This window comes from Pelobates fuscus, chromosome 1 (genome assembly GCF_036172605.1).
Source record: "Pelobates fuscus isolate aPelFus1 chromosome 1, aPelFus1.pri, whole genome shotgun sequence".
NCBI lineage: Eukaryota > Metazoa > Chordata > Amphibia > Anura > Pelobatidae > Pelobates > Pelobates fuscus.
Window position 1 is genome coordinate 495,230,294 of NC_086317.1, and position 144,179 is coordinate 495,374,472.

General features: G+C 47.6%; 2 protein-coding genes across 3 annotated transcripts; one reads left to right on the top strand and one right to left on the bottom strand.

Moving 5' to 3' along the window:
• Positions 1 to 17,073: 17,073 nt before the first annotated feature.
• Positions 17,074 to 22,690, top strand: LOC134600502 (uncharacterized). 2 transcript variants are annotated; one of them, XM_063445020.1, is made up of 2 exons: positions 17,074 to 17,247; positions 21,449 to 22,690. In XM_063445020.1, the coding sequence occupies exon 2, from the start codon at positions 21,484 to 21,486 to the stop codon at positions 22,615 to 22,617; it is 1,134 nt and encodes a 377-aa protein (XP_063301090.1). In that variant the 5' UTR covers positions 17,074 to 17,247; positions 21,449 to 21,483; the 3' UTR covers positions 22,618 to 22,690. The 2 variants fall into 2 exon arrangements, with proteins under 2 accessions (XP_063301090.1, XP_063301091.1); XM_063445021.1 differs by having other exon boundaries at positions 17,092 to 17,112.
• Positions 22,691 to 27,551: 4,861 nt separating this feature from the next.
• HPX (hemopexin) lies at positions 27,552 to 87,075 on the bottom strand. Its single transcript, XM_063433352.1, has 10 exons — positions 86,921 to 87,075; positions 52,337 to 52,401; positions 48,928 to 49,005; positions 47,895 to 48,037; positions 45,659 to 45,812; positions 44,853 to 45,068; positions 38,577 to 38,687; positions 37,643 to 37,773; positions 36,556 to 36,700; positions 27,552 to 28,013 (listed from the first exon to the last, which is right to left on the bottom strand). Exons 1-10 carry the CDS (start codon positions 87,058 to 87,060, stop codon positions 27,793 to 27,795), a joined length of 1,404 nt encoding a protein of 467 aa, XP_063289422.1. The 5' UTR covers positions 87,061 to 87,075; the 3' UTR covers positions 27,552 to 27,792.
• Positions 87,076 to 144,179: the final 57,104 nt, after the last annotated feature.

The following is a 144,179-nucleotide window of genomic DNA, read 5'->3' on the forward strand; positions in this document are numbered from 1 at the left end:
TTTGTAAAAGCATGCTACAGAGACACCAGATATGAGTGGCAACTGTCAAAGTACGCTGGCACAGGTCTGCAGAGCACACGCTGAAGGAGGCCTGACACCCAGACGCTTGCAGACAACTAACTGCTCTTCTATTACAGTGAAAAAAAAATAAAAAATTTAAATTTAAAGCTTAAGCTATTGTCACAACAGATATGAGTGGTGGCACTGACTGTGCAAATGGGCACAGCATACAGCCTGACACAGAAGATGGCAGGCAGGCAACTGCTCTTCTATTACAGTGAATTTTTTTTTTTTTTTTAATCTAAAGCTTATGCTATTGTCACAACAGATATGAGTGGTGGCACTGACTGTGCAAATGGGCACAGCATACAGCCTGACACAGAAGATGGCAGACAGGCAACTGCTCTTCTATTACAGTGAAAAAAAAAATATTTTTTTTAAATCTAAAGCTTAAGCTATTGTCACAACAGATATGAGGGGTGGCACTGACTGTGCAAATGGTCACAGCATACAGCCTGACACAGAATATGGCAGGCAGGCAACTGCTCTTCTATTACAGTGAAAAAAAAATATTTTTTTTTAAATCTAAAGCTTAAGCTATTGTCACAACAGATATGAGTGGTGGCACTGGGCAAGTGGGCACAGCATCCACTGTGAGCCTCACACAGAAGCTGGCAGGCAGGCACCTGCAATTACATTACACAGAAAAAAAAAATCAGACTGATGTTCTAGCCCTAAAAAGGGCTTTTTGGGGTGCTGTCCTTACAGCAGAGATCAGATGAGTCCTTCAGGATTGTAGTGGACACTGAATACCCTAGCCTAGCTATCAATTTCCCTATCTAATCAGCAGCAGCTAAACTTTCCCTCCTCTCACTAAGCATGCAGCTTCAGAATGAATCGGAAATGGATGCTGGGAGGGAGGTGGGAGGGTGTGGAAGGGAGGGAGTGCTGCTGATTGGCTGGAATGTGTCTGCTGACCGAGAGGCACAGGGTCAAAGTTTGCTCAATGATGACGAATAGGGGGCGGATCGAACCGCGCATGTGTCCGCCAGCCGTGGCGAACGCGAACACGCTAAGTTCACCAGGAACTGTTCGCCGGCGAGCAGTTCGGTACATCACTATTAACCAACAGGCGTCTCAGGGGGTGCTTGGGTTTGGTATGTCTTAATATTATCAAGGAAAGGAGACGAAACAACCAAACGGGTAGCAGCTATTATCTGAGACGCAGGTACAATAGGTTCAGGAGTCGGGTTAACAAATTCTAAAGGTTCATATTGTCGAGAGATAGCGTCAGCCTTGGCATTGCGGCAACCAGGTCTATAGGTAATAACGTATTGAAAGCGCGAAAGGAATAGAGACCATCTAGCCTGCCGGGCGGACAACCTTCTAGCATCAGCTGTATAGGAGAGGTTCTTATGATCTGTTATAACCATAATTTTGTGTCTGGAACCCTCTAATAAGTACCTCCATTCCTTAAAAGCTAACACAATAGCCAATAGTTCCCTGTTCCCAACATCGTAATTCTTTTCTGGATCAGACAACCTTTTTGAAAAGTAACAACAGGGATGGAGGCGTTCGTCATAAGATAACCTCTGTGACAGTACTGCTCCCACACCCGAATCAGAAGCGTCTACTTCCATAACAAAGGGAAGAGAAGGATTAGGGTGGTGTAGCACTGGAGCAGAGGCAAATGCCTTTTTGAGAGTTTCGAAGGCCTTAAGGGCTTCAGGAGTCCAAACCCTAGGGTGTAGACCTTTTTTAGTCAGCTTCGTTATAGGGGAGATAAGTGGTGAAAAGTTTTTTATAAATTTCCTTTAATAGTTAGCAAATCCTATAAAACGCTGGATAGACTTCAGTCCTTGGGGAAGTGGCCAGGACAGTATGACTTCCAATTTAGCAGGATCCATACTGAAACCCTGTTCAGAAATTATTTATCCTAGGAATTGCACAGAGGTCTGATCGAACAAACATTTTTCCAACTTACAATAAAGTCCGTTCTGTAATAACCTTTTAAGCACCATCCTAACATGATTATGATGTGACTTCAAATCAGGAGAATATACAAGTATGTCGTCAAGGTACACCACGGCAAAGACATGCAATAGATCCCTAAGGACATCATTTATGAGGTCCTGAAACACAGCAGGAGCATTACACAGTCCAAAAGGCATGACCAGATATTCGTAATGCCCACTACGCGTATTGAACGCTGTCTTCCACTCGTCATTCTCCTTTATACGGACAAGGTTATAAGCCCCCCTGAGGTCTAATTTAGTGAAGTACTTAGAACCTTTAACACGATCAAACAACTCAGTGATGAGGGGGATAGGGTAGGCATTTTTAATCGTTATATTGTTCAGACCCCTGTAGTCTATACATGGCCTTAGGTCACCCTCCTTTATGGCAACGAAAAAGAAACCAGCCCCAGCAGGAGAGGAGGACCTTCTGATATAACCTTTACTTAAGGCAACCTGTATGTACTCCTCCATGACCTGGTTCTCTTTTTCGGAAAGAGGATATACCTTACCCCTAGGTGGCATAGTACCAGGTAAGAGGTTTATGGCACAATCATATTCACAGTGCGGGGGCAGTTTATCTGCCTCCCTTTTTTCAAAAACCTTTGCTAGGTCTGCATACACAGGAGGGACAGAAACAGAAAGTGGTTTGGCTGTGGGCACATTAAGCAAGCTAACAGGACAAACACGAGTCATACAATCTATTTGACAAGACTTCCCCCAGGAGAGAATCTCCAAACAACCCCAATCAATCATTGGGTTGTGTTTAACCAACCAGGGGAAGCCCAAAACAATAGAGGCTGTAGGAGAGTCGATTATTTGAAAGGACAATCTTTCCTTGTGCAAGGCACCCACAGACATAACCAGTTATTGGGTCTCATGGGTCACCAGAGGTTTCTCCAGTGGTCTACCATCTATGGCCTCCACGGCCAAGGGAGTGATCTTTTGGATCAGAGTCAAAGATGCGGTTTTAGCAAAACTCTCATCCATAAGATTGTCAGCAGCCCCTGAATCTATCAAGGCTTTGGTAATCACAGTAATATTTTTAACAAAAAGGGTAACCGTATTAAACGGTCTAGCAATGGGGAAGTGAGGGAAAAACGACATAACACCCGAGGCCGGCCCCTCTATAGGCCTTAGGTGCTGAAGTTTTCCCTGCAATTCAGGGCAGGTTCTTAGAAGATGTCCCCTTTTCCCACAGTAAAGGCATTACCCTTCCCTTCTTCGATATGATTTTTCAACCTCAGTTAACCCAGTAGCACCCAATTGCATGGGTTCAGGGGAAGGTTGGCTAGAAAGGGATAATGCTAGTAGCGCAGTATTGGGTAAAGCAGGTAACATCTGTGCATACATACGCCTCTGACTACGTCTCTCTCTAATACGATTATCGATATGGATGATATAATCAATAAGATCATCCAGAAGGACAGGCAATTCCCTGGACGCTATTTCGTCCAGGATGTAAGCGGCCAAACCCTCCTGAAAGGCCGTTACGAGAGCGTCATTATTCCAAACCACTGCAGCTGCTAAAGTGCGGAATACAATAGTGTAATCCGCTACCGATCTGTTCCCTTGTTGCACCCTAAGCAGAGCTTTGCCAGCCGAAGCAACCCTACCGGGTAGATCGAAAGTACGTTTAAAGGCTGTCAAAAACTCAGCAAAGGATGTAGGGGACGTATTTTCCCATATGGGATTAGCCCATGCTAAAGCTATCCCGGATAGATGGTTAATAAGGAAAGCAATCTTGGCTCTATCAGTGGGATAGGAACGAGGATTCATTACTAAATGTATATCAATTTGGTTGAGGAAACCACGACATAATGACGGATCACCACTATAACGCTGTGGTGGCGTCATATGCACTATATGAGCAGGAGCGGGTACTGGCTCGGGAACAGGGTCTGGCGTCGTAGCAACTGCTTCTTGGACACCAGGCTGCAAGTGAGCGGTACGAACCAGTATGGTTTGTAAAGCCTGAGCAAATTGATCCATACGGTGGTCTAAACCATCCATTCTAGCTTCCTGATTAACCAATAAGTGTGAAATGTCAGCAGGTTCCATTTTGGCCCTGATGTAAGGTCACGATTCTGGGAACCAAACACGCTAACACACACACAGAAAAGGTGCAGCACCGGACCTTAGAGTGGGCGGCTAAGCACACAAAGAATAGTCAGGAGACAAGCCGAGTAAGGGGAACCAGAAGACAGAATAACGAGAAACAAGCCGAAGTCAAAGGGTAGGAGAAAGTCACAAAGTCAGATAAACAAGCCAGAGAGTATGTAACCAGTAACACAAGTTCAGTAGCAGTACTAGCAAGCAAAGACCACAACAGGGCAGGGAGGAACAGGAAAGGTATGTATATAAATCATAAGGTTAATTCTGATTGGATAATTTCCAATCAGAATTAACAATCACACATGGGAGATATCTAGACCTCCCACTGTGATTGTGGCACTGTGCCTTTAACGCCAGGTCAGGTGGCTGACCCCGGCGTTTAATAAATTAGGCGGTCTCCCAGCGTGCAGCGTCATGCATGCTGCCGCTGGGGGACGTAGAGGAAGACGCGGGCGGCATCCGAGGCTGGGAGGATGCCGTTCGCCGAGCGCACGAGGAGAAGGGGTCCGCGGACGGCTGGAGGGTGAGTGCCGCAAGTGGACTGTAGCCTCCCCTCGCAGCCGCCCACGGGATCCTGACATTACCCCTCCTCGAAGACCGCCCAGAGGGCAGGAAGCAGAAGGCTTCAAAGGAAACCGGGCATGAAAGGAGCGGACCAAAGAGGGAGCGTGCAGATCAGAGCTCGAAACCCAAGACCGCTCCTCAGGGCCGTACCCATTCCAATCCACCAGATATTGCAGCCGACCCCTAGAAACACGATAGTCGCGGAGGGCAGCCATTTCGTACACGTCACTAGGTACAGCGCGAGGGGAAACGGGCCGCCCGAGGGGACGAGAGAACCGGTTACACAGCAAGGGCTTCAAAAGCGAGACGTGAAACGTGTTCGGAATACGCATGGAAGGAGGCAAGTCTAGGGAGTAGGAAACGGGGTTAACCCTACGTAACACCTTGTAGGGACCAAGAAATCTGGGAGCAAACTTCATCGAGGGAACCTTGAGACAGAGGTTCCTGGAGGACAACCATACCCTATCACCCGGAGCATAAGAAGAGGCCACAACCCTACGGCGATCAGCAAACTGCGTCTAAGCAGCTGCTGAACGAGACAGCGCAATATGGACCTGATCCCACATCTTCCGCAAAGAGGCGAGGTGCTGGTCCAAGGCGGGCATTCCCTTGTCGGAGAACGCACCGGGAAGGACAGAAGGCTGAAACCCATAAGCAACGTCAAAAGGACTTAAGCCAGTAGACGAATGAGACACCATATTCCTGGCAAATTCAGCCCACGGAAGGAGGCGAGACCAGTCGTCCTGGTGCGCATTAGTGAAGCAGCGCAAATACAATTCCATAGACTGATTAGCACGTTCGTCTGCACCATTAGATTGTGGGTGATAGGAGGAAGTGAATGTCAAGGAGACCCCCATCTCAGCACAAAAGCCCCTCCAAAACCGAGAGACAAATTGAGGGCCCCTGTCAGATACGATATCCTGAGGTACCCCATGCAAGCGGAACACTTCCTTGGCAAACACCTGAGCAAGCTGAATCGCAGAAGGCAGTTTCTTAAGCGGAATAAAGTGCGCCATTTTAGAGAACCTATCCGCCACAGTCAATATCACTGTCTGACCATCAGAAGGATAAAATCCATGGATAAGTGGGTCCATGGTTTCTTGGGTATAGATAGAGGCATCAGTAGACCCTGGGGTCTCACATTAGGGGACTTACACTGCGTACAGACCCGACAAGCCTGTACAAAATCCACTACGTCTCGCTTAAGTGAAGGCCACCAGAACTGTTGAAGGAGGCCCTTATAAGTCTTGGTAACCCCCGGATGACCAGCAGTTTTGGCGGTGTGAAATAAAGTTAACAACTTTTTCCTGTCATTAACTTTAACGTATAGTTTACCAACAGGCGTCTCAGGGGGTGCTTGGGTTTGGTATGTCTTAATATTATCAAGGAAAGGAGACGAAACAACCAAACGAGTAGCAGCTATTATCTGAGATGCAGGTACAATAGGTTCAGGAGTCGGGTTAACAAATTCTAAAGGTTCATATTGTCGAGAGATAGCGTCAGCCTTGGCATTGCGGCAACCAGGTCTATAGGTAATAACGTATTGAAAGCGCGAAAGGAATAGAGACCATCTAGCCTGCCGGGCGGACAACCTTCTAGCATCAGCTATATAGGAGAGGTTCTTATGATCTGTTGTAACCATAATTTTGTGTCTGGAACCCTCTAATAAGTACCTCCATTCCTTAAAAGCTAACACAATAGCCAATAGTTCCCTGTTCCCAACATTGTAATTCTTTTCTGGAACAGGGCAGGGAGGAACAGGAAAGGTATGTATATAAATCATAAGGTTAATTCTGATTGGATAATTTCCAATCAGAATTAACAATCACACGTGGGAGATATCTAGACCTCCCACTGTGATTGAGGCACTGTGCCTTTAACGCCGGGTCAGGTGGCTGACCCCGGCGTTTAATAAATTGGGCGGTCTCCCAGCATGCAGCGTCATGCATGCTGCCGCTGGGGGACGTAGAGGAAGACGCGGGCGGCATCCGAGGCTGGGAGGATGCTGCTCGCCGAGCGCACGAGGAGAAGGGGACCGCGGACGGCTGGAGGGTGAGTGCTGCGAGCGGACTGCAGCCTCCCCTCGCAGCCGCCCGCGGGATCCTGACAGTCTGTCTGTCAGTGAGTGTGTTTAAAATCAGTGAGAGTGTGTGTCTGTCAGTGAGTGTGTGTATGTCTGTCAGTGAGTGTGTCTGTCTGTCACTGAGTGTGCTTAAAATCAGTGAGAGTGTGTTTCAGATTAGAACAATGGGAGGGGCTTATGGATGGAGAGGTGGAGTCATTGCAATAGAAATATGCATGTCTGGACATCTGCAAAGGGAGGAGTTAGTAAGATGACCTCACCCAAATGGATCGCCCATAAAATGTCTACACCTGGACGTCTGTGACCCTAGGATTGGTCTGGAGAGCGAGAGACCTTTTCCTTGTAAATTGCCCTATTTGGCACTATGCATAAGATCCCTCCACTCCATTTCCAATAAATCTTGAAAAAACAGGTTTTTGATTTACTTTAAACGCACTCCTGTGATTGTGTCACAGATCAGTATATTAAACGCATGTACGCAGTGTATAACCTCAGTAAATAGGCATGTAACTGGTACTTAGAGGTGCCTGTTGTAGCGGAGAGCCGATCTTGCACAGCTATTCTCCACTAGAGATCCCAGTGAGGCTCAGGAACAAGGTGATGTTAAGTCCACAGGCAAGGTTTCCAGCAGGTAAAGTAATACAGCAGTATCCCCATCGCAATCCCAATAACTGGACGACACACAGTTTCAGGAGTAGTCTGACAAGCTTTATTCCACAGTTCCTTATAAAGCCCTCTCCCATGCAAGGGAGGAGGTTCTAACACTTAAGACATTATCCAATCTCTAAGTAGTAACCTCCCACAGATCTCCTCCCCTCCTCTAGCATCATAATCCCCTTATTGTGTACACAGTTTTCCCCGAGTTTTGGATGTACCCTAAATACTTGGGGTACATCCACAAATCCAACATCCCCAGATAGCTCTATTCTGGGGGACCAACATACTTAAGAATTAGCCCATTCGGATGAATGGTTCGTGAGATATGGGGTTCCAAAGATTTGACCGACCGCATGGGTAAAGTATCCGAAAACAGTTCCATGCATTTTGGCCCTGCGGTCGGTCACAAACAAGGGAATGAAAACAGGCGAATTGCCTGTGTTATAGAGCCTGGAGAGGGTTTGAATGAATTCCCTTGTTTATGGGGCTCTTTCTACCGAACGGCGGGTCATTCGGTAGTTTCCATACGAATTTCTGGAAGTATGGAGGTCTCAGTGGTGTTTGCCTAGTCAAGTGTCCGATTTTAGTTCCAGACACTCGACGGCAAAACACCGCTGTTCGGTAGTTTAAGATGGCCGCCGCCACGTGTTTGTTTCCCGAATGGCGGCCACCCAGAGGACAAAGACCACACTGCACTGATTGCCAATTACCTGTTTGCAACATTGTTGCAAACTGTAATTGGAGGCACACTCATTCCTGGGTGGTCTGGTTGTTCGGTAGTTTCATTCCCTTGTTTTATTTTGAATGATTCTACCGAACAACTAGAGGAATACAATTCTTTACATACATTTAACTGTCATTATACCCGGATACCATGCTTTCTATACATGTACATACACATTAAACCAGCCATATGACCAAATACACTTATTCTCATACATGTCGTGGGACAGCCCGGTACCAATCCGCTACACTGCTCCCCCTTGCCCACAAGCCGGCATACACAGTCTGATCCAACACGGATCGGCTTGGGGATGTCCGGGGGCTCACGGATCATTTCTCTAAGTCAGTTTGTCTTGACAACCCGTCAGCATTTCCATTCTGCTTACCCGGCCGGTACTGGATATTAAAGTCAAAAGGCTGTAGCGCCAAACTCCAGCGCAGCAGCCTGGCGTTGTCTCCAGCCACCCGGTTCAGCCAGACTAACGGGTTGTGATCCGTGAGCAAGGAAAAGGGCTGTCCATATAAATAGGGTTGTAGCTTCTTTAGGGCCCACACCACAGCCAGGCATTCCTTTTCGATGGCGGCGTAGCTTACTTCTCGAGGTAACAGTTTGCGACTGATGTAAGCCACTGGATGTTCCCCGCCATCGGCCCCGACTTGACTCAGTACTGCCCCCAATCCAAACATAGAAGCGTCTGTGTGAACAAGAAAACGTTTAGTTGGATTGGGAGCTGCCAAGACAGGGGCATTTATCAGTGCATTTTTCAATTGTTGGAATGCCTGCTCACACTCCGGGGTCCAGTTTACTTGGCGGGGAAGGTTCTTACGGGTCAGGTCAGTGAGGGGTTTGGCCAGGGCGCTATAATTGGGAACAAACTTCCGGTAATACCCTGCTGTCCCTAGAAACGCTAAAACCTGGGTCTTAGTCCTAGGGGTGGGCCACTGGGCTACAGCCTCTACTTTGGCGGGTTCGGGTTTTTGTTTACCGCACCCTACTCTATGTCCCAGGTATTGTACCTCAGCCATGCCGATACTACACTTGGCCGGCTTCAAGGTCAGACCTGCTTCCCTTATCCTATCTAGTACAGCTCCGATGTGAGCTAAGTGTTCCTGCCACGTATTGCTAAAAATAGCAATATCGTCCAGGTAGGCACATGTATAGTCCTGGAATCCATCTAGGAGTCGATCCACCATCCTTTGGAAGGTGGCTGGGGCGTTTTTCATCCCAAATGGCATGACCTTAAACTGGTACAAGCCAAATGGGGTGACAAAGGCCGACTTCGGGATGGCGTCTGGGGCCAGGGGGATTTGCCAATACCCTTTACACAAGTCAATAGTGGTGAGGTATTGGCCCCTGGCCATTCTGTCCAGTAACTCGTCTATCCAGGGCATCGGATAGGCGTCAGATACAGTCTTCTCGTTCAATCTCCTATAGTCCACGCAGAAGCGGGTCGTACCGTCTCGCTTTGGTACGAGGACTACAGGAGATGCCCAAGGACTGTCTGAGGGTTCAATCACCCCCAGTTGGAGCATTTCGTCGATCTCCTTACGCATGTTTGCCCGTACCGCTTCTGGAATGCGGTATGGCGTCTGGCGCATGGGTAGTTGCCCTGGGGTCTCGACCCGGTGAGTTGCCAGAGGCGTGTATCCAGGTACATTAGAGAACGTGTCGCGTTTCTCTTCCAATAGTTGCTGTACCTCGATCCGCTCCTGTGGGCTCAGCCGATCTCCCAGCGTAACCTCTCCTAAATCTCCGGACAGCTGCCCATCCCCCAGCAAATCGGGGAGGGGTAAGCTGTCAAACTCTTCCGTGTTAGGGGCACAGATGGCGGTTACCTCCTCAGTACGCTCGTGGTAGGGCTTCAGCATGTTCACATGGAGCATGCGTCGCCCCCCAGTCCCTGTGCAGGGGCCGATAATATAGGTGGTATCGCATCTTTGCTCCACCACCTTATATGGGCCCTGCCAGGCGGCCTGTAACTTATCATGTCGGACCGGTTTTAAAATTAGTACCTTCTGCCCGACCTGAAAGCTACGGTCCCTGGCTCCCCGATCATACCATGTACGCTGGCGGGTCTGGGCCTCCTGAAGGTTTTCCCGTACCGTCTTGGTCAACGCTTCTAGGCGGTCCCGAAAGGCCAACACATATGGTAGGATGGGAGTGCCATCTGTGCTCCGGTCTCCCTCCCAATGCTCTCTAATAAGATCCAATGGGCCTCGGACCCTCCTTCCAAACAATAATTCAAACGGGGAGAACCCTGTGGATTCCTGCGGCACCTCCCGGTATGCAAATAGGAGGTGCGGCAGGAATCGTTCCCAGTCCTTGTGGGTCTCTGCGAAGGTTCGGAGCATCTGCTTCAAGGTACCATTGAATCGTTCGCAGAGCCCGTTCGTCTGGGGGTGGTAAGGGGCGCTGATAATAGGCTTAATGCCACAGATCCTCCAGAGGTGTTGGGTGAATTCTGCGGTAAACTGGGTACCCTGATCCGAGATAATCTCCCTGGGTAATCCCATCCGGGAGAATATCCGCATGAGGGCATCCGCGACCGTCTCAGCGTGGATGTTGGTCAGAGCCACTGCTTCTGGATACCTGGTGGCATAATCTACGACCGTTAAAATATACCGTTTTCCTGACGGGCTAACTTTATTGAGGGGGCCTATCAGATCCACCGCTATTCGGCTAAAAGGTTCCTCTATTATGGGTAAGGGGTGAAGTTTAGCCTTCCTGCGATCCCCCCTTTTTCCCACTCTCTGGCAGGTATCGCAAGTCGTGCAATATCTGCGTACTTCCTGGCTAATCCCTGGCCAGAAGAAACTCTGGGTTAGTCTGTACCTGGTGCGACTAACCCCTAGATGTCCGGATAGCGGAATATCATGCGCTATCCGGAGTAATTCAGCCCGGTACCGCTGTGGTACCACTAATTGTCTCCTCGCTATCGGGTCTAACCCCGTAATCTGTTTGGTTGTTTCCCTGTATAAAAGTTGTTTATCCCAGATAAACTTCTCTCCCTCCGCCCCGGGGGAACCCGTGCCAACCTTGTCCCTATACACCTGAAGCGTGGGGTCTGTTGCGACTTCAGCTACAAATTCATTAGGTGGAGCCCAGGGGACACATTCTAGAGGGGGGGTAGGGTTGCTTACCTGGACCTCCGGCAGTGTGTTGTGGTCCTGGGTGCGGGCCTGTTGTCGGGTGACTACAGGGTTGACCTCTCCTGTGGTGGGTGACTGGGGCTCAAAAGCAGAAGTGAGCCTCCCCAGATCGTTCCCCAATAAAACCTCCGCCGGTAAATGTGGCATCAACCCCACCTCCACTTCCCCTGCCCCCGCTCCCCAATGTAAATGTACCCTTGCTGTAGGTAGCCGGTACACTGCTCCCCCAGCTACCCGGACGGCAACAGTTTTGTTCAGTTTTGCCTGATCTGAAATCAGGTGGCTCTGTACCAAAGTGATGGTGGCTCCCGAATCTCGTAATCCCCGGACTGCTGTACCATTCAGATATACCGTCTGTCGATGGTGCCGTAGATTATCCACATTGGCCTGGACCGGATCTGCCTCGTGCAGTACCTCCCATTGTTCCACAGTAGTAATGGGGACTGCGGAACCATATGGGGTGGTGACTAGGTCCTGGTAGTGGTGGGCTGCGGCCGCCCTGGGTGGAGGTGGGCCTGGACGAATCCAGGTGGAACGGTCCCGTAGCTGTGGGCATTCCCTTTTATAATGTCCCCACTTCTGGCAGTGATGACAGGGGCCAGCGGTGGGTTGTCGGAACCGGGGCTGTGCAGCGGGTGGTGGAGGTGGTGGTAGCGGTCTCGGTGGAGCTGGGGTGTAGTTGTTTCCCCCGAATGTTTTAAAGGTTGCTTTTGGAGCTGCAGGTTTTTGTGACCTGCGTGCATCCAGGTAGTCATCCGCTTTCCTAGCCGCCTCGGTAAGGGAAGTAGGGTTTCTGTCCCTTACCCATTCCTGGACCTCATTGGTTACTCCCTCATAGAACTGCTCCATCAGCAACATTTGTATTACATCCTCCATAGAACGTGCCTTGCTAGCTTGCACCCACCCGAGCGCTGCCCCCTGTAATCGGCATGCCCACTCTGCGTGCGAGTCCTTCTCTGTTTTCTTTAGATCCCGGAACCTCCGCCGGTATGCCTCGGGTGTTATAGCATACCTGGCGAGTATAATTTCTTTCACTTTACTGTAATTCCTTATTTCGTCATTAGGTACAGTCCGATATGCCTCTGCTGCCCTCCCGGTTAACCTTCCGGCCAAAATAGGTACCCAGTCCTCTGCGTTAATTTAATGCAGTGCACACAGTCTTTCAAAGTCTTGCAGGAAAGCGTCTATATCTTCCTCTGCCTCCACATATGTTTTAAAAGCCTGGTATGGTATTTTAGGCTTACCTTCCTGTGGCACATTAATTGCAGAGCTTTGTTCTGGTGCCTGTGTCCTTAGGATGAATTCTTGTACCTCGGCCATTGTCCTGGTAACAATTTCTGTTGGGGGGTTTTCCCCATAAAAGGATAGCCTGAACTGAACCTGCCTCTGGAATTCCGATCCTTGTGGTGTTCCTCCCGGCTCCCTCTGTGCCGGAACTGAATCGCCCTCCATTCTGTACTCTGCCATGAGTTCTGTAACAAGTACTGCTTTCTTCTTATTGCTGGCTTGTATACCCCTTGCCTCTAGGAGGTCCTTTAGCGTGGAGCGTTTTAGCGCAGAAAAATCAATCTCCATCCGTACTCCATTTACGCTTGTTCCTCTGTGAGTTTGGATCCCAGCCCTGCCACCAATGTAGCGGAGAGCCGATCTTGCACAGCTATTCTCCACTAGAGATTCCAGTGAGGCTCAGGAACAAGGTGATGTTAAGTCCATAGGCAAGGTTTCCAGCAGGTAAAGTAATACAGCAGTATCCCCATCGCAATCCCAATAACTGGACGACACACAGTTTCAGGAGTAGACTGACAAGCTTTATTCCACAGTTCCTTATAAAGCCCTCTCCCATGCAAGGGAGGAGGTTCTAACACTTAAGACATTATCCAATCTCTAAGTAGTAACCTCCCACAGATCTCCTCCCCTCCTCTAGCATCATAATCCCCTTATTGTGTACACAGTTTTCCCCGAGTTTTGGATGTACCCTAAATACTTGGGGTACATCCACAAATCCAACATCCCCAGATAGCTCTATTCTGGGGGACCAACATACTTAAAAATTAGCCCATTCGGATGAATGGTTAGTGAGATATGGGGTTCCAAAGATTTGACCGACCGCATGGGTAAAGTATCCGAAAACAGTTCCATGCATTTTGGCCCTGCGGTCGGTCACAAACAAGGGAATGAAAACAGGCGAATTGCCTGTGTTATAGAGCCTGGAGAGGGTTTGAATGAATTCCCTTGTTTATGGGGCTCTTTCTACCGAACGGCGGGTCATTCGGTAGTTTCCATACGAATTTCTGGAAGTATGGAGGTCTCAGCGGTGTTTGCCTAGTCAAGTGTCCGATTTTAGTTCCAGACACTCGACGGCAAAACACCGCTGTTCGGTAGTTTAAGATGGCCGCCGCCACGTGTTTGTTTCCCGAATGGCGGCCACCCAGAGGACAAAGACCACACTGCACTGATTGCCAATTACCTGTTTGCAACATTGTTGCAAACGGTAATTGGAGGCACACTCATTCCTGGGTGGTCTGGTTGTTCGGTAGTTTCATTCCCTTGTTTTATTTTGAATGATTCTACCGAACAACTAGAGGAATACAATTCTTTACATACATTTAACTGTCATTATACCCGGATACCATGCTTTCTATACATGTACATACACATTAAACCAGCCATATGACCAAATACACTTATTCTCATACATGTCGTGGGACAGCCCGGTACCAATCCGCTACACCTGTAAAACAGAATGACTGAAAAGTCAAGACAATCATGGACACCAGAAACCGGACAAACAGACAAAGCCAGGCCAAGGGGATCAAAATACAGAATGGAATTGATGCCATATTGGGTCAAGGAGATACCGCAACAAGGAACACTTGGAACACTGCTGTTTTATAGGCTGGGGCATTATTGCTGTAAAAAGACCCCCAAAACATGAGGGTAGGTGAATATGGCAATTACTGGTGTCTGTGATGTCATGATGGAGGCGTGTGTGTGCCACATCATAAAAAGAGTCATGCACACAGCAGCCAACGTTGGAGAGGCTGGAGGGACTAGCAAGGACTAGGAAGATGATGGTCGTCTGAATCTGGGCGTCATGTGATCAGCGGCAAGGTAGGAGAGGCGCTCCTTACAAACTGGACCAATAGCCAGCTCAGAGCAGATGCGCACGCTGTGGGATGGCGAGGGGAGAGAGGTATGGGGTGGAGAGGGGGTTTTTATTGAAAAAAAATAGCTTGCAAGGGGGAGATTTTAACGTCTGTCTGCAGTGTGCACAATTCACATTAGGCAGCCTGTAGCACATGTACTGGGGGTGCAACTTGCCCCAACACACCATTAACAATGTCTCTAGATGTGCAGTATTTCAAAATATAGCCAATTATATGGTGAAACATGCAGACACTCATAATAACAAAGTACAATATTTATACAGGGATGGGGAAGACAATACATCCACTGCCTGCAGAAACCATAATATGCAAATCTGCCTGAATATGCAAATTACAGAGTCTTGCTATTCAGGTAGTGCGCATAACATTTGCAACCAGCAGGTGGCACTACACAGGCCAGACTGGAGATTACACATGACATACCCCAAATAATATTACATTACACACCCTGCACCCATAATAGGCACAAGGTGACATAAACATAAAGGCCATCTGGCGACCTACATAGAGTATTTAAAAGGTACTTTATGTAGGTCTCCAGAAGGCTCCCAGTAATGGCGACTACCATAAAAACTTACTATGACCACAACCATAACAACCCTAATCCCAAGTACAACAATTGAGACACAATGGGTAATGTAATTATCACAAACAGAGAAATACAGTTTTTCCACATTATTCATAACTTTAAAAGTATGCATCACATTCACTTACATTTTCAGAATCAGCATAATCCAAATACGAACATACGTCAAAATCATACAAATTGGTCCATTGGTTCAAAAGATAGATCAAAGTCCTTTGTGACCAAATGAAGCATAGCTTTTCTGCCCAAAACCAGTTCCACAGAGTCTTCTATCCTGGAGATAATTGGGAAGTAATCCAATTATCTCCAAGGACAGAGGCAAAACTCCATTGAACACATGGCAGCCAAAGACAATAAAATACATAAAAATATATAACTGCAGCCATTGCATAAAACAGGTACATTCAACATATCCCCAGATAGCTTAGGTCTGAGCGCACATTATTACTGAATGGCGCTCAGACCACACACATACAGTTCAATTGCCATTGAGCCAAAGTCTTTCACATAGTCTTTCATTATACGAATGGGCTCCATGGCATAGCTATCTGGGGTATCACTATTCAAATAGGGCAAGTACCGAAGGACCCGGCTTTCATGTCTTTGCAGGGGAAAATCAAGCTTGTTAACATGGTGCCATAGTTCAGAGGCAACAGGCAGGCAACCAGGCTTCTCCAATGCAATGTGGCAAGATTGTTCTCGTTACAAGTCCTATTTAAATGCACGAACGGGGCCGTTAGTGCAATTGGCTCAGTATAGCAGAGTTCAAACTGCCGAACAGGACTTAGTCTCTGTAGCTGAAAACTGAGTGGAGGAGAAGGTAAGGGTCAGCGGTGTTCGTTGAAATGTGTAGCCGATTTCAGGTCCATGGATTTGGCTACACACCGCTGACCGTCTTCGAATGAACAAAGATGGCCACCGTCATCGAACTGCGGCCACCCAGCGGTCGGCAATTTACCTACAGCAGGCTCCCAGCCTGGGAGGTAAATTGCCTGCACTCTTTCACTTCTGGGTGGTCCGCCTATGTGGTACTTGGTTCAGTAAGCCCCATTTACTGAACCAAGTGTAAAGAAGCCATGAATAAAGTACTTTAAACAAGTCTGGGGACTTGGTCAAAGTACGTCTTAAAGGGGCATTGTCACAATTTTCCCCATGTTCCAAAAATGTGCTTAAAGAGCCAGCACCAGTCCCATAAAAGTCCATAAGCCCCAATATCCTCACAGACTGTTTTTAAAGGGCCATACACACCAGGGTCATAGTCATGAGGAAGGAGGCTGGCAATAAGGCTTCTCCATAATACAGGGAAGCAGGGCAATTTGTCACTTAAAGAGACAGTTACAAAAGGCATTTTGTAACAGAGACCCCACCCCAATCACCATCACAGAGACCTTACCAAAATTACCACCATAGAGACCCTACCCCAATTATCAACATAGACAGCCTACTACAAATATAACATGGGTGGTCTTAGCCCAACTAATGCCATATAGGCCCTAAAATCAAATACCATTATAGAATCCCTACCCTGACTACTACCATAAATACCATACCAAGACTACTGCCATAGATACCCAACCCCAATTACCACCATAGAGACCTTACCAAAATTAGCACCAAAGAGAAATTAAACCTAGGTACCACCATGGCGGTCCTATCCTAAATACCCTTAAAGAGACCCTACTATGGCAACCATTAAGGAGATCCTACCTCAGATACTACTATAGAGACCTTATTTTGGTTAGTAAGGACTACCATTATATTGAATCATTATGGCTCATTCCACACAATGTCAATATGAAGTTCACTGATAAAGTAAAGGCTCCTTACTGAGATTCTGCAATCTCGTTCTCTCAAATATTGACTTAGTAATGTCGCTGTGTCCTTTAGTCACCTGTGTGCTGTAAACTCCCCTTGTCTGGTGGGATGGTGGCCAATCACTATACTATTGTTCATGGTTTGTCACCTGCCTGCAGATAGTGATAAGATAATCATGTACCATCTCTGCCAAGATCATGGGAAGGACTACTAACACAAAACGTAGCACAGACTTAGGTCAGCACAAAGACAGTACAGGACAGACGACAGAGAGCTGTAAAGACAGTACAAACTACAGACAGAGTACAGACGACAGACAGGCAGCATCACTCTTTGCTAAATAAAACACAACACACCGGAGTACAGCAAGTGGTAAGCAAACCATTACCTCAGCATCAGTAAGTGCGTACAGACAGTGTAATGTGTGTGAGGGGCATATTGCGTGTCATCAGTAAGTGCGTACAGACAGTGTAATGTGTGTGCGGGGCATATTGCGTGTCATCAGTAAGTGCGTACAGACAGTGTAATGTGTGTGCGGGGCATATTGCGTGTCAGCAGTAAGTGCGTACAGACAGTGTCATGTGTGTGCGGGGCATATTGCGTGTCAGCAGTAAGTGCGTACAGACAGTGTAATGTGTATGAGTGGCATATTGTCTGTCAGCAGTAAGTGCGTACAGACAGTGTAATGTGTGTGCGGGGCATATTGCGTGTCATCAGTAAGTGCGTACAGACAGTGTAACTTGTTTGAGGGGCATATTGTGTGTCAGCAGTAAGTGCGCGCAGACAGTGTAATGTGTGTGAGGGGCATATTGTCTGTCAGCAGTAAGTGCGTGCAGACAGTGTAATTTGTGTGAGGGGCATATTGTCTGTCAGCAGTAAGTGCGTGCAGACAGTGTAATGTGTGTGAGGGGCATATTCTGTGTCAGCAGTGAGTGCGTACAGACAGTGTAATGTGTGTGAGGGGCATATTGTGTGTCAGCAGTAAATGTTTACAGACAGTGTGAGGGGCATATTGTGTGTCAGCAGTAAATGTTTACAGACAGTGTGAGGGGCATATTGTGTGTCAGCAGTAAATGTTTACAGACAGTGTGAGGGGCATATTGTGTGTCAGCAGTAAATGTTTACAGACAGTGTGAGGGGCATATTGTGTGTCAGCAGTAAATGTTTACAGACAGTGTGAGGGGCATATTGTGTGTCAGCAGTAAATGTTTACAGACAGTGTGAGGGGCATATTGTGTGTCAGCAGTAAATGTTTACAGACAGTGTGAGGGGCATATTGTGTGTCAGCACTAAATGTTTACAGACAGTGTGAGGGGCATATTGTGTGTCAGCAGTAAATGTTTACAGACAGTGTCAGGGGCATATTGTGTGTCAGCAGTAAATGTTTACAGACAGTGTCAGGGGCATATTGTGTGTCAGCAGTAAATGTTTACAGACAGTGTCAGGGGCATATTGTGTGTCAGCAGTAAATGTTTACAGGTAGAAGGTAAGGTTAATATATAGACAGGTAGAAAGTGATGTTACAGACAGGTAGAAAGTGACGTTACAGACAGGTATAAAGTGATGTTAATATATAGACAGGTATAAAGTGATGTTAATATATAGACAGGTAGAAAGTGATGTTAATATATAGACAGGTAAAAGGTGATGTTAATATATAGACAGGTAGAAAGTGATGTTAATATATAGACAGGTAGAAAGTGATGTTACAGACGGTAGAAAGTGATGTTAATATATAGACAGGTAGAAAGTGATGTTAATATATAGACAGGTAGAAAGTGATGTTACAGACAGGTAGAAAGTGATGTTAATATATAGACAGGTAGAAAGTGATGTTAATATATAGACAGGTAGAAAGTGATGTTACAGACAGGTAGAAAGTGATGTTAATATATAGACAGGTAGAAAGTGATGTTACAGACAGGTAGAAAGTGATGTTAATATATAGACAGGTAGAAGGTGATGTTAATATATAGACAGGTAGAAGGTGACGTTACAGACAGGTAGAAAGTGATGTTAATATATAGACAGGTAGAAAGTGATGTTAATATATAGACAGGTAGAAAGTGATGTTACAGACAGGTAGAAAGTGATGTTAATATATAGACAGGTAGAAAGTGATGTTACAGACAGGTAGAAAGTGATGTTAATATATAGACAGGTAGAAGGTGATGTTAATATATAGACAGGTAGAAGGTGACGTTACAGACAGGTAGAAAGTGATGTTAATATATAGACAGGTAGAAGGTGACGTTACAGACAGGTAGAAAGTGATGTTAATATATAGACAGGTAGAAAGTGATGTTACAGACAGGTAGAAAGTGATGTTAATATATAGACAGGTAGAAAGTGATGTTACAGACAGGTAGAAAGTGATGTTAATATATAGACAGGTAGAAGGTGACGTTACAGACAGGTAGAAAGTGATGTTAATATATAGACAGGTAGAAAGTGATGTTACAGACAGGTAGAAAGTGATGTTAATATATAGACAGGTAGAAGGTGATGTTATTATATAGACAGGTAGAAGGTGATGTTGATATAGACAGGTAGAAGATAATGTTGGTATATAGACAGGTAGAAAGTGATGTTACAGACAGGTAGAAAGTGATGTTAATATATAGACAGGTAGAAAGTGATGTTACAGACAGGTAGAAAGTGATGTTAATATATAGACAGGTAGAAAGTGATGTTACAGACAGGTAGAAAGTGATGTTAATATATAGACAGGTAGAAGGTGACGTTACAGACAGGTAGAAAGTGATGTTAATATATAGACAGGTAGAAAGTGATGTTACAGACAGGTAGAAAGTGATGTTAATATATAGACAGGTAGAAGGTGATGTTAATATATAGACAGGTAGAAGGTGATGTTGGTATATAGACAGGTAGAAAGTGATGTTAATATATAGACAGGTAGAAGGTGATGTTAATATATAGACAGGTAGAAAGTGATGTTACTATATAGACAGGTAGAAGATAATGTTGGTATATAGACAGGTAGAAAGTGATGTTAATATATAGACAGGTAGAAAGTGATGTTAATATATAGACAGGTATAAAGTGATGTTAATATATAGACAGGTATAAAGTGATGTTAATATATAGACAGGTAGAAGGAGATGTTAATATATAGACAGGTAGAAAGTGATGTTAATATATAGACAGGTAGAAAGTGATTTAAATATATAGACAGGTAGAAGGTAATGTTGGTATATAGACAGGTAGAAGGAGATGTTAATATATAGACAGGTAGAAAGTGATGTTGGTATATAGACAGGTAGAAAGTGATGTTGGTATATAGACAGGTAGAAGGTAATGTTGGTATATAGACAGGTAGAAAGTGATGTTAATATATAGACAGGTAGAAAGTGATGTTAATATATAGACAGGTAGAAAGTGATGTTAATATATAGACAGGTAGAAAGTGATGTTGGTATATAGACAGGTAGAAGGTGATGTTGGTATATAGACAGGTAGAAAGTGATGTTAATATATAGACAGGTAGAAGGTGATGTTAATATATAGACAGGTAGAAAGTGATGTTAATATATAGACAGGTATAAAGTGATGTTAATATATAGACAGGTAGAAGGAGATGTTAATATATAGACAGGTAGAAGGTGATGTTAATATATAGACAGGTAGAAGGTAATGTTGGTATATAGACAGGTAGAAGGAGATGTTAATATATAGACAGGTAGAAAGTGATGTTGGTATATAGACAGGTAGAAAGTGATGTTGGTATATAGACAGGTAGAAGGTAATGTTGGTATATAGACAGGTAGAAAGTGATGTTAATATATAGACAGGTAGAAAGTGATGTTAATATATAGACAGGTAGAAAGTGATGTTAATATATAGACAGGTAGAAAGTGATGTTGGTATATAGACAGGTAGAAGGTGATGTTGGTATATAGACAGGTAGAAAGTGATGTTAATATATAGACAGGTAGAAGGTGATGTTAATATATAGACAGGTAGAAAGTGATGTTAATATATAGACAGGTATAAAGTGATGTTAATATATAGACAGGTAGAAGGAGATGTTAATATATAGACAGGTAGAAAGTGATGTTAATATATAGACAGGTATAAAGTGATGTTAATATATAGACAGGTAGAAGGTGATGTTAATATATAGACAGGTAGAAAGTGATGTTAATATATAGACAGGTAGAAAGTGATGTTAATATATAGACAGGTAGAAAGTGATGTTAATATATAGACAGGTAGAAAGTGATGTTAATATATAGACAGATAGAAAGTGATGTTAATATATAGACAGGTAGACAGTGATGTTAATATATAGACAGGTAGAAGGTGATGTTAATATATAGACAGGTAGAAGGTGATGTTAATATATAGACAGGTAGAAAGTGATGTTAATATATAGACAGGTAGACAGTGATGTTAATATATAGACAGGTAGAAGGAGATGTTAATATATAGACAGGTAGGGGAATTGAAGAATTCTCATGACAAAATGTGAAAATTAATCAAAGCCATGTTTCCATTCCCTCTTTATGTTTTATTACTATTTTTTCTTTTATTTTCCAATGTTTACTGGCAGAATCACGAGCCTGAGACTGACGACTGAGATTTGGAATGATCATGGCTCAGTTTGGTAAAGCTTGGGAATCAGTGAGCTATGTCCAGTCACTAAACTCTGTTGTGCTAGGAATAGTGGCTCAGATTAATGGCTCAGCTACAGCTGAAGAATTAGAGATTGTGAAGAAAACCCTGGAGTCTATTGACAAGGAGTTGGCAGCAGGAAAGGGATTGATGAGAGACACTGATGTCACAAGATGTGAAGATGATATGACCGTGGTCTACCAGCAGTTGAGTGCTGTGATTCGAGCGGAGAAGTCTTACTCCGAGAAGGAGAAGGAGGTTTTCCTGCAGTATGTACAAGATTACAAGATTGAAAGACAGGTGAATGCGCTCTATAATCGTCTGCTTGGAATCTCTGTTCTGGCAGATCAGGCCACTCTCCTTCAGCAAGTTATTCAAGATCACCACCCACGCCGGTGGGAAATGATAGCATTCTGCCAAAAGATTAATTTTGTTCTCAGCACAGGCTTGCTGTGTCTTTTTGTACATGGTTCTTTAACTGGCAGAGACACTCGATTGATGATGGGCAGATGGACAGACAAGATGACAGCTCTTTATCGGAGAATGGAGGAAACATCAAAAGATTGTGCATCATATTTTAAGGAACAGGCCCGAGAAGATGTGGAAAAGTTTTTGCCAGCCCATGAGTCCCTCACAGACCAGGAGAAAGCAGTAGCTATTTTCAAGATGATTGAGAAGAACTATGACTGGCTGCGCTGGGCAGTGATGGTGTCCCATCCTTCGGAGGACAAACCTGAGGAGGTCCTAGTAAATGGCAGTTACATTTCAGTAAGGGGAGAGTGTGGAACCCAAGTCGTCCTTTGCTACAGTGAGAACCCAGTGTCCTTAGACAAAGGAAAAACACATCAGTTGATTGGAGATCTAGAATGGAAAATCCCAAATCCACCTCCGGATGTCTATGCCAACATTGAGGCCGATCCAGGTTTTGCCAAGCGCTACCTGGCCCAACGTATGCTTCAGAAGCTGTCTAAAGGTTTAGGCAAAGGGATAACCATTCACACTGTGCCTGGGAAGCTGGAAATGAGTGGGAACTTCCCCCCAGCTTCTTTTGTCTTATATGAATACAAGCACCGCATGGCATATGGCACAGTCTGTATCTTTGGGTAAAAAAAAATAGAAATTTAATCTTTTGTTTTTTGCTTTTCAGTATGTTTCAAATAAAATATTAATTACACCCCTATATGTATTGTATACTTTATTCATCCCTTCAAATTTGTATGGTAGAAATGGACTGGGTTCATAACTTATAGTGGTGATAGTGAATAATAGTGGCATCAGAAATGGGCCTCCCGTCCCTGTTTCACTGAATTTTTTTCTGTACTAGTAACTCTGTTTTACTGGGATTGCTCTGTGTCCTCCTTATATAAGGATAAATTAATCTCTGCTTCTGTATTACCATGTCCACGGAAAGCCACATAGCATATACAGCGATATTCATTGGAGATTCATTTGCCTGTCCTAGATTGTCATGCCACAATCAAAAAAATTTTTTTGCCGTAATGCGCTAACAAGATTGGAAAATACATCAAGGAGTAATTAAAAATGTGTCTACGCTATGTTATAAATCCGGACAATACTTCAAAATGGTTTAAATTCTAATAAGGTATTTCACATTCAATACACAAAAAGGTAAAGAAATTAATCAAATATATAGAATAGTATTGTGACTGACCGCCTAGCACCCGAACGGGGTGCCTCCGCCAATCACTGCTTCCTAGTACCTCCGAGTACTTTCAAACACTCCACCAGACACCATCAGCACTGTAGACCACTAGCCACTGCAGCTTTCCTCCACTTTCCTCCACCCACCCTGGACCCAAGTCAGGGATCCAGCTTTCAGTGGGTAGACCTCTCCTACTCCAGAGAGTATAGCAGGATAGCTCTTGCAAGAGCTAGTGATATAGCTGGTATAGCTGTTCCCTACAATCACAAGACAAGGTTCTGTGTTTAGGGTAAAGTTGAACTGTTTAATGGCAGCCACAACTGGCCTTATATGCAAGACCCCATGCAAGGAGTTTTCCATAACATATTCCAGGGGCATTCCCCATTGGACCTGAGAGGGGACTGTGACAAAGTACACACTGTAATTACATTGGCTCTCAGGTCCAGGACACTACCACACAAAACAGGATAATCCCTTCCCTATGCCTGAGAGATAATTGAGTCAGGAACTGTACTAAGCTCAATGATCTCCAGGCACAGAAAACATATAGAAACATAGAATGTGACTGCAGATTTAGAATCACCCAGATCGGTTCAGGGGTTCAGGATTTCCATGGAAGTCATAATTTTGACCGACTGTGCACACGGTCCTATGCCCAAAACAGCTCCAGTCTAAATAAATTGGGTTTCTCTTTTGATATTGTTTAACTTACTACACGATAGATTGCATTTAATGGTTTCCCCTTTTATGTGTATGGAATACAATATTGGAGTGTTACATTTTGTCCAGTCTATGATCCTTGTTTGCAGATAGCATGGTCCTCTAGCAGTGGCATACATACCGGGGTCGCCCTGCGTCCCGGTATGTACCCACTGTGGCCAGCCTCTTCTCCTGGGGGGCCCAGGGGCTGGCCACCTCAGGGCCCCCCCACCCCCCGAGGTTGGCCCTGGTGTCTTCCGGCTCCTGCATCAGTGCGGTGCGTGCAAGGGAGCTGAAGAGGAAGCACACAGGGGAGAATGCTCCCTCGAGCGCCCATCCGCCAGCCAGCCTGCCTGCACGCCGGGTGACACCACTGGACCCCAGGGAATCCCCTCAGCACTCCCAAAAGTAGGGAGGCTGGGGGGATTAAATTAAAAAAAATGTGTGTTAGTGTGTGTTAGTGTTAGAGTGTGTCTGTGTTAGAGTGTGTGTTAGTGTGTTACTGTGTGTGTCTGTTAGTGATTCTTTTTGGTGTCTGTTAGTGAGTGTGTGTTTTGTAAGTGAGTGTGTATGTATGTCTGTCACTGAGTGTGTGTCTGTCAGTAAATGTGTGTGTCTGTTAGCTAGTGTGTATGCGTCTGTTTGTGAGAGTGTGTGTGTGTGTGTGTGTGTGTCTGTTAGCTAGTGTGTATGCATCTGTTCGTGAGAGAGTGTGTGTGTGTGTCTTCAGCACTTACCTTTCTCCAGCACCGGACTCCCTTGGCGCTGGGGATCTCTCCGCCCCAATCCACCTCTCATTACTCAATGCTTTCCTATGGAAGTTCAGTTGATTTTCACAGTGAGAATCGAGGCAGCTCCTCTAGTGGCTGTCAATGAGACAGCCACTAGAGGCTGGATTAACCCTTAGTGAAACATAGCAGTTTCTCAGACCCAGACAACTTCATTGAGCTGATGTGATCTGGGTGTCTGTAGTGGTCCTTTAAGTGTATGTGTATCTGCATGCACTGGCGTACATACCGCGGTCGCAGCCCTGCGACCAGGTGCCCGCCGCCATGTGTTGCGGCCCCGGCCCACGCAGAGTAAGCACGGAGGCGGGGGGGCGACATATCAGTTTTCGCAATGGGGCCCCATGGGTTGTGTGTACGCCACTGTCCTCTAGGGTAAACAACAGGCACAGTCCTTTTATTCTCACATAATCCAGGCACTTTATTGGTAAGTCCACACAGGAGAAAGCAACACAACTAAAGAAAACCTAATAAATGTAAACAAAAACCTAGCTCGTCTGAGCACTGACTAACTTTTAATATCCCTCTCTATCAGGGTTAAACTAACAAAACATATCGTTGGGTTGCACCAACCGTATAAGATAGCAACACTCTGCTCTCCTTTCTGCACTCCAGTGCTCTCAGCTAGCCTGCTGCTTCCAACCTCTCCGAGATAGAACCAAAAAATCCCCCTTTACCTGCCTAGCAGGGAGGGGTTTATTCCCACTGCTACAGCTGATCATCTGCAGCTGAGCAATGGGTTGGAGACAGTTCCAAAAACTCTGGCCTGGACCTTATTTCTCCCAGTTGTGTATAAACTAAGGAGTGGAGCACAAGCCCGCCCTACTCTCCGAATGCACCACACATACAACACATACTCCCCCTGGGGCTAAATATCATATGCCTCTCTGAGGAAATTAGCAGTGATATAAACATCCTCACATAGAACACCATTTACTCTATCACCAGACATAGAGCTTGACATCCACATTGTTCATTGTGTATTTTTTTTTACCATTGCATGTTTTTGTGTCCACTTGTTTCTGTCTTGAATACAAACATTTGGAGATAAAAGGATTATTTGGGAAGAGTTTGGGTATCATAAAGAGTGTAGTTTGCACAATAAAAAGGGCAAGCACTATACAATGGTGTTTATTTACTGTGAGGAGACCAATCTCGCCACATTGCATTGGAGAAGCCTGGTTGCTCGCCTGCTGCCTTTGGACTATGGACCAGACCTTATGTGAATGTGTTAACCCAGATAGCTATGCCACGGAGCCCATTCGTGTAGTTAAAGACTTCGGCTCCATGGCAATTGAACTGTGTGAATAGGATCTGAGCGCTATTCGGTAGTTTTGTGCGCTCAGATCCCAGCTATCTGGGGATATGTGAAATGTCTGTGTGTTATGTGTAAAAGGTGACTTTATGTATTTTAAAGTGTTTTACTGTGTTTGTGTCCCCATGTGCATAATGGAGTCTGGTCTCTGTCCTGGGAGGTAATTGGATTACTTCTCCATTATCTCCAGGATAGAAGACTCTGAAACCAGTTTGAGCCAGATAGCCATGTGCCATCCAGGGCCCAAAAGATACTTTACTAACTTTTGAACCCCTGGTCTGATTCATGCCATTTTTTAATATGTTGTTCCCCTGAATGGATTGATTGTGAATATGTAATTGTTTATGTAAATGTGATGTATGGTTTTAGAGTTATGATAGTTGGGTAAAAAGTATGTTTTAACTGTATGTGTAATTGCGTTTCCTCTCAGGAAAAGGGGAGGGAATATGTGGGATGTAACTGTGATGTGATTGGTTGTTTTATACCTCCCTGTGGCCGGTCCTGTATTTGCAAAGACTGTAAGAAAAACCAGGCTGGGTGTGCCAGCACCTCAGACCACTGCTTTACCCTCAACACGGAGCCTTGTCTCGTTCTTGGGGGGATTCACTGTATGCTGATAGAGACTGATTGCCAGGAGTGTAAGCCGCTTGGGAGCTTTTCCTGTTCGTCTGCTAGCAGCTATTCGTGAGGTTCCAATTCGGGAGTTTGGAGTGCTACCTTATTCCCTTGTATGCAGTTCGGGAGTTTGGTGCATTCACTTATATCCAATTCGTGAGTTTTGGTGTTCTGCAGTAGCTGTGCCTGTCTCAGAAAGAGGATTATCGCCTAAACGGATTTTAACCCCTTGTCTGCTGAAACGGTCTGTAACATTTACCTTATCATTTATTACAACCACTTACCATTTGGGTTTAGCAGCATATCAATAAAAGGGAGAAAAAAATGGACACTTACAGTGTAGTATTTAATACAAATAACTAAATAATTTATAAACAAAGACAGGCACTCACAAAAGAACTGCACAATGTGAATTGTGCTAAAATAGCTTTTTTCGTAAACCACTTACCACTTATCTCCAGACAGTCCCCATTCCACAAGGTCCAGGGTATCTCCAATTCATCTGTGTGAGATGGGTCCTGGCTTTCTTTTTAGCCAAATTTCAGGAGTCACCAGAAATGGACTGGGTTCATAACTTATACTGGTGATAGTGAATAATAGCAACAACTGGCATCAGTAATGGGCCTCCCGTCCCTGTTTCACTGACGTTTTTTCTGTAAATGTTCAACATGTCTGACATACACAGGTGACTCTTACATTATTTAGGCAACTACATTGTCTATGCAATTGCACTAAGTTTTGTGCCAGAGACACATCCTTCATGTAGATTCACATTAGTATTTTGAATTGGAAGAGGCAGTTCAGTCTATTTATAATTGTATTATTTACTGCGCACACCGTTTATACACTTTATCAAGATAAATTTAGAAGAACCGATATCAGGTGTAAAGCGTCAGGGAGAGAATGTCTTCCACAGCCATAATGTTTGTGTTTTACCACTACCACCATAAACACTACAACAAGATCAGGATTTCCATTCCATGTTTATTAGTAGATCAATTCGGTAAAGATTGAAGGATACAGTGTTAATGAATTACAAAATGAGAGCAAGTGAACGATAACGTAAATAAATCCAGAATGACCACAACAACCTTAGAACATATCTCACTATAATACAAATTAGCAAATAATTTTAGGACAGAATGACACATCCTCATCATTACTGGAACAATCATAGAAAGTCCCTCTCCATACACAATCTGCTTCTAACAGTCAAAAAACTGAGTGGTGACGATGCCAACTTTGGGGAGTTCTGTAGCAGCTTCCAGTTCTGCCACATCCTTGTACCAGTAATAGTGAGGGCCCTGGAAAAGGTAGATCCCATGTTCATTGCACATGGCACTGTCCACCTGACTTATAGCAATGGTCTTATTGTCTCTGGCAACTCGGGGGCTCTGCACGAGGTCCACCATGGTCAAAGTGTTACCTGTGTAGACAAAAATATGATTTACAGGGGTCCGTGCTAGGCTGGGACTCTCAGAAATGCCACACATCCATGTTTGCGCCATCAGAATGCCAATGACAGTGGATGCTCGATACTCAATGCCTTTTACTTGATGCATTTGGCGCCTCACATCCTTTTCTTGACTCGGAAATGGTTTCCAGGATCTACTTTGGATGCGGATAGTCACATCTTTATGTGTCATTTGATGCACTAGACCGAAGCCTATTTAAAGCCTAGTCCTATATTGATGATCCTTGCCTGGTATATGCAGTGCTTGGGATGTTTTGGATTATTGTTGCTGTTATACTGTTTGCCTGACCATGATTGTTTTTGACCTAGTTTGCTGCTTGCCCTAACTTTGGCTAGTCTGACATACCCATCCTCTGGAATCCCGTCTGTTTGTGTTTTTATTCAGATTGCGGTATCTTTGTTAAACCCAATCACTCTAAAGCAGTGGTTCTCAACCTTGTCCTCAAGGACCCCCTACCAGTCCAGGGTTTAGGGATTACCTGGGTGAATCCCTAAACCCTGGACTGGTAGGGGGTCCTGAGGACTGGGTTGAGAACCACTGCTCTAAAGTCTAATAATACTTTGTTCTATTCCTTGTCTACATCTGCAGTCAGGAATCCTAAAACCTGGTTATCGAGGGACGTACAAAAACAGACAACACACAAACAGACAAAGGATACAGGTAGCTCCAAAATAAATACAATATTGTGGTAAGTAATCAAAAAAAGGTACCAAGTAAAAGATACAAATGTCCTTTTGAGGTTTTAAAAGTCTTCAAATGTTGATTGGTACCTTTTTTTGAATACTTACCACAATATTGTATTTATTTTGGCCCTGTATCCTTTGTTCTACTTGTTCGATCAATCCTTGAAGGTTTTGAGGGTTACCTTCTTATTCAGGTGTGCAGCCCCCTTGTGATCAGTTATTGTAGCGCTGTTCCACCCTTGCTTATTTGTTCTACACAAACAGACAACACACACTTTTTTCAATAGAGAAATATACTCTTATACAGCACAAGGCATTCATTATAATGTAGCCCCATGTAGCCAAAAGCACAGCTTAAGCGGAACAGGGCCTTGACAGGGGTTAGGAGGCGGGCCCAGGAGGAACAGACAGGACAGGTGGGTTATGGGATATGTGGGTTTGGCTATTTAAGGGAGGAGCCATTTTGTGAGGTTCACTTCTAATTTCCTACCCGGTTTAGTTTGTGTGCATCCCGGTGCTCTCTATACTTTCTGGGTAGGGTTTCTCTCTTTGTCTCCTCTGCAGGGCCATGGATATCGTGGAGAAGCTTCTGGAGGGGATCAGGACAGCGGCGCGGCAACAAGGAGCGGATTGGGTGCAGGCCCAGCTGGGCCCGGTCCTTGCTGCGGCGGCAGGACAGGAGGCCGGAGACTCGCGCCCGGCGAGGGCCAGGAGGCCCCCGAGGCGTTTGAGCCCGGGAGGAGAACCGGAGGTCGGTGGCACGGGAGTGCAGGAGGCAGCCAGTGGAAGTCGCAGCAGGCCCAGGAGCTGCCTGGTCGAGGCTCTGCCTCCCAGTGTGCGGCCGGGGCTTCGGCGTGGTGAGTCGAGACGGGCGGCTGCCCTGGACATCGCTGCACCACCCCCTAACACGGATGGGGCCGTGCGCGGAGCAGGATCCAAAATGGCGGCCGGACGGCCTGGTGCGGGGCCTGGCGGGGCGGGGTCTCGGCCCAGGAGGGCACCCCCATCGGTCTTGGCAGTGGACTGCAGCACGCGGACTGGGACGGCCCACGACGGGCCCAACGTACAGCAGGCAAGTGCAGGTGCCCCTTCCGGGGGTCCCCTTGGCGTGGTGGGCAGGCGGGGAGTGAGGCCCGATTCCAGGGAGCGGGCAGACGGGGGGGCGGGTAGGCGAGCGGCCCAAGGGGAGCAGGGGTCGGGCGGAGGGCCCCTGGGGGGGGTGCGGGATGCCGCAAAGGGGTCTCGCGGAGTGCAGACTGGGCGGGCTTCCGTGGGGGTGGGTGGGGGGTCCCTCGGTAGTTCGCTTGCGGGGCGGAAGGTAGTGCCTGCGGGTTCGGTGGTTGTTAGGAGGGTGGTAGAGGGTAAGGGGAAAGGAAAGGCTCCGAGGTCCGGTCGGTCGGGGATAGCTGTCTCGGGGAGCGGGGTGTCACCGTCCGCGTCCGTGGAGGGCCCCGGGGGAGGTGTCCCTGGTCTGGGTTCCGTAGGAGCAGGGGTGGGTCGGGCTGCAGCGGGGTTGGGGCGCGGGGCGGGAAGCGGGGAGGGCGGGTCTAGTTCGGAGTCGGGTAGTGCTAGCCCCTCGCCGGTTAGGGCCCCCAGGACACGCAGACGGAGGCCCCGGCGCAGGCGCGCAACGTCAGGGAGTTCGGCAGGGTCCGGGTCCCCCAGGTTGCATCGACGGGGGTTGGCATCCAAAGGCGACGGTAGGAGTCGTAGTCCACGTGGCAGGGCTCTCAGGGCCTTTGGGGCGCGACGGCGGGAGGATACCCGGCGGGAGGCTTTGGCGGTTGGCAGGCGCTCCCCGGTTCGGGGCGGGAAGGTGGTGGGGGAACAGTACGCCTTGCCCAGGACTTCTTCTCCTCTTTCCAGGTCCCGGAGTCGCTCCTCATCTGAGTTTTCCAGGCACCGGGTGGGATCCCTGGTTGGCGGGTCATCGGCGGATGGCGTTCATCCTGGACGGGCAGTGACGGACTGCGCAGCCCCGGGTATCATCGGATCCAGGGGCTTGGCCGGTGAGTCTACTGAATCGCTACAGTCCAGTGCACTAGTACAAACACTGCAGTCACTACTCCACTCACTGGGGGCGGGGGGTGGCACACAGGGTAGCGTAGGGCAGGTGTGGACGCAGGGGGGAGGTGAGTCGGGGTCCGGTCTAGGGACCCCGGCGGCAGTTGCGGGCGGGGAAGCGGTGTCGGCTTCCAGCGCGGGTGAGGCGGGAAGCGAACGGGCGGAGTTGACGGGTGGGGTGACGGAAGCGGCGAGGCAGCATGCGTATGTGTCCTTCGCGGGCCCGCTGGGGGTGCACCTCAAGCAGGAGGTGAAAGATAAAATCTGGAAGGGGGAATTTTGCGAGATCTTCTCGCTTCTTCCCTTGGAGGACTTTCTTGACCTCAAGGAGGAGGACAAGAAGGACGAAAAGAAAGAGGAGGAGGAGAAACGGCGGAGGTATCGCAAGATACCGAAGTCTTTTGGTAACTGGCTAAGGGCATTCTGTATCCTGGCCAGCGTAATCGGGGAAAAATCGCCGGGCTCCTGCTCGTCCCTGTTTTGCTACTTGGACGGCATATGGGAGGCATACCGCACCTATGGCGGATTGGCATGGTGGCGGTATGATGAGCAGTTCCGGCAGCGGCTGGCGGCGAATCCGGGCATGCGGTGGGACCAGATGGACCTGCCTCTCTGGATGAAGCTCATGATGGCGCAGAAGGCGCAGCCCTTTCAGCACGCGGCTGGCGCTAAGGGTCAGTCCTCCTCGTCGGCCGCCTCGCAGAAGGGCTTATGCTGGCTCTTTAATGAGGGCCAGTGCAAGTGGGGCGCAGCCTGCCGCTTCAAGCACGAGTGCTCGGGCTGCGGTGGGGCTCATGGGCTCCAACGTTGTTTCAAGAAGGGAAAGTCCGGGGGGACGGGAGCCTCTGCCGCGGTTGGCGGCGGAGGGTCTCCCACTACCTCGGGGGCTAACCCCAGTGAAACTAGACGCGATGGAGCCCTGGCTAAACCGCTACGGTAACAGGGCAGACGCGGAGCTGCTTAGGGCGGGGTTTGGGCAAGGGTTTGTCATTCCTTTTCGGGAGAGGGGTGGCACTGCGTGCCCTCATAATCTCAAGTCAGTGGTGGAGTTTCCAGAGGTGGTTCGGGAGAAGCTGGACAAGGAGGTGCGGTTGGGTAGGATGGCGGGGCCCTCCGCCGCTGGAGGGCCTTCGGGTCTCTCCCCTCGGAGTGGTCCCCAAGAAAGAAACAGGGAAGTTTCGGCTCATTCACCATCTTTCCTATCCTAAAGGGGAGTCGGTGAACGACGACATTGACAGGGACCTATGCTCGGTCTCTTACGCATCATTTGACCAGGCGGTCGAGCTGGTGAAGAGAGCCGGGCGTGGTGCGTTGATGGCCAAGGTGGATATCGAGGCTGCTTTTAGGTTGCTTCCGGTGCACCCGGCGTGTCACCACCTGTTAGGGTGCTTCTTTGAGGGGGGCTACTTTGTGGATTTGTGCCTTCCCATGGGGTGTTCCATTTCGTGCTCTTACTTTGAGAAGTTTAGTTCATTTCTCGAGTGGGTGGTGCGGACGGAAGCGGGAGATAAAGCGGTGGTGCACTATCTGGATGATTTCCTGTGTGTGGGGCCGGCCGGATCTCCCGCGTGCCAGCACTTGTTAGGTACTATTCAATGGGTGGCGGGCTGCTTTGGGGTGCCGCTGGCGGCAGATAAAACTGAGGGCCCGACTGAGTGCCTTAGTTTCCTGGGTCTGGAGATAGATTCAGTGCGGGGGGAATGTCGGCTGCCGCTGGCAAAGCTGGAAGGGTTGCGCGGCGTGGTGGCAGAGGTGTGTCGGGCACGGAAGGTGACCCTGCGCCGACTGCAGTCACTGGTCGGTATGCTCAATTTCGCCTGTAGGGTGATACCCATGGGTAGGGTGTTTAGCCGCAGCTTATCGGCGGCTACCGCGGGGATTAGGTCCCCTCACCATTTCATCCGGGTATCTTCGTCCATGCGGGCGGACTTGGGGGTGTGGGATACCTTCCTCAGGGACTTTAACGGGACGGTGTTCTTTCGGCAAGGGGGCGTGTCGACAGCTGAGCTGGAGCTGTACACCGACGCGTCGGGTAGCGTGGGTTTTGGGGCCTACTTCAGCGGGAGCTGGTGTGCAGAAAAGTGGCCGGAGGCATGGGGGCAGAGCCCCCTCATGCGTAACCTGGCGTTTCTGGAGCTGTTCCCACTGGTGGTGGCGTTGGCGCTGTGGGGGGACCGGTTGAGGGACAGGAAGGTAGTTTTCTTCTCGGACAACATGTCCGTGGTGCACGCGGTTAATAATCAGTCTGCAGCATCGAGGCCGGTGGTGACTCTGCTGCGTCGCTTTGTTTTGTTGTGCATGTCCCTGAATGTGGTCTTTCGCGCGCGCCATGTGCCTGGGTACTTGAACGAGGTGGCTGACGCTCTGTCTCGTTTTCAGTGGTCCCGGTTTCGAACGATGGCCCCGGAGGCCCAGGACAGGGGTCAGCCGTGCCCGATCGAGATGTGGCAGCTAGGAGCGTCCTGCTTGGCGGACTCGTGAAGGCTTCGCTGGCACCGGCCACATGGGCCGCATACAGTAAGGTCTGGAGTTCATGGGAACGTTCCTGGGGCGGGCTGGGCCGAGGGGTACGAGGGGAGCCGCCTCTGGATGCCTTCTTGTGGTTTACCTTTCAATTACTGGCGGGGGGCGCCTCCCCGGCGGTGATTGACAGGAACATGGCTGCAATGGCGTTCTGGTTCAAGCTCCATGGGGGAGCGGACCTTACCAAGGCGTTTATTGTCCGGCAAGCGCTCAAAGGGTATCGGAGGGCTCGGAGGGCCCCCGACGCTAGGCGCCCGGTGTCGGTGCATGTGCTGGAAGGGCTTGTTCAGGCGCTGCCCACCATTTGTTTCAATGCATTTGAGGTGTCGCTATTCCGTGTGGCATTTCTTTTGGCTTTCTTTGGGGCGTTCCGCGTCGGGGAGTTGGTGAGCAACACCCGGGCGGCCACGGGGGGCCTACAGGTGTCCGGGGTACGTATACTGGATGGGAAGCTGGTGGTGCACTTGGCTAGGTCCAAGACGGATGTGGAAGGTAAGGGCCGGGACGTTACGCTGGGGGCCCTGCCGGGCTCGGCACTGTGCCCAGTAGCTGCGGTGTCGGAGTATTTGGATCAGAGGCCCGCGGTTGGCGGGTCCCTGTTGGTCCACGCGGATGGCTCGTCGCTCTCTCGCTTCCAATTTCAGAAAGTTTTCAGTCTGGGTCTGGGTCGGATGGGATTGGATGCCGGCACATACGGTACCCACTCCTTTCGTATTGGGGCGGCCACGGAGGCCACACGTCTAGGTTTGGGGGATGAGGTAGTCAAGCGGATTGGGAGATGGGAATCTGTTAGGTTCCGCTCATATGTACGCTTGGGTTTGTTGGAACACTAAGGGGCATTGGGGCGGCCTGGGGGGTACGGGTGGTTTTATCCTGTGTTTTCTTTCTTCCCCAGGCCGGGTCGCTTGGATCGTGGGTCATTCCTTCATTTTCTGGGCTGGACGGAGGGCTGCAGCTCGAGCTCAAGGCCAGCAGCTGGGCTTTCCGGAGGACCAGCTCGTAGTGCACTGGTGGGGGTATCGGGGCTTCTGCTGGGGGGACGTCTGCAGGGCAATATTTGGTATGGTCGCAGGCGGGGCGCGGCCGGATATGCTAGTTTTACATGCAGGCGGTAATGACCTGGGCCTCACCCCGCAGCGGAGGCTGGTAAAATGGATGAAGCAGGATCTTAACCGGTTGGTTGATCTGCTTCCCGGGGTGATGCTGGTATGGTCTGAGATTGTTCCGCGGCGGCGGTGGCGTTACGCCCGGGACCCGGTAGCCATTGACAGATGCAGGGGTAAGGTGAACAGCCTGATGGCGAGTTTTGTCAGGAAACTGGGGGGAGTGGTGGTAAGGCACCAGGAGCTGGAGGAGGGGTTGGATGGGTATTACCGCTCGGACGGTGTACACCTTTCGGCAGTGGGTTACGACCTGCTGAACTTGGGTTTGCAGGAAGGGATGCAGAGGGCGTTCCTTCTTCGGGGTGGCGGAGCTCAGACAGCTTAAGGGGTCAAGGTCTGAGCTTGTGGCGGGATAGGGAGCTGAGAGAGAGGACATAGGCTCCCTATGAGGAACGTGAGGAACATGGAGAAATTGGAATTATGGTCAATGGTGGTTTCGAGTCCTGGAGGTGGCTCAGAACCTGGTGGGGCAGGGGTATCCGGGTATACCCCTGCCATGGTTACTTATGGTTGGCACTTGTTCGGTTCAAGTTGGCGAGGTTGGAAAATGTCGTTATATATTTGTATTTGTTATGTTGGGGGTCATTGCCCTCTATTAAAAAGAAGGATACGGAGGAGAGGGGCGGAAGGTGGGGGCAATGACCCATGTTTATATGTTAATTTATTTAAAGCAATATTATCGTTATATATTATATAAATTATTTAATAAAGCTGTGGACAAATTTTCCCATATACCAGGTGTCAGTGTATTATTGGGTTAGGTATGTGGGGAGGTTTTTGTCCAAGGTTCCGCCAGCCCATATGGCGACTATACACCGGTCACGCCTGCTACATAAAACCTATTCCATGATTAATCCATGTTGCTGGGTGCATGTTAGTGAATTTCATTCCGTTACAGTTAGACTATTCCTGTACCTGTTTCTTGTCTGCCCTCTTTGATATGTTAACGCCAGCACTTGTCTCTCCTCTATCCTCATGCCAGCTTTCATATACATATGGCACCCTCTGCTGGAGCATTAAAGTATGGCTCGTAATGCAGCCCTTTCCTTGCTCCCACCTGCAAACCTGTCCCAGAATAATGGTACAAGTTCGATGCTGTGCACCTTCTTTGTCCTTGCTACCTGGGGTCCATGCAAGGTCCCACCTCAGTCACTGTCTCTTCAGCTGAACTATGCACTGTTGTACTGTAGGCAGAAAGGCTAAAGAAAGGCTAATTACATGAAGATTGCAAAACATCCCGAATTTTCTACCAAATGTCATTTTTAGAAACATAGAAACATAGAAACATAGAATGTGACGGCAGATAAGAACCATTCTGCCCATCTAGTCTGCCCAATTTTCTAAATACTTTCATTAGTCCCTGGCCTTATCTTATAGTTAGGATAGCCTTATGCCTATCCCACGCATGCTTAAACTCCTTTACTGTGTTAACCTCTACCACTTCAGCTGGAAGGCTATTCCATGCATCCACTACCCTCTCAGTAAAGTAATACTTCCTGATATTATTTTTAAACCTTTGTCCTTCTAATTTAAGACTATGTCCTCTTGTTGTGGTAGTTTTTCTTCTTTTAAATATAGTCTCCTCCTTTACGGTGTTGATTCCCTTTATGTATTTAAATGTTTCTATCATATCCCCCCTGTCTCGTCTTTCCTCCAAGCTATACATGTTAAGATCCTTTAACCTTTCCTGGTAAGGTTTATCCTGCAATCCATGAACCAGTTTAGTAGCCCTTCTCTGAACTCTCTCTAAGGTATCAATATCCTTCTGAAGATATGGTCTCCAGTACTGCGTACAATACTCCAAGTGAGGTCTCACCAGTGTTCTGTACAATGGCATGAGCACTTCCCTCTTTCTACTGCTAATACCTCTCCCTATACAACCAAGCATTCTGCTAGCATTTCCTGCTGCTCTATTACATTGTCTGCCTACCTTTAAGTCATCAGAAATAATCACCCCTAAATCCCTTTCCTCAGATGTTGAGGTTAGGACTCTATCAAATATTCTGTACTCTGCCACACTTACCTTTAATATTTTTGCCACACATTTTTGCCACACTTACCTTTAATAACGTACAGTTTACTGGATGATGGACAGGTGAAGGCTGCGTCTATTCCGGTCACGCCCAGCTCTTCATGCACAGACTTGGGATACCCCAGAACGGGGATATATAATTGATCAGTTACGTAAGTAATGACCTGGGATCCCTGAGATAAAAGAAGATATACAGGCTGATAAAGTAAATGAACCTTGAATCTACCACCAAGATGGGCTCCTGCATCTAGAGTCCAAATCCTGAACGAACAGACTAAGCTCACTAACCAGCAGTAAAGAACTCTTGGACTCCTCAAAGAGCTCCTGTAGTCCCAGACTGTCAGCACCTCCTACACTGCAAAATGGAGCGCATGTACCATAAACTGTGCTCTTATAACATCCCACTATTCACCCGCAAACTGCTCCATTACCCCCAGATTGAGCTCCTGTATCCCTAGACCAGGATCCCCTAGACTCTGCTCAATTACCCCCAGATTGAGCTCCTGTATCCCTAGACCAGGATCCCCTAGACTCTGCTCAATTACCACCAGATTGAGCTCTAGGATCCCCTAGACTCTGCTCCTGCACCCCCAGACCAGGATCCAGAACTCTCTAATTTAGCTCATAAACCCCTAGACTCTGCTCCATTACCCACAGACTGAGCTCCTGTAGCCCCAGGGATCCTGTACCCTCAAACTGAACTCTTTGGAACATTAGTAGACACTCTGATCTTCTGTAAGACAGACACAGCTTTTGGGGAAACTAGGAAACCTGATCTAAATGCAATGGTTGAGGGTTTTTCTCTTATAAGCTTCCTGGATCTATTCCTGTCTTGGTTCAGCAGCAATTTGGAGGATACTACTAAGATGAGGACCACTGGATCTTGATTAGAAAACTCGAGTCCAGGCACTCATCTAATGTCCAGGCTCAGACAGTAGTCAGCCTTTTACCAACATACACAGCACTCAGACACCACACACATGACACTCAGCCACCATCATTCATAGAACAGAGCCCATGGCTCTGTGAGGGGGTCTCAATTTGGGCCTTGGGCAGTATTAAACCAGCTCTGCCTAACCCTGACCCTCCTTACCAATCCCATTCAGCTTCAGTACCTGAATAAAGTACATCCTGTTCTCCCAGTTAAAGACGGCATCCACCTGGCCATGTAGTGTCCTCCATGTGTGGTTGAGAGGCCATGCATGCCAGCCATCTTTAACGCTGTCCACACGGATATACCAGCCCCCTGAAAAGATGGGCAAGGTACAGGGATTTTTACAGTCTCCACAAGCACTAACAGACTACTCTTCACTCACACTCAACAAGCAGTAGCACTCACATTGAATGATTGCAATGTATCTTTCACACACCCATGGGAATGTTTTATCTCATTCACCCATCAACCTTGGATTAAGAATGATCTCACAGGCAAGGAATAGATGGATGTATTGTAGTATTTGATTCATCCACTCAAGCTATTATTCATCCATTCACACATGAGTCACACATATCAGTTAGAATTGAACTATCCACTCATACACACTGCCAATGAATGTAGTCATTCATTCATTCATTCTTCATTTACACTTACAAGATAGGGGTATGCTATTCACCAATTCAAACTCGCTGGAAAGGGGTATGTTGCTCATTCCTTCACACTCACTTGATAGTAATAGTAATACCTTCTTCATTTACATTATTCACCAACTTAAAACTTCTAGGATAGGTCTATGTTTCTCTCCCACTCACGAAGTAGGAGAACCTTATTCATTCACTCACTTGGTACGAATATATTAATCAGCAGGTCACACTAGCTTTTCTCTCATTGACTGTATGATAATAATCATCCATTCACACTCATTGGTTGTAAACACTGCCTGCTTACATTAAACGTAACATTTAGTAAGAATAGGGCGTCCAGGTTCTGGAGAATTATTGGCCTCAGAAAAACTCCAGATGCTGATTACAAACAGTCTTCCCATTCATTCAGTGTGATCACAGACCAGACCAGGTCTTCAAATAAAGACCACCTCAATCATTTTTACTTACCTCGAAATGCGTAGGTCCTGCCTTTGTCATCTGATGTGAATGCCTCAAAGGACTGCCCACTGCATCGGTTTATAATAGACGAATGTGAGTAATTCTGTTTACTTCCATGACCTGAGAGATACGGGAACAAATAGAGACTGTTTACAATATTTCCTGTTGGGTGTGAGATTAAGCAGTTTCCCATTCCATATGTGTACTATTTGGGAATGTTACTTCTTTAATCTTCTTATTGTTACACAATTTCCCTGATCTCATCTGTATATACTGATCATTCTTGCTCAATCATCATCATTTTCATTTCTATTAATATTGGTAGCAAAAATATTTCCCCTTAAATACCTTAGGATATAAAATGATTTACCTCAAGCCTGTAACGGTACTTAGCTGGCTCGCTGCGCGCAAGCGGGCAGGGGTCCTCTGATCGAGCCACACGCAGCTTGAGTACTCCTGCCTCCAGGCGAGCCGTGTGTGGCTCAGAAGCTCCTTGCTGGTGGGCCACACACGCCAAACACTCTGGTCGGATTCGCGGCCCATACAGTATTGGGAACGCTGCTTGCATTGCGAGCACCTTCTAACCTTGCGGTCGGCTCCCATTTGACCATGTAATTCCGGCGACCCCATTCACGCACGTTTTGGGGAGTAGGCATGACGTGGACCAATCAAATTAAAAATAAAGGTATATAAACTTGCCAGGCTCTAGATACTGTTCCAAGTACCCTTTAGTGCGTTCCTAGTGATTTGTATTGCATTCTGGTATTGACCTTGGCTTTGTTTCTTGACTCTGAGTTTCTCTTTTATCCTTGCCTGTCCTGTTTGCTCTTCTGATTATTACCGTGTACCTGACTCTGGCTAGTTCTCGTTTTTGCGGTCTCTCCTTTACCCTGACTTCGGCTCGTATTTCGACTAATGTCTAAGGCCCGGTAAGACGTTTATATTCCTTTTGTCTGTTCCTTTCTACCCTCAGGAACTGAAATGACCAATATCAGGCACAGATACCATGTGTCATCTTTCCTGCTGGGTTCCCTCAGGATCAATGTAAGGCCTAGATCTATCCTGCCGGGTTCCCTCAGGATATGAAATGACCAATGTCAGGCCTAGATACCATGTGTGATCTGTACTGACGAGTTCCCTCATGATATGAAGCAACGTAAGTCAGGCCGAGATACCATGTTTGATCTGTTCTGCCAGGTTTCCTCAGGATATGAAATGATCAATGTCAGGCCTAGATACCATGTGTGTTCTGTCCCGCCGAGTTCCCTCATGAAGCAACGTATGTCAGGCCGAGACACCATGTGTGAACTATCCTGCCAGGTTCCCTCAGTATATGAAATGACCAATGTCAGGCCTAAATACCATATGTGATCTTGGCCTCTGATAAGTTGTCACCACTTTCCAGTAAACAAGTCTCCCCTTCAGCATGTGTAGTCCACGCTATGATTGGCCTTCACCGGAGATAGTGACAGTGTATACATTGTATTAAACTGGGATTTTGTGCTTGATCAGATACATATCTACACCCTGTTCCAAATTATTATGCAAATTCTATTTAAGTGTCACAAAGATTAAATATTTTGTTTTTCAGTTTAACTCATGGATGGCATTGTGTCACAGGGCTCTTTTGATCACTGAAAACAATCTCGGACACCTGTGATAATTAGATTGCCAGGTGAGCCCAATTTAAGGAAAGGGTGTTCCACATTATTAAGCAGAGCACCATTTTCATGCAATATGGGAAAGAAAAAGGATCTCTCTGCTGCCGAAAAGAGTGAAATAGTTCAATGCCTTGGACGAGGTATGAAAACATTAGATATTTCACGAAAACTTAAGCGTGATCATCGCACTATTAAGAGATTTGTGGCTGATTCAGAGCACAGACGGGTTCTTGCAGATAAAGGCACATTGAGGAAGATTTCTGCCAGATCCAAGCATCGGATCAAGAGAGCAGCTGCTAAAATACCATTACATAGCAGCAAACAAATTTTTGAAGCTGCTGGTGCCTCTGGAGTCCCACGGACATCAAGGTGTAGAGTCCTCCAGAGTCTTGAAACTGTGCATAAACCTTCTATTCGGCCACCACTAACCAATGCTTACAAGCAGAAACGGCCGCATTGGGCAGAAAAATACATGAAGACTAATTTTCAAACAGTCCTGTTCACTGATGAGTGCCGTGCAACCCTGGATGGTCCAGATGGATGGAGCAGTGGATGGTTGGTGGACGGCCAACCTGTTCCAACAAGGTTGCGACGTCAGCAAGGCGGTGGTGGAGTCATGTTTTGGGCCGGAATCATGGGAAGAGAGCTGGTCGGCTTACACCGAAGGTGTAAAGATGACCACAGCAAAGTATGTCGAGTTTCTGACTGACCACTTTCTTCACTGGTACAGAAGGAAGAACTATGCTTTCCGTAATAAAATCATCTTCATGCATGACAATGCACCATCTCATGATGCAAAGAATACCCCTGCATCAATAGCTGCTATGGGGATAAAAGGAGAGAAAGTCATGGTGTGGCCTCCATCCACCCCTGACCTCAATCCTATTGAGAACCTTTGGAGCATCCTCAAACAAAAGATCTATGAGGGTGGGAGGCAGTTTACACCCAAACAGCAGCTCTTGGAGGCTATTCTGACATCTTGCAAACAAATTGAAGCAGAAACTGTCCAAAAACTCACAGGTTCAATGTATGCAAGCTCTGTGAAGCTGCTATCAAATAAGGTGTCCTATGTTAAAATGTAAAGTGACCTGTTAAAATGTTTAAAAAGTTAAAATGTTGTTATAAGTTTGATTGAAATAGCTTTTGATTTCAGTAAATATGCTGCAAACACAACAAATGACAATTTTCAGTTCTTTACAACCTATAAAGTGTTTTGAAACGTACTGTGCGTAATAATTTGGAACAGTGCATTATACGTTTTTTATGTTTAAAAAAAATACTGTTATCATTAGGAGGTTTGTTCAATAAAATTTGAATTGTACTCTTAATAGTTGATAACATGAGAATTATGCTGACTGTTATTTACATCAATTATTTAGGTAAATGAGAAAAATGTAATTTGCATAATAATTTGGAACAGGGTGTATGTAACTTGACAATTTAAAAGGATACTCTACACTGCGTGCAGAATTATTAGGCAAATTAGTATTTTGACCACATCATCCTCTTTATGCATGTTGTCTTACTCCAAGCTGTATAGGCTCGAAAGCCTACTACCAATTAAGCATATTAGGTGATGTGCATCTCTGTAATGAGAAGGGGTGTGGTCTAATGACATCAACACCCTATATCAGGTGTGCATAATTATTAGGCAACTTCCTTTCCTTTGGCAAAATGGGTCAAAAGAAGGACTTGACAGGCTCAGAAAAGTTAAAAATAGTGAGATATCTTGCAGAGGGATGCAGCACTCTTAAAATTGCAAAGCTTCTGAAGCGTGATCATCGAACAATCAAGCGTTTCATTCAAAATAGTCAACAGGGTCGCAAGAAGCGTGTGGAGAAACCAAGGCGCAAAATAACTGCCCATGAACTGAGAAAAGTCAAGCGTGCAGCTGCCAAGATGCCACTTGCCACCAGTTTGGCCATATTTCAGAGCTGCAACATCACTGGAGTGCCCGAAAGCACAAGGTGTGCAATACTCAGAGACATGGCCAAGGTAAGAAAGGCTGAAAGACGACCACCACTGAACAAGACACACAAGCTGAAACGTCAAGACTGGGCCAAGAAATATCTCAAGACTGATTTTTCTAAGGTTTTATGGACTGATGAAATGAGAGTGAGTCTTGATGGGCCAGATGGATGGATTGGTAAAGGGCAGAGAGCTCCAGTCCGACTCAGACGCCAGCAAGGTGGAGGTGGAGTACTGGTTTGGGCTGGTATCATCAAAGATGAGCTTGTGGGTACTTTTCGGGTTGAGGATGGAGTCAAGCTCAACTCCCAGTTTCTGGAAGACACCTTCTTCAAGCAGTGGTACAGGAAGAAGTCTGCATCCTTCAAGAAAAACATGATTTTTATGCAGGACAATGCTCCATCACACGCGTCCAAGTACTCCACAGCGTGGCTGGCAAGAAAGGGTATAAAAGAAGAAAATCTAATGACATGGTCTCCTTGTTCACCTGATCTGAACCCCATTGAGAACCTGTGGTCCATCATCAAATGTGAGATTTACAAGGAGGGAAAACAGTACACCTCTCTGAACAGTGTCTGGGAGGCTGTGGTTGCTGCTGCACGCAATGTTGATGGTGAACAGATCAAAACACTGACAGAATCCATGGATGGCAGGCTTTTGAGTGTCCTTGCAAAGAAAGGTGGCTATATTGGTCACTGATTTGTTTTTGTTATGTTTTTGAATGTCAGAAATGTATATTTGTGAATGTTGAGATGTTATATTGGTTTCACTGGTAAAAATAAATAATTGAAATGGGTATATATTTGTTTTTTGTTAAGTTGCCTAATAATTATGCACAGTAATAGTCACCTGCACACACAGATATCCCCCTAAAATAGCTATAACTAAAAACAAACTAAAAACTACTTCCAAAAATATTCAGCTTTGATATTAATGAGTTTTTTGGGTTCATTGAGAACATGGTTGTTGTTCAATAGTAAAATTAATCCTCAAAAATACAACTTGCCTAATAATTCTGCACTCCCTGTAGGCATGACCACTTTATACAGATATTAACCCCTCCAGGGCTGGACTGGCCTGCCGGGACAGCCCCCATCATGAGGCTAATGTCATTTAAATGATTTTCCCCTGTTTCAGCCTGTGTCCGAGGGGAGTAAAGAAGGAGGAGCTGGTGCCTGTCAGTCTCCATTCACAATGTACATCAATCTAAATTCTGCTTGTTAGGGTTAACACTCCGTGACAAAGCCTAGCTATCATGTGTTATCTTTCCTGCCAGGTTCCCTCAGGATCTGAAATGACCAATATCAGGCACAGATACCATGTGTCATCTTTCCTGCTGGGTTCCCTCAGGACCAATGTAAGGCCTAGATCTATCCTGCCGGGTTCCCTCAGGATATGAAATGACCAATGTCAGGCCTAGATAGTCCTGCCAAGTGAGATCAGTCCTGCCAAGTTCCCTCAGGATATGAAGCAATGTAAGTCAGGCCGAGACACCATGTTTGAGCTGCTCCTGCATGTAAGCCCACCCTCCTGTACATAGCTCTGCCTCCCGCACACAATCCTGCCCCCACGCAAGTTGCTAACCTCGCTGGAAGGAAAAGGGCCACAAAATGGCAACCTCACCTACCAGTGCCATGTAAGCTTCAGCCATGACAGTGATTGTGTGTGTGTGCCTGCTAGTGAGTGAGCTTGTGTGTGTGTGCGTGTCTGCTAGTGAGTGAGCTTGTATGTGTGTATGTCTGCTAGTGAGTGAGCGTCTGCTAGTGAGTGCGTATGTGTGTGTGTCTGCTAGTGAGTGATCATGTGTGTGTGTCTGCTAGTGAGTGCGTATGTATCAGTGAGTATGTATGTGTGTGACAGTGAGCTTGTCTGTAATAAGCTTGTGTGTGTCAGAGTTTGTCTGTACTATGTTTGTGTGTGTGTACCAATAAGCTTGTCAGTAAGCCTATTTGTGTGCATCCGTGAGCTTGTGTTTTTATGTCAATGAGCTTTTTTATATCAGTGAGATTGTTTGTCTATGACGCTGTGTATCAGTGAGCTTGTGTGTGTTGGTGAGATTGTCTGTATTGTCTGCATGCGACTATGCTTACTGTATAATTAAATGTTTTACTCTAAAAGGATCAATATTTTATATTAGAAATATATATATATACATATATTAGCCAATAATATGTCTTGCCACCCCAGATGATTGAGTATATATACACACACAATACATAGCACAATGACTTTTTTACAGGGCTGCCCTGAACCCCTCCAGCAGAACTAGAATTCCAGGCTGGTCGGTCAATGCTATGATACCTTTGACAGTCATTGCCTGACAACGATCTGCTGACTCTCTCAGCCAATGAATGTCGAGAACCACGGCATATGGCTTCTACAGAGCCCCGTCACCACCCCCGAGACCACCAGGAAGCATCGGAGCCTGGCGGGGGCACAGGTAAGGCTGCAAGCTGCTGCTAAACAATTTATTCTATTACAACATTGGAAACAAGTCCACACTAGGATGAATAGGAACTGGAATTCCTGCAAAAAACAAAATATTTTCTAAAGGAAAAATGAAAGTTACATATTTATTACAGGTTTATAAAAATTCCAGAGGGAAGGATTGGAGGTCCCAACCACCCCCGTCTGCCAAAGACCCCACACAGCTCACCTCGTCCAGCACATCTCACAAAGTAGTCTCTGGTGTCCAAGAGCTTTGGTGACAAAACCTCTCCAGTCACAGGGTTAAACCGGGTAAAATTTACACCTTTGAAACAGAAATACTTCTCCATCCAACGGACAGCAGCCGAACACGGGCCCAGAGCTGTCCAGTGCCGTATCTTTACTGCAGGGACTTCCCGAGGGCTGTATATATACACTGTATCATCTGGAAAAGAAAGGAGAGTGTGGACATTGAAAGGAAAGTGAAATTCTAAGTGAATTCACAGCAAATTTCAAATTTGAGGCCAAAATAGCTGAATTTGAAATGCACCTTGAATAAACCTGTGAGTCATATAAACCCCTTAGATTTGCAGTACCTCACACTGCCACTAACCTGCTGTGGTGCTGTTGCAGGCTGCTGTGCGTAGATTGAAAGGATGTGACTGCCCCCAGCTGGCCATACCTTGTAATTGTTTTCTCCCTAATAGTCTGGTCGCTGTTTGGTTGCCAGATGAGGTTGGTTAAGGCTTGGTTTTGTTTGGTGCTCCCTGTATCCTGAACCCCTGACTGCCTTTATCCCATAGCTAACTTTGTATTCTGAGTTCCTCTGTTTTGAATTTGTGCCCTTGCAGTAAATATACTTGTTTTCCCGTTTACCTTGTTGTGTATTGTGTTTATCTCTTCATGTAGCTTCCCACTTGCTGCGCTGCGGAAGATGTTGGCGCTATATAAATAACACTAGAACAGTGCTCTTCCCTGCTAAACCCTGACAGAAACCTGGGTGAGACGCCTCTCTCACAATCAGGACACACTCACCTTTGAAGAATATAACACTTTCTGTCTTGCACTCCCCTAAGTGGCACTCCACCGCGGCATCGAGGTTGTCTGGTACCCCAGGGAACTCCAGGCTGATGTTACGGGGGAAACCGACCAATAAACGTCCTTCAAAGAAGCTCCATACCTGGCTGCCCTGAAAGGAGCATTTTGGTTTAGAGAATAATGGGTGCGATGAGACAGTGAGAGCGGTAGAGTTGGAAAAACTTTTCACAGAATAATTAGAGAAGATTTCTGTGTATAATACACATGAAGGGGTGTTATATCACATGTTGTATTGTGTTTACCAGTAAATTCTTACATTGTGACTTGCAGCAGTGTTGCTCTGTTTGTTGACTGCCGAAGTGTAGTCCTTTAACTACCATACAGCCTTGGTGGGTGTAGGAGTGTAGTCGAAAACATTAACGTAGGTGTAGTGCTGTAGCTGTATAGCACTATGTGCGTGTTGTAGTAGTTATGGTGCCATGTTGCTGTATAGCATTCTGCTTGTAGCACGGTGGCTATAGGTAGTGTATGTAGCACGGTGGCTATAGGTAGTGTGTGTAGCACGGTGGCTATAGGTAGTGTGTGTAGCACGGTGGCTATAGGTAGTGTATCTAGCACGGTGGCTATAGGTAGTGTATCTAGCACGGTGGCTATAGGTAGTGTATCTAGCACGGTGGCTATAGGTAGTGTATCTAGCACGGTGACTATAGGTAGTGTATGTAGCACGGTGACTATAGGTAGTGTATGTAGCACGTGGCTATAGGTAGTGTATGTAGCACGTGGCTATAGGTAGTGTATGTAGCACGGTGGCTATAGGTAGTGTATGTAGCACGGTGGCTATAGGTAGTGTATGTAGCACGGTGGCTATAGGTAGTGTATGTAGCACGTGGCTATAGGTAGTGTATGTAGCACGGTGGCTATAGGTAGTGTATGTAGCACGGTGGCTATAGGTAGTGTATGTAGCACGGTGGCTATAGGTAGTGTATGTAGCACGGTGGCTATAGGTAGTGTATGTAGCACGGGGCTATAGGTAGTGTATGTAGCACGGTGGCTATAGGTAGTGTATGTAGCACGGTGGCTATAGGTAGTGTGTGTAGCACGGTGGCTATAGGTAGTGTGTGTAGCACGGTGGCTATAGGTAGTGTATGTAGCAAGGTATGCTATGTGTTGGCTGTAGGTAGGCTATGTGGTGGCTGTAGGTAGGCTATGTGGTGGCTGTAGGTAGGCTATGTGGTGGCTGTAGGTAGGCTATGTGGTGGCTGTAGGTAGGCTATGTGGTGGCTGTAGGTAGGCTATGTGGTGGCTGTAGGTAGGCTATGTGGTGGCTGTAGGTAGGCTATGTGGTGGCTGTAGGTAGGCTATGTGGTGGCTGTAGGTAGGCTATGTGGTGGCTGTAGGTAGGCTGTGTGGTGGCTGTAGGTAGGCTGTGTGGTGGCTATAGGTAGGCTGTGTGGTGGCTATAGGTAGGCTGTGTGGTGGCTATAGGTAGGCTGTGTGGTGGCTATAGGTAGGCTGTGTGGTGGCTATAGGTAGGCTGTGTGGTGGCTATAGGTAGGCTGTGTGGTGGCTGTAGGTAGGCTGTGTGGTTGCTGTAGGTAGGCTGTGTGGTGGCTATAGGTAGGCTATGTGGTGGCTATAGGTAGGCTATGTGGTGGCTATAGGTAGGCTATGTGGTGGCTATAGGTAGGCTGTGTGGTGGCTATAGGTAGGCTGTGTGGTGGCTATAGGTAGGCTGTGTGGTGGCTATAGGTAGGCTGTGTGGTGGCTGTAGGTAGGCTGTGTGGTGGCTATAGGTAGGCTGTGTGGTGGCTATAGGTAGGCTGTGTGGTGGCTATAGGTAGGCTGTGTGGTGGCTATAGGTAGGCTGTGTGGTGGCTATAGGTAGGCTGTGTGGTGGCTATAGGTAGGCTGTGTGGTGGCTGTGACAGACCACCTGGTCACCCTGGACTAGTATATGGCTGCGCAGCCACTAGCTCCCTCAAATGAGCTATAATTCACAGGTTTTTTCCCTCCAAATTGTGCCTTCCTGTCCAGCGCCCTTCACTGCTGTATTCAGAAGCCTCAGGAAGACACTGCTTCAGAGGCATGGCGAACCACCCAATAGAACTCTGTTTCGAATCGGGCACTAGCCACAATCCGCTAAAGTTTTATCTTGAACGCTCTCGGTCCCAGGACCAACTATTAGTGTGCTTTTTCGAGGTGTGTACAGCTGTATGCGAGTATGACTTATTACCTTAAAGACGTACATCCTTTGATGAGCCAATGGTTGCTCCTTACTGTGTACTCTGAATGCAGCATCCACAGGTCCATCCAGACCAACCCAAGTCTCATTAATAAGCTGTGCAAGTCCGTGAAATCCAGTCCAAACATATTCATCTATCAGGAAGAAAAAAAAACACTGGTGACTCAGGATATCGTTTCTAGACTCTCCATCCTTCGAACTAGGGTCTTGCTGGGTGAAGGCACATTGGAAATCCTGAAATCAATTGGGTGAACACACATCTCATTAGTGAGGGGTTGTCAGTGTGTCTTGGCTGGTTTACAAATGCAGAACAGTCCCTATTTCAGGATTCTGTCCTGAGCCTGCCGTCCCAGTTTTGCTCCCTGTGTCCCCGAGAGCAGTACACAGACACGCTCTGTTGAGGGTACTGGGACAATGCAGAGAGTGTTTCCAAACACCTGTTTGGGGTATCACCAGTGGCTTAAGTTACATCACTGGTATGCCAACACACCATCATTGGTGAGCATCAAGCCACCCCAATCTTTGCCACAAACACACTGAAGTAATGTCAGTAAAAGGCTGAAAGTATTAGTAAGTATTAACATTAAAATTGGGATTCTCATCTGGCCCAAAAAAAGTTGGGAACAATTACTCTACCCTGTCAGTGCTCTACCCAGCATGCATGAGGGAGTGTCAGGAGAACTCACTCAAAAACTAGGTCCCTCTACATACATTTTGCCCCTAGACCTGTGTCCCATGATCCTTTGATCTGGACTACTTAAAGAAGCCTGGTTTAAGGAATTCTGTGCGATGTTTATAGATTATTTTTGCATGTGCGTGTTTGTTTGTGGATGTTAGCATATGTAAATGTTGTTGCACTTGAATTGTGTATGGATACATTATTTTATTCCTTTTATACATAAATGATTATGGGGTAGTTTGAACATCAAATGCTGTAAAAGATAAAGTGGTTTTAAATATCAGCCAGGTGGCACCATTTTATGTGAGCTTAGTAAATAGGATCTGACCGGTTCAATGTTTTTACCTCTGAAGAAATGCATCACTCCTTTATCATCCAACATTATTGCTCCAAACCCGTCCGCTGTGCAATGAGGGGCCAGCTCTAAAGAAAAGGTGCCAAAAGAGAGAAAATCTCAATCATGTTCTCTATCTATTAATCCGCTTCTATCAGCCCGTGTACCAATAGCTGTGTACCTATCCCCTCAGTCCGTGTACCATTAGCTGTGCATCTATCCCGTCAGCCTGTGTATCTATCCCCGCAGTCTGTGTATCAATAGCTGTGTATCTATCCCCTCAGTCTGTGTACCAATAGCTGTGTACCTATCCCCTCAGTCCGTGTACCATTAGCTGTGCATCTATCCCCTCAGCCTGTGTATCTATCCCCGCAGTCTGTGTACCAATAGCTGTGTACCTATCCCCGCAGTCTGTGTATCTATCCCCGCAGTCTGTGTATCTATCCCCGCAGTCTGTGTACCAATAGCTGTGTATCTATCCCCGCAGTCTGTGTATCTATCCCCGCAGTCTGTGTATCTATCCCCGCAGTCTGTGTACCAATAGCTGTGTACCTATCCCCTCAGTCTGTGTACCATTAGCTGTGCATCTATCCCCTCAGCCTGTGTATCTATCCCCGCAGTCTGTGTACCAATAGCTGTGTACCTATCCCCGCAGTCTGTGTACCTATCCCCGCAGTCTGTGTATCTATCCCCTCAGCCTGTGTATCTATCCCCGCAGTCTGTGTACCAATAGCTGTGTATCTATCCCCGCAGTCTGTGTATCTATCCCCGCAGTCTGTGTATCTATCCCCGCAGTCTGTGTACCAATAGCTGTGTACCTATCCCCGCAGTCTGTGTATCTATCCCCGCAGTCTGTGTATCTATCCCCGTAGTCTGTTTACCAATAGCTGTGTATCTATCCCCTCAGTCTGTGTACCAATAGCTGTGTATCTATCCCCCTCAGTCTGTGTACCAATAGCTGTGTATCTATCCCCCTCAGTCTGTGTACCAATAGCTGTGTATCTATCCCCTCAGTCTGTGTACCAATAGCTGTGTATCTATCCCCCTCAGTCTGTGTACCAATAGCTGTGTATCTATCCCCCTCAGTCTGTGTACCAATAGCTGTGTATCTATCCCCCTCAGTCTGTGTACCAATAGCTGTGTATCTATCCCCCTCAGTCTGTGTACCAATAGCTGTGTATCTATCCCCCTCAGTCTGTGTACCAATAGCTGTGTATCTATCCCCCTCAGTCTGTGTACCAATAGCTGTGTATCTATCCCCCTCAGTCTGTGTACCAATAGCTGTGTATCTATCCCCCTCAGTCTGTGTACCAATAGCTGTGTATCTATCCCCTCAGTCTGTGTACCAATAGCTGTGTATCTATCCCCCTCAGTCTGTGTACCAATAGCTGTGTATCTATCCCCCTCAGTCTGTGTACCAATAGCTGTGTATCTATCCCCCTCAGTCTGTGTACCAATAGCTGTGTATCTATCCCCCTCAGTCTGTGTACCAATAGCTGTGTATCTATCCCCCTCAGTCTGTGTACCAATAGCTGTGTATCTATCCCCTCAGTCTGTGTACCAATAGCTGTGTATCTATCCCCCTCAGTCTGTGTACCAATAGCTGTGTACCTATCCCCGCAGTCTGTGTACCTATCCCCGCAGTCTGTGTATCTATCCCCTCAGCCTGTGTATCTATCCCCGCAGTCTGTGTACCAATAGCTGTGTATCTATCCCCGCAGTCTGTGTATCTATCCCCGCAGTCTGTGTATCTATCCCCGCAGTCTGTGTACCAATAGCTGTGTACCTATCCCCGCAGTCTGTGTATCTATCCCCGCAGTCTGTGTATCTATCCCCGTAGTCTGTTTACCAATAGCTGTGTATCTATCCCCTCAGTCTGTGTACCAATAGCTGTGTATCTATCCCCCTCAGTCTGTGTACCAATAGCTGTGTATCTATCCCCCTCAGTCTGTGTACCAATAGCTGTGTATCTATCCCCTCAGTCTGTGTACCAATAGCTGTGTATCTATCCCCCTCAGTCTGTGTACCAATAGCTGTGTATCTATCCCCCTCAGTCTGTGTACCAATAGCTGTGTATCTATCCCCCTCAGTCTGTGTACCAATAGCTGTGTATCTATCCCCCTCAGTCTGTGTACCAATAGCTGTGTATCTATCCCCCTCAGTCTGTGTACCAATAGCTGTGTATCTATCCCCCTCAGTCTGTGTACCAATAGCTGTGTATCTATCCCCCTCAGTCTGTGTACCAATAGCTGTGTATCTATCCCCCTCAGTCTGTGTACCAATAGCTGTGTATCTATCCCCTCAGTCTGTGTACCAATAGCTGTGTATCTATCCCCCTCAGTCTGTGTACCAATAGCTGTGTATCTATCCCCCTCAGTCTGTGTACCAATAGCTGTGTATCTATCCCCCTCAGTCTGTGTACCAATAGCTGTGTATCTATCCCCTCAGTCTGTGTACCAATAGCTGTGTATCTATCCCCTCAGTCTGTGTACCAATAGCTGTGTATCTATCCCCTCAGTCTGTGTACCAATAGCTGTGTATCTATCCCCTCAGTCTGTGTACCAATAGCTGTGTATCCATCCCCTCAGTCTGTGTACCAATAGCTGTGTATCCATCCCCTCAGTCTGTGTACCAATAGCTGTGTATCTATCCCCTCAGTCCGTGTAGTAATAGCTGTGTATCTATCCCCTCAGTCTGTGTACCAATAGCTGTGTATCTATCCCCTCAGTCTGTGTACCAATAGCTGTGTATCTATCCCTGCAGTCTGTGTACCAATAGCTGTGTATCTCTCCCCTCAGTCTGTGTACCAATAGCTGTGTATCTATCCCCTCAGTCTGTGTACCAATAGCTGTGTATCTATCCCCTCAGTCTGTGTACCAATAGCTGTGTATCTATCCCCTCAGTCTGTGTACCAATAGCTGTGTATCTATCCCCTCAGTCTGTGTACCAATAGCTGTGTATCTATCCCCTCAGTCTGTGTAGTAATAGCTGTGTATCTATCCCCTCAGTCTGTGTACCAATAGCTGTGTATCTATCCCCTCAGTCTGTGTACCAATAGCTGTGTATCTATCCCCTCAGTCTGTGTAGTAATAGCTGTGTATCTATCCCCTCAGTCTGTGTAGTAATAGCTGTGTATCTATCCCCTCAGTCTGTGTACCAATAGCTGTGTATCTATCCCCTCAGTCTGTGTACCAATAGCTGTGTATCTATCCCCTCAGTCTGTGTACCAATAGCTGTGTATCTATCCCCTCAGTCTGTGTATCTTTTCCCTGAGGGGGCAGGGGGAAAGTTTTCCCTGAGGGGGCAGGGGGGAAGTTTTCCCTGAGGGGGCAGGGGGGAAGTTTTCCCTGAGGGGGCAGGGGGGAAGTTTTCCCTGAGGGGGCAGGGGGGAAGTTTTCCCTGAGGGGACACTGTTCTTACCTGGTGTTTTGGAAGTTGTGTTTTTAACATGGTTAAAATGTTTATCATCCGGCTTCCCCTTTATTCTAAAAGAGAAAATAAAGTTTTAACATCTGTAAAAGCTTTGTGCCGCCTTAAAGAGGGGACATGGCGAGATCTGTAAAAACCATGTCCTGGCTACGGAGTCTGAAGAATGGGGCCATAGATCCTGCGCTGGGCTTTATACAGAGTGCATTATATATATCAGGAAACTCTTGTCTTCACTTTATATTGTTATAAATGTTATATATATTTTTATTATTAGTTAAAGGTTAGACCATTTTCTGACTAAGCACCTCATGCTGGTCATAAGCGGTACCCAGTCAGTGGTGTTTCACCTCCCGGAGTCTAATCGCTGCGTTAGCATGTGGATGGAATAGATATAGCTAATTCAGGTGAGTGGGGTACGCTGTGAGTGCCTTGGTGATTCACGATTTTGGGTCAAAACACAGAAGGACAGGAGAAAGCAACTGTAGCGGAGCGCTAGTTTAACATAGACTTTCTCCGCTGGTATTCTAAGAGTTACTCAGGATGTAGTAGGTTATCATAGGAAAAACAGCATACGCAGTACATAAAATAATCCACGAATATCCCATCACCTTTCCCAATAACTGGACGACACGCAGTATCAGGAGCAGAACTGAATTTACATACATACCCTGCTTTTATGCAATTCTCCCATGCAAGGGAGACACCCACAGAAAATTAGGCATTACCCAATCATTAGCTGGTTACAGCCCACACATTCCCTCCCCTTAGCCTGAGAGATAACATAATTAACTGTACATTGGAAACACACATTTTTACCCAATTCCTGGATGTACCCCAAAACTGTAGCTTACTCCCATAAATTACATATCCCCTGATAGCCTCGATCTGGGTGAGCAACATACTTAAAAATCACCCAGATTGGTTCGGGAATTTCTTGGAGGTCTTCGTTTTACCAACCGCACACTAGGTTTTAGCCGAAACAAGTTCCATATGTTTTGGCCTTGCGGTCGGTCTCCGTTCATGAGGTGAAAATTGCGAAATACTGCAATATAATGGGCTCTGCCTGGGTTCGGATGATTCCCCTTGTTCGTGTGCATCTTTTCACCGAACGTGTGCTGTTCGTAGGTTTTCCCACGAACGGGTGGAAGTATGGAGGTCTCTGCGAAGTTTGCGTGGTCGAGTGTCCGATTTGGGTTCCAGACACTCTACGACCAAACACCGCTGGTGCATTCATATGGCAAGATGGGCGCCGTCACGTGTTCGTCTGTCGAACGGCAGCCACCCAGGGAATACCCGGTGCGTTCGTGTAATTGTCAATTGAGGTAAAGGGAAATAATGATAGGGGAGGTCAATTAGTGCCACACTTATCTCCGGGGTGGTCTGGTTGTTCAGTATTTTGTTCGTTTGTCGAATGGTATAACTCCAGATGATTCACACTAAATCCTTACTGAACAACCAGACATATGACACAACATATAGAGGGTAACTGGGCTTTTTCCAGGGTACTAAACCGTGGAGAAAGGAATAAAATATTTCACCAATTAGGGTTAGGGACAGCCAACAAGAATATGATGAGTAGCAACGCACAGTCCGCTACAGCAACTACACCCTAATGGCACCATCACTACTGCGTGGGCTTGTTATGTTGTCTTGACTGCCCGTTAAATATAGAGCACAAATATTGATCACTGAATAATTTTTCTTTTCAAAATGGTAGATAGTGATGGAACGACTGGTCACCGAAACCAAACCCAACCTGGCATCATACTACCCCTAATGGATTACCTAAACACTAACCTGACATCTCACTACCTCTAATGGATTACCTGGTTACCTAAACACTAACCCGACAGCTCACTACTCCTAATGGAATATCTGGTTACCTAAACACTAACCTGGTATCTCACTAACCTGAATGGAATAGATAGTTATTGGTGCAAAGCCCTAAACGTACCAGGAGATCTAATACCAAATCCTCGCATAGAAAGAGATATAGCACAAAATAAAAGAATGAAGAAATATAGATAAGATAAAGGGTGGAATTGGAGAGACACTGATAAAGGAAGTGAGTATGAAAAGGAAGATGGGTAAAAACAAAAAAGTATGGACAGTGAAAAGACAATAAAAAGCAGAGGTATGATGATAAGAATAAATGTGGGCATACAAAATAGGTGGAAATATAAGAGGAAACGTGGGGGAAGGCTAGGGAGATGATTAGCTAAGTGGTGAATGGGATCTGGAATAGCAGCAATAATAAGTCACAGTTAAATATAATGGAAACTGTAAAGTACAAAACAGAAAAATAAAAAAATAAATGCAAATAGAAAATGATTAAAAACTAGGAATAAAAATACTGGTAAAAAATACTGTACTAAAATTAGAGAGTCCAATAAGCATCTATAAAGTGAAGTAAAAGAGCAGCAAATAACGAAAAAACAGTCCAGTAAGCTTGTGAAATCTGGAGTCCAAAATCAGCATATATTCTATACAGACAATGTAATAGCTGATACAGGATGCTTATAGCCAAATATGGTTGACAACAGCCGCAATGTATCAATAGCTGTTATAATATAACCACAATGGTACATAACAGATACGTTCATTCTGATACAGCAGCAAAAGCTATAAATCACTATTTATATCACTGGAACAGATCTATAGTGTCAGGATCGTCCCATCTGGGATCTGTCAAAGACAGCAAACACCCATAGTGTTTATTTTTTATTTTAAATACCAAATTTATTGAAATAGGAATAAAACAAACTCACAATTTGGGTGAAGTTCAAAATAAAAAGATTGAGTCCTTAGGGATAAGCCGAGTCGGGGCAGGCTGTCAGGGCCGCCATCAGGGGGTGACAACCGTGACAGTTGTCACGGGCCCGGCGGCCCTGGGGGGCCCGGACTGCTCGGGCCCCACTTTCCCTCCCTGCACACATAGATAGCGAATATCGCTATCTATGTGTGCAGCCCCGGGCCCCCGGCTCCCTGTTACCGCAGACGGGGCCCAGGCAGCACACTGCTTCTTCTCTTCTCCTCCCTGCTAATAACGCTCGCGAGACCCGGTTGCCATGGCAACGCTCCGCGGGTCTCGCGAGAGTTATTGGAGGAGAGAAGAGGAGAAGCAGTGTGCTGCCTGGGCCCCCTCTGCGGTAACATGGAACCCGGGGGGCCCCACCATGCCACCGGACCACCGGGGATGGAATCTCCCCCCTCCCTAGACACAGGTAAGCAGGGAGGGGGGAAAAACAATTTAATTATTTTTTTTTTTTTTTTTTAAATAATGTTAAAATGCCCCCCCTCCCCCTCCTCATTGGACATTTACACACACACACACTACATACACTGACACAACACACACACACACACACACTACATACACTGACACAACACACACACACACTACATACACTGACACAACACACACACACACTACATACACTGACACAACACACACACTACATACACTGACGCAACACACACACACACTACATACACTGACACAACACACACACACACACTACATACACTGACGCAACACACACACACACACACACTACATACACTGACACAACACACACATACTACATACACTGACACAACACACACACACTACATACACTGACAAAACACACACACTGCATACACTGACACAACACACACACACTACATACACTGACACAACACACACATACTACATACACTGACAACACACATACACTACATACACTAACACAACACACACACACTGCATACACTAACACAACACACACACCACATACACTAACACAACACACACACACTGCATACACTAACACAACACACACACTGCATACACTGACACAACACACACACACTGCATACACTGACACAACACACACACTCTGCATACACTGACACAACACACACACTGCATAGACTAACACGGCACACACTGCATACACTAACACAACACACACTGCATACACTAACACAACACACTCTGCATACACTGACACAACACACACTGCATACACTGACACAACACACACTGCATACACTAATACAACACACACCGCATACACAAACACACACACTGCATACACTAATACAACACACACTGCATACACTAACACACACAGTGCATACACTAATACAACACACACTGCATACACTAACACACACAGTGCATACACTAATACAATACACACACTGCATTCACTAATACAACATGCACTCTGCATACACTACACACTAACACACTCACTGCATCCACTATACTGACACACACTCTGCATTCACTACACTAACACACACTCTGCATCCGCTACACACTAACACACTCTCTGCATTCACTACACATTAACACACACTCTGCATTCACTACAAATTTACACACACTCTGCATTCACTACAAATTTACACACACACACTACATTCATTACACTGACACACTCTGCATTCACTACACCCTAACACACACTCTGCATTTATTACACACTAACACGCACTCTGCATTCACTAAACTATGCACACACTCTGGATTCACTATACTGACACACACTCTGCATTCACTACACTAACATACACTCTGCATCAACTGTACACACAGCATCCACTACACAAACATCCTGTATTCACATTACACTCACTACATCCACCACAAATTGAAACATTCTGCATTCACTATACACAGACAGTGTCTAATACACACACTTCATCCACTACAGACACTGCATCCACTAAACACATTTCATCTAGTACATACAAACACTACATCCACTACACAAACACACACTACATCACTGTACACACACTACATCCACTACCCAAACACTCTCTGCATTCACTACACTAACACACACTCTGCATCCGCTACACACTAAAACACCCTCTGCATTCACTACACATTAACACACACTCTGCATTCACTACACATTAACACACACTCTGCATTCACTACACATTAACACACACTCTGCATTCACTACACTAACACACACTCTGCATCCGCTACACACTAAAACACCCTCTGCATTCACTACACATTAACACACACTCTGCATTCACTACACATTAACACACACTCTGCATTCACTGCACTAACACACACTCTGCATTCACTGCACTAACACACACACTACATTCATTACACTGACAAACTCTGCATTCACTACACACTAACACACACTCTGCATTCACTACACACTAACACACACTCTGCATTCATTACACACTAACACACACTCTGCATTCATTACACACTAACACACACTCTGCATTCATTCACTAAACTATGCACACACTCTGCATTCACTAAACTATGCACACACTCTGGATTCACTATACTGACACACACTCTGCATTAACTGTACACACAACATCCACTACACAAACATCCTGTATTCACAGTACACACACTACATCCACCACAAATTGAAACACTCTGCATTCACTATACACAGACACTGCATCTAATACACACACTACATCAACTACAGACACTGAATCCACTAAACACATTTCATCTAGTACATACAAACACTACATCCACTACACAAACACACACTACATCACTGTACACACACTACATCCACTACTCAAACACACTCTGCGTTCACTATACACACTGCATCCGCTACACTAACACACTCTGCATTCACTGTACAAACATTATCTAATGCACACAAACACTACATCCATTACACACATTCTAATTCACTTCCACTATACACACCACATTCAGTCCCGCATCATTGTCAGCGGACTAGGTAGGGTGTGGGCGGGCCCGGGAGGGACGGGGAGGGGGAGGGGAGGGGGGCCCAGACCTTGTGCTTTGTCAGGGGCCCCAAAATTTCTGATGGCAGCCCTGCAGGCTGTAATCACTTTTTTCTCCGGCCGGTCAGGAGGTAAAGGTAGTTGAAATGCCGGGAGGGTTGATGTAGAAACCTTCGCGTGCGTTCCACTGAGTCTCAGTATGGATGGGTGTGTGCGCTCCTGCCGTAAAAGCCTTACGCGTTTAGGGACAATGTTGGGTCACTTCTTTAAATCCACATCCTAGAAAACTGGTCGTTTTTTTTTTTTTTTTCTTCCCAAGATCCATAAAAATGTATTAGAACACCCAGGAAGACCTATCATCTCAGGTATTGGATCATTAACCTCACATCTATCTCAATACATTGTTAAACTATTACAACCTTTTGTCAAGGGTACAAAATCTTACTTAAGAGACGGTAGTGAATTACTGAAACTAGTGGAAGGCATAACCTGGAAAGAAAATTACTGGCTGGTCACATGTGACGTTACATCACTGTATACGGTGATCCAACACTCTATGGGATTCAAAGCAATTAGTCACATTTTATATAGAAACCATGATTTACATATGGAACAGGTGGAATTCATAGTTGAATGTATAAGTTTTATTCTTTTTTTCTGGCATGGCAATGAGGTCTACCTACAGGTGACAGGCACGGCTATGGGGACTAGGTTCGCACCCAGTTATGTGAACATTTTTATGTCCTATTGGGAAGACCTTTTTGTATGGACAGGACATCCCTGGGTTGCGAACCTAGTCCTCTACAGACGTTACATCGACGACTGCTTCTTCATATGGGAAGGGGAGGAGCAAGAACTTCTAACATTTTTAGCACATATGTATGACAATCATTCACATCCCAACACTGTCGGAATCAAGTTGAATTTTTAGATCTAGTTTTTTATGTGGAGAAAGAAATGCTGAAATCCAAAACTTTTTTTTTTTTAAATTGTAACGGAGCTCCGTGTACTCCGACCGAGTACCCTCCGTTGATGGACGCTTCCTAGCTTGCGCCGAGGACCACAAGCACCGCACCGGACACCACAACCACCGCAGGCTCCACAACCGCCGTAGCTTAACTGGAGCCGCGCCGTCTTCCTTCCACCCTGGATCGGCTTCTGTCCTCCAGGACCGTGTGGGGAAGACCTCTCCTCCAGGAGAGCGTAACAGGAACAAGCTCTTAAAAGAGCTAAGTGATTGAAAGCTCAGGGGAATATGCAGAGCATAGCAATCCCCAGTGTGATATAGCAGTTCCCTCCAATAACGAGACAAGGCTACGTATTGAGGGTCAGAAGAGGTCTGAGATGCTGGAACACCCAGCCTGGCTTTTATTGAGGTTACATGCAAATAGGACACTCCCAGGGGGAGGCATAAAATCACCAATCACACATCTGGTGCAACCCACACATTCCCTCCCCTCAGATAAACAGTTAAACCAATTATTACATACAATAAAAATACAGTTTTTACACACACACTGTAACTTTAAAACCATACTGTGGCAAACCTAGCCACTTCTGGACTATAGTTACTAAAGGTTGTCCGTAGGCTGAATGTGTACTGTATATATTGAACTGTGTATGTAATGTATTATGGCCGTTCGCATGCTGGCCGCCGTACGCTACCAGCATGCAAACCTTTCGTTCGACGAAACACGGCTATCCGGGCCGTTCGCCAGACGAATGTGGGCTCCCCAGGTAGACCACACACTCACAAGTCGTGTGGCACCAATTAACCGATTGCAACAATGTTGCAAACGGTAATTATAGGCTCTCCTAGGTGGCCGTCGTTCGGCTACCGACCATGCGGCGGTCGGCCATCTTGGATCCTTCGTATCTGCAGCGGTGTTCGGTCGTCGAGAGCCTGGAACTGAAAACGGCTACTCAATGATCCGAACACCGCTGGACTTCCAGAGCGTTCGGGAGCTCCGCGTTCGCCACATTCTGTTCCCCATCGATGTTCGGTAGTTTCAAACCGAACTCGATGGTTAAATGTATTTGGTGCGGCGTTCGGTTAGTTTAGCTGGGATCGGAGCGGTATTCTCACTAAATGTGCTCGCCGACCCCAGCTATCTACCGAATGGTCATTCGTACAAAAGCGAGTAAAATTGTGTAAAATATGGATTTCTGTATAAATTGCCAGTTTTGCTGCACGAGGAGATAATCCACTTAATCGTCCATTTTAGTGGGAGTATCCTTCTCGTGCAGCAATGCCTGTTGGGATAATCATACTGCCTGATGGGAGAAATCCCCTGTAACAACTGTAAGGAAACCCCTTGCAAGGGGAACTGCATAAATATGGAAGTCTGTGAATAAAGCAAGTTAGTTGACTCCCAAACTGTGTTTCGTCCGGTTATTGGGAGGATTGGGAATATTGCCGTGCTTTCTACTCTGACTGTGTATTACCTAAGATACCAACGGAGATCGTGGACTATAATACTGCATTCCGTTACACATACATTCAATTTCAATAAAGTTGCATATTCAGACTCAGCATACATCAAACAAACACTTCCAAAATATCAGCCAAATCCCTCCAGTGGATCAAAAGTTAGCTGGAAGTCCTTTATGACCGACCGCAAGCACAATTTCCTGCCCAAAACAGTTCCATAGATTTGGGCTGTGTGGCCGGTCAATTTCATGCCGAAAAACGACATTTCGAACGGGACTTAGTCTCTGGAGCTGCAAGTTCAGTATGGGAGAAGGTAAGGGTCAGCGGTGTTCGGCAAAATGTGTAGCCGATTTTGGTTCCACAGAATCTTTAGCATACACCGCTGACCGCATTCGAATGACTAAAATGGCCGCCGCCACGTGTTCGGCTGCCGAATGGCGGCCACCCAGCGCTCGGCAATTAACCTGCAGTAACCTCACAGCCTGGGAGGTAAATTGCCGGCACACTTTAACTTCTGGGTGGTCCGCCTGTGTGGTACTTGGTTCAGTAAGCCCTATTTACTGAACCAAGTGGGAGAGAGCCAGGAACAAGTTATTTTACAGGTCTGGGGACATAGTCTTAAAGGGGCATTGTTCAGCAAAGTCACAATATGTCCCCAGACGGTTCTTAAAGGGCCATACACACCCAATAAAAGTTAATACATTTTCAGGGGCACAATCTTCCAGGGGCCATAGTCATGAGGCAGGAGGCTGGCAAATAGGCTTCTCCACAATCCAGGGAAGAAGGGCAATTTCTCATTTAAAGGGCCAGTTACAAATAGCAATTTGTAACAAAAATGGTTGATGTAAATAGTTTTATTTTAAGTTCTAGTTGCCATTACCCACCATGGCTCACCAATGTACAATTTGGGCAATTTCAACGAATACAAATAAATTGTACAGATCCTATGGTGTGTGAACAACAATTTACTTTTAAATCCATCCAAAAACGTAGCTTCAGAAGAAAATACATTCAGTTGTCCAATTATTTTTAATTATAATAGCCAATCGAAATTTGTCAAAAAAAGTATAAATCAACATTTGGCATCTTCTGAAACAGGATCTGATAGTTTTCAGAGGTGCCCCTACGATTAAAACTAAACTGGTGCATAGTCTTAATCCACCAAAACCATAGACACATTTTTTAAACTCCCAGAAAGGCTTTCTTAAGTGTGGTAGTTGCAGTATATGCAAAGTAACTGGTCTTATTATAGAAGGACCTCCATTTTTTATTCTTTTGTCACTAAGGAGAAATGTGAGAGAAATGAATGTATCACGTCATTCAAAACTAATTATCCACCTACTAAGTTGCCCATGTGGGATTCCATATGTGGGGCAAACCAAAAGAGCGTTAAAAGTGAGGTTAAATGAACATGTGTACAATATCACAAATAGCTTTGACAAACATTCTGTATCAAAGCATTTTTTTAGACCACCATGCAAGCAACCCAGGAAGTTTGAGCTACTGCGGGATTGAAAGGGTTACTGTCCCATGGAGAGGGGGAGAATTGGTTAAAAGATTATTGTATCGAGAAATGTCATGGATTTTAAAGCTTAGAACTTTGATGCCTGCAGGGATGAATGCAGAGTTCGAACTGGCAGGCATCTTATGATAAATGGTAATGATCTGTTCCTCAATACCAAATGATAAACTTTAAAACGTATTCTGTTTGTTGTATACAGGTATGCACATTCAGGAGCATACAGCTGTGTATATGTATATAAAGGTTTGCATATTCTCAGGGCTAACAAAATATATATAGCCCTATATTGTGAGAATATCAAGGAATGATGTGAATACATAGACATCAAAATTCTCTATATATACATATGGACATGTTTAACCCCTTAAGAACCAAACTTCTGGAATAAAAGGGAATCATGACGGGGCGGAGCCAAGCAGCCAAGCACAACGGACGCACATTACATGGGCTCCGTGCAGAAACCAGCAATCACCACCGAAAAAACACCCACAGCGACCCGAAAACAGTGGCAGGCTTACCTATGGGGCGCAAAAGTAAGAAGCTTAAGCCGGATCAGCCCAAACCGGGCATGCACATCGGGGAACTCCTGCGACGAGCGCATGGCGCGAGCGGACCCAAGATGGCCGCCGACTATGCAGACTTCTCGGATTCCTCAGGGGAATCGCTTCTGGACAGGGAGTCACCTCCCATGCCACATCCCCACCATGCCCAGGCTCTAACACAGAGTGCTGACACCCAGCCTGTGACGACGGCCACCCTAAAAGAACTGCTAGCAGGCCTCCAGAAAACACTGCAGGCTGACATGGCCTCCCTGCGTTCTGAACTCCTGGGCCTAGTGGGACGCATTGAGACCGTGGAAACAACGGCCATGCAACAAACCACACAGATCACCTCACTGGGGGAGGAAATACAGCGCCTTCGTAAGCAGCAGACAACCTTTGAACAGAGGTTTGCCCTCATGGAAGATGCACGGCGCCGAAACAATGTCAAGGTACGAGGGGTCCTGGACGAAATCCCGGCAGGGGAACTACCGCACATGATGCGGAGACTGCTCTGCGCCCTAATGACCCCCAAGCAGGCCAAGAACATCCACATAGACGGGACTTTTAGAATTCCGAAGCCACACCAAGCACCTGCAACCACCACTGGAGACATAGTGGTACGACTCACCTGTAACAGAGATAAGGCAGCAATAATGACGGCACTAAAAGGACTATCAGCTTATAGGTTCGAAAACATGTCGCTGACATTCTACAACGACCTCTCAGGTGACACACTCAAATGGAGGCACTCCCTGCGACCCTTCACCACAGCACTCAGAAATGGCGACATTCCATATAGATGGCGCACCCCTCGGAAACTACAAATCACACAGGGAAACATCACTCACGAAATCCGAGATATTGATGAAGCCGCTGCCATACTGGCAACACTGGGCCTCCCGAAGGACTCACTTAAGGGGCTTAACACCAGAGGGGCCAATAAGCCATCGCATGTCTGGGACCCAGAAAGAATCACCCCCTTTATCCCGGCAGACAGACGTGCCACTGAAGCAACCTGAGCAGATCGTTTAATTTTGTTTATTTACCTACTGTATTAGTTAAATATTGTTCATGCATGTATGTTTCTGTTTACTGTGACCATATAGCCAACATGACCTCAAAGCCACCGACGGGGGCCACTGTGGCCCGCCCACGGAGAACCCATAATCAATCCCCCCTCCCCCCCCGCCTATGCACCCTAGGACAATCCCTAACCCACTTATGCTGCACCCAGAGGTGTTATATTTTTTAAGTCTCAGCTAATCACCCAGACCCTGATGCCGCACCAACCTGACGACGCTCCGGAATTTGCGCAGTCCCCAGCTTACACACTATGTTATCCCCCGACAGTGACCTCCCAAAGGACTTTGGGAGCATAAAGAAGCCCATGCAGGGGCCGCAATCCAGCCAGCATAGGAGACACAAGACCAAACTATTCCATAGCCCTGACAGACCACACCACTCAGAGTACGCTAGGGCCTAAGCAAGGGCAATATGCAAAATCCTGCAAAATTATGTTAAAACCTTTTGACCGCTAAAGTTAATTACGCCACTTCTGTTACTAAGCACCCGTAAAATACTAGCCTCCGGCTACACAGCTATGTTTCTACTTTAATGTTATGTTCGTTCTTTCAACAAAAAACTAAAATGTGCAATTCAATCCTGTCACGATAATGTATCTGTTGATAAGCTTGTCCTGCTATCGTGGCACTTCAGGCCTGTATGTACACCCTACTGCACGAAAAAATAAAGAATTTAAAAAAAAAAAAAAAAAAAAGGGAATCATGACATGTCACACACGTCATGTGTCCTTAAGGGGTTAAACATGGTCCTCTATAGAGTTTTACTTCCAATTCATTTTTATCATTATTTTTATTGCCAAGTCTACTTACACACTGATAGAAATAACTTTTTATTAAATTATTTTATATGAATAATGTTGCTGACTATATATATATATATATATATATATATATATATATATAAAATATACAAACCAGTGCACTCGCTTATTAACTAAACAGAGATTTCAAATCCTAAATAGTACTATTTAAACACCTCACCTGAAAAATAATGGGAGGATGGTTACATTACATGATCACACATGGCATAAGCCTGTCAACTGCATCAACTAAACAGTGATTTCTCATTCTAAATAGAACTACTTAAAAACACCTCACCTAGATAAAAAATAATGGGGGTTTGGTTACATTATATGATCATACATTGCATAAGCCTGCCAACTGCATCAAAGTACCCCATTCTTGGCAGGTCCTACACTACCACCTAATGCTTGCCCTTATGAGATTAATCCACTTACTTGGGAAATACTTCCTTCCTGGGACTCTCTGCAAGTCAAGGCTAAATAGGGTCCTGGAACGAGACACCTGTGACAAGGAGGGGTGCAAAACCCAGGGGCTGGCCTAGATCCCCTAAATTATAGACAAGGTAAGAAGGGCTGCACTCACCTAAACATGCATATATTACCTAAACACTAATCTGACATCTCACTAACATGAATGGATTACCTGGTTACCTAAACACTAACCCGACATCTCACTAACATGAATGAATTACCTGGTTACCTAAACACTAACCCGACATCTCACTAACCTGAATGAATTACCTGGTTACCTAAACACTAACCCGACATCTCACTACTCTTAATGGATTACCTGGTTACCTAAACACTAACCCGACATCTCACTAACCTTAATGAATTACCTGGTTACCTAAACACTAACCCGACATCTCACTAACCTGAATGAATTACCTGGTTACCTAAACACTAACCTGACATCTCACTACTCTTAATGGATTACCTGGTTACCTAAACACTAAACCGACATCTCACTAACCTGAATGGATTACCTGGTTACCTAAACACTAACCCGACATCTCACTACTCTTAATGGATTACCTGGTTACCTAAACACTAACCTGACATCTCACTACTCTTAATGGATTACCTGGTTACCTAAACACTAAACCGACATCTCACTAACCTGAATGGATTACCAGGTTACCTAAACACTAACCTGGCATCTCACTAACATGAATGAATTACCTGGTTACCTAAACACTAACCCGACATCTCACTACTCTTAATGGATTACCTGGTTACCTAAACACTAACCCGACATCTCACTAACCTTAATGAATTACCTGGTTACCTAAACACTAACCCGACATCTCACTAACCTGAATGAATTACCTGGTTACCTAAACACTAACCTGACATCTCACTACTCTTAATGGATTACCTGGTTACCTAAACACTAACCCGACATCTCACTACTCTTAATGGATTACCTGGTTACCTAAACACTAATCTGACATCTCACTAACCTGAATGGATTACCTGGTTACCTAAACACTAACCTGGCATCTCACTAACCAGAATGGATTACCTGGTTACCTAAACACTAACCCGACATCTCACTAACATGAATGAATTACCTGGTTACCTAAACACTAACCTGGCATCTCACTAACCAGAATGGATTACCTGGTTACCTAAACACTAACCCGACATCTCACTACTCTTAATGGATTACCTGGTTACCTAAACACTAACCCGACATCTCACTAACCTGAATGAATTACCTGGTTACCTAAACACTAACCCGACATCTCACTAACCTGAATGAATTACCTGGTTACCTAAACACTAACCTGACATCTCACTACTCTTAATGGATTACCTGGTTACCTAAACACTAAACCGACATCTCACTAACCTGAATGGATTACCTGGTTACCTAAACACTAACCCGACATCTCACTACTCTTAATGGATTACCTGGTTACCTAAACACTAACCTGACATCTCACTAACCTGAATGGATTACCAGGTTACCTAAACACTAACCTGGCATCTCACTAACATGAATGAATTACCTGGTTACCTAAACACTAACCCGACATCTCACTACTCTTAATGGATTACCTGGTTACCTAAACACTAACCTGACATCTCACTAACCTGAATGGATTACCTGGTTACCTAAACACTAATGTAGCGGAGTGCAATATTAGAATCCACGATCTCCGCTGGTATAACAGGTAAATCCACAGTCAGCGCTGAATCCTCCCAATCCCAATCCTCCCAATAACCGGACGAAACACAGTTTGGGAGTCAACTAACTGGCTTCATTCACAAGCTTGCATATTTATACAGTTCCCCGTGCAAGGGGTTTCCTTACAGGGATTTCAGGGGATTTATCTCATCATGCAATATAATTCTCCCAACAGGCATTGCTGCACGACAGGGATACTCCCACTAAAATGGACGGTTAAGTGGATTATCCCCTCGTGCAGCAAAACTGACAATTTACATTAAAATACAGTTTTGGGGTTTTATTCGGTATATTGACATAACCGAACGTTCGGTAGATAGCTGGGATCTGAGCGCATCTTTGGAGAGAATACCGCTCAGCTCCCAGCTGAAATGACCAAACGCCGCAACAAATAAGGTTATACATTGAAGTTCCCCTCAATCTGTCGATCGTACCGAGGGGAACGATCCTACCGAACACCGGGCTCCCGAACTGCCTGGAAGTACAGCGGTGTTCGTGTCGTCGAGTAGCCGTTTTCAGTTCCAGGCGCTCGACGACCAAACACCGCTGAAGAATAGCGAATCCAAGATGGCTGACCGCCGCATGGTCGGTAGTCGAACGGCGGCCACCTAGGAGAGCCTCTAATTACCGATTGCAACTCTAAGTGTGTGGTCTATCAGGGGAGCCCGTATTCTTTTGACGAACAGCCTGGATAGCCGCTGTTCGTCAAACGAAGTACTTGCATGCTGGTAGCTTACGGCATGCGAACTACCATAGCACAGTACACACACAGCAAAATATACATAGCACACAAAACAGCCTACAGACATCCTTTCTACATTATAGTCCAGAAGTGGCTAGGTTTGCCACAATGCTCCCCCAGAACCAAGCCGGCATACACAGTCTGATCCCAACGGATCGGCTTGGGGATGTCCGGGAGAGTACTCACAGATCACTTTTCAAGTTCCGTCTGTCTAGATAACCCGTCGGCGTTACCGTTTTGTTTCCCTGGGCGATAATGGATTGTAAAATCGAAGGGCTGCAGTGCCAAACTCCAGCGCAGCAGCCTGGCGTTGTCCCCAGCCACACGGTTCAGCCACATCAACGGGTTGTGATCTGTGAGTAGGGAAAAAGGTTGTCCATACAAGTACGGCTGTAACTTTTTGAGGGCCCACAGCACGGGCAGACATTCTTTTTCAATGGCGGCGTAGCTTACTTCACGGGGTAACAACTTTCGGCTCAAGTAAGCTACGAGATGTTCTCCGCCATCTGCTCCAACTTGGCTCAGTACTGCCCCCAATCCAAACATCGAAGCGTCTGTGTGAACAAGAAATCTTTTACTTGGATCGGGTGCAGCGAGTACGGGAGCATTAGTTAGAGCAGTCTTTAGTTGTTGGAATGCCTGATCACACTCCGGGGCCCAGGTAACCTGTCGGGGAAGGTTCTTACGCGTCAAGTCAGTCAGGGGTTTGGCTAGGGCACTATAATTGGGCACGAATTTTCGGTAGTACCCCGCCGTACCTAGAAACGCCAGTACTTGGGTCTTGGTCCTAGGAGTGGGCCACTGGGCAACAGCTTCAATTTTGGCCGGTGCGGGTTTCTGGTGTCCGCTCCCCACCCGGTGACCTAGATACTGCACCTCTGCCATCCCGATATGGCACTTACTAGGGTCAGCCCTGCCTCCCCTATACGGTCAATAACCGCTCCTATATGTCGTAGGTGTTCTGCCCAGCTCTGGCTATATATGGCAATATCGTCCAGGTATGCACATGCATATTCCTGGAACCCGTCCAGTAGCCGATCTACCATCCTTTGAAAGGTCGCCGGAGCGTTTTTCATCCCGAAAGGCATGACCCGAAATTGGAAGATAGCCCCTTTAGCTATGATCAACTCTTGTACCTGGGCACACTCCGAAGGGCTTAGCCGCTCCCCCAGCTGAACGCCCTTGGAGGGCTCTGTTCCTCTGATTCTAATAGGTCAGGTAGAGGCAGATTCTCCTGATCCTCCGCCGCGGAGGCACATATTGCCGCCACGTCCTCTATCCTCTCATGGTAGGGTTTGAGCATGTTTACATGAAGCATGCGTCTCTTCCCTACCCCTGAGCAGGGGCCAATTACATAGGTAGTGTCGCATCGCTGCTCTACTACCTGGTATGGGCCTTGCCAGATGGCCTGCAGCTTGTCCGTGCGGACAGGTTTTAAAATTAAAACTTTCTGTCCCACTTGAAAGCTGCGGTCTCTGGCTCCCCTATTGTACCAGCGGCGCTGACGTTGTTGAGCCGCCTGGAGGTTGGTGCGTACAGCCTGGGTCAATGCCTCCAGTCGGTCCCTGAACTCCAGCACGTAAGATACAATGGGGTTACCATCGGGGTTACTCTCTCCCTCCCAATGTTCCCTAATAAGGTTTAATGGTCCCCGCACCCTTCTCCAAAATAGCAATTCGAAGGGGGAAACCTGTCGACTCTTGGGGTACCTCTCTATATGCGAAAAGCAGATGGGGTAGGTAGCGCTCCCAGTCTTTATGAGTCTCGCCAAACGTACGGAGCAGCTGTTTTAGCGTCCCGTTAAATCTCTCACATAACCCATTGGACTGGGGGTGGTAGGCAGAGTTGACTATGGGTTTAATACCACATACCCTCCAAAGTTGTTGGGTAACCTCTGCGGTGAACTGGGTGCCCCTATCAGATATTATCTCCTGGGGGAACCCTACCCGGGAAAATATTTTTATTAAGGCTTCGGCTACTGTCTCTGCATGGATGTTGGAGAGGGCAATGGCCTCTGGGTACCGAGTGGCGTAGTCCACCACGGTTAAGATGTATCTCTTCCCAGAGGGACTGGGTTTGGGTAGAGGCCCCACAATATCTACGGCTACCCGGCTAAAGGGTTCGTCAATAATGGGTAGCGGGCATAATTTAGCTTTGTGGCGGTCACCTCGTTTGCCTACTCGTTGGCACACGTCACAGGAGGTGCAATATTGCCGTACATCTTTAGAGATCCCAGGCCAGAAAAAGGCGTGGGTCAACCTGTATCGGGTGCGTGTCATGCCCAGGTGGCCAGACAGGGGGATGTCATGAGCTATCCTAAGTAGCCCCTGCTTATACTTTTGGGGTACTACCAGCTGTTTGGTGGTTACTGTGACTGAACCTCCTACCCCCCTTTCTGCTATGCGATATAACAGCCCTTTCTCCCATGTATACCGCTCCCCCTCTAACCCGGCCTGCTCTGTGTTCACTTTATCCCTGTATACCTGCAGCGTGGGGTCAGATTTTACCTCTGCCTCAAATTGGGTCGGGGTATCCCAGGTCATGCGTGTCAAGGGGGTGTCATAGTCTCTTACCTGAGCCTCGGTGTGTGCTGGTGGAGCCGTGGTGCGTGCCTGCTGCCGGGTGGTCACTGGATGGGCCTCCTGCTGTGGAGCCTGAGGTACAAAAGCAGAGGTCATCTGACCTAAGTCATTCCCTAGGACAACATCCACTGGTAAGTTCTGCATCAGGCCCACTTCTACCATGCCCTCCCCCGCACCCCAATCCAAATGAATTTTAGCAGTGGGTAATCGGTACACTGCTCCCCCTGCCACTCGCACTGCCACGGATCCACCAGTGTGTGTTGTGTCAGGAACCAAATGGGGGGCTATCAGGGTCAAAGTAGCCCCCGAATCCCGAAGCCCCTGGACTTCTTTCCCCTCTACGGTCACTAGCTGGCGGTGATGTTGCCGGTTATCTGTGGCTCGAACCGACATTACCTTGTGCAGAATTCCCAGGGGTTCCTCGGCTTGGGTGCTCAACACTTCGTGAGCGGTTGGCTCCAGTTGGTAATGGTGAGCAGCAGCCCTTGGGGCCAGGTTCTGTCTGACCTGGTTCCAAGCTTGTCTGCTCCAATTTTGGGTGCACTCACGTGCCATATGTCCCCACTGCTTATAGGTGTGGCATTGTATATTCGCCCGTCCGTTATATCGTGAGGGGGGTGGTGGATTCCCCTGTGCTGAGCGGAAAGGTGTCGCTGTGGGAGGGTTAGGCTGTACAGGACTGGGCTGTCCCGTGGGTCGAGCGTAGGTCTTAGGTAGTAGTCCATGGTGCCTCCTGGCATCAAAATGCTGGTCTGCTAATCTGGCTGCTTCGGTTAAGGTGAGAGGTTTTCGGTCTCTCACCCATTCTTGTGCTTCGGGGGACAGGCCGTTAAAGAATTGCTCCAACAGCATCAGTTGTCGCAACTCTTCCATAGTGGTAGCTTGACTGGCCTGTATCCACCCCTGGGATGCCTGATCCAGCTTGTGGGCCCACTTTGCATGGGAATCTCTTTCTGGCTTGCGCAGGCCTCTAAACTTGCGCCGGTATGCCTCTGGGGTAATGGCATATCTTTCCAATATCGCTCTCTTTACTTTAGCGTAGTCCTTGCTGTCCTCTCTGGGTAAAGCGCGATACGCTTCCGCTGCCCGACCGGCTAGCTTACCTGCTAGTACCGGCACCCATACCGACTGTTCCAAATCATGTAACTCACACAGTCTCTCAAAATCCTGTAAATATCCATCGATCTCGTCCTTCTCCTCACAAAACATTTTAAAAGCATGGTATGGGATTTTGGGTCTTACTGGATTGCTGAGTGGCTCCGAAATGGATTCTGCTCGGGAGGATGCATTCCGCGGACTGTGTGCCATCACGTACTCCTGCACATCTGCCATCACCACGGATAGCATGTCCCGTGGTACAGGTTGGGGTAAAAATTCCAGCCTGGTCCTCATTTCCCTCTGGTATAGGGTCTCCTCCATGGCTGCTGGAGGTGTAGCGCTGCGAGCTCTGTCTCCCTCCATCAGCTCGGCAATTAGTATAGATAACAAAACACGGACACCCGTGCTTTTAGTGGACGGCCCCAGTAGACAGAAAAAAGGGGAAGATTTCAAACAGGCTTTCTTCACACAATATAATGTGGACCACCCAAAAATAAAGAGGACTTTACATAAATTTTGGCCCATATTGCTAGATGACCCCATCTTGGGGGGGCAGCTATCAAATAGGCCAAAGATTATTTACAGGAAAAAACAAAATCTAAAAAATCTATTGGCACCCAGCTATGCTTTAAAGATTGGATCTAAGAGTAATACCAAGAAGGGGCCAAAAGGCTTTAAGGGCTGTAAATGTTGTAAAGCCTGTTTACAAGTGAACACAGATAAAGCTACATCATACAATAGCTTTGTGACAGGGAAACACTTTTCTATCAAATCAGAGATTGGCTGCCGCACGACCTGTGTGATATATCTTCTTCAGTGTCCGTGCGGTAGCCAATATGTTGGTCGTACAAAAAGATGTCTGAAGGTCAGACTCTTAGAACATATAAATAATATCAAGAAAAAAATTAGATACCCATTCAGTCCCCCTTCATTGCAACAGCTGTCCAGCCTTCTGTTTAAAAGGCCTACGTTGTATAGGGATAGAACAAATCCAACCCCATTGGAGAGGAGGCAATAAAGAGAAAAAACTGGCACAGAGAGAATCGTATTGGATTCATAGATTATGCACCCTCACTCCCAGAGGTTTAAATGTGGATATGGATATTGTTTGTTTTTTGAATTAATTGAATGTTCGATGTTTTTTTATAAATATGTAATACAATATAACATAATTTAAACACTTAATAAATAACACATTAACACTGGTTAAGCAGTTAAAGTGTATAATAATTCACTTGTCACTTTATTTAAGATGGAACAGATATTGAGAGTCCAATTACTTATGCCACTTTACACAATATGGATATGTCAATTGAATTTATAAATTTTATAGCATGACAGGAGGCGAATATTTGCTTAAGTCTCTCTTTACTAGAACTCCACAGCAGCACATTAACAGAGAGATAAACACCAAAGACAAAAACATAAGGCATCTATATAAGGCTCCTCCTAAACCACCATTTCCTCTTTCTTTGCTGCTCCGCAGAACAGTACAGGTCAGAGTACCACTGCCTCCTGTTTTTATATGGGTGGCTGTGTGGTTTATTACTTATATCCTCCTGTGTTTATGCTGTGTGCTTTTACAGTCTCGTTTTATTACCCCTTCTTTTCTGGGGTTTGTGTGCCTTCTGTTGGCAGTTCTGGCTGCCTGCCGTCCTTTTGCCCTACTTTCTCCTATTTCGTTTTTGCTATTCTGGCTCTCTTCTGCCGTCTGTCCCTTTATCCTTCTTTTCCCTTTGCCTGTTTTTTCTTGTTTGCCGGTCGCCGGGAAGCGGTCACCTGACCGCCTCCCGTACCGACTGTTGGGGCCACGGAGAAAGACTCCGGTGGCCCCACATGCTGATTCCCGCCTGCCGTCTTTCGACGCCGGGCGGGAATCCTCTACTTGCTCCCCTGTCCCTCCCGCGTCCCCGCTCAGCAGTCTCTTCACGGGCAGCGTGGGGAGGGGTCAGGGGTCTCGTTGTTGCCGCTTAGCTTCGGCTCCTGTGCGCCCTTTCCCCCGCGACCGCATGGTACGGGTTCGGGGGTGCGCGGCTCTCGGCTATTCATGCCGCGTGTGCACACTGCACTTAAAGGCGCAGGACCGCCCGTTTTCCTTCAGTGGCATTATTACTGTTCTTTTCATATCCCTGATTACTTTATGCTTTGGAACGTTTTTCCCTTTCTGCAGGGGATTAAACATATTGATTCCTACCTTCTAGATACCACTGCCTCTACCATCTAATACTTTATTTTGTAAAATTGAGTTCTATATAATAAACGGTGATATGGCTATATTTTTTATTTTTTGTCCTATATCATTCAGTTTTTACTTTATGCACCCAATCTGTGCAACCTATATATTCTGCTATACTGGGTTAGCTAGGCTCTTTTCTGTTCTCCCTGTCTCTATGCAAGTGGCAGTAGCATGCATGTCGTTTAAACTCTGCTACTGCAGCCGCACTCAGTGCTTGGATCCTGTGCCTATCCCATTTTCTCTGTACAGACTGCCTGGCCTAATTGAGGATTGGTCTACCCATGGCATCGGCAGGTTTCCTACGTGGGACCCCGCTTGGTGACATTATCCCCGCACTGGTCTAGACCTGACCTGGGGACCTGGTACATCTCTACCCTGCACGCCCTATATCAAGATTTACCTGCGTGTCACCTATTGGGATTCGCTTTTCCTGCCTCCATTTATCACTGAGCCGGTTCTACCCGTGCCCATATATTGGCCAGCCTTGTCTGTGCCCTTATGATTGGCCTGCTCTGTCAGTGCCCCTTGATTGGCCAGCCTTGTCTGTGCCCCATGATTTGGCCTGCGTTGTCTGTGCCATATTACGCATGCTACTGGCCTGGCGGCTCCATTCCTGGACCCCTGTTATTGAGCCAGCATGCGTTAAGACTTGCCTCTGCCAATTATAGGGGTGCGGCCCCTACTGCCTGCTGGGGATACCTGTTATCTGTCTACTTAGGTATCACCTACAACCATCTCGGAGATTATGGAGGCCTTCTGCGCAGGAGCAGAAGTTGCAGGCATTGATTAATGCGGCGGTGTCCGCCACTGGGGAGACAGCCCTGGCTAGGGCCCTCCCGCAATCACAACCGGACAGGGGTGCGAGAGGATCCCCCTGCTTGGCAGACGACTCGGCTGAGTCAGACTCTCACGAAAGAGAGCAGGCAAGTGCGCACATGCGCTATTGGAAGGGTGAAGGCCCTGAACCACGCTCCCGGAAGGACAAAGCTCCGGCGAAGCGACATGGTTCGAGGTTGTCGAACCTCACCGGCCAGGCGCCCCCGCCTTTCGGGCGCAGGGGAGATGGCCTCCTTACCCCCCTACATTGGCCTGCTGGAGGAGTGGCGGGCAGACCTGTCTCCCTCGGATTCAGGAGACGATTGGGATGTGGACCGTGGGAGGGTCCCGGTTGGCGCTGAGAGGATGAAGACGCGCCGGCGACAGAGGCCCCCACGGCGATACTGGGAGACGATGCCGGAGAACCTCTGTTTGACCCTCGGTCTATCCGACACCCCTGACCCTCGGAATGGTCACTGCCCGACCACTTGGCACTATTCGTGCACTACTGTACCCGCAGCCCCCTGGAAGGGGAGGCCCGCGAGAAGCTGTGGGCGGAATGCCCCAAGCCCGTCCTGCCGGACGAGGGGGCGGCGGCCCCGGATTTTGACCCCCTGGCGGCCTCGTAATTGAATAGTACGGGTCGGGACCCCGCAAAAGGGGTCGAGCGTCACCTCCGCTCGACGCAAGATGGACAGCAGGATAGGCTGAGCCCATTTGTGCAGGTTGTTGGCCCTGACTGACATGGCCTACATGGATGGTACGAGCCTGGACCCGGCCGTCAGACGGATTTGGGCGCTACGCCCCATTTGCCTTCTAGGCAATGCTAATCTGCACCGTACGCAAGTGTACGGCTCTGTTTCAGATGGACACCGAGCTATCGGAGCCAGGGTTCTAAGTATTGGGCCCCCGGCCAATAAGCCCTACTGTTCGGGGAACCTCTCATTAGGAGCTACAGAAACGCACCGACTTTTGCTTCCCTGGATAAAGCACAGTCCTCTATAAAGAAGGTATTTCGCTCACGGTTACCCCGGCTGGTCTTCGGGCCCACGGATCCATGGCCCGTCTTTTCACCACCATACCAGCCCAGACCTCTCTACACTCGAAGGGCGGGTAGAGGTCGTGGAGACCGTGCCAGAGGACGAGCGAGATTCCCTGCGGGTGGGTACAACTCCTGCCACTTTTCTATTTCCCTCTACTACGTACAGACAGTGCGTTTCGCTGCAGGGACAGGCGGCAGGAAGTGCCTTCAAACGCAGGGGTCCATCGGACTGTATGAGATTAGGTCATGGACTTCCACACCCCACTGACGCGGGTTGGACCTCCAAGTGTCTCCATCACCGCGAGGGTTCAACGTTCCTTGACCGATTCGGAGGTTCGGACTCTGCTCGCCATTGGCTCGATTTTCTAGTGCAGATGGAGTCGGGGGAGTTCCTCCCGGTGGTCAATTTTCGGGAATTGAACACCTTCGTTGTCTGCCACCACTTCAAGTTGGGGGGCATTCACCTCCATCGGAACCTTCCCCGGCCGAGAGACTTGTTTGTGTGCCTAGACCTAAGGATCCTTACCTCTCCGTCCTGGTGGACAAGAGTGGTCGCGGGTTGCTTCGCTTCACCTCGAATAGCGTCTCTCGCCAATTCATGTGCCTCCCGTTCGGCCTCAGTTCGGCCCTTGGTGCTTCACCAAGCTGCTGACGATTGTGGTCACCCGATTCTGGTCAGTGGGCGTCCGTTTCCTGTTATTTCTGGATGATGTGCTAGCCCTCTGCGAAGATCCCTCCTGGCTTGGACTTTGAACGCGTTTGGCGACCTCCTTATTGGAGCTCCTGGGATTCGTGGTTAATCTGAAGAAATCAGCTTTGGAACCTGCCCGGACGGTGGAGTCCTTGGGTGTCGTGGTCAATGCGACGGAATGCGTTCCCCGTCCGCCTCTGGCACTGATGGCAACCGCCCGGGAGGTAATGAGATGGATATCACGGCAAGTCCGGATTCCCTTTCAAATGTTTGCTCGCATGGTGGGCCTCCTCCCAGTCTCGATACAGGCAATATACCCGGGCCCACTACACTACAGGACCATACAACGGTTAAAGGCCCATGCTCTACGCAGGTGACCTTCTTCAGACCAGATGATTTTCTGTTCCGGACGTGAGGACTGGACTGCGCTGGTGGCTCCTGCGCATGGTCACATGGAACGGCAAGGCAATATTCGGACCAACCCCAGAGTTCGTACTGGAATCGACTGTACGCCTTTGGGTTGGGGTGCCACGTGCGTGACCGGGTCCACGGGCGGCCCGTGGTCGAACAAGGAGTCTGAATTCCACTTCAGGTGCCTGAATTGATGGCGAGTTCGTTGGCAGTTCGGAGACTGGCAAGTCACCTGTCAGATTGCTGCGTCCTCCTTCGGAGGGACAGGGTTTCAGCGGTGCAATATACCGACCGCTTGGAGGGCGCTCGGTCTCGCACACTGGAGGTGACGAAAGGGATTTCCAGTTTCTACCCCAGCGCAACATCGCGTTTCAGGCGGTGTACCGGCCGTGGGAGTCAAACCTGACGTCGGATTGGTTCTCCAGACATTGGAAGGATGCCAGCGACTGGGCGCTCTCTTTTCGCCTCCAGGACGCCCATCGGATTCGGTCGTGCTTTGGTTGACTCTCGGTTCCAGCATGCGCAATGATGGTCGCGCTTCAACGGGTGCGGTCGTTTCTTCTCAGGAAGCTTAGGCGTTTCCTCCTTTCGCCCTTTTTCCCCGGGTGTTGCTTCTAGTTTGTGGTCGTCATGTGTCCTTGGTGTTGTTGACTCCGCTATGGCGAGAGCGGTCGGGTTCACGGAGCTTCTGGATTTTTCTTGTCGGGATCCTCTCTTCTTACCGTCCTCTCGAATTCTCCTCTTGGACTCTTTCGGGAGTAACTGGTATGTCGAGGCTTCGTCACTATCGGTCGGGACCTTCTCTGGGATCCCTGAGCTCCCGGGTCGAGGGGAAGTGTCCTCTCAACATGGATTTTCATAGTGTCGTTGGTGCTTAGGAGAAGATGCTGAACTCTTTTTTCCGGCCCGTGACCAACTTGCTGAGTGTCTTGTCCCTCCTCGAGGTTTTGAGATGGCTGTGCCATCTGGTTCTTGTGATTAGTCCTTTATTTAGGCGGCGCGTGTTCCATTTGGAGGTTTTTTCCCATCGGTCAGGACCCGCTGGTCTGCAGATTTCTACGGGAGAGGAGGCTGGCACGTCCTCCGCCGCCTAAATACCCTTCCCTCTGGGAGGTAAGTATGGTTTTAGCGTTTTTCTTCGGGATTCGGCCGGAGTTCCTTGTTTTTTCCCCTCGCCAGCTTTCTACTGTGTTTGTCCTCTTGTTGTGTCATGTTTCGTTCGGACGTGTTTCTGATGTTCGATCCTTCGCCCCTGTCCAATCTCGATGGAGGAGATGGATTGACGCTGGTAGGGGTGAATGCGACTCTTGGAGTGCATTCGGTTAGCGGCGCTACTGCTTACGAGTTTTGTTCCTTGATGGGCATTTCTCCTCGGGACGTTTTTTTGTAGGTGGCGGTCCGGTCCCGTGAGGAGTTTTTTGCGCCAGTTTATTTGGACCGTCGGACTATGTTTCTCTTGCTTTGCTGTCGGAGCGTTAAAACAGCAAAATATGAAGCCTCCTGTCATGCTATAAAATTGTAGATTATACTAGCTTTAGTGTAACTATAATCTTAATTTTATTAATGACAGGAGGCGAATATTTCCCACCCAGTTTGGTGTCTCCCCCCCTTGTTTTGGATGGATTGCATTGATTGTTTTTCTGTCGGTTTGTCTGATTATCTGGGCTAGGTTTGGTAGTCTGGGGTGATGTTGTGGGAAGTGCATGTTATATTGTATTGACGGTCATTAGTGATGAATTTCATGTCTTTATTCTGTCAGTACTGGATCGTGGGATTTATGTTTTATCAGTACATTTCGTTCACTAATCAGTGTTTTCGATTCTGTTTATTTCGTTTCAGTTTAATGGTTCGACTTCGGTTCATAGGATCGGCTGTTTGGCAGGATGAAGTTCAAGTTCATCCATTATCCGAAGTTTTTCCTGATGGCATTCATTGTTATGTTGAAATATTTTCTTTAGTTAGTTTTTGTTATTATTGTGTACGTTACTTTGTCGCAGCGTTAAAGAGGAAATGGTGGTTTAGGAGGAGCCTTATATAGATGCCTTATGTTTTTGTCTTTGGTATTTATCTCTCTGTTAATGTGCTGCTGTGGAGTTCTAGTAAAGAGAGACTTAAGCAAAATATTCGCCTCCTGTCATTAATAAAATTAAGATTATAGTTACACTAAAGCTAGTATAATCTACAATTAATATTCATGCAACTTTATACGAAATTGATTTGCAATTGAGGTATGGTTACTTATGTCACTTTAATATTGGTCACATGTAAAATATAGAAAATATAAAAATTATTGTTGTTAATATATAAAGATATTGTTATTATTATTATTTTACTACTATTACTATTAATAATTACTATCACCCTTTGCATCATTAAAACACATATCATGAATGATATACTTGGATAGGAAGTTTCCATTCATGTAAATAATATTTGAAACAAAAAATTTTTTTAGAGGACATATTATTATTCTTTTATTAAGAGATTCTGTGTGATCAAAGAATGAAATTTAACAGTCTTCTATCCTTAGTGGCTCGTACACTAACTTTAGGTATAAAAAAGTTGCTTTTCTAGATCGCCGGCATACTGTGGAACGCACAGCCATATTCTTCCCCCTCTGAATTTGGAACGCACGTCGATCATGTGATGAACAACCTAACACGTGACTCAAGCGTGGCGTATGACGAATACGGAAGTGGCCGGTGTTTTGAACGGACCCGGCTTTTTTCATTTCGGCAAAGCGGCTACACCTGAGGGAAAACCTTTGACGAATCGGAACCACAGGATTAGAAGACACCCACTATTCCACCAATGACTTGAAGGGATTAGCCCTATATAAGATGTTTTTTATGTTAGCGTTTTAGGATGCTGTTTTTTATGTACTTGTTGAATGCTATTCATTGAAAGAGGTCCCTGAGGAAGTCCTTTTTTTACAAGGACGAAACGCGTAGGACCAGCATCTCTTCTTATTGTTTTTTTATGATATTTTATTTTATACCTTTTCTAAGTGAATAAATAGCCTTTAAAGTATTCCTTTTGGTTGCGGTTTTTGGATCTTCTCGCTGACCTGGATACCCTATTGGCCATCACTTGAGGAGGGAATTTTAAAGGAACATACCCCCCGTTTCCATCAAGGGGAGGCACCCATAATACGCTTTATTGTCTTGGAATATGTGAGTGCATTCTGATCACCAGAAACTGTATTATAGTGTTATAGCAATATTTGCACTATGTTTTGTCCTCTATTATAGGCACACGAGCAGAATCCCAAAATTTTCCTATCAATTACACCGGCAATTAGTATAGCCTTGGGTTTGCTGCTGGCTATCTTACCCATGGCTTCTAGCAGTTCCTTTAACGTTTGTCTCTTCAGCTTAGAATAATCCGTCTCCATTCACTTCGGTAGTCGGTTCTTTCGCTGTATTCTGCTTGCCATTCCCTTTTCTTATTCGGCAGTTTACAACTGCACGAATTGCGCTTTTCGGCTGTAAGGTTGGATCCTGTCGCTTGCCACCAATTGTAGCGGAGTGCAATATTAGAATCCACGATCTCCGCTGGTATAACAGGTAAATCCACAGTCAGCGCTGAAAAGTAAGGCAATATCCCAATCCTCCCAATAACCGGACGAAACACAGTTTGGGAGTCAACTAACTGGCTTTATTCACAAGCTTGCATATTTATACAGTTCCCCGTGCAAGGGGTTTCCTTACAGGGATTTCAGGGGATTTATCCCATCATGCAATATAATTCTCCCAACAGGCATTGCTGCACGAGAGGGATACTCCCACTAAAATGGACGGTTAAGTGGATTATCCCCTCGTGCAGCAAAACTGACAATTTACATTAAAATACAGTTTTAGAGTTTTATTCGGTATATTGACATAACCGAACGTTCGGTAGATAGCTGGGATCTGAGCGCATCTTTGGAGAGAATACCGCTCAGCTCCCAGCTGAAATGACCGAACGCCGCAACAAATAAGGTTTGTAACGGACCGTTTCAGCATACAAGAGGATAAAACCCAGTTTAGGCGATAATCCCCTTTCCTCAGAAAGGCACAGCTACTGCAGAACATCAGAACTCACGAACTGGATATAGGTGAATAAGGTAGCACTCCAGCTGGAACCTCACAAATAGCTGCTAGCAGATGAATAGGAAAAGCAGACATCAGCTTACACTCCTAGCAGTCAAATCTCCAACAGCATACAGTGAATCCCCCCAAGAACGAGACAAGGCTCCGTGTTGAAGGTCAAGCAGTGGTCTGAGGTGCTGGGCACCCAGCCTGGTTTTTATTACATGAGTACACATACAGGCCACACCCAGGGGGAGGCATAAAATAACCAATAACATAGATGTTACCTCCCACACATCCCCTCCCCTTAGTGTGACACTTAATCCCATTATGTGTACAGTTCAAAATATACTTTTACACAGCTTTCATAACTTTACAACCATACATCACATTCACATAAAAATACATATCCACAATCAATCCATTCAGGGGAACAACATATTAAAAAATGGCATGAATCCGACCAGGGGTTAAAAAGTTACTAAAAGTATCTTTTGTTCCTTCTGGCTCAAACAGTAAAAGTAAAACATCCCCACAATGCATCCTGGCTTCCTCCCTTCTGCCCTGGAGATAATTGGAGAGGAAATCTAATTATCCAGGACTAGAGGCAGACTCCATTAACCACATGGTTGCAAAACAACATAAAACTCTTTAAAATACATAAAGTCACTTTTTATACATTAAACACAGACATTTAACATATCCCCAGATAGCTCAGGTCTGCGTGCACATTATTAGGTGAATGGCACGCAGACCACACAAATACAGTTTAATTGCCATGGAGCCAAAGTCTTTCCCATAGTCTTTCATTATATGAATAGGCTCCATGGCATAGCTATCTGGGGGGTATCACTGCTCACACAGGGCAAGTACCGAATGGCCCCACTGTATTTAAAGGGCCAGAATGAGTGACATGCACTCTGTTAGGGCCGAATACTGTTTGTAAAGGGCCCAATCTCCCAGGGCCATAGTCCAAAGGCAGCAGGCGGGCAACCAGGCTTCTCCAGTTCTCTGTGGCGAGGTTGGTTTCGTCACATCTCTCCCCCTTTCCAAAAAGACTAACAGGGTACCTGACCTCCTGCCGGTCAGTGCCCTTGTTAGTCCAGCAACCCACCCACAAAGCAGAAACATCAGTACAGCCCACCCACAATAAATGGTTACTACACCTGGGTAGAGGAGAAAGTTGTCCATGTCCAGGTGCCTCACCCCGGCTGTGCAGGGGACTGGTAGGCTGCCTTGGTGGGTTGCTGAGTGGGCAGAGACCAGCGGTACTCTGTCCTGATGCCAGCACTACCACCGGAGTAGTCTGGTTGGAGCCTGGTTGCTGGAGACGGATTGTCTCCCCCTTCGTTGCATAGCTCTGCTGCTGAATGGGGAGACCGGTTGTCTCCCCCTTGGATACATAGTTCTGTCGTGGGGGGGTAGGACCGACCATCCCTACCCCCTGTGTGGTAAGTGCAGAGACCACGGTCCCATCTGCACCGGTGGGGGGCTTACAGTCTCCCCCTGGTACATTAAACTGCCGCTGGGGAGAGGGGGTAACAAGCTCCTCTCCCGATAGAACACTCTGCCCATTAATAATCCGCCGCTGGGGAGAGGTGGTAATAAGCTCCTCTCCCATGCATACTTCCATCATCTGCGGAGGGAGACCGACTGTCTCTTTTCCTAATACAGTGTCCTGCTGTTGGGGAAAGGAGACTGGGCTCCCAATTCCCAAAAAGTCACGCTGCTGCTGGGGGGTAGGACCAACTACCTCTGCCCCCTGTAACTCAGCCTGCCGCTGGGGAGGGAGGACGCTGCTCTCCTCTCCCTCTACTTCACACTGCCGCTGGGGAATGGAGACTGGGCTCCCAATTCCCAAAAAATCATGCTGCTGCTGGGGGGTAGGACCAACTACCTCTGCCCCCTGTAACCCAGCCTGCCGCTGGGGAGGGAGGACGCTGCTCTCCTCTCCCTGCATTTCACACTGCCTTCCCGGCATATCACTCTGCTGCTGGGGGGTAGGACCAACTACCTCTGCCCCCTGTAACTCAGCCTGCCGCTGGGGAGGGAGGACGCTGCTCTCCTCTCCCTGCACTTCACACTGCCTTCCCGGCATATCACTCTGCTGCTGGGGGGTAGGACCAACTACCTCTGCCCCCTGTAACTCAGCCTGCCGCTGGGGAGGGAGGACGCTGCTCTCCTCTCCCTGCACTTCACACTGCCTTCCCGGCATATCACTCTGCTGCTGGGGGGTGGGACCAACTACCTCTGCCCCCTGTAACTCAGCCTGCCGCTGGGGAATGGAGACTGGGCTCCCAATTCCCTGCAGGGCCGGTGGAGAGACCTCGGTCCCATCTCTACAGGCCACCTGGGGTTCTTCCCAGTAAATCTCTACAATATCTTCCCAGCGGAAGGGGTCTGGATCTGGGTCTGTCACCTTACTGTCCTGCTGAGCCTTCCCAATGAAGCGGAAGAGATCTTGGTAGTTTTGCTCCAGTTCCCACTCCAGGGCTGCTAGGTGAGCCAGGTCTTGCTCTACCTCATGGGGGTCATCCCACTCATGCCTAGCCTCCCTCTCATAGAAAATGTCCTGCAGTCTGGTTTGCGCAGGGCTCCCGAAGCCAGGCTCTGCAAAGGACTCCCATAACAAGCCAGGACCATCAAACTCCTCTCCCTCTGGCTTGTCATGTTCGGCTGTCCAGGGTATATACTGTGCCATATACCACCAGAGCGCCTGGTAGGCATCCTCCAGCCATAGCTCCTGCCATACCCGGTGCTCTAGTTCCTTCACCCATTCCTCCAGGGGCTGCTCTCCCAGGAAGGGCATCCGCAGGGCCACTTGCTTCTGCAACCGCTGCTCTTCACTGGGGAGACTCTCACCCCGCTGGTATTGTACATTATCCAGGGCCTGGTACCAGATGCCTTTCCTTATTGCATCCCGGTCATCCATGTCACCCTTATTGTACTCCACTGCTGGTTCCATCCTGGTGCTGTCAGGGTCGCTGTACTCAGACATGCGTTGCCCTCAAATTGTAAATCCAAAGAAATGGTGTTCTGTAGCTGTCCTTCTGGCTGTAGGAACGATCCCGCCGCTTGCCACCAATTGTAACGGACCGTTTCAGCATACAAGAGGATAAAACCCAGTTTAGGCGATAATCCCCTTTCCTCAGAAAGGCACAGCTACTGCAGAACATCAGAACTCACGAACTGGATATAGGTGAATAAGGTAGCACTCCAGCTGGAACCTCACAAATAGCTGCTAGCAGATGAATAGGAAAAGCAGACATCAGCTTACACTCCTAGCAGTCAAATCTCCAACAGCATACAGTGAATCCCCCCAAGAACGAGACAAGGCTCCGTGTTGAAGGTCAAGCAGTGGTCTGAGGTGCTGGGCACCCAGCCTGGTTTTTATTACATGAGTACACATACAGGCCACACCCAGGGGGAGGCATAAAATAACCAATAACATAGATGTTACCTCCCACACATCCCCTCCCCTTAGTGTGACACTTAATCCCATTATGTGTACAGTTCAAAATATACTTTTACACAACTTTCATAACTTTACAACCATACATCACATTCACATAAAAATACATATCCACAATCAATCCATTCAGGGGAACAACATATTAAAAAATGGCATGAATCCGACCAGGGGTTAAAAAGTTACTAAAAGTATCTTTTGTTCCTTCTGGCTCAAACAGTAAAAGTAAAACATCCCCACAATGCATCCTGGCTTCCTCCCTTCTGCCCTGGAGATAATTGGAGAGGAAATCTAATTATCCAGGACTAGAGGCAGACTCCATTAACCACATGGTTGCAAAACAACATAAAACTCTTTAAAATACATAAAGTCACTTTTTATACATTAAACACAGACATTTAACATATCCCCAGATAGCTCAGGTCTGCGTGCACATTATTAGGTGAATGGCACGCAGACCACACAAATACAGTTTAATTGCCATGGAGCCAAAGTCTTTCCCATAGTCTTTCATTATATGAATAGGCTCCATGGCATAGCTATCTGGGGGGTATCACTGCTCACACAGGGCAAGTACCGAATGGCCCCACTGTATTTAAAGGGCCAGAATGAGTGACATGCACTCTGTTAGGGCCGAATACTGTTTGTAAAGGGCCCAATCTCCCAGGGCCATAGTCCAAAGGCAGCAGGCGGGCAACCAGGCTTCTCCAGTTCTCAGTGGCGAGGTTGGTTTCGTCACAAGGTTATACATTGAAGTTCCCCTCAATCTGTCGATCGTACCGAGGGGAACGATCCTACCGAACACCGGGCTCCCGAACGGCCTGGAAGTACAGTGGTGTTCGTGTCGTCGAGTAGCCGTTTTCAGTTCCAGGCGCTCGACGACCAAACACCGCTGAAGAATAGCGAATCCAAGATGGCCGACCGCCGCATGGTTGGTAGTCGAACGACGGCCACCTAGGAGAGCCTCTAATTACCGATTGCAACCTTGTTGCAATCGGTTAACAAGCGCCACACAACTCTAAGTGTGTGGTCTATCAGGGGATCCCGTATTCGTTTGACGAACAGCCCGGATAGCCGCTGTTCGTCGAACGAAGTACTTGCATGCTGGTAGCTTACGGCTGCCAGCATGCGAACTACCATAGCACAGTACACACACAGCAAAATATACATAGCACACAAAATAGCCTACAGACAACCTTCTACATTATAGTCCAGAAGTGGCTAGGTTTGCCACAACTAACCTGACATCTCACTAACCTGAATGGAATACCTGGTTACCTAAACACTAATCTGACATCTCACTACTTCGAATGGATTACCTGGTTACCTAAACACTAACCAGACATCTCACTACTCTTAATGGATTACCTGGTTACCTAAACACTAACCTGACATCTCACTAACCTGAATGGAATACCTGGTTACCTAAAAACTAACCCGACATGTCACTATTACTAATGGTTACCTGGTTACCTAAACACTTACCTGACATCTTACTAATTGCTAAAAGTAAGACAATATCCCAAATCCCCCAGTAACCGGACGAAACACAGTTCTGGGAGTCAACTGAGGTCTTTATTCACAGCTTCCAGTATTTATGCAAGTCCCCATGCAAGGGGTTTCCTTACTGACATAGCAGGGGTAATACAGTAGGGGACTACATGGGGGACTTAACATTTGGAGCATTTCTCCCATCAGGCACTGCTGCACGAGAGGGACACTCCCACTGAAATACACCGTTAAGTGGATTATCCCTCCGTGCAGCAGAACCGGCAATTCACATGAAAATGTATAACTTCAGTAATATTCACTTTATTTGCATGAACGGACGTTTGGTAGATAGCTGGGGTCTGAGTGCACATTTTGTGAGAGTATCGCTCAGATCCCAGCTAAAACAACCGAACGCCGCACGAAATACACTATATTACTAAAGTCGTCTGAAAGTACCGAACACCGATGGGGAACCACAATAGGGGAAGACCGGAGCTCCCGATCGGCCTGGAAGTACAGCAGTGTTGCAATCTGTTAAATGTTGCAATCTGTTAATTGGTGCCACACGACCCTCAGTGTGTGGGCTTGGGTTCTGTACTTAATTTGTTTCACGAACAGCCGGTAAAGTTGCTGTTCGTGAAACAACCATGTGAATGCTAACAGCTTTTGGCTGCCAGCATACGAATGCTATAGGAATACAGGTAATCATACGGTTCAATACAGAAAGCAAATTACATTTAAACACAATATGGCAGCAGTGTGTAGGACAACCTTTAGAGACACCGTTCTATAGTCTGAAGTGGCTAGGTTTTGCCACAACCTGGATACCTAAACACTAACCTGATATCTCACTAACCTGAATGGAATACCTGGTTACCCAAACACTAATCTGACATCTCATTATTATTAATGGATTACCTGGTTACCTAAACACTAACCTGACATCTCACTAACCTGAATGGGATACCTGGTTACCTAAACACTAACCTGACATGTCACTATTACTAATAGATTACCTGGTTACCTAATACTAACCTGGTACTACCCCTAATGGGTAACCTGGTTGCCTAAACATTAAAGGAACACTATAGGTTCAGGAACACAAACATGTATTCCTGACCCTAATCTATAGTGTTAAAAACACCATCATGCCTCTCTAAATATAGCAAAATCTTATTTGTATTCAAGCCTGAATACAATAGCTCTGCATGCTGTTTGCCTCAGAATAGCAAGCTGTCTGCTGACATCATCAGAACTGGTGGCCTGATCCAATCACAGTTGGCCTGATCCAATCACTATAGGATTGGCTGAGACTGACAGAGAGGCAGATCAGGGGCAGAGCCAGCACAATTCAAGCACAGCGCTGGCCAATCAGCATCACCTCATAGAGATACATTGAATCAATGGATCTCTATGAGGAAAGTTCAGTGTCTGCATGCAGAGGGATGAGATACTGAATGTTAGGCAGCCATGACACTTTAATCTCTCACTACCTCTAGTAGATAACAGCGTCCTAACAATGATAACTCTATTGTGGCACCTCTCTAACCTGAAAAAAGGACCAGCTACCTAACACAGACACGGACATGCTTTACTCACAGTGGATAACCGACACTAGAAGTCAGGAGACAAATTAAAATGCTGACTGCCAGAGGTCCTCCCATTCTGGAAGAGTGCAGAAGAATGAAGGTCAGTCGAAGAATGAGGGTGAGAACCAGGCTGGGTGGGCATCTGAACATCTGGGTTTAAATAGCCAGTAATATCCAAACATTGCGTAATTCTGACCTTCATTCTGTGAATAGTGTCTTTCAGTCCACAATCTGTGCACACCGAATACGTGACATGGCGGAATTAAACATACAACAAACAGCTTGCACAACTCCTTCCCACTACCACACACAATCTGACCCCAGCTATAGACAGCACAGGCTTTACCCTATAAAGGTGCAGGGGGATTTTGGTGTAGTCACGTTGCAGGTAATTCAGATCCAATTTGTGCCAACTGATTCCGGGACAGGATGATGTCATGTTTACTCATTTCTTGGGTAAATATGACTTCTGTACACCGAGTGAGCAAAGGACAGTCAGAGAGACAGAGAGAGGTGGGAGAGAAAGAGAGGGATAGACAGACATGGAACGAGAAACAGAGAGAGAGAGAAAGAGACAGAGAGTGGTGGGAGAGACAGAGAGATACAAACAGACATAGAACGAGAAACAGGGTGACTAAGATAGGGAGACTGACATAGACCAAAAGAGAGGCAGAGAAATATAGAGAAAGAGAGACAGCCACAGAGAGGTGGGAGAGACACACAGAGAGAGAGACAGAGGAAGAAGTATATAAGTGTATCGAGAGAGATGGGTTAGACAGGCTGGGGGTGGGAGGTGGAGAGAGATTGTTGCTGGCACTCCAAAAAAACATTCACCTTTCCCTATCATGGATATAACCATGTGATCAATGGAGATAATATACAGGGGCAAAAAAATATAATACAAGCAAGGGGGTAACATGCGCTACAGAGACACAGAGGGGGGCAATATACACTACGGAGATACAAAGAGGGGACAATATACACTACACTATGGAGAGACAGAGAGGGGGCAACAAATAGTACGGAGAGACAGAGAGGGGGCAACATACATGTATGTACGCAGTGGGCATTGGATGAGATATCCCCTTCAAACCAACCATAAATTCCCTGTGACGAAAGCCACTTCGCCACTGGGGTTTGGAGGGGACTACTTGCCAGCCTTTTACCCTGTGACACTGGCCCCTTTAATTTATTGTGGTTGAGAGACCCTATTTGTGGCTATTGGGACTTTAAACTACCGAACAGTCAAAGTAGTCGACATTCGAACACGTGGTGGCAGCCATCTTGTTCGCATGGACCAAAACCGTGAATAGACTTCAGGGGGATTTAGCTGCGAATGCCCTGGAACTATTTCCGGCATGAAAACCTTGTGGTTCCCGTTTGGTCCTCCATCGGCACTTAACTGCGATTCTTTGGAACTGTTTTGGGCATGGGACCATGCCTGCACAAAACAAAAAAGATCCAGGTGATTCTTGGATATGTTGTTCACCCAGATCAGAGCTATCAGTGGATGTGAGATGTAACGGCACCCCCAGGCATAAAAGGGGGTTAAAAGCTGTTTAGTAGATCTTCCCTTCCAGAGACACAGGCATAGCTACTGTAGACACCAATACACCGAACTGGAGAAGCATATAAATGTTCTCAAACATACGAATGCTGTAAACAGCCAAATAGGAAAAACCATACGAATAGGTTTACACTCCTAGCAGGCAAACTGGAAAAGCATACAATAAATCCCCCCAAGAACGAGACAAGGCTCTGTTTTGAAGGTCAAGCAGGAACAGACAGAGCTGTGGGTTTATTGTTCTTATATACACATTCTTACACATTAGTACCACCCACAGGGTTTTGGAAAACAACCAATAAACACGTACAATACACTCAGACACTCCCACACAAAATCCTCCCCTCTGCCTGTGATACAATTACCCTACACAATGGGTAATGTAATTATCACAGGCAGAGAAATACAGTTTTTCCACATTATTCATAACTTTAAAAGTATGCATCACATTCACAGAATCAGCATACTCCAAACACAAACATATGTCAAAATCATCCAAATTGGTCCATTGGTTCAAAAGATAGATCAAAGTCCTTTTTGACCAAATGAAGCATGGCTTTTCTGCCCAAAACCAGTTCCACAGAGTCTTCTATCCTGGAGATAATTGATAAGTAATCCAATTATCTCCAAGGACAGAGGCAAAACTCCATTAGCCACATGGTAGCAAAATACAGTAAAATACTATAAAATACACAAGGTTACATTTATTACATAAAATACAGACATGCAGCATATCCCCAGATAGCTTACGTCTAAGCGCACATTATTACTAAATGGCGCTCAGACCACACACATATAGTTCAATTGCCATGGAGCCAAAGTCTTTTATTACACGAATAGGCTCCATGGCATAGCTATCTCGGAAAAATGAGTTCATTCAGTAAATCCGAGAATCCACTGAACACCAGTGCAGAAATACATGAATAGCCTTTCTGAATAGGAAAATAAAGTATTTAAATGCTGGTCCATAGTCAAAAGACAGCAGGCAGGCAACCAGGCTCCTCCAATGCACAGTGGCAAGATTGGTCTCGTCACATCTCTCCCCTTTTCCAAACAGACTAACAGGGTATCTGACCTCCTGCCGGTCCGTGCCCTGGTTAGTCCAGCAGCCCACCCACAAAACAGAAACAGTAGTACAGTCCACCCACAATAAATGGTTACTACACCTGAATAAGGGAGAAACTTGTCCATGTCCAGGTGCCTCACCACAGCTGTGTGGGGGACTGGTGGGCTGCCTGGTGGGTTTCTGAGTGGGCAGAGACCAGCGGTACTCTGCCTTGGTGTCAGCACTACCACAGAAGTAGCCTGGTGGGAGCCTGGTTGCTGGAGGGGGAGACCGACTGTCTCCCCTTTGGATACATAGCTGTGTTGCTGGAGGGAGAGACCGATCATCTCCCCTTTGGACAAAGCACCATGCTTTGACCGACTGTCTCCCCTTTGGCTAAACAGCCCTGTTGCTGGGGGACAGGACCGACTGTCCCTACACCCTGTGCTGTGAGTGCAGAGACCCCGGTCCCATCTGCATTGTTGTGGGGCTTACTGTCTCCCCCTGGTGCGTTAGCTGCCGCTGGGGAGAGGGGGTAACAAGCTCCTCTCCCATATATACTTCCAGCCGCGGCGGAGGGAGACCGACTGTCTCCGCTCCCAATACAGAGTCCTGCTGCTGGGGAAAGGAGACTGGGCTCTCTATTCCCTGTAACACACACTGCTGTTGGGGAGCAGGATCGACAGTCTCTGCCCCCAGTAGCTCAGTCTGCCGCTGGGGAATGGAGACTGGGCTCCCAGTTCCCTGCATATCACTCTGCTGCTGTGGGACAGGACCAACTGTCTCTGCAACTGCTGCTGGGGAATGGAGACTGGGCTCCCAATTCCCTGCAATTCACTCTGCCGCTGGGGGACAGGACCAACTGTCTCTGCCCCCTGTAACTCAGCCTGCCGCTGGGGAATGGAGACTGGGCTCCCAATTCCCTGCAGGACCGGTGGAGAGTCCTCGGTCCCATCTCCACCGCCCACCTGGGGTCCTTCCCAGTAAATCTCCACAATATCTTCCCAGCTGAATGAGTCTGGATCTAGGTCTGTCACCTTGCTGTCCTGATGAGCTGTCCTGCTGAGTTGTCCTGCTGAGATCTCGGTAGTCCTGCTCCAGTTCCCACTCCAGGGTTGCTAGGTGAGCCAGGTCTTGCTCTTCCTCATGGGAGTCATCCCAGTCATGCCTAGCCTCCCTCTCGTAGATAATGTCCTGAAGTCTGGTCTGCGCAGGGCTCCCAAAGTCAGGATCTGCAAAGGACTCCCGTAACAAGCCAGGACCATCAAACTCCTCTCCCTCTGGCTTGTCATGCTCGGCTGCCCAGGGTATATACTGTGCCATATACCACCAGAGCGCCTGGTAGGCATCCTCCAGCCATAGCTCCTGCCATACCCGGTGCTCAAATTCCTTCAACTATTCCTCCAGGGGCTGCTCTCCCAGGAAGGGCATCCGCAGGGCCACTTGCTTCTGCAACCGCTGCTCTTCACTGGGGAGACTCTCACCCCGCTGGTATTGTACATTATCCAGGGCCTGGTACCAGATGCCTTTCCTTAATGCATCCCGGCCATCCAGGTCCTCCTCCTCGTATAACACTGCTGGTTCCATTCTGTTGCTTTTAGGGTCGCTGTACTGGGACATGCGTTGCCCCCAACTTATAAATCCACGTAATGGTGTCTCCTGTAGCTGTCCTTCTGGCTGTGGGAACAACCCGGCTGCTTGCCACCAATTGTAACAGCACCCCCAGGCATAAAAGGGGGTTAAAAGCCGTTTAGTAGATCTTCCCTTCCAGAGACACAGGCACAGCTACTGTAGACACCAATACACCGAACTGGAGAAGCATTTGAATGCTCTCAAACATACGAATGCTGTAAACTGCCGAATAGGAAAAACCATACGAATAGGTTTACACTCCTAGCAGTCAAACTGGAACAGCATACAATAAATCCCCCCAAGAACGAGACAAGGCTCTGTTTTGAGGGTCAAGCAGGAACAGACAGAGCTGTGGGTTTATTGTTCTTATATACACATTCTTACACATTAGTACCACCCACAGGGTTTTGGAAAACAACCAATAAACACATACAATACACTCAGACACTCCCACACAAAATCCTCCCCTCTGCCTGTGATACAATTACCTTACACAATGGGTAATGTAATTATCACAGGCAGAGAAATACAGTTTTTTCACATTATTCATAACTTTAAAAGTATGCATCACATACTCCAAATACAAACATATGTCAAAATCATCCAAATTGGTTCAAAAGAATGATCGAAGTCCTTTGTGACCAAATGAAGCATGGCTTTTCTGCCCAAAACCAGTTCCACAGAGTCTTCTATCCTGGAGATAATTGAGAAGTAATCCAATTATCTCCAAGGACAGAGGCAAAACTCCATTAGCCACATGGTAACAAAATACAGTAAAATACAATAAAATACACAAGGTTACATTTATTACATAAAATACAGACATGCAACATATCCCCAGATAGCTTAGGTCTGAGCGCACATTATTACTGAATGGCGCTCATACCACACACATACAGTTCAATTGCCATGGAGCCAAAGTCTTTTATTACACGAATAGGCTCCATGGCATAGCCATCTGGGATAAATTAGTTCATTCAGTAAATCCGAGAATCTAACAAACGCCAGGGCAGAAATACATGAATAGACCTTTCTGAATAGGAAAATAAAGTATTTAAATGCCGGTTGTAACGGCACCCCCAGGCATAAAGGGATTAACAGCCGTTTAGTTTATCTTCCCCTTCCAGAGATACAGTCACAGCTACTGCAGAACACCAAACTCCTGAATCGGAACCTCACAAATAGCTGTTAGCAGACGAATAGGAAACGCATCTAAGCGGCTTACACTCCTAGCAATCAGTCTCTATCAGCATACAGTAAATCCCCCCAAAGACGAGACAGAGCTCTGTGTTGAGGGTCAAGCAGTGATCTGACTGTATTGGCACATACAGCCTCTTTTATTCCCAATCCACAAACATAGTACTGCCCACAGGGTTTTACAGAACAAACAATCAACCATACAATACACACAGACACTCCCACACAAAATCATCCCCTCTGCTTGTGATATGATTACTGAACACAATGGGTAATCTCATTATCACAGGCAGAGGAATACAGTTTTTACAAAATATTAATAACTTCTAAAATATACATGCCATTCACATAAAACATACATTTTCATAATCAGCATGCTTAAAAATCAGGGCAATCAGTTCATGGGTTAAAAAGTTAAGGGAAAGTCTTATTTCACCGACCGCAAGCACATTTTCATGCCCAAAAGAGTTCCATAGATTTGGGCTGTGCGGTCGGTCAATTCCACACAGAAAAATGTCTAAGTCCCATTAGAATACACGAACGGGACCGTTCGTGCAAATAGCCCAGTCTAACAGTGTGTTCGAATTGTCGAACGCACTTCGATTCCAGTTGAAGTGTCGAAGTTCCTGAAGGTAATGGTCAGCGGTGTACGTGCAAAGGTGTAACTGATTTTAGTTCCAAAGATTCAAGGGCACGCACCGCTGACCGCGTTCGACTAAATTAAAATGGCCGCCGCCACGTGTTCAATTTTCGAATGGCGGCCACTTCGACTACTTCGGCACTTCGACGGCATTCGAAGTGCCAATTTAAAAGTACAAATCCTTTCTCTGGGAGTTAAAGGGCCAGCAGCAGCACAACAAAAATCCATTATGCCCCAATCTGTTATTTCAAGGGCCAAACCTCCCAGGGACCATAGTCCAGAGGCAACAGGCAGGCAACCAGGCTCCTCCAATGCACAGTGGCGAGATGTGGTCTCGTCACATGAGATTTATGAGGATATGTTGTGTTTTGGGGTACTTTTTGGACTTTGGAAAAATGTGTGCATTTTCTGCCTGGGGATGATTAAGTTAATGCATTATCTGCCTTAATTATATCACAGGCAGAGGGGAGGGATTGTGTACTGTATGTGGGAGTGTCATTCATTGTCACATTGTTTTTATTGGCTTGTACACTTTGTGTCCCTGTGCCCAACAAGGTCCACCTGGGTGTCACCCTTGTTGGGAAACTTGCATAAAAGGCCAGTGTGCCTCCATTAAAATTGAGTTCCTGTTTTACCCTCAACACGTAGCCTTGTCATGTGATTGGAGGGGAACTGTTCACACTGGGGATTGCTATACTTTTAATACTTGTCTGGGTTCTAATCACTAGCTCTTTTAAGAGCTGTTCCTGCTACGCTCTCTGGAGTAGGAGAGGTCTTTCCCACATGGTCCTGGATGTCAGAGGTTGGTTTAGGGTGGAAGGAAGACGGCGAGATTCCAGTTAAGCTACGGTGGTTGTCGACTCTGTGGTGCTTGTGGCGTCCAGTGCGGTGCTTATCATTCTCAGCTTCAGCTTGGAAGCATCTGTTGGCGGAGGTACCCAGTCGGGGTGCCAGGTGATCTGTTACATCTCCCAATAATGACAGACACAAAACTTGGATATATCAGCCACAGCATTTATTAAAACAACCAAATACTGTATAACGCATCCAAACATATAAAACTGTACATAGTAACACAATCATAAATTAACATATAAATAATGTAGCATAATGTCATACTGTAATGTAACCAAAAACGTCCTTGCCAATCTAACACATCCCTTCCCAAAGGCTCTCACTTCCCCCCTCGGCATAATAAATTCCTCTTCCCTTTGGACTCCCCACAAGCCCTCTTTTAGCTCGGTAGGGACACGTGCAACCTGGTACCCCTAAGGGTTCACCATAAGAGACAGAGGAGGATGAGACCCAGCATTATCCCATTATCTACCTGCAAACCATCTCGCACCCTATCTGGCAAGGACATGCCCTTGCCATGTCCTGCCTCCTGGATCGCCAAATTAAAGAGGTCGTGCCCGACCTCAGTCAAATGCACCCCATCCGACTACAGAGAGACAAAGAGGCAGCAGTATACACTACAGAGAGGGGGGAATACACACTTCAGAAAGACAGAGAGGGAGTAACATACACTACAGAGAGGGTGCTACATACACTACATAGAGACAGAGAGGGGGCAATGTAACGGCACCCCGGGTATGAGAAGGGGTTAACGCCGCCAAAGCTGTTCTTTTTCCTGAATGTGAAGTCAGCTACCGAACACTCCTAAGTGCCGAACAGGAATCATACGAATTATGCCCCCAAGCACGAGACAAGGCTCTGTGTTGAGAATCAAGCAGGATCTGTTTAATGGTGGCCACATGTCAGCCTTTTATGCAGGTCTTCCAGCAAGGGACACTCCTACAGTATACAAACACTCCCACACAAACAGTGCAACGCCTCCTCTCTATCCTGGAGATAATTGGGTTAAGAGCCATGAAGTAACTCAATTATCTCCAGGTATTGAGAATATCACCCATTTTACAATAACAGAAAAACATAAAAATACATAAGTCTTATTTTACCAAACGGAACCCCCACGTTCGACATATAGCTTGGATCCGAGCGCTCAATATAACTGAACAACGCTCAGATCCCATACATACAGTCAAATCACCATGGAGCTGAAAGTGTGTTCATTGTGCGTTCAGCAGAAAGCATTAAGCTCCATGGGTTTAGCTATCTGGGACAGTTCCGTTCATGGATTGTCAATATACCGAACGGCACGGCGTTCGTATGAACTGGAACGAAAAGATGGATGCTTGGTGATCTCAGCGGTGTTCATGGGAAACAATGTCCGAAATTGGTTCCATATAGTTGTCGACGAACACCGCTGGGCGTTCGACTGTCCAAGATGGCCGCCGCTATGTGTTCGTTCATACGAATGATGACCACCCAGCCGACCGTTCGGGCGTTGGAAGTGGCTGCGGTTAACCACAATGTTAATAAGGTCAAAAAGGTTAACGAGCCTCACACTTTCCTGCTGGGTGGCCCGCCATTCGGTAGTTAATTCATCTTTTAGGGAATGTAATCAGGGAACACACGAACAACCGGGGACTGGCGAACAAACAGACAAAATAGTCTAAAATAAAAATCCAGAGGCAGGGAGGTCTGCCACAGGCAATATACACTACAGAGACACAGAGAGGGGAAACAAACTACAGAGAGACACAAAGAGGGGGTAATATACACTACAGAGATACAGAGAGGGGGTAACAAACACTACAGATATACAGAGGGGGGCAATATACACTACACTACAAAGACACATAGAGGGAGCAACCTACATGAGAGAGGGTAACATACGTAGCAGAGCGCTAGTCCTGACAAGGAATTTTCCTCCGCTTTATCTGTGAAGACTGGAACTCTGGAACTAGGCGCTGAAATGTCTTCAAAGGCAGGGGTGCAGATCACCGCCACTTCCTCCGCTCTTTCATGGTAGGGCTTCAGCATGTTTACATGGAGCATGCGTCGCCCTCCTGTTCCAGATTAAGAGCCGATCCCATAGGTGGTGTCACAATTCGGCTCTACCACCTGGTATGGGCCATGCCAGGCTGCCATTACAGACAGGTTTTAAAAATAAAACTTTTTGTCCTACCTGAAAGCTACGGTCCCTGGCTCACCGGTTGTACCATGAGCGCTGGTGGTCAACCCCGTACAATTTGGTTGACCCTCAGGAATGGAGATCCTCAGGGGACCCTAATAAATAAAACAGTGTTAGAATCCGTACATTCTTCCGGTGTTCTGCTATTTGATGCATGTAAAGCGATATCAAGTGGTAGAAAGCCGTGGAATGTATGTGGGGATCTTAGATGGGAGAGAACATATGGGTCTAATGATAAATATATTTGTCCCAGTAGTAAAAATAAGTATGTGAGTCCAAGATGCCCAAATAGAGAATATAATTTTTGCCCATATTGGTCTTGTGTGGGGTGGGCAACTTGGGGACAGACAGCAGACAAGGATATGATTGTTACTAAGTTGCCTACCAATCCATACTGTAAGTCTATGGAATGCAATCCAGTCCATATTCTTATAAATAATCCTGACCAATTCTTAGATAAATATGGTAACTTATTTGGGTTCCAAATATATGGGACGGGTTTAGACCCTGGGACAATATTGTTTATAGGGATAGAGACCGATACTGTAACCTCCCAAACTCATCAGGTATTCCATTCCTTTGATGAAGAAATGAGTGTAGATAATAAGATCCCCCATAACGCTAAAAACCTGTTCATAGATTTAGCTTTGAGTATTGCTGGTAGTCTTAATGTAACCAACTGCTATGTGTGTGGAGGTACTAAATGGGAGACCAATGGCCTTGGGAAGCAAAGGAGGTAATGTCCGGTTCTGAGGCAGTTGAACAATTAATATCTACACAAGCCGATTATCAGATGAGTGTTCGAGGTAAATCTGAGTGGAGATTAAAGACCTCCATCATAGGTTATGTTTGCATAGCAAGGAAAGGAATGATGTTTAATACTTCTGTAGGAGAATTAACTTGTCTAGGGCAAAAGGCTTATGATGATGATACAAAGTAAACAACTTGGTGGTCGGCTTCAAATGTCTCAGAACCATCTAACCCGTTTGCAAGATATGCCAATTTAAAGGATGTGTGGTTTGACCTATCTGCTACATCTAGTTGGAAAGCCCCAGAAAATTTGTACTGGATCTGTGGTAAGAAAGCCTATTCGGAGTTACCACAGGACTGGGAAGGGGCATGTGTATTAGGTATGCTCAGACCATCCTTCTTCTTGTTGCCAATTGAAACAGGAGAGACCTTGGGAGTTAAGGTTTATGATGTGAATCATAGGAAGAAAAGAGGACCCATAGAGATAGGTGCTTGGGAAGATGATGAATGGCCTCCCCAGCGTATTATAGACTATTATGGGCCAGCCACTTGGGCAGAGGATGGTACTTTCGGATATAGAACCCCAATTTATATGCTCAACCGCATTATAAGGTTACAGGCGGTGGTTGAGATAATTACTAATGAGACCTCACAAGCGCTCAATCTTCTAGTGAAGCATAATACCAGAATGAGGACAGCAGTGTACCAAAATAGATTAGCCTTGGATTACTTATTGGCAGTAGAGGGAGGTGTATGTGGGAAGTTTAACCTGAGCAATTGCTGTCTTCAAATAGATGACGAAGGGCAAGCAATAGCTGAGCTTACTAGCCATATGGTTAAACTAGCGCATGTGCCTACTCAGGTATGGAAAGTAGTTGGTTTGGTAACTGGTATGAGCAGTTTGGAGGGCTTAAGGCATTGGTAGGCGGAGTCATATTGATTTTAATGTTGTGTCTACTCCTGCCATGTCTTATTCCTTTAGTAGTTAGGTCTGTGCAGAGCCTGATAGAAAATATAGCAGAGAGGAAGGCTGCAGCACAGATAATGGCCATATATAAATATGAGGCTCTAAATCAGGGAGAACCAATGCAGGAAGAGGAGTGTTGAGGGATTCACATCATGGAAAAGTCTGGTCTGATTCATGGTAACCTGAGGTGTATGTAAACCAAGGTTAAGTGATGCCTCAAGTAATTGTGAAATATCAGAGGCATCAAAGGGGAGAATGTGGTGGAATCTCGGTAAAAATAAATTTAGTAGGCCGAGATTACCACGTGGCATGCGTACGTGCATATGCTGACGTATCGGTCGGTTGGTTGCACGTGGCAAAGATACGATCAGTAGTGTACGGAGCATGTGCAAGAATACCGGATGTAGTATTCCCCTCCTCCATTGTGCTGGACAAGCCATGCGGTCAAGCAGGAAGTTAATTCTTATTTGTATTGATTGGTTAAGAGAATGTGCGGGTGGAGCTTCATATGGGAGGAGTTATGTGCCTATATAAGGAGCCTGCACTATTGTCCGGGGCTCAGAACTTGTTGTATTTTGGTGACATTAGTCCCTCTGAGTCCCGATCAGTGAACCGAATAAAGAATCTCTTCCTTCCTGAAGAAACCTGTGTCCATCTCTCTGTGCTTGGCTTCCGACAGTTTCTCCGGTATCGCCGCTGTCCGTCACCTATCATTAAGGGTATCCCCAGGATGACGGACCTCGTCCGTCACCCGTCCTGAAGGGGTTAAGGGGTTAAAAACAAACTGCTCCCAATTGTTCACTTCACTGGCGGTTGCCATCTTCAAACGGTTGAATTTTAAAAACTATACATCCTACAGCTAAGAGCTTTATATTGTGAGAATCACAAGACCCAGACCTACATTTTGATGCATAGTATGTCTCTGAGATATTAACAATGAAGGCACAGTCGCAGTTTAGAAATTGCCCTTCAAATGTGAGCTTTGCAGAGTGGAGTTTCAATGAATGTCAATGGACGACGTGAGTTGCAAACAAATGGTCATATTGTGAAAACTATAAGGACTATGGCTTAGCTGTGGATTTTTAGTGGCAGCAGGGATAGCTGAACATTTTGATATAAGATTTGTGTAGGTGGGCCTGAAAATGAGGGAGTGGTGGCAGTTTAGAAATCATGTCCTAATTTTTCAGCTTTTGCCAGCTCCCACTCTAGCTTTGCCATTCATTCCTATGGAACCAATTTCGCCACAAGAACAACGATATTCCATGAACCATTCGGCGAAACGTTCCACAAAGTAATAGCAATCCGATCGGAAACAATCTGCACGTTTTGGTATATTAGTGTCTATGTAGTGTAAAAACTGTGGGAGGCCCTGCTCCCTTGCTCACAGTATCCTGAAGACCAGCAGCCCTGCTCCCTTGCTCACAGTATCCTGAAGACCAGCGGCACAGCTCCCTTACTCCCAGTATCTTATTGGCCAGCCGCCCTGCTCCCTTGCTCCCAGTATCTTATTGGCCAGCAGCCCTGCTCCCTCGCTCCCAATATCCTGATGGCCAGCGGCCCTGCTTCCTTGCTCTCAGTATCAAATAGGCCAGCAGTCCTTGCTCCCAGTATACTGATGGCCAGCAGCCCTGCTCCCTTGCTCCCAATATCCTGATGGCCATCGGCCCTGCTCCCTTGCTCACAGTATCCTGATGGCCAGCAGTCCTGCTCCCTTGCTCCCAATATCCTGATGGCCATCTGCCCTGCTCCCTTGCTCCCAATATCCTGATGGCCATCGGCCCTGCTCCCTTGCTCCCAGTATCCTGAAGGCCAGCGGCTCTGCTCCCTTGCTCCCAGTATCCTGAAGACCAGCAGCCCTGCTCCCTTGCTCACAGTATCCTGAAGACCAGCGGCACAGCTCCCTTACTCCCAGTATCTTATTGGCCAGCCGCCCTGCTCCCTTGCTCCCAGTATCTTATTGGCCAGCAGCCCTGCTCCCTCGCTCCCAATATCCTGATGGCCAGCGGCCCTGCTTCCTTGCTCTCAGTATCAAATAGGCCAGCAGCCCTTGCTCCCAGTATACTGATGGCCAGCAGCCCTGCTCCCTTGCTCCCAATATCCTGATGGCCATCGGCCCGGCTTCCTTGCTCACAGTATCCTGATGGCCAGCAGTCCTGCTCCCTTGCTCCCAATATCCTGATGGCCATCGGCCCTGCTCCCTTGCTCCCAGTATCCTGAAGGCCAGCGGCTCTGCTCCCTTGCTCCCAGTATCCTGAAGGCCAGCGGCTCTGCTCCCTTGCTCCCAGTATCCTGAAGGCCAGCGGCTCTGCTCCCTTGCTCCCAGTATCCTGAAGACCAGCGGCACAGCTCCCTTGCTCCCAGTATCCTGATGGCCAGCAGCCCTGTTCCCTTGCTCCCAATATCCTGATGGCCATCGGTCCTGCTCCCTTGCTCCCAATATCCTGAAGGCCAGCAGCCCTGCTCCCTTGCTCCCAGTATACTGATGGCCAGCGGCCCTGCTCCCTTGCTCCCAGTATCCTGAAGACCAGCAGCCCTGCTCCCTTGCTCACAGTATCCTGAAGACCAGCGGCACAGCTCCCTTACTCCCAGTATCTTATTGGCCAGCCGCCCTGCTCCCTTGCTCCCAGTATCTTATTGGCCAGCAGCCCTGCTCCCTCGCTCCCAATATCCTGATGGCCAGCGGCCCTGCTTCCTTGCTCTCAGTATCAAATAGGCCAGCAGCCCTTGCTCCCAGTATACTGATGGCCAGCAGCCCTGCTTCCTTGCTCCCAATATCCTGATGGCCATCTGCCCTGCTCCCTTGCTCACAGTATCCTGATGGCCAGCAGTCCTGCTCCCTTGCTCCCAATATCCTGATGGCCATCGGCCCTGCTCCCTTGCTCCCAATATCCTGATGGCCATCGGCCCTGCTCCCTTGCTCCCAGTATCCTGAAGGCCAGCGGCTCTGCTCCCTTGCTCCCAGTATCCTGAAGGCCAGCGGCTCTGCTCCCTTGCTCCCAGTATCCTGAAGGCCAGCGGCTCTGCTCCCTTGCTCCCAGTATCCTGAAGACCAGCGGCACAGCTCCCTTGCTCCCAGTATCCTGATGGCCAGCAGCCCTGTTCCCTTGCTCCCACTATTCTGATGGCCATCGGTCCTGCTCCCTTGCTCCCAATATCCTGAAGGCCAGCAGCCCTGCTCACTTGCTCCCAGTATACTGATGGCCAGCGGCCCTGCTCCCTTGCTCCCAATATACTGATGGCCAGCAGCCCTGCTCCCTTGCTCCCAGTATCCTGAAGGCCAGCGGCTCTTCTCCCTTGCTCACAGAATCCTGAAGACCAGCGGCCCTGCTCCCTTGCTCCCAGTATCCTGATGGCCAGCGGCCCTGCTCCCTTGCTCCCAGTATCCTGAAGGCCAACGGTTCTGCTCCCTTGCTCACAGAATCCTGGAGACCAGCGGCCCTGCTCCCTTGCTCCCAGTATCCTGATGGCCAGCAGCGCTGCTCCCTTGCTCCCAATATACTGATGGCCAGTGGCCCAACTTCCTTGCTCTCAGTATCAAATAGGCCAGCAGCCCTTGCTCCCAGTATACTGATGGCCAGCAGCCCTGCTCCCTTACTCCCAGTATCCTGATGGCCAGCGGCTCTGCTCCCTTGCTCCCAGTATCCTGATGGCCAGCGGCCCTGCTCCCTTGCTCCCAGTATACTGATGGCCAGCGGCCCTGCTCCCTTGCTCCCAGTATCCTGAAGGCCAGCGGCTCTGCTCCCTTGCTCCCAGTATCCTGTTGGCCAGCGGCCCTGCTCCCTTGCTCCCAGTATCCTGATGGCCAGCGGCCCTGCTCCCTTGCTCCCAGTATCTTGAAGGCCAGCAGCCCTGTTCCCTTGCTCCCTGTATGCTGATGGCCAGTGGCTCTGCTCCCTTGCTCACAGTATCTTGAGAGCCAGCAGATCTGCTCCCTTGCTCACAGTATCCTGAGGGCCAGCAGCCCTGCTCCCTTGCTCTAAGTATCCGGTAGGCCTGCAGCTCCCAGTATGCTGAAGGTCAGCAGACCTGCTCCTTTGCTCCCAGTATACTGATGGCCAGCGGCCCTGCTTCCTTGCTCCCAGTGTCCTGAAGGCCAGCGGCCCTGCTCCCTTCTTCCCACTATTCTGAAGGCCAGCGGCCCTGCTCCCTTACTCCCACTCTTCTGATGGCCTGCAGCCCTGCTCCCTTGCTCCCAGTATACTGATGGCCAGCAGCCCTGCTCCCTTGCTCTCAGTATCCGGTAGACCAGCAGCCCTGCTCCCTTGCTCCCAGTATCCTGAAGGTCAGCAGCCCTGCTCCCACTATCCTAAAGGCCAGCAGCCCTGCTCCCTTTCTCCCAGTATACTGATGGCCAGCGGCCCTGCTCCCTTGCTCCCAGTATCCGGTAGGTCAGTGTAGCGGAACAGCTGGTAACCCAACCGGTTACCCCCCTAGTTCCCTTTCTTCAGGAACTCTTACATGGTTAGGGGACTTAGCTCTATGCACTCCCAGGAAGGGACAACACTCAATCCTGGAAGCTCTTAGTGTTTACAAGGACTTTCACCGTATCTCCCAGAGCATGAGATGGTTATTTGTAACCCAGCCCCTCCTGCCTGGGATTGTATTGTGTTGGGTGGAGACCCCCTGCAGGGGTCTGTGCATAAAAGAAGCCTGTTCTTCATAAAGATGGTCGAAGGCTATACCATGGAACTGTGTGTCATCCAGTTACGGGGGAAAATCGGTCTGGGCAAATATTAATAGCGGGGAATAACCAGCCAGGTTACCCAGGTCCCGCTAAATTGACCAACCAGGAGAATGGCAAAAACCCAGTTTGAATGGGCGCTCCTTCTTCCATTAGTCGGCACGGATTTCCATGCGGCCAGGGGTCTCTGCGGCCATGACACCAACTCACAGCTCCAGAGATTCCCTGCTTGTGCGCGTCCCTCTCTCCAGGGGATATCTCCACACAGGTATCCACTGGAGAGAGCGCTCTCCTAGGCGGCTACGAGCCTAGCCTCGTAGCTCCTAGGTAGGGGAGGGAAACCAGTGACTATAGCTCCGTTGGGAGCAGGTAGTACGATCCCCGACACGGGGATCTGAGACAGTGTGCGCATGCCGGTTCGGGATGTGAAGGCTGCCTCTGGTGGGAGTTTGGTTATATGAATCGCTGGCCACCCAGGGAAAGCACGTGGCGCTTATTTCCCTTGTGGTCTGTGGTTTTCACACCATCTTAGTGAGGTGTGAATATTCTGAATAAACAGAATATTACTCCCAGTATCCGGAAGGCCAGCAGCCCTGCTCCCTTACTCACAGTAATCTGATGGCCAGTAGCCCTGCTCCCTTGCTCACAGTAATCTGATGGCCAGTAGCCCTGCTCCCTTGCTCCCAGTATCCGGTAGGTCAGCAGCCCTGCTCCATTACTCCCACTAGCCTGCCTTGCTATCCAGCTGCCTTTCTATCCTGATGGCCAGCAGCCCTGCTCCCTTACTCACTGTATCCTGATGCCCAGCAGCCCTGCTCCCTTACTCACAGTATCCTGATGGACAGTAGCCCTGCTCCCTTACTCACAGTAATCTGATGGCCAGTAGCCCTGCTCCCTTGCTCCCAGTATCCAGTAGGTCAGCAGCCCTGCTCCCTTACTCCCACTAGCCTGCCTTTCTATCCAGCTGCCTTTCTATCCTGATGGCCAGCAGCCCTGCTCCCTTACTCACTGTATCCTGATGCCCAGCAGCCCTGCTCCCTTGCTCCCAGTATCCGGTAGGTCAGCAGCCCTTCTCCCTTACTCCCACTATCCTGAAGGCCAGCTGCCTTACCCCCAGTATCCTGATGGCCAGCAACCCTGCTCCCTTGCTCCCACAGAGCAGATGGGAAAATTAGAGATTCTTTTCAACTGACCAGTTAGTGTGTATGTCTATGTCTTGTGTGAATGAGTATGTGGGAGTCGGACACATTCAGTGTCTCTCAGGCCCTCTCAGATCTCATAGCGTTAGAGGTGTCATACCTGGTAACCTCTGCACTCTCCAGTTTTATCAGCTCTGTGTCCATAGGACCATCTACACTGACATCTGAGAGTTTTGTGCCCAATAAAGGCCATTCATTTGTAGTTGTCCCCAGGCCAAAAGATGGCAGTCCTCCCCTGATGGTTAGTGTGTCATGACTCTGCAGAAGCCAGATGTGCATCACCAGTAGTTTAAAGTGACTTGGTGCCCAGCGGGGACCCAAGTAAGAGGACAATATGGTTTAGTCCTTACTGGGGAATGGCCCCAATGTACTCTTGTCACCATTGCCACTAGAGAAGGCCTTAGTGGTTATGATGCTTGGAGTAACCCTTTAAAATTAAAAATTATAGATGTTTTTGTTATGGGGGTAGAGACTCTTTTGACTCTAATTCTCAGATCCCTAAGTCTCCTGACCTTTATTCTTCTAACCCTAGATCCCCTAATGCCAATTCTCCTAAACATGAACTCAATTTGTTCATAAATTCTAATTCTCTTAACTCTGACCTTCTTATTTCTTTCTCACCCTAATTGTCCTAAACCCAATTCTTGAATGCCTATATTTTGTCCAAGAATGGGCCTCTTAATTTTTGTATTGTTATCCCTGTCACTTGTTTTGTGACTGTAAATTAAAGGTTAATTATCTACGTTAGCCCATTTTTGGCAGAAACAAGTGCCCAGCAGGTGCCGGACCCATCCCTGCCAAGTGGTAAGTTAATGCTCATCAGAAAATGCCCACCAGTCAAACAGCAGATGAAGGATAAGAGACATCTAAGTCCCATAGTAAGAGTTAAAGTGGAAATACGGGATGGGACATATACTGTGTGACTGTCACCTGCAGAGACACGTATAGCACAGTGTGTTCCAGAGAGGAAAGGCAGGAGAAACTAAAATGCACCTCCATCTGGCCTATTACCACATCGACACAGCCCAGAGTGTGAGAATAGGAAAGGCCTCAATGGGATGCCAGGGCATGGAGGTCACATTACTCAGGGTGTGGATCATAAATACTTAGACGGGAAATGATGTCCAGGATAGGAACAAATGGAATGCATTAATGAATGCTCTCTCCTTTTTACTACCTTGATGGTCACCAGATGTGAGCCATGGGTTATAATGTACTAAGATGCTTTCTCTCCCACTTACACATTTTTTAGAATTACTACGAGAATAACCAGGAAAGAAAAAAAAAATGATTATATTTTATGATATTATATATTATGCTATATCATATATAACGCGCTGAGAAGGGAAAGATGAGATAAATACCCTGGATTTGTATGTTTAAAGGGACACTATGATCACCAGAACAACTACAGCCTATTGTATAGTATACAGCTTATTGTTATTTGTTCTGGTGAGTATAATCATCCCCTTCAGACTTTTTGCTGTAAACACTGTCTTTACACTACAGCCTAGGGATACCTCCACTGGTCACTCCTCAGATGGCTTCCTGCGGCAGTGCTGCACAGTGTGACTGACATTCAGTGTCTTCACCCTCTGCATGCAGACACTGAACTTTCCTCATAGAGATACATTGATTCAATACTTTGCTGGCTCTGCCCCTGATCTGCCTCCTTGACAGTCTTAGTCAATCCAATGCTTTCCTATGGGAAAGCATTGTGATTGGCTTTGATCAACACTTCTGATGATGTCAGCCAAGTAGCCAGATCAGAGGCAGAGTCAGCAGTTGCAGACTGGAATAAAAGTAAGATTTTATTATAATTAGGGGGGCAAGGGGGCTAGATTGTGCTTTTAACACTATAGTGTCAGGAATACATTATTGTGTTCCTGACCCTACAGATTTCAGTTCCATGACTTTGGCTACACATACCGCTGACTGCATGGAATGAACCAAGATGGCCGCCGCCACGTGTTCGTTTTCGAATGGCGGCCACTTTGACTACTTCGGCACTTCAACGGCATTCGAAGTGTCAATTTAAAAGTACAAACCCTTCCTCTGGGAGTTAAAGGGCCAGCAGCAGCACAACCAAAAATCCATTATGCCCAAATCTGCTATTTCAAGGGCCTAACCTCCCAGGGACCATAATCACAGGGCAAGAGGCTGGCAAGCAGTCTTCTCCAGTGCACGGTGGTGAGGTTGGTTCCGCCACATCTTGTAAGCACTAAGAGAGCTAGTTCCCCTACCCATTTCCCCTGGTCCCAGCTAGGAGGCAACCCCTCGGGCGGAGGTACCCAGCCGGGGTACAGGGAGCTTCGCTACAAGCATATAGGGGTGTATATAAAAAAAATACCCCTTTCTGTCTCATTAGAGATATCTTTGCCAGAAGCTCAAAGAAGCAAGGTAAAAGGTTAGTGTAGGACCCACCTGAGAGGTTTGTCTCTCATGACTATTGCAGAAACTAAATAACCTCCATTTGTTTAAATATGCATAGGGATTTGGGAAGCGCGCAGGTAACTTTTTTCTTTGTTTTTTAGAGTAAGTGCTCCTTATCATCTAGCAGTAAGTTTTCCTTATCGTGGGGCAGTAAGTGTTCCTTACCGTTGTAGCAGATCACGGGTAATCTCAGCAAAGGTACAGAGCATTTGTTTTAACGTACCATTCAAGAGCTTGCACAGACCGTTAGTTTGGGGTGATATGGGGAGCTTAAGATGGGTTTAATGTCGCATAACTTCCACAGCTGGTTAGTCATCTCAGCAGTAAACTGGGTGCCCTAATCTGAGATTATCTCTTGGGGAAACCCATCTGAGAGAAGACTCGCATCAGGGCTTTGGCCACAGTCTCAGCCTGAATGATGTTCAGGGTATCGAGTTGCATAGACCACAATGTCTTCCCAGAGGGGCTAGGCTTAGACAGGGGACCTATGATATCAACAGCTACTCTGCCGAAGGAGGGGGTCCGCTTCGTGCATGACGGGCCAGGCATCTTCACAGTGGATCGGTGGGTACAAGGTGGCAACCTGATAGCAGTGGGCTGCAGCACGTGGGGCCTGGGCAGCCACGGGGTGCACAAACTGGGGTCGGTTTCTGATCTGGGGACAGTCCTTCTTGAAGTGGCCGGGCTGGTGGCAGTGATAGCACCCAGCGCCCGCCTGCGGTGGGCACCTCAGGTTTGCCAGGTTGGGGGCCAGGGAGTTTCATGGGGGTGAGGTCAGGGTGGCCTGGCACAGGGGTGGTCGATTCTTGAAGGCAGCAGTGGGATGTTGGGACCGCTGGGTATCAGCATACTATTTGGCCCCCCTGAGCCGCCTTGGCAAAAGTCTTGTGCTGCCGGTCTCTCACCCATTCTTGTATTTTGGCAGGTAGTCCATTGTAGAAGTGCTTCAGCATGAACAGCTGAAGGATTTCTTCATGGGATTTTGCCTGCTGGGAGTTCATCAAGTTCTGGGTAGCTCTGGTTATGCAGCAAGCCCACTCCACATGGGAGTCATTCTCCCCTTTCTTGGTCTCCCTGAATTTCCAGCAGTATGCCTCTGGGCCAGCAGTACCATCTTCACAAAGGAGTACTCCCAGAATTGGTCTTCGGGTACGTACCGGTAGGCCTCCGCTGCCCTCCCTGTTAGTTTCCTGGCCAAGATGGTGATCCAGTCAGTGGGAGCGACTTCTTGCAGGTGGCACTGTCGTTCGAAGTCCTGCAAGAAGTCATTGATACCCTCCTCCACCTCTTTGAACTCCCTGAAGGCGTCGTAGGGCAGTTTGTGTTTTCAGGCAGGGGTGGCTGAGTGTTGTGGGGTTAGCCCCCTGCTTTTGAGCCAAGACAAAGGCTTGAGCCTCTGAGAAAATCTTTCTCATGGTTTCATCCGAGGGGGTTTCCTTGTAGAACTCCTGGCACCAAGCCACCTCTTTGGGAAGAGCCTCCCTTTTGCTCTCTGGCTGTGGCACAGTTGCCTCACTGCTTCCCGATCGTCTTCCATGAGGGCGGCAATCAGCTCAGCCTTGGTGCGATTTCCAGACGATTGCCCTCTGGCTATCACCAACTCTTGTAGTGTTAATCTCTTTAAAATCATGTAATCCATGAGCTGGTTCTGTTCATGATTGCTGGCTCTGTTCAGCTTGGAAGTGCGATCCCGCCGCTTGCCACAAGTTGTTGCAGATCACGGGTAACACGACCAGTTACCTCCACTAATTCTTTCCTTCAACCCGTTAAAATACCAAAAGACCCATTTACCCCCAGAAACTGGACGCCACACAGTTCTGGAGGTACAACAACAACTTTATTTGCCACACTCCGCTTTTATTCTTTGCCCCATGCAAGGGGTGTATCACACTGTCCCCTTCCCGGGTCTTCCCCCTCCCAGGGGTCACATGACGGAAGCGGAACTCCAGTCCCTTTGTCCCCTGTCTCCGCACACCAACCACAGGGCTTCCTACTTTTGGTGCCTCTGCACCTGGGAGACACAGAGCGGGAAGCTTCCCGCCCCCTTGACTTCCAGTTACCGAATGTAGCCTGCCAAACCAGCCATTGTCCCCAAAGGGTGTCCACACCAATCCCCAGGGACCCGCGTAAAAGGTACTTGCCTCAAACAGCCTCCGTTCTCGGGGTCCCTCGGCAAGGGAAGCATCTCCTCTTTCAGGATACGAATGCTCCCCCTAGGTGGCATTAATTTATACAAATGGCGGCCACCCAGGGAAGCACTTCCCTTGTGGTTTCACACTTATGTTGCAAGTTGCTAACGTTCGAATTGATACATTCCAATGGGTACTGGCGAGGTCCTCGTTCGGGAACCGAATGAGGCGAGACACAATCCGCAAATGCTCTCCCTGTTTGGCATTCGTCTTTACGAACTGGCGGCCACCCAGGGGCAGCACGCGCCGATTGTTTCTCTCACGGTTTTGTGGTTTGACACCTTGCTGCAAAGTGTTAGCATTCTAAATCAACATTCTAAATGAGGTAGTGGGGTGAATGAATTCCCTTTGTGGAAACCCTCCCGAACGGGGAGCAGGAAAAACACACGAACACATAGGTAACACACATAGTAACGAAGGAGGCAAGACCCCCGGACAGTGGCAATCTCGACACAATCATGAAGCAGCAAATGTTCCTTATCCTGGAGCAGCAAGTGTTCCTTATCCTGGAGCAGTAAGTGTTCCTTATCCTGGAGTGTTCTGTTTTGTGGACCTTTCATACAGTATGACCACACTAAGACCCCACTTTGGTGTGCTTCTTAGAACCATGATTTAGCTATTTAGGCTGTTTGAGAACAGTGAGGTGGAATGAAAGTAGAGTGGACGGTAGGATGCCAGGTCCGCTTCCTCGCTGCTACCAGGGAACCCAGAGCACTTCAGAACCAGTAACAGAGCTTGACTGCGGTCTCTGAGGACTTTATCCACTGGACCAGGCTGCAGCGATTATAGCTCCAGAGGCCCACTTTTCTTTAGAGCAGTGATTATAGCTCTGGAAACCCTCTCTCTTGTAGAGCAGTGATTATATCTCCGGAGACTGTCTCTCCTGTAGAGCAGTGATTATAGCTCTGAAGACCCTCTCTCCTGTCGAGGAGTGTGTGGAGTAAGTAACCTCGCCACAGGCTCTTGGAGAAGCCTGCTGGCCAGCCTCCTGCCTCAGGACTATGGCCCCTAAAATAGACCTTGGCCCCTGAACATTTAACAGGCTCTGTTCGTGCCTTTAGACTACTATGGTTCGGTATATGGGGCTTAGCGAACGGATTAGGAGTATTGCGTTCATATACTGAACCAGCTCCCAAACACTTGGACCACCCATACTAGACATGTGCTGCTTATTAACATTATTGACCTAGTTAACCGCAACATTCTAAGTGGTTAGCTTGGTGGCGTCGTTCGTATGTGCGAACACATGGCGGTGGCCATCTTTAGCCGCGAACACACACAGCGGTGTTTGGTCATCAAGTTTATGGAACTATAATTGGGCACTCAACAGCGCTGTGGCAAACCTAGCCACTTCAGATTATGCTGTTATATGTCTAAAGGTTGTCCTAGAAAAGCTGGTCCAATTCTGTTAGTTTATGTATTCGCTTATAACTGTAATAGAGAGCATTCGTATGCTAGCGGCCGAAATCCGCTAGCATTCATATGGTAGTTTCACGAACAGTGACTTTCCACACTGTTCTTGAAATGAACAAAGTACCGAATGGGAGCCCATACACAGGGGGTTGTGTGGCTCCCATTAACCGATTTCAACATTGTATCAATCGCCGGGCTAATTGATTTCCCGGGTGGCCGTCGTTCGGCTACCGACCACGAGGCGGCGGCCATCTTGTATTTCCTTTTTGCCCAGCGGTGTTTGGTCGTCGAGTGCCTGGAACTAAAATCGGCTACTCGACGGCACAAACACCGCTGGGCTTCCAGGCCGTTCAGGAGCGCCGGTCTTTCAGTACTTTTTCCCCACTTATGTATTCGTGACTTTTATGATGAATGTATGTTAAAGTATATTTCGTGCGGCATTCGGCTAATTGTGTGGGGATCTGGGCGGTACTTTCATGAAGTGTGCGCTCAGACCCCAGCTATCTGCCGAACGGTCATTCGGTACAGTGGCAGGAATAAAATAGAAGTTGTGTATTTTTATGTAAAAAGACAGTTCTGCTGTACGGAGGGATAATTCACTTAACAGGATATTCTAGTGGGAGTATCCCTCTCATACAGCAGTGCATGGTGGGAGAAATGTTCTATATGTTAAGTCCACCATGTAGTCCCCTACTGTACAACCCCTGTAAAGCCAGTAAGGAAACCCCTTGCATGGGTAGCCACATAAATACTGGAGCTGGTGAATAAAATCGTCAGTTGACTCCCAGAACTGTGTTTCGTCCGGTTACTGGGAGATTTGGGATATTGCCTTAATTTCCAGCACTTTCCTTGGATTACTTTCTGTACCAGCGGAGATATTGGGATTTAATATTGCAGCTCCGCTACAAGCGCGAACACTGCTGGGACTTTCATCTCTACATATGTTCGGCTAGATTCGTATGAGAAGAGCGGCGTTCAGTGGTAACAAACTCCTGAATGAGGGACACAAGGCATGCACACGTACGAACAGTTCTGTTCGGTATACTGTTGTATCTTGTACTCCCGAAAGAGACCGATCGCACAGCCTGATTTCAAGGAACTCTTTTGGGCAGGAGCCTCGTGTGCGGTCGGTCAAACTATGACTTCCATGGAAATCTTGAACCCCTGAACCGATTTGGGTGATGTTTGGATATGTTTGTCCCCCAGATCACGGCCATCAGCAGGTATGTATTTACCACAAGGCAAACAAGGGGGGGGCGCCAAAAAATGCCACCCCAAGTTTCCAGACAAATGCCTTGCGTTCTGGGGCTGTCCACCTTACTGTGAGTGAGTGTAGCTGTCAGTGTTTGTATGTCATTTTATGTGTATCTGAGTGTGTGCCTGTCAGTTAGTGGGTGTGTCAGTGTGTATCTGTCAGTGAAAGTGGGTGTTGGTTAAACAGTGTGTGCTTATGACTGTATGTGTGTGCCAATGACTATCTGTGCATGTATCAATGAGGACATGAATTGGGCGGTCAAATTTAGATTTTGGGGGTTGTGGCAAACCTAGCCTCTTCTGGACACTTAGGGTGAATATTTCATTAAGTGTTGCTATGCTCGTTTTATATGCAGTGTGTAGCATTCGTCTAAATATATTATATCAGTTATGTATTTTTATGTAAAACTGTATATTTTGCTGTACGGAGAGATAATGTGATTGACAGTACATTCTTGCACAATTATCTCTCCTGTACAGCAAGGCATGCTGGGTGTGACAGACCCCTTTTGGGAGTAACAGATACCATCTCGGAGAATTGCCGTTGCATATGGATTATTGTGGATTTCGGGTACTTGTGGATCCGTACGGTATACAGCGCCACGTGGAGAGAACAATGGGTCGCGGCCATTTTGACCGCATGGACTAATGACCGAACTTTCCACACGACGAATGCCGCCCTTACCGACAACGTACGTCCATGCTAGTCAACGGATCCAAAGTACCGAAATAGAGACACCGGATCCAAAAGAGAGTTTTCGTTTATATTGTATAGTTCCTGCGTAATTGGTGCAAACGTGTATCTGGCGAACGGCTCGACCGATCTAGGGGATTTTCACGTATGTTGTTCCCTTAGATCTCCGTTCCCTAATACACGTAGCACATTGTATTTTCGTTGCATATTTTGTGTGTTATTAAAACTTGTAATAATCGTATAATATTCTGCTCGGTACAGTGGGAGTGACTCCCACTGTAAATGTATTATCTCCTCCGGATACGGGGAGGAGTTGTTGTACGGCATAAAAGCCAGAGTTACCGAATAAACAGTATTCCTACTTTGACCCTCAACACAGAGTCTCGTCTCGTGCTTGGAGGGGATGACTAGTACTTGGATGTCGTAATTATGGGGAACCTGTTATGCTTTAGCTAACTTCGTGCTTGGGGGAAAGGACACCTTCTCAGCGGCGTAAACCCCTACTACACCGGGGTGCCGCTACAATTGGTGGCAGCGGCGGGATCGTTCTTTCCCCCCAGAAGGACAGCTACCGAGAGCAAACAGGATGGAGGCCTACTACGGAAGGTTGAAACGATCCACCCTAAAAGACTTGTTGGAGAGCCGTGGTCGTTCGGCTAGCAACAAAAAGAAAAGAGACATTTTGGCAGAATTGGTCGCATTGGACTAAGCGGAACAGAATGGCAAACTGGGTGTCGAACCAAACCCAGAACCAGAGATCGCCTTGGTCCGAACCCCGGAAGATGAACGATTCGACCACGAGGTGAGGGTAAGGTTGGCTCACTACGGACCAAACCCCTCGCCTAGGATCGTGACCCAAGTAATCGCAGCGGTCGATGCCAACCGGCGCCAGACGTCAACCAGCGCCAGTCCAATTGCTGGAACTCTTCAAACTCCCGAGGAAAAGAGGAAAGTCCACTTTGCCGCTTTTAAAAATTTCGTAGAAACAGAGGGGGAGATTGACCAATACCTGGCGGATTTTGAGCGTCAATGTGCCCTACATAAAGTACCCGCCGAGGATTGGGTTAAAATTTTGTCTGGCAAGTTATCCGGACGAGCCAGTGATGCTTTCCGAGCAATCCCGGAACATGAGGTGGGAAATTATCGATTGGTCAAGGAAGCCCTCCTGTCCCGATATGCAGTAACCCCCGAAGCATATCGGAGACGCTTCCGGGACTCCCGAAAGCAAACCGGTGACTCCTACACCGAATGGGCCTGCCGACTGCAACGCACGGCTGGCCACTGGATGGATGGGTGCCAAGCTACCACCGCGGAGGAGGTATTACAATTGTTTTTGTTGGAGCATTTCTTTGAGAAGGTGGACAAGGAGCTCAGGGAGTGGATTCGGGATAGGCGACCACTTACCCTACCCGAAGCCGCTCGGATGGCTGACGAGTATGCGGACGCCCGCAAACCCGACCCCTCGGTCCAAAAGGCAGCTCTCCGAGTCGAAAGCCGCCCCGTCGGCCCTACTCCAACCACCTCCGCTAATCAACCTAGCTACAACACCCCCTCCCGCTTCGCCCAGTCCAGTGCCCCGGACCGCCGGCGGTGTCATAGGTGCCAACAGGTGGGCCACCTGAGAGACAAATGCCCACTAGATCCAGCTCGACAAGCTTCTTGGAGGAAGCCCGCTGAAGGGAACACCCGGCCCTTTACCTCCGGGGCCCATTGCATTGAAGCCCAACCCCTGGGGGAAGAGCAATGGGAGATTTTGCACGAGGCCAATCCCCTATATGCGGCTGCCGTAGATAACCGGCAGCATCACCGACAAACCGTCCGAGTAAATGGACAAGTTGTCAGTGGATTACGAGACACTGGGGCCACCCTAACGTTGATCCAACACGACCTGGTCCCCGAAAAGGAACATACTGGACAAACGGTGGCCGTTAGAGTGGCCGGGGGTGCAGTACATCGCCTCCCCACGGCCCGAGTGCATTTGGATTGGGGGGTGGGAGCTGGCCAAGTGAATGTGGGCCTGATGAAAGGGCTACCCGCGGAAGTACTCTTGGGAAATGACTTAGCCCCGCTGTTGTCCGCTTTTGCTCCTCAAGGTCCTGCTGGAGCCTGCCCTGTCACCACCCGGGCTCAGGCTCGTGCTATTGGAATCGGCCCGCCAGTCGCGGAGACCCAGGTAAGAGCTAACCCTCCGACTGTGACCTTAGGACAGACTCCCTTAGACTGGGATACCCCTGAGACTTTTGGGAGGGAGACGCGGGAAGACGTCACGCTACGAAAGTATAGGGATAAGGCAGATAAAGGGGAACTGGGGACAGATGGGGAAAGCTACGAGTGGGTGGGGGATAGACTGTATAGGATCCCCCAGGAGCCCGCAGCAGGTAAAAACCCCGTTCCGCAGAAGCAACTAGTGCTACCGAAAAAATACAGGCAAGAAATCATGAGGATCGCTCACGATATACCCTTAGCTGGCCATTTAGGAGTGCGTCGCACGGGCCATAGGATTACCCAGAATTTCTTCTGGCCAGGGTTTAACCGGGACGTGCGACACTATTGCAGAACCTGTGACACTTGCCAACGGGTGGGTAAGAGGGGAGATCGCCCAAAGGCTAAATTAATGTCGATGCCGATCATTGGGGAACCTTTCTATAGGGTCGCCGTCGACATTGTAGGCCCCCTAGCGCGACATAGCCCGTCCGGTAAGAAGTACATTCTTACCGTGGTGGACTATGGGACCCGATACCCCGAGGCAGTACCCCTGCCGAATATTGAAGCTGAGACGGTCGCCGATGCCTTGGTTAAGATATTCACTCGAGTGGGGTTCCCTAAAGAAATCCTATCCGACCAAGGAACCCAGTTCACGGCCGTCCTCACACAGCAGTTATGGAAAGTGTGCCACATTAAACCCCTGCTCAGTTCCCCGTACCATCCCCAAACTAACGGTCTCTGTGAGCGCTTTAATGGGACACTCAAACAAATGTTGAGGACCTTTACGGACGGTTGCAGAGATTGGGAAAGATTCTTACCCCACCTGTTATTTGCGTATAGGGAGGTCCCCCAAGAATCTACGGGTTTTTCCCCCTTTGAGTTGTTGTATGGGAGGAGGGTACGAGGACCCCTCGATCTCATTCGGGACCACTGGGAAGGGGAAATCGAACAAGCAGGGACACCTATTGTGCCATATGTCCTGGAGCTCCGGGACCGCATGGAGCAACTCTCCCTGTTGGTAAGGGAGAATCTCCAGGCGGCCCAGGGGCGACAGAAACGCTGGTACGATAGGGGTGCCCGGCAACGACTATTTCACATAGGGCAGAAGGTATTGGTGCTAAAACCGGTCAAGGACAACAAACTGCAAGCTGCGTGGCAGGGTCCTTACAAGGTTTTAGCCCAACTCTGTGATACCACCTACCTTATTGCCAGCTGTGCAGATGAAAGGATCCAACGATCCTTTCATGTGAACATGTTGAAGGAATACCAAGAGCGACAGGAAGATGTTAACGCTGTTTGTGCCCCAGCTACTGATGACCCCGAAAATTTACCCCTACCGGACCTACTGGAAAGGGAGACTCACCCCGACCCAGTTAGCCTAGTGAAGCTGGGAGAACGACTGAACCCTACGGAGCTAGAGCAAGCTAGACAGCTCCTATGGGAGAAACAGAGTACCTTCTCCCAGGAGCCAGGATACACCACCCTGGCCATACACAAGGTAGAAACCCCAGGGCAGGCCCCCCTCCGACAACCCCCTTACCGTATTCCGGAAGCCGTCCGGGACGGGATGCTGAAGGAAATACGGGAAATGACCCAGCTGGGGGTCATTGAGCCATCAGACAGTCCCTGGGCCTCTCCCGTAGTCCTAGTTCCCAAGAAAGACGGAACCACTCGGTTCTGCGTCGACTACAGGCGACTAAATGAAAAGACTACCACTGACGCTTACCCTATGCCCCGGGTAGACGAATTACTAGATCGCATAGCCAGGGGTAACTATCTCTCTACCATAGACCTCTGCAAGGGTTATTGGCAGATACCCCTGGCCGAGGATGCCGTCCCCAAGTCGGCCTTTGTCACCCCGTTTGGCTTATACCAATTTAAGGTCATGCCATTCGGGATGAAAAATGCCCCGGCTACGTTCCAGCGAATGGTGGATCGGCTCCTCGATGGCTTCCAGGAGTTTGCGTGTGCATACCTGGATGACATTGCGATCTACAGTGAGTCTTGGGAAGAACATTTAGTCCACGTAGGGGTAGTACTAGATAAGATTCGGGCCGCGGGCCTGACACTAAAGCCCGAGAAGTGCCATTTAGGAATGGCCGAGGTCCAATACCTGGGACACCGGGTAGGGTGTGGAAACCAGAGACCGGAGCCTGCCAAGGTGGAAGCAGTAGCGAACTGGCCCACACCGAATACCAAGACCCAGGTATTGGCCTTCTTAGGGACCGCCGGATATTATAGGCGCTTCGTCCCTGACTACAGTACGATAGCCAAGCCCTTGACTGACCTGACCAAAAAGAATTTACCCAGACAGGTCCTGTGGTCTCCCGCTTGCGAAGCCGCATTCCAATCCCTCAAACATGCTCTTGTTAATGCTCCTGTCTTGGCTGCCCCAGTACCTAACAAACGTCTCCTTGTACATACAGACGCTTCCATGTATGGACTGGGGGCTGTGCTGAGCCAGATCGGGGAAGATGGAAAAGAGCATCCGGTCGCATACCTCAGCCGAAAGTTGTTACCGAGGGAAGTGAGCTATGCGGCCGTAGAGAAAGAGTGCCTGGCCCTGGTATGGGCATTGAAAAAACTAACACCGTATTTGTATGGACAAGAATTCTCTTTGGTAACCGACCACAATCCATTGGTATGGCTTAACCGGGTCGCAGGGGACAATGGCCGATTGCTAAGATGGAGCTTGGCCCTGCAAACATACAATTTCACCATCAGCTATCGACCCGGTAAGCTAAATGGCAACGCCGATGGGTTGTCTCGACAACTGGACAATTCTCCGGACAAGTGAATTCCGGTCATCCCTAAGTTAATCCGAAAGGATCAATCCAGGTCTGCCGGAGTGTACCACTAGGAGGGAGCCGTGTGACAGACCCCTTTTGGGAGTAACAGATACCATCTCGGAGAATTGCCGTTGCATATGGATTATTGTGGATTTCGGGTACTTGTGGATCCGTACGGTATACAGCGCCACGTGGAGAGAACAATGGGTCGCGGCCATTTTGACCGCATGGACTAATGACCGAACTTTCCACACGACGAATGCCGCCCTTACCGACAACGTACGTCCATGCTAGTCAACGGATCCAAAGTACCGAAATAGAGACACCGGATCCAAAAGAGAGTTTTCGTTTATATTGTATAGTTCCTGCGTAATTGGTGCAAACGTGTATCTGGCGAACGGCTCGACCGATCTAGGGGATTTTCACGTTGTTCCCTTAGATCTCCGTTCCCTAATACACGTAGCACATTGTATTTTCGTTGCATATTTTGTGTGTTATTAAAACTTGTAATAATCGTATAATATTCTGCTCGGTACAGTGGGAGTGACTCCCACTGTAAATGTATTATCTCCTCCGGATACGGGGAGGAGTTGTTGTACGGCATAAAAGCCCGAGTTACCGAATAAACAGTATTCCTACTTTGACCCTCAACACAGAGTCTCGTCTCGTGCTTGGAGGGGATGACTAGTACTTGGATGTCGTAATTATGGGGAACCTGTTATGCTTTAGCTAACTTCGTGCTTGGGGGAAAGGACACCTTCTCAGCGGCGTAAACCCCTACTACACCGGGGTGCCGCTACACTGGGAAATAACCTTGCAAGCTAAGTTCCCCACACAGTCCTCTGTAGTAAAACCCCTGCAATGTCATTCAGGAAACCCCTTGCATGGGGTCTTGCATAAATACTGTGACCGTGGAATAAAATTACAGTTGACAGTTGACTCCCTAAACTGTGTTTCGTCCGGTTACTGGGGGATTTGGGATATTGCCTTCTTTTTCAGCGCTTTAGTTTGGATTACCTTCTATACCAGCTGAGATCTTGGGATTTAATATTGCAGCTCCGCTACAATTGGTGGCAAGCGACGGGATTTAAACCGCACAGCAAAACAGCGTTTGGCAGTAATCACACGAAAGGAGAAGAAAAGCAGCAGTTCAACTAAACAACCATTCGGATTAAACCAGAGTTCGGTAATATGTCAAACTATATGAATGGATGGTGAATGGAAACGAACTATGCAGCATTAAAACGGGCTACGCTAAAGGAATTATTGGAGGCAAGGGGAAGAATAACTAGCAATAAAACGAAAGCTACCCTTGTGGCCGAACTCATGGAGGGGGACAGAGAAACCGCTGCAGCAGTTCCACAGGAGACAGAGCAAACTGAATTTGCAAAGGAGCTCAGGAGCAGGTTAGCATTTTACCCAAACACCCCCTCCGAAGAGACACTACAGACTGATGGCAGATTTATTTATTTATAAAATATTTTAACAGGAAAGATACATTGAGATTTCTCTCGTTTTCAAGTATGTCCTGGGTCCAGATGTACAGGAGTACCTTGTAGTTAAGCAACAAGCCATTCAGCGACCCGGGGAGGGAGCCCCAGCTCCCGCCGGCATTACCCAGGGGAAAGCCAAGATTCCCTACCAAGCATTTAAAAGCTACACGGAAGCGGAAGGCGATATCGATGATTACTTACAGGATTTCGAAAGGCCGTGCCAGCTACATGACATCAGCCTAGCAAATTGGGTACCCCTGCTTGCTGGTAGACTACCAGGCCGAGCAGCAGAGGCATACCGGGTTGTTCCAGACGAGGACAGCAAGGATTATCCAAAGGTCAAGCAGGCCATCTTAGCTCGGTATGCCATCACCTCAGAGGCATACCGGCTCAAATTTCGGGACATTAAGAAACAAGCGAAAGACTCGTACACAGAATGGGCCCACCGACTGCAGCGAGCCGCCAAGGGATGGATGGAAGCAACACAGGTCACCACTCTAGGGGATCTGTTCCAGTTAATCGTACTGGAGCAGTTCTTCAACGGTCTGACTGCAGACCTACAAAATTGGGTACGAGACCGCAAACCTCGTACCCTACCAGAGGCAGCCAAGTTGGCTGACGAATTCCAGGACACTAGACGAGACCAAGGAACTCAACACCGGTCCGCTTATGGATCTACCGCCCCTCTTCTAGCGGTGACCTCTTCGGCCCATCCACGACCAGGGGTAAGCAACAACTCGTACTCTCCCAGGTACAATACACGACCGACAATCCGCTGCTATACCTGCAACCAGCAAGGACATATTCAAAAAGATTGCCGACGGAACAGGAACCGACCAACCTGGCATAACCAGGGGCCACCACCCCATAACCGAGCTGCGGTACACTGTTACCAAAAAGAACCCTTTGTCCCACACACGACAGCCATATCCGTAGAAGAACCCCGACAGGGGCACCGCCAGGTTGTATACATGGAGGGAAAGAGTATACAAGGATTACGTGACTCTGGTTCCACCTTGACTCTGGTCCGGAATCATCTGGTTCCAAAGAACAATCTCACTGGGGACTGTGTGGCGGTACAAGTGGCAGGGGGAGCAATTTACAAAGTCCCCACTGCCAAGGTACTTTTGGATTGGGGAGCAGGGCATGGGAATGTGGAGGTGGGGATTATGCAGGATTTGCCAGCTGATGTGATCTTGGGCAACGACTTGGGAGAGCTCACATCCGACTTTGTTCCCCAACCCACCGTCCAAGAAGCATACCCTGTTGTTACTCAACAGCAGGCCCACACCACGGCTCCATCCGATCACTCTGAGGCTCAGGTAGGCAATCTGCCCCATACCACTCCTGTTCTCCCCTGGGTTGCCCCCTTAGAATTTGGCAGCGAGGTAGCCCTAGATCCTTCCCTGCAGGTATATAAAGATCGTATAGACAAGAATCAGGCAGTGCCGAACTGTGGGGCAGTGAATATCATAACCATGTCTGACTGGGAGGAAGAGTGTGAGCCTTGGGTACCACCTCCCATTAGCAGGCCGCGATCCTACAGACAGGGAGCAGGCAATGGAAGAGGTTGGGGCAGAGGGCAGGGCCGAGGTGGCCGAGGCTGCTGGGCAGAGGAAGGATCTAGGAGGAATGGCGATCAGCCCAGGTACAGAGAGTCCTGGAAGCAGGGGGGCAGCACGACGCTGTGTTTCCGTCTGGACAGCTCACAGGTTGGCATGGTCATAGGACGTGGAGGGGCTAAAATAAAGGAACTCGAAGAGTTATCTGGTGCAAGGATAAAAATTGTAAATGATAACTATGACTCTGAGGTCAAATTATTTGGCACAAGGGATCAGCAAGATAAAGCAAAGGAACTGATAAATGATCTTGTCAAAAGTTCAAGAAAATAAGCTGTTTGTGAGTAAAGCGAAATCCCTGATTCCCCAGAGAGCACCACTCCTCCACGTGTGACAGAGAAGCCATTTGTTCAAATTGACTGGGCTTCTGCTAATAAACAAGCAGCGATATGTGAAGCCACAAAGTGGGCAGATGCTCCGCAAATTGAAAAAAAATTCTATGTGGAATCCAAGAAGATTTCAGCTATGTCTAAAGATGAAGTCCTAAAGTGGAGAAAAGAAAATAATAACATATTGTGCAATGATTTAAAAGAAAATGGACAGCGATCCATTCCCAATCCCGTTTTGAACTTTGAAGATGCAGTCAGTCCATTTCCTGAAGTAATGAGTGCGTTAAAAGTTGCCGGGTTTAAAAAGCCTACCCCGATTCAGTCCCAGGCTTGGCCAATTATACTGCAGGGAACAGACCTTATTGGTATCGTCCAGACGGGCACAGGGAAAACATTAGCATACCTACTTCAAGGTTTTGTTCACCTGGACCTTCAGCCGTGTCCTAGAGATCAGTGTGGGGTGGGCCCTTAAAAAGCTGCAACCCTATTTGTATGGGTAGTACTCCGGACATCCCCAAGCCGATCCATTAGGATCAGACTGTGTATGCCGGCTTGGTTCTGGGGGAGCATTGTGGCAAACCTAGCCACTGCTGGACACTTAGGGTGAATATTTCGTTAACTGTTGCTATGCTCGTTTTATATGCAGTGTGTAGCATTCGTCTAAATATATTATATCAGTTATTTATTATTATGTAAAACTGTATGTTTTGCTGTACGGAGAGATAATGTGATTAACAGTACATTCTTGCACAATGATCTCTCCTGTACAGCAAGGCATGCTGGGAAATGCAGGCTAAGTTCCCCCTTACAGGTTCTGTAGTAAAACCCCTGCAATGTCATTCAGGAAACCCCTTGCATGGTGTCTTGCATAAATACTGTGACCGTGGAATAAAATGACAGTTGTCTCCCTGAACTGTGTTTCGTCCGGTTACTGGGGGATTTGGGATATTGCCTTCTTTTCCAGCGCTTTATTTTGATTACCTTCTATACCAGCGGAGATCTTGGGATTTAATATTGCAGTTCCGCTACAGGGGTGCCCGAATTTAGTCGTGCCTAGGGCAGCACAAATCCAAAATACACCACTTGCTATCAGGGGATATGACTTTTGTGGGGTTTCCATGTGTTTTGGGGGTACTTTTGGATTATTGTAAAATGTATGTTTGTGGTGACTGGAGATAATTGAGTTTGGTACAGTTCCTGACTCAATTATCTCTCAGGCACAGGGTAGGGATTACCCTGTTTTGTGTGGGAGTGTCCTGGACCTGAGAGCCAATGTAATTACAGTGTGTACTTTGTCATAGTTCCCTCTAAGGTTCAGTGGGGAATGCCCCTGGAATATGTTATGGAAAACTCCTTGTATGGGGACCTGCATATAAGGCCAGTTGTGGCTGCCATTAAACAGTTCCTCTTCACCCTCAACATGGAGCCTTGTCTCATGTGTGGAGGGGACAGCTATATTCACTCTGGGGATTGCTATATCCCTATACTACCTTGGATTATAATCACTTGCTCTTGTAAGAGCTATCCTGCTTACCTCTCTGGATTAGGAGAGGTCTACCCACTGGAAGTTTGATCCTGGTCTTGGGTCCAGGGTGGGTGGAGAACAGTGAGACCCCAACCAAGCTGTAACGCTGGCTGCTGGGTTTACGGTAGTTATGGTGTCTGGTGGAGTGCTTGGTGTACTCCTGAGCACTAGGAAGCATCGATAGGCAGAGGCTCCCAATCAGACCCTCTCTCTTGTTGAGCAGTGATTATAGCTCTGGAGACCCTCTCTCCTGTAGAGCAGTGATTAGAGCTGGAACAGTAAGTGTTTCTTATCCTAGAGCAGTAAGTTTTCCTTATCCTGGAGCAGTAAGTGTTCCTTGCAGAGGCGGCTCTAGACTTTATGAGGCCTTAGGCGAAACTCTAACATGAGGCCCCACTATCTTTGTGGATTGTGTTTATGGCAAAGCACTTCCTCATCAAACCATGTCATACTCCCTCTCCCTCATTCTCTCTCACAACCCCACCCCCCCACCATGTCCTTTTACTCCCTTCGCCCTGTCACACACCTCCCTGCCACTGGTACCCCTTTACTTACCTTGTCACAGTCACCAGCTGAAGTCATTCATCATACACACACAGTCAGGAGACATATGACAAGATGAGTGGAGGTAAGTGTGTCAGGGCAATTGTGGCATGGTTGGAGGGACTAGTGTGACAGGATTACAGGGGGGGGGGGGGTAATGTGACAGGGTGAAGGCAGGTGAGTTCGGGGGGGGTGAGTTCGTGGGGGTGAGATTGACAGGATTAGGAGTGGTTAATGTGAGTGTGGATGCATGAAGAGGCTAACAGTGTGGGGAGGTGACGACAGTGTAGGGAGGGGTGACAGTGTGAGGGGATGCTAACAATGTGTCTGGGGAGGCTGTGTGTAAGGGGGGTGATACTGTGTGTGTGTGGCGGGGTGATCTTGTGTGTGAGTAGGTGATGGTCAGGGAGAGGTGGGTGATGGAAAGAGGGAGAGGTGGGTGATGGTGAGAGGGGGATGGGTTGATGGTGTGATGGAGAGGGAAGGAGAGGGGTGATGGTGTGAGGAAGAGGGGGGTGATTATGTGAGGAAACGTGGGGTGAGGGTGTGAGGGAAAGGGGGTGCTGGTGTGAGGCAGGTGGGTCATGATAAGAGGGGGGGTGATGTGAGAGGGAGGGGGTGATATTGAGAGGGTTGGTGATGGAGGGGGGGTGATGTGGGAGGGAGGGTGGGCAATGGGGATGGGGGGGTCATGTGAGAGGGAAGGGGTGATGATATTGGAAAGGGGGTTGATATTGGGATGAGAGTGATGGGGAGGGGGGTGATATTGAGAGGGGGTGTTGGTGAGGGGGGTGATATTGAGAGGGGGTGGTGGTGAGAGGGAGGGGGTTATATTGAGAGGGATGGTGTTATATTGAGAGGGGGGGTGGGAAGAGGGGGTATTAAGTACCTTTATTCCCTAGTGGTCCAGTGGACTCCCTGGGGGTTCGGTGGCCATTACATCCGGTCTGCAGCTTCGCAGAGATGGAGACCATGTATCTTGCGAGACCGTCAGAGCGTTGCCATGATAACCCGCAGCAACGCTCTGATTGGCCAGTTATTGGTGAGATACATGGTGCACACTGGTGTCTCTGATGGCTTGACGGGCAGAAAGGAGGGGCCTCGCACTCGGCGGCATACTGAGCAAGCAACTGGGCCCCCTCAAGGTGTCAGGTCCTCGGCCACTGACCAAGGACTCGACACAGTCTGCCCTTAAGTGGTTGAGGCGGCTGCGAGGCCTCAGCGGCCGCCTTAACTGCCTAATTAGAGAGCTGTTTGAGAACAGAGAGGTGGATTGAAAGTAGAGTGGACGGGAGGGTGATGGAACTCCTTTACTCCGACTGAGTACCTCCACCAGGTCCACTTCCTCGCTGCTACCAGGGAACCTGAAGCACTTCAGACCCAGTCGACAGAGTTTGATTGGGGTCTCTGAAGACTTCATCCACTGGACCAGGATGCAACGATTATAGCTCCGGAGGCCCTCTTTTCTTTAGAGCAGTGATTATATAGCTCTGGAGACCCTCTCTCCTGTAGAGCAGGGATTATGTGATAGAATTTATCTTGATTCCAAGCATGGGCGTCCCCAGGGATTTTTCAGCTTGTTCTGCTATTTTTCGTGTGACATTGAAAATACAGTACAATATCGGCGCAGGCCAGTAGGTGTGGAGAGAGACAGGGATAGGAAGCTGCATCTTATCCCTGCTTCTCTCTGACTAAATCCGCAATGGAGCAGCACATGCAGCCAGCAGAGAAAGCCTACAGATCAGGTAAGTGAGGCATGGGGGGGCAGAGACAGCCTACAGATCAGGTAAGTGAGGGATGGTGGGCAGAGATAGCCTACTAAGATAGCGGTGATTCACTGTTCGTGGGTAACCAGACTTAACATTAGCGGTATTCGTGTGCGGTAACACACGAATGCCGCATACATTGCAAGATACAGAGCATAGCAGGAAAAATATACAGTTCGGTTTAAAGATACAGCTTAGATCTATAAGTGGCTAGATTTGCCACAATGCTCCCCCAGAACCAAGCCGGCATACACAGTCTGATCCCAACGGATCAGCTTGGGGATGTCCAGAGGAGTACTCACAGATCTCTTTTCAAGTTCACTTTGTCTGGATAACCCATCGGCATTGCCATTTAGCTTTCCCGGGCGGTATTGGATCGTAAAGTCAAAAGGCTGCAGCGCCAATCTCCAGCGCAACAGCCTGGCATTGTCTCCTGATACCCGGTTCAGCCAGACCAACGGGTTGTGATCTGTGAGTAATGAAAATGTTTGTCCGTATAAATATGATTGCAGTTTCTTGAGGGCCCACACCACGGCAAGGCATTCCTTTTACGGGATGCTCGTCGCCATCTGCTCCGACTTGGCTCAGTACTGCTCCCAATCCAAACATAGAAGCGTCTGTATGGACGAGAAAGCGTTTAGTTGGATCAGGAGCAGCGAGTACGGGTGCGTTAACAAGAGCAGTTTTAAGTTGTTGGAATGCCTGTTCACACTCTGGGGCCCATACTACTAACTTAGGGAGATTTTTGCGGGTTCAATCAGTGAGGGGTTTGGCCAGGGTACTGTAATCGGGCACACATTTTCGGTAATACCATGCAGTACCTAAAAATGTTAGAACCTGGGTTTCGGTGCGTGGTGTTGGCCATTTGGCTACGGCCTCTATTTTGGCCGGTTCTGGCTTCTGCTGGCCACTTCCTACTCGGTGTCCTAGATATTGGACTTCGGCCATCCCTATATGGCACTTACTAGGTTTAAGGGTTAGCCCTTCCTCCTTAATACGATCTAAGACGGCTCCCACATGGCTCAGGTGGTCGGTCCAGGAATAGCTAAAGATCGCTATGTCGTCTAAATAGGCGCACGCGTTGTCACGATTCGGGGAACCCAACACGCTAACACACACACACAGAAAAGGTGCCGTACCGGACCTTAGAGTGGCCGGGCTAAGCACACACAGAATAGTCAGGAGACAAGCCGAGTAAGGGGAACCAGAAGACAGAATAACGAGAAACAAGCCGAGGTCAAAGGGTAGGAGAAAGTCACAAAGTCAGTTTTAACAAGCCAGAGAGTACGTAACCAGAAACACAAGTTCAGTATCAATACTATAAAGCAAAGACCACAACAGGGCACTGAGAGACAGAAAAGGTAAGTATTTATAACCTTATCTTAATTCTGATTGGATAACTTCCAATCAGAATTAACAATCACACGTGGGGGATATCTATACCCCCCACTGTGATTGTTGTGCTGTAGCTTTAACGCCGGGTCACGTGAGTGACCCCAGCGTTCTGATAACAGTGCCGGCTCCCAGCGTGCAGTGTTAGACATGCTGCCGCTGGGAGGAGGAGAGGAGGACGCGAGCGGCGTGTCAAGAGGAGAGGACACTGCTCGCTGACCGGTAAGGGGAGAGGGGACCGAGTGCTGCGAGAGGATTGCAGCCTCCCCTCACCGCTGCCCGCGGAGCCCTGACATAAACCCCCCCTGGAGGACCGCCCAGAGGGCGGGAAGCCGAAGGCTTCAAAGGAAACCGCGTATGAAAGGAGCGGATCAAAGAGGGCGCGTCCAAATCAGAGACAGAAACCCACGACCGCTCCTCAGGGCCGTAACTCTTCCAATCAACTAGATACTGCAACCGACCTAGAGAGAAACGAGAATCAAGGAGAGCAGCCACCTCGTACACGTCACTAGAGACCGCGCGGAGGGCATCGGAACGCCTGAGAGGCCTAGAGAACCGATTACAGAACAAGGGCTTCAATAGGGAGGTGTGAAAGGTGTTAGGTATACGCATGGAAGGAGGCAAGGACAGGGAGTAGGACACAGGATTTACCCTACGCAATACCTTATAGGGACCAAGGAACCTGGGCGCGAACTTCATCGAGGGAACCCTAAGGCGGAGATTCCTAGAGGACAACCAAACCCTATCACCCAGAGCATAAGAAGGAGCCGCACACCTACGACGATCAGCAAATCTCTTTTGAGCAGCAGCCGCATGACAAAGAGCAGCATGGACCTGATCCCACATCTTCTGTAAGGAGGCGAGGTGCTCGTCCAAAGCGGGCATTCCCTTGTCGGAGAACACACCGGGAAGGACAGAGGGTTGGAACCCATAAGCCACCATAAAAGGACTTACGCCAGTAGAAGAATGAGACACAGTGTTCCTGGCAAATTCAACCCAGGGAAGGAGATGGGACCAGTTGTCCTTGTGTGCATTCGTGAAACAGCGTAAATACAACTCCACAGACTGATTTGCCCGTTCGGCAGCTCCATTAGATTGCGGCTGATAGGAGGAAGTAAACGATAAGGAGACCCCCATCTCAGCACAAAAGCCCCTCCAAAACCGAGAGACAAACTGAGGGCCCCTGTCAGATACGATATCTTGTGGTATACCATGCAAGCGGAACACTTCTTTGGCAAACACCTGAGCCAACTGAACCGCAGAAGGTAGCTTCTTAAGCGGAATGAAGTGCGCCATTTTGGAGAACCTATCAGTTACAGTCAAAATTACTGTCTGTCCATCAGATGAAGGAAGATCCACAATAAAGTCCATGGATAAGTGTGTCCATGGTTTCTTGGGTACAGATAGGGGCATAAGGAGTCCCAGGGGTTTAACACATTAGGGGACTTACACTGTGTGCAGACACGGCAAGTCTGCACATAATCGGCCACATCTTTTTTAAGTGAGGGCCACCAAAACTGTTGGAGGAGACCGTTGTAAGTCTTGGTAACCCCTGGATGACCAGCAGTTTTGGCTGTGTGAAATAAAGCTAATAACTTCTTTCTGTCTTTCACTTTTACGTATAGCTTACCAACAGGAGTCTCAGAGGGTGCCTGGGATTGGTATGTCTTGATACCATCAAGAAAAAGAGACAAAATAACCAAACGGGTAGCAGCTATTATATTAGATGTAGGAACAATGGGCTCAGGAGTAGAGGCAATTGAATCTACAGGTTCGTACTGGCGGGAGATAGCATCAGCCTTGACATTTCGATATCCAGGCCTGTATGTGATTATGTACTGAAAACGTGAGAGAAATAAAGACCATCTAGCTTGTCGAGAGGATAGCCTTTTAGCGTCTGCGATATAGGATAGATTTTTATGATCGGTTATAACCAGAATTTTGTGTCTAGCTCCTTCTAACAAGTACCTCCATTCTTTAAAAGCCATCACTATAGCTAATAATTCCCTGTTCCCGACGTCGTAGTTCTTTTCAGACTCATACAAGCGTTTAGAAAAGTAACAACAGGGAAGGAGGGGTTCGTCATACGATTGTCTTTGTGACAACACTGCTCCTATACCTGATTCAGAAGCATCTACTTCCAGTACAAAGGGAAGGGAAGGATCAGGATGGTGTAACACAGGGGCAGTGGCAAATGCCTTTTTAAGAGTCTCGAAGGCCACAATAGCTTTAGGAGTCCAAACCCTGGGGTGTAAACCTTTTTTAGTCAGTTTAGTGATAGGGGAAATGATGGATGAAAAGTTATTAACAAATTTCCTATAGTAATTGGCAAACCCTATAAATCGCTGTATTGCCTTAAGTCCTTGGGGAAGGGGCCAGGACAGTATAGCTTCCAATTTAGAAGGATCCATGCTGAATCATTGTTCAGAAATGACATACCCCAGGAATTGTACAGAAGTTTGGTCGAATAAGCATTTTTCTAATTTACAATAAAGACCGTTCTGCAACAACCTCTTAAGCACCATCCTAACATGAGTATGATGTGTCTTTAAATCTGGAGAATATACAAGTATGTCATCAAGGTAGACTACGGCACAGACATGCAGTAGATCTCTAAGGACATCGTTTATGAGATCCTGAAATACGGCAGGCGCATTACACAATCCAAAAGGCATGACAAGATACTCGTAATGCCCACTACGTGTATTGAACGCCGTTTTCCATTCATCATTCTCCTTTATACGAACAAGGTTATAAGCCCCCCTGAGGTCTAGTTTAGTAAAATATCTAGAACCTTTAACACGATCAAACAACTCAGTGATGAGAGGGATCGGATAGGCATTTTTAACCGTTATATTGTTTAGAGCCCTGTAGTCTATACACGGCCTCAAATCGCCCTCCTTTTTTGCCACAAAAAAGTATCCAGCACCAGCAGGAGAGGAGGACCTTCTAATAAAACCTTTATTTCAGGCTTCCCGTATGTACTCCTCCATGACCTGGTTTTCTTTCTCAGAAAGAGGGTAGACCTTACCCCTAGGAGGCATAGTACCCGGTAACAGGTTTATGGCACAGTCATAGTCACGATGTGGAGGCAGCTTATCTGCCTCCCTTTTTTCGAAAACCAATGCAAGGTCTGCATACACAGAAGGGACAGAAACAGAAAGTGGTTTAGCCGTGGGCACGTTGAGTAAACAAACAGGACGTACATGAGCCATACAGTCTCGTTGACAAGATTCCCCCCAGGAGAGTATATCTAGACAACCCCAATCAAGTACTGGGTTGTGTTTGACTAACCAGGGAAAACCCAGAACGATGGAAGCAGTAGGGGAGTCAATTATTTGGAAGGTTAACCTTTCCTTGTGTAAAGCACCCACAGACATAACTACATCTTGGGTTTCATGGGTCACCAGAGGTTTCTCAAATGGTCTACCATCTATGGCCTCAACGGCCAAGGGTGTGGCCTTTCGGATCAAAGTCAGGGCTGCGGTTTTGGCAAAGTTCTCATCCATTAGGTTGTCTGCCGCACCTGAATCGATCAAGCCTTTAGTTGTTAGAGTGGTTTTATTGACCAAAAGAGAAACCGTAATAAACGGTCTGGAGATAGACACATGAGGGGACAAAGTCATAACACCCGAGGCCGACCCCTCTCTAGGCCTTAGGTGCTGTAGTTTTCCTGTAATTTAGGGCAGGTATTACAGTGGTGCCCCCTCTTTCCACAATAAAGACATAACCCCTCCCTTCTACGATACGTTCTTTCAGCCTCAGTTAACCCCGTAGCACCCAATTGCATGGGTTCAGGGGATGGTTGCCTAGGAGCGGGTAATGCTAGTAATGTAGATCTGGGTAGAGCAGGTAACACCCGTGTATCCATCCGTCTTTGACTACGCCTCTCTCTGATACGGTTATCAATAAGGATTACATAGTCTATAACATCATCCAGAAGAACAGGCAGTTCCCTGGATGCTATTTCATCCAGTATGTAAGCGGCCAAACCCTCCTGAAAGGCTGTTACGAGGGCGTCGTTATTCCAAACCACTTCAGCTGCTAGAGTGCGGAATTCGATAGTATAATCCGCTACAGATCTGTTACCCTGTCGAACCCTAAGTAGAGCTTTGCCAGCAGAGGCAACCCTACCGGGTTGATCAAACGTGCGTTTGAATGCTGTCAAAGAATCTGCAAAGGACATAGGAGACATATTCTCCCACATGGGGTTTGCCCATGCTAAAGCTCTCCCGGACAGGTGGTTTATCAAAAAGGCAATTTTGGATCTGTCAGTGGGATAGGAACGTGGATTCATCACCAAATGGATATCAATTTGGTTGAGGAAACCACGACACAAAGCTGGGTCACCACTGTAGCGCTGTGGCGGCGTCATATGAACTACGTGAGCAGGGACAGGTACTGGAGTGGGAATGGGTTCGGACACAGCAGCAGCAACCTCCTGAACGGCAGGTTGCAAGTGTGCAGTACGAGCCAGTTTGGTTTGTAAGGCCTGGGCAAACTGGTCCATACGGTGGTCTAAACCATCCATTCTAGCCTCCTGATTAACAAGTAGCTGTGGAATGTCAGCAGGTTCCATTTTGGCCCTGTTGTAATGTCACGATTCGGGGAACCCAACACGCTAACACACACACACACACACACACAGAAAAGGACCTTAGAGTGGCTAAGCACACACAGAATAGTCAGGAGACAAGCCGAGTAAGGGGAACCAGAAGACAGAATAACAGAATAACAATCAGAATTAACAATCACACGTGGGGGATATCTATACCCCCCACTGTGATTGTTGTGCTGTAGCTTTAACACCGGGTCACGTGAGTGACCCCGGCGTTCTGATAACAGTGCCGGCTCCCAGCGTGCAGCGTTAGACATGCTGCCGCTGGGAGGAGGAGAGGAGGACGCGAGCGGCGTGTCAAGAGGAGAGGACGCCGCTCGCTGACTGGTAAGGGGAGAGGGGACCGCGGGCGGCGACGGACCGAGGGTGAGTTCTGCGAGAGGATTGCAGCCTCCCCTCACCACTGCCCGCGGAGCCCTGACACGCGTATTCCTGAAACCCGTCTAATAGCCGTTTCACCATCCTCTGGAAAGTGGCTGGAGTGTTTTTCATTCCGAATGGCATGACCCTGAACTGGTACAGGACAAACGGAGTCACAAACGCTGACTTAGGGATGGCGTCCTCGGCCAAAGGTATTTGCCAATACCCTTTGCAGAGGTCGATCGTGGTTAGGTATTGGCCTCTGGCCATCTTGTCTAAAAGCTCGTCTATCCGTGGGATCGGGTAGGCGTCTGATACGGTTTTATCATTGAGCCTTCTATAATCTACGCAGAAGCGGGTAGTTCCATCCCGCTTCGGCACTAGTACCACTGGGGAAGCCCATGGGCTATCCGAATGCTTGATGACTCCTAATTGCAACATTTCCTCAATCTCCTTACGCATATCCTCTTTTACCGATTCAGGAATGAAGTAAGGAGGTTGGCGGAGGGGTGTTTGTCCTGGGGTTTCCATCCGGTGGTTGGCTAATGGGATATACCCGGGAAAATTGGAAAAGGTGGCTCCCTTTTCCCTAATTAAACTTTGGGCCTGGGTCTTCTCCTGAGGATTCAAGCGCTCCCCTAATTATACAGCTTTTAGATCCTCTTTTTGGCTTTCTCTGGCGAGAAGGTCTGGTACTGGCAGGTTATCCACGTCCTCTGCGGCAGAGGCACATATCGCGGTCACCTCCTCTGTGCGCTCGTGGTAGGGCTTCAGCATGTTCACATGGAGCATGCGTCTGCCCCCTGCTCCAGCGCACGGGCCAATTATATAGGTGGTATTGCATATTTGAATGGGCCCTGCCAGGAGGCCTGCAGCTTGTCACTGGGGACATGATTAACACCTTCTGCCCGACCTGAAAGCTGCGGTCCCTGGCCCCCCTATGGTACCATCTGCATTGTCGTTGTTGGGCTGCCTGGAGGTTGTTCCATACTGTCTGAGTTAAAGCCTCCAAGCGCTCCCGAAACTCCAGTACATATGGTACAATAGGGGTACTATTAGTGGTAACTCCCCCCTCCCAGTGTTCTCTAATCAAATCTAGGGGTCCCCTCACTCTCCTCCCAAACAATAATTCAAAGGGCGAGAAACATAGAAACATAGAATGTAACGGCAGATAAGAACCATTCGGCCCATCTAGTCTGCCCAGTTTTCTAAATACTTTCATTAGTCCCTGGCCTTATCTTATAGTTAGGATAACCCCGTGGATTCTTGGGGCACTTCCCTATACGCGAACAGCAAATGGGGTAGAAACCACTCCCAGTCTTTCTGCGTGTCTATGAACGTCCGGATCATTTGTTTAAGCATTACGTTGAATCATTCACAGAGACCATTAGACTGGGGTTGGTAGGGTGAGTTAAGGATAGATTTTACCCCACATACTTTCCAGTGACCTCTGCTGTGAATTGGGTACCCCTAGCCGAAATAATCTCCCAGGGCAATCCCATGCGGGAGAATATCCGCATAAGGGCATCCACTATGGTCTCGGCATGTACATTTGTTAGGGCCATGACTACGGGGTATCTGGTGGCGTAGTCCACTACGGTCAAGATGTACTTCTTGCCGGAGGAACTAGGTTTTTTCAGCAGTCCTATTATGTCTACCGCTACTCGACTAAAAGGTTCTTCGATTATGGGTAGGGAGTGAAGTTTGGCTTTATAGCGGTCTCCCCTTGTCCCTACTCTCTGGCAGGTATCACAGGTATTACAATATTGTCTAATATCCTGGGAGATACCTGGCCAGAAGAAATTATGAGTCAGCCAATGTTTAGTTCGGCTGATTCCTAAATGACCCGACAAAGGTATGTTGTACGCTATGCGCATTAACTCCTGCCTGTATTTCCGAGGCACAATTAACTGTTTTATGGGAATGGGGATAGATCTGGCTACTATCTTCTCTGCATACCGGTATAATAACCCTTTATCCCAAGCATATCTTTCCCCTTCTAGGCCTGCCTGGTTCTTGTCTATTCGGTCTTTGTAAACCTGCAGGGAAGGATCTAGAGCGACTTCGCTACCAAATCCTAGAGGGGCATCCCAGGGAAGTAAGTAAGTGGCATCGCTTAACTGAGCCTCAGAGTCATTGGGTGGTGCCGTGGTGCGAGCCTGTTGCAGGGTGACGACTGGGTATGCCTCCTGTGTGGTGGGTCGCGGAATAAAAGCGGAGGTGAGCTCCCCAAGTCATTTCCCAAAATAACATCCGCTGGCAAGTCTTGCATCATCCCCACCTCCACATGCCCTGCCCCTGCTCCCCAATTCAAATGTATTTTGGCAGTGGGAACTTTGTAGATTGCTCCCCCTGCCACCCGTACTGCTATACAATCACCGGTGAGTTGGTCTTTTGGAACAAGATGATTTCAGACCAAAGTGATGGTGGCCCCGGAATCCCTCAGTCCTTCCATACGTTTCCCTTCTACGTGGACAACTTGTCGATGGCTTTGGCGGTTGTCCGATGCCGCTTGCTCGGGGTTAACTTTGTGAAGCGTGCCTAGAGGTTATTCCATCTGGGTGGTGGTGGAGGGCTGGACGAATGCACCTGTCTGGTAGCAGTGCACTGCTGCTCTAGGGTCAGGCTGTTGGCCTTGGTTGGGCCATGGTGGTCGTGCCCTGTTTCGGGGACAGTCCCTTTGTACATGTCCTAGTTGGTTGCAGGTATGGCATCGGATGTGTGCCCTGGGTTGGTACTGATTGTAGGCCCTCCCTGATCGTGGGGGGTTGGCCACGGCAGGTCGGTAGGTGCTTGGCTGGGGAAATACTTTAGGCAGTGGGCGCTGCTCTCGCCTAGTGTCTTGGTGTTCGTCGGCTACTTTAGCTGCGTCTTGTAAGGTACACGGTTTACGGTACCTTACCCAGTTCTGCACCTCTGTAGATAATCTCCGGTAGAACTGTTCCAACAGCAGTAGTTGCATAATGTCATTCTTAGTGGTTGCTTGCGCTGCCTCAATCCACCCGGTGGCTGCTCGTTGTAAGCGGTGCGCAAACTCAGCGTGGGCAGTTAATTTACCAGCCAGCAGGGGTACCTGATCGTGGGGCCCGATCTCATGCAGCTGGCACAGTCTTTCAAAGTCCTGCAAATATCCGTCAATATCCCCCTTGATTGGGAATCTTTGTTTTTCCCTGGATCATGCTGTGTGAAGCCGGCGACTCCCCTCTGACTTGCTGGTTTGGCTGCGCCCCTCTGACCCTGAGGTATTCCTGCACGTCTGCGAAGAGCCTGTTGAAGCCTGTTGAACTCCTGAATTCTTTCTGGAATTCTGTTTGTTCCTCCTCCCTTGGAGGTGCTGCAGCAGCTGCTGCTCTGTCTCCTTCCATTAGCTCCGCAATTAGGATAGCCTTTGCCTTGTTGCTGGCTATTGTTCCTTTTGCCTCCAGTAATTCCTTTAATGTGCTCCGTTTCAAAAGTGTATAATTCGTTTCCATTCACCGGCTGTTCGTGTGTTTCCACGTGTTCCCAAACTCCGGTTTCATCCGAATGGTTTAACTCACGAATTGCTGTTTCTTCTCTTCTGTTCGTTTTAATTTCTGCCAAATGCTGCTTTGGTGTGTGGTTTAAATCCCGTCGCTTGCCACCAATTGTAGCGGAGTAGTAGTATTATCCACGGTATCTCCGCTGGTAGACAGAATGAAGCAGGTACAAAACAGGCAAAATGCAGGTAGCGTAGTTATAATCCCTTCCTCCCAAGAACTAGACAATACATAGCTTGGAGGTCAACTGAGGTTTTTAATTACTGGCACAGAATTTATGTGGTTACAAATGTACGGGGTTTCCCAAGTCACAATACAGGGTTTGTCCAGTAGGGGACTACATGGGGGACTGGGTTTTACAAATACAATACCCATCATACATTGCTGTACCAAGGAGATAATTATCCCAGAATGCATTGCTAATGGGATTATCCCTTGGTACAGAGGAACACAGTTTTCACATTAAAATCCATAACCAACATTATATTTGGGCTAGACAGTTAGTTAATGTTTATTACATAGCTGGGACCTGGGTGCACAGTTAACTGAACTTGCACTCAGATCCCAGCACAAATAACCGAACGCCGTTCAGTTTCCCTTATCAGGACCACTTCTTTTAACCGATTGCCTGAATGGAGGGAATGAAAGTCCTGAAAACGGTAAACTCCCGAACGGCTCGGAAGTCCAGCAGGGCTTGTGTTGCCAAGTAGCCGATTTTAGTTCCAGGCACTCGACGACAAAACCATGCTGGTTTTCCGCGAACAAAGATATCCGCCTCCTCGTGTTCAGTACACAAATGGTGGCCACCCGCAACAAACCGCAATTAACACTGATACAATGTTGCAAAGTACTTAATTGGAGACACGCGACCTGCTATGGGTGGTCTCCCATTCGGTACTTTGCTTATCCCACGAACAGTGCGGTGATTCAGACTTCAAACAAATTTAACATTAGTGGTATTCGTGTGCTGTAACACACGAATGCCACATACATTGCAAGATACAGAGCATAGCAGAAAAAATATACAGTTTGGTTTAAAGATACAGCTTAGATCTATAAGTGGCTAGATTTGCCACAAGGAGGACGAAGGGTCTGCAAGGAGAAGGAAGGGTCTGCAAGGAGGATGAAGGGTCAACAAGGAGAAGGAAGGGTCAGCAAGGAGCATGGTTCACCTGTGGCTGATCACTGATTAGCCAGGTATAAGACACTGCCTCTCCCTGATGGCAGTGTCAGTTCATTGACTCTGGTTCTCGTATTGCTGTTTCGTGTTCCAGTGTTCTCCTGTTGATTCCTGACCTTGGCTTGTTATTTCGTGTATCCTGATTTCTGGCATCCTCTGACCTCTGGCTTACCCACGACTATTCTCCTGTTTATGTCCTATCTGTACTGCGACTTGGAGCATTAACCTGCACAGCCCCTGTGCACAGACTCACAGGCCAGGTGAGTTCTTACCTGACCACCTTGGCCTGTGTTTAATTGCAAGGGTGAGCATATATCTGCGCTACAGACTCCCAACCAAGGTAATCCGTTACAAGAGGAGCAGAGAGAATCAGAAGGAGCACAAAGGTAAAGTAGGAGAAGGAGCAGAAAAGGGTAGCAAGGAGCAGAAAGGGACAGCAAGGAGCACAACGCTAAAGTAGGAGAAGTAGCAGAAAGGGTCTGCAAGGAGCAGAAAGGGAGCAGAAAGAGAAAGGAGTAGGCATGTGCATGGGAAAAAAATTTGGTTTGTTTCAGAATTCCGAAATTCAGGATTTTGGCAATTCGGGACTTCAGCAATTCGACACTTCAAGACTTCGGAAATTCGGCAACTTCGGAACTTCGGCACTTCAGCACATAGGAACTTCGACACTGCAGTACTTCGGAAATTCGGCACTTTGGAAATTCGGCAACTTCGGAACTTCTCTTGCAGCCACTTGGTAGATAACTCCCTAATTCCCACGGTATCAGGGAGTTATCTACCAAAAGGCTGAAAGACCTAAATTGGTCTTTCAGCCAAATTTACTAATACTAAGTAAAAATGACTTAGTATTAGTAAATTTTGCCCCTACTCGCTATACCGCGAGTAAGGGCATGTCTAGTAAACAGTGAGCAGCCTGTGACTGCACTCTGTTTAAAAAAAAAATAGGCCCCCCCTAAGCGGGGGCCCTAGATACTAATAAGGGGGGGGACCTAATGTCCTCCCACTGGCCCCCACCCCTGAGTGGCGGGTGGGGGCCCTAAATACCTAAGGTCCTCTCCCCTGGCCCCCACCCCTGAGCGGCGGGTGGGGGCCCTAAAACAAACAGGTGACTAGAGGTCCCCAAACCCCTAGTCACCCCCTCCCCCCCAATAAAACTTATCCCCCTACCTACCCCCCTCACCCTAAAAAACTAATGAGGGGAGGACCTTTAACTAAGTACCTGTAAAAAAAAAACAAAAAAAACCTTACCATTCGATGTTTTCTTTCTTCTAAAATCTTCCTTTTTCAGCCCCAAAAAAGGCCAAATAAAAAACCATAATAACCGATGCAATTATAAAAAAAAATAAAAAACAGCGCAAAAAAAAAAAATCCATCTTCACCCATGGAGGGCTCCGCGCAGACTGAGCTCTGCAGAGCGGGGGAAGGTTTATAAAGCCTTGCCCCGCCCTGCAATTAGGCTCAGAGTACTCTGATTGGTGGGTTTAAGGCTTAAGCCATCCAATCATAGTGCTCAGACAGGTAAATGAAGAGACTGACAGGTAAGTCTCTACATTTACCTGTCACAGCACTCTGATTGGTTGGTTTGAAATCCACCAATCAGAGTGCTCTGTGTCATTCTACACAGCGTGGGAAAGAATTTTCCCACGCTGTGTAATTTGACTCATAACTCTCTGATTGGTTACTTAATCCACCAAAAAAATAGGCCCCCCCTGAGCGGCGGGTGGGGGCCCTAGATACTAATAAGGGGGGGACCTAATGTCCTCCCACTGGCCCCCACCCCTGAGCGGCGGGTGGGGGCCCTAAATACCTAAGGTCCTCTCCCCTGGCCCCCACCCCTGAGCGGCGGGTGGGGGCCCTAAAACAAACAGGTGACTAGGGGTCCCCAAACCCCTAGTCACCCCCTCCCCCCCAATAAAACTTATCCCCCTACCTACCCCCCTCACCCTAAAAAACTAATGAGGGGAGGACCTTTAACTAAGTACCTGTAAAAAAAAACAAAAAAACCTTACCATTCGATGTTTTCTTTCTTCTAAAATCTTCCTTTTTCAGCCCCAAAAAAGGCCAAATAAAAAACCATAATAACCGATGCAATTATAAAAAAAAATAAAAAAACAGCGCAAAAAAAAAAAAATCCATCTTCACCCATGGAGGGCTCCGCGCAGACTGAGCTCTGCAGAGCGGGGGAAGGTTTATAAAGCCTTGCCCCGCCCTGCAATTAGGCTCAGAGTACTCTGATTGGTGGGTTTAAGGCTTAAGCCATCCAATCATAGTGCTCAGACAGGTAAATGAAGAGACTGACAGGTAAGTCTCTACATTTACCTGTCACAGCACTCTGATTGGTTGGTTTGAAATCCACCAATCATAGTGCTCTGTGTCATTCTACACAGCGTGGGAAAGAATTTTCCCACGCTGTGTAATTTGACTCATAACTCTCTGATTGGTTACTTAATCCACCAATCAGAGAGTTATGAGTCAAATTACACTGAATTGGCGGCAGTGTGGAGGTCTCAACGGTGTTTGCCTAACCAAGTGTCCGATTTGGGTTCCAGACACTCTACGGCAAAACACCGCTGTTCAGGAGTTTAAAATGGCCGCCGCCATGTGTTCGTCTCTTGAATGGCGGCCACCCAGAGAACAAAGAACCCACTACACGAACCGCCAATTAACCGTTTGCAACATTGTTGCGAACGGTAATTGGAGGCACACTTACTCCTGGGGTGGTCTGATTGTTCGGTAGTTTCACTCGCATAATAACTGGAGTGATTTTACCGAACAATCAGACGAATGCTACATACACTACACATATACAGGTTACAATTCAGCCGAACACATAGACATACATGCAATTTTTAGGACAGCCCAATGCCATCCGCTACACTGTACTATACTATGTATACACTGTGCTGTACTATACTATCTATACACTGTGCTGTACTCACTATACTATGTATACACTGTGCTGTACTATACTATCTATACACTGTGCTGTACTCACTATACTATGTATACACTGTGCTGTACTATACTATCTATACACTGTGCTGTACTCACTATACTATGTATACACTGTGCTGTACTCACTATACTATGTATACACTGTGCTGAACTATACTATGTATACACTGTGCTGTACTCACTATACCCAGGGGAGTATAAAGCGTATAGCAATCCCCAGTGTGAATATAGCAGTTCCCCTCCAATCACGAGACAAGACTACGTGTTGACGGTCAAACAGGAACTCCCTTTTAATGGAGGCACACTGGCCTTTTATGCAAGTTTCTGTATGTGTATGTGACGCCCAGATGGACCTTGTTGGGCACAGGGACCCAAAGTGTACAAGCCAATAAAGACAATGTGACAATGAACGACACTCCCACATACAGTACACAATCCCTCCCCTCTGCCTGTGAGATAATTAAGGCAGATAATGCATTAACTAATTATCCCCAGGCAGAAACACATTTTTATAAAGTACCATAAGTACCCCAAAATACAAGATATACCCAATGTTACATCCCCTGATAGCTCTGATCTGGGTGAACAACATATCCAATAATCACCAAGATCAGATAAGGGGTGTAACGGACCGTTTCAGCAGACAAGGGGTTAAAATCCGTTTAGGCGATATTCCCTTTTCAGATATAAAGGCAGCTACTGTAGAACACCAAACTCCCGAATTGAATATAAGTGAATGCATCAAACTCCCAAACTGCATACAAGGGAATAAGGTAGCACTCCAAACTCCCGAACCGGAACCTCACGAATAGCTGCTAGCAGACGAACAGGAAAAGCTCCCAAGCGGCTTACACTCCTGGCAATCAGTCTCTAACAGCATACAGTGAATCCCCCCAAGAATGAGACAAGGCTCCATGTTGAGGGTCAAGCAGTGGTCTGGTTTATTATGGGCTACCCGCCCAGTATTTATGCAGGTCTCCCACTTGGTGGACACTCCCCTAGGGGACCAAATGGGAGACTGTAACAAAAGACAGACAGGTATCAATTTAGGACATACAGTCACAATACTTTCCCACAATGCATCCTGGCTTCCTCCCTTCTGCCCTGGAGATAATTGAGAAGTAATTCAATTATCTCCCAGGACAGAGACAAGACTCCATTATGCACGTGGTGAGCACAAAGCATTAAAATACTTTAAAATACACAAAGTCACATTTTATACATAAAACACAGACAGCTGTGTCCCCGATAGCTGGTATCTGAGCGCACAAAACTACCGAATAGCGCTCAGATCCTATTCACACAGTTCAATTGCCATGGAGCCAAAGTCTTTAATTACACGAAGAGGCTCCATGGCATAGCTATCTGGGTTAACACATTCACATAAAATTAACTACCGAATAGACATGCCTTCGTTAAACCTGTACGAATAAGAACCAGGCGGGGGAAGGCTCAGCGGTGTTCGTGCAATTAAGTGTCCGTTTTTAGTTCCATAGTTTAACCCCTTAAAGACACATGACATGTGTGACATGTCATGATTCCCTTTTATTAAGGGGTTAAGCACTGAACACCGCTGGCCGTACGGGACTTTCAAAATGGCCGCCGCCACGTGTTCGGTAAACTAACAAAAACCGCTTCAGGGTGGTCAATTGGCGGCACACTCCAGCTCCAGGATGGTGGTCGCGCCTTCGGTAGTTTGTTCGGTAGATAAAATCTACCGAACACCCCGGCAGAAAGGCACGAATAAGCCTTTCTGCAGGGAAAATAAGTCTTTTAAAAGTCTGGACCATAGTCCAAAGGCAGCAACCAGGCTTCTCCAATGCAATGTGGCGAGATTGCTCTCGTCACAAGGGGTTCAGAAATGTTATGTGTGGCGGAACCAGCCCCGCCACTTGTGTCTGGAGAGGACTGCTTGCCAGCCTCTTGCCCTGTGATTATGGTCCCTGGGAGGTTTGGCCCTTGAAATAACAGATTTGGGCATAATGGATTTTGTTGTGCTGCTGCTGGCCCTTTAACTCCCAGAGAAAGGATTTGTACTTTTAAATTGGCACTTTGAATGCCGTCGAAGTGCCGAAGTAGTTGAAGTGGCCGCCATTCGAAAAAACGAACACGTGGCGGCGGCCATCTTTGTTCATTCGAACGAGGTCAGCGGTATGTGTAGCCAAATTCATGGAACTGAAATCGGCTACACAGTTCCACGAACACCGCTGACCCTTACCTTCTCCCACAATGATTTTGCAGCCGCAGAGACTAAGTCCCGTTCGAAGATTCGAACACACGTTCGAATGGGACTTAGTCATTTTTGCAGCCTAAAATAGACCGACCGCACAGCCCAAATCTATGGAACTATTTTGGGAATGAAAATGTGCTTGCGGTCGGTCATAAAGGACTTCCATCTAACTTTTCAACCCCTAGATGGAATTGGCTGAATTTTGACTATGTTTATAATTAAAATGTGCTGAGTTTGAATATGTGGGCAGTACTATGTTTGTGGATTGGGAATAAAAGAGACTGTATGTGCCAGTAAAGTCAGATTCTGCTTGACCCTCAAAACGAAGTGTCGTCTCGTTATTGGGGGATTTTGATTGTATGCCGATTGCCAGTAAGCTGATTGTATGCTTTTCCTGTTCGGCTGTTTCCCGGGTTCGTGTGTTTAATGTTCTGGAGTTGGAGGATTCATGGAGTTTGCAGTTCAGGAGATTGGTGCTTACAGTAGCTGCCTGTGCATCTGGAAAGGGGAATGTAGCGGAGAGGTAGTACATTCCACAGTATCTCCGCTGGGTAACAGGAACAGCATAAAATAATCCAGGCAAATAAATCCAGCAGACAATAATCCCGGAAGCGTTGTAAGAATCCTTCCCAAGAACTAGACGACACATAGGCTGGGAGTCAACTGAGCTTTTAATCACAGGTCACAGTATTTATGGGATTCCCCATGCAAGGGGTTTCCCTACTGACATTACAGGGGTTGTACAGTAGGGGACTGTGGCGAAACCGACCTCGCCACGTGTCCTTGGAGGGGGCTGCTTGCCCGCCTCTTGCCTTTAGACTAGGGCCCCTGTTCTTTTTCCCTGCAGAAAGGCTGGTTTGTGCCTTTCTGTGGACTGTTAAAGCCATGCTACCCCAGATAGCTATGCCATGGAGCCCAGCCGTATACTGAAAGACTGTATGAAAGACTTTGGCTCCATGGCGATTGAACTGTATGTATGTGATCTGAGCGCCATCCGGTAATAATGTGCGCTCAGATCTAAGCTATCTGGGGATAGGTAGAATGTCTGTATTTTATGTAATAAATGTAACCTTGTGTATTTTATTGTATTTTTATTTCTTTTATTGTCCTTTGTCTGCCATGTGGCTAATGGAGTTTTGCCTCTGTCCTTGGAGATAATTGGATTACTTCTCAATCATCTCCAGGATAGAAGACTCTGTGAAACTGGTTTTGGGCAGAAAAGCCATGCTTCATTTGGTCACAAAGGACTTCGATCTATCTTTTGAACCAATGGACCAATTTGGATGATTTTGACATATGTTTGTATTTGGAGTATGCTGCTTATGAAAATTTATGTTTTATGTTTGTGACATGTATATTTTAGAAGTTATAAATATTGTGTAAAAACTGTATTTCTCTGCCTGTGATAATGAGATTACCCATTGTGTTCAGTGATCATATCACAGGCAGAGGGGAGGATTTTGTGTGGGAGTGTCTGTGTGTATTGTACGGATTGATTGGTTGTTCTGAAATACCCTGTGGGCTGTACTGTGGTTGTGGATTGGAAATAAAAGAGGCTGTATGTGCCAGGACAGTCAGATTCTGCTTAACCCTCAAAACAAAGTGTTGTCTCGTTATTGGGGGAATTGGATTGTATGCTGACTGCCAGGAGTGTAACCCTTTCGTATGGTTTTCCTGTTGAGATATTTCCAGGGTTCATGTGTTTTCAGGTCGGGAAATTGGTGCTTACAGTAGCTGTCGGTGTATCTCGAAAGAGGAATATCGCCTGTGTGACGAAACCAATCTCGCCACATTGTATTGGAGGAGCCTGGTTGCCCGCCTGCTGCCTCTGGACTATGGACCGGCAGCTAAAGGGTTAATTTTACTGTGCAGAAGGATTTATTTCTCCCTTTCTGCACAGCAGTTCGGTAGATTCCATCTACCGGACAAACAGCCGTTCACCAACATCCCCAGAGCCGTGGGAAGCCGGCCGGCGTTGTTAATTGGCCACCCAGAAGCTGGAGTGTGCTGCCAATTTACCTCCCTGAAGCTGCGGTTAACCGCAGCTTAATTGCTTGTTAACTGTGTGGCCGCTGTTACACTTTGCGGCCGCTAGGTGGCGGTGTTCTGGAGCTCCCCGGTCAGCCAGCGCTTTTCTGCCCGGCTTTCATGCACCAAAATCGGACACTTTTACGTGCAGGCACCGCTGAACCTCCAGCCCCTGGTTCTCATTCGTATGAATTTGGTGAATGCAGGGAAATTCGGTAGTTTGTTTTATGTGAACTGTAGTAACCCAGATAGCCTGCCATGGAGCCTGTTCGTATAATTAAAGACTTTGGCTCCATGGCAATTAAAATGTATTTGTGTGGTCTGGGTGCCATTCTCCTAATAATGTGCACCCAGACCTGAGCTATCTGGGGATATGTTACATGTCTGTGTTTTGTGTATAAAATGTGTCTGTATGTATTTTAAAGTGATAGTCTGTTTCTGTGTCACCATGTGCATAATGGAGTCTGGCCTTTGTCCTAGGAGATAATTGAATTACTTCATTAATTATCTCCAGGGCAGAGAGGAGGAAACCAAGATGCATGGTGGGAAAGTATTGTGGCTGTGTGTACGAAAATGATACATGTCTGTCTGCTGTTTCAGTCTTCCATCTGGTCCCCTAGGGGAGTGTCCACCAGGTGGGAGACCTGCATAAATACAGGGGCAGGTAGCCCTGAATAAACAGACCACTGCTTGACCCTCAACACGGAGCCTTGTCTCGATCTTGGGGGGATTCACTGTATGGTGATAGGGACTGACTGCCAGGAGTGTAAGCCGCTTGGGAGCTTTTCCTGTTCGTCTGCTAGCTGTCAGGATCGGGACAGGGATCCAACACGCAGAATACAAACAGGTAGAATGTACGTATACCGGACCTTAGAATGGCCGGACTAACGTAAGGAGTAAGCAAAGAATGGTCTAGAGACAAGCCGAGGTCGAGGGAACGAGAGAGCAGGTAAGCGAGAGACAAGCCGGATCAAAAGGGTAACAGAGGTAAGCAGAGTAGAATAAACAAGCCGGATCAGAACCAAAGAGTACAACAGAGGTAAGAGCGCTGAGTGACTAGACTAGCTAGAACCACGACAGGGCAAGAACCAATACACAAAACCTCATTATATACCCTGGTTCCAGATAGATGATCACGCCCCCGATGAGTCCTGATTCGAGCTCAGGACAGATTGACAGGTCGGAACGGCAAATCGTCATGACGTCGGCTACTAGAGCCGCGTCATAAAAGAAGGCGGATCAGAGGCGTCCGGCGTGTAAAACGGCCGAAATGACCGCGAGGAACGAGTGAGTCAGTTCCTCTGAGAGAACGGAATTATCAGTATCTCACCTTCTCTGAGGTAGAGACAACAGGTACCCTGACAGTACCCCCCCTCTCAGAAACGCCCACCGGGCGGAAGGAACCGGGACGAGACGGAAACCGGGAATGAAAAGCCCTGCGGAGGCGAGGAGCATGCACCTCCTCCTGGACCACCCAGGACCTCTCTTCCGGACCATATCCTTTCCAGTCCACAAGATATTGTAACCTCCCCCGAGAAATTCGAGAATCGAGGATGGAGTTGATCTCATACTCCTCCTGGCCCTCAACCTGAACAGAGCGAGGGGAGGGTACAGCGGAGGAAAACCTGTTACAAACTAGAGGCTTCAACAAGGAAACATGAAAGGAGTTGGGGATGCGCAAGCCAGGTGGAAGAGCAAGGCGATACGCAACGGGATTAATTTGAGTCAGAACCTTGTAAGGACCTATGAAACGAGGCGCGAATTTCATAGAAGGAACCTTCAAGCGAATATTTCTGGTACTCAACCACACCCTTTCCCCTGGAATAAAAACCGGAGCCGCCCTTCTACGCTTGTCTGCGTGTCGTTTGAACAACGTGGAATTATGAAGGAGAATTTGTCGAGTCTGATCCCACAACCTCTTCAAATTGGCAACATGGACATCAACCGACGGTACCCCTTGGGAAGAGGAAACCGAGGGAAGAATAGGAGGATGAAAGCCATAGTTCATGAAGAAGGGGCTAGAA

Excerpts from the sequence above, each read along its gene's own strand:
- LOC134600502 (XM_063445020.1), top strand. The coding sequence starts at position 21,484 with ATGATCATGGCTCAGTTTGGTAAAGCTTGGGAATCAGTGAGCTATGTC.
- HPX (XM_063433352.1), bottom strand. The coding sequence starts at position 87,060 with ATGTTCAGATGCCCACCCAGCCTGGTTCTCACCCTCATTCTTCGACTG. Across the intron at positions 45,069-45,658 it reads AAGTGTTATATTCTTCAAAG|ATGATACAGTGTATATATAC; the intron begins GTGAGTGTGTCC and ends TTTCTTTTCCAG. Across the intron at positions 28,014-36,555 it reads TAAACTGTACGTTATTAAAG|GTAACACTTTGACCATGGTG; the intron begins GTAAGTGTGGCA and ends TTGTCTACACAG.